Source organism: Mytilus californianus, unplaced genomic scaffold, assembly GCF_021869535.1.
Source record: "Mytilus californianus isolate M0D057914Y unplaced genomic scaffold, xbMytCali1.0.p SCAF_5, whole genome shotgun sequence".
Lineage (NCBI taxonomy): Eukaryota > Metazoa > Mollusca > Bivalvia > Mytilida > Mytilidae > Mytilus > Mytilus californianus.
This window is the reverse complement of record NW_026262701.1, coordinates 88163050-88307228: the sequence shown is the minus strand read 5'-3', so window position 1 is coordinate 88307228 and position 144179 is coordinate 88163050.

The window sequence follows — 144179 nt, the reverse complement described above, 5'->3', positions numbered from 1 at the left end:
TTAGTGCAAAAAGAAGGCCATTTATCAGTAAAATATGAAAAAATGCATCAAAAACTCAAATGGCAGAGTTGCTCAGAAAGCTTCAAAAACAATAGAGAATGGTCCATACTGAACATTCAAATATATATGGAAAAATGAAATGGGAAAATAGGAAAAAAGATCAAAATCAAAGCACTGTGAGTGCTGTGGACAGTTATTGAAAACCAAGGCAAAAGTAATAATGAAAATTGTGGAAGAGTTTAATTATTTAAATCTAAATATCTTTGGATTTCTTATCGAGGTCAATTTGATTAAAATATAGATCCTGTGTCTATGCTTTGCTTACAAGGATCTGACAATACCCTGTTTTACTTATCCCTTTCTAGTAATTAATACATCAGCCAATGCAATTTCAGCCTTCTAATTGTTGAAGGTGAGTATGGATCCAAAAACAGAAAGTAGAATGGAGTGTTTTCAGATCATTGTAGACAAAGCTTGAACACACAGGATCCATATTTTAATCAAGATTGTCTCAAGGTATGTTTTTTTTTCATATGAGAACAAGAGACAGTCAGATTGACAGCAAATAGGATTTTCCTGAATGAAAATGATATTTGAAAATCCCGACCTACAAACAGGATCAAGACTCCCACCCCCACTTGGTTTTGGCTACTTTTCACATTTTTTCCGATTTTGAACTCTAAAAAGGCCATTAAAGTTGCCATATTTTCATAAACACACACCTGAGAAGAGTTTTAGTCCATGAATTGCATGCTTGAAGTCCCTGCTGTCAAGACAGTTCAGCTGGGGCAGTTCTAAATAAATGTGGATAGTGTCCACAGATGATGCCCCCGCTTGCATAGCATTTAGTTATAAAGGGACATAACTGAAGAACGGTAAAAGTGACGCTACCCAAATTTGAACTTGATCTGAGTTTTGTGGTAATAAGCATTGTGTGCAAGTCTCATAACATTTGGTAGAGGCTAACTTAAATAGAGAACAGAAACTAAAAATTCAGCAATTTTTCTATTTGTAAACACGCATAACTCTAGAACGGTTGTGTATAAGTTTTATAACATTTGGTTGAGACAAACTAAAGTTAGAGAACGAAAAACGAAAAATTCAGAAATTTTTATGTTTATAAAGGGACATAACTCAAGAATGGTAAAAGTGACGCCACTGGATTTTGTACTTAATCTGTATTATGTAGTAATAAGCATTGTGTATTAGTTTCATAACATTTGGTTGAGGCAAACTTAAGTTAGAGAACGGAAACAAAAAATTCAGCAATTTTTATGATTATAAAGGGGCATTACTCAAGAATGGGAAAAGTGACGCCACCGAATTTCGAACTTAATCTGTTTTATGTAGTAATAAACATTGTGTATAAGTTTCATAACATTTGGTTGAGACAATCTAAAGTTAGAAAACCGAAATGAAATAATGACAATTGTGTCTGTATGTTGTCATTTGAGGTTGCTCAGGGTTTGTATTCTCTCATTAACAGTAATAGGGGAGGCATCTGTTTGAGTTTTGTTCTTGCATTTTTATGTATAATTTATTGTGTCACATGCATATACCTCAAATATATTCATTAATACCATTTATTTTTAATCTAAACCAGACATTTATGCAAACTTTACTCACAATAGTAAATGAATTTATTTGTTAATGATAAAATACAATATACTGTGATCAGAGTAGTATGTGGCATATGATGTTACAGTCTGCAATTCTTTAGAGTTTGAAAACACTAAGTCAATCATTGTTCCGTACACTGTTGTCGGTGTTGATGTCAACTGTGTATAGTTTCTTGTACTAAAATGTTCTAATAAGCGACCAAATGCAGCACTCATGTTATGTGGGTCAATATTAAAGTCTCCAACAACTACTGAATTGACAGGTGCTCTGGGTATAAGTTCATCAAGGTCTTCTAAAAAGCTGTTCACATTTCCTGAAGGGGATCTGTATAAAAATGTCATTTCATATAAATTTTCATGTTGCACAGTCAGGTGCAAACTTTCTGCATTTCTTGATGGTGATTCCTGAATAAGTTCTGTACCAAGTATTTGTTTTGAGTAAATAGCCAATTCATGTTGAGTTTGATGAGATGCTAAAAAATGTGTTGTGTACCCAGGAATATTGTATTGATGAAGATTATCTTTTTGGAAATGAGTTTTCTGACAAACAAATGATATCTGCATCTACCAGAACAGGATCAACTATAATGTCTCTAAAATGTAATTTGGCAGATCTTGCATTGAATACTGCAACTTTAAGACATACATCTGGTGACAAAAGTGCATTGTAAGGGTTGCTGATTAACATTGACTTCTTTAGTCTACACATTTCCTTGGCAACATGCTTGCTGCTACGGATTTTGCTTGGGTGAAAGCTTGTTAAATGAAGTCCCTCTAGCTTCCTCGCTCTACTGAGTGCTACATAGGCCTGACCATCTCTGAATGTTTTATCAAATGAAACAACTACTGTAAACCAACTTATTTTCGCGGATACTTTATTACACGATTAGCCCTTTCTAGTCCATTTCACGGAGATTTAATTTCGCGATTCTCAAATTTACTTGATGTAGTTAAATATGGAAAAATCCAAGTTTTAAATATTCACGACGATTTATATTCGCGTTATTTTTCTACTAGCGAAAGTTGCGAAAATAAATCGCTCGCAAAAAATTAGTTGGTTTACAGTATATTGTCCAATGACTGACATTGTATCTTATGGATAGTAGTTGCCCAAGCCAATCTGAGAGGAAACTGTGTTCGAACTATATGCACATTTTGCTTAGATTTAGACAATGAAAATTTGGTTTCAGTTGGCGTTATCGGTGTATCATCAGTATCATACTTTGATAAGTCAAATCTACATTAAATTTTAGTTTCTTTTTTCTACTTTTTTGTCATCAAATTTAATCAACACAGCCAATGGTCTCTTGTTGTAAGCAAACAGAAAATCAACTATTGTCCCTTGAGCACCGTTGGTTAATCCATCCATAACATTTATATTGCGAATAAGCATGATCCTTGCTCCAATAGCCAAATGAATAGTACATGGAAGACCTCCAGTGAATCTTGGGTCAGTTGGAATGGATTTTCCTTTCAAAGAAGATGGTACTTTTTCATTTGCTTCTACCTTTATAATTTCTGTATTGAGCTGGTTTAGCATAGAATCATTGTGACTATTGACCTGTTCATTCCATGCAAATATATGTAGAGTGTCAGGTGTGTAGGTAGCTTTGCTTTTGTCAATACATCTAGATTCTAGCACTTCAATATCTTCATCAGTGAATTTGGCCTCACGAACTTTGTTAAGCATCTGAGCAAACTTTGCATCTTCTCTCTGTCTCTTAATCTTTGTCAAATTGAACAGTCTAAAATTTTCCCATTAATTAACAGTCAATCTTGCATACTCATCTGAAGGTTGCTGAAAAACAAAGCCTTGACCAATTAGAGGAAGCTGGCTAAAACTGATATACCTCCAAAGTCATTTACTCTGAAAGAGCTCACCTAATCTTCTATGGACTTGTAAAAAGAGATCAGCTCCAACCATGGAGATCTCATCAATGATGATAATGTGAACATGTGCTAGTTTATTCCTAAGGATGTTTCTTTTTTCATCAGAAAGTTTTCCATAGCTGTTGTACTTTTTAGATTGTCCAATTTGAATTTGAAGTGCAGAATGAATGGTATTACCTTCTATATTGTGAGCAGCTGATCCTGTTGGGGCTAAAAGTAATGTTTTAATTGCAGATGGTGTTTCTCCTTCTGTTCGTATTGTCCGTTGTATCATTTGATAAATAGCCTTTATCAAATGAGACTTTCCTGTTCCAGCTCCACCAGAAACAAATAAGTGTACTGGAGGAGGAATATGTCCAGTACGCTTAGACTGAACTACTGACTGACACTAGTCTAACACTATTTGAAAGCACTGTCTCTGCTCAAAATTTAAAGATCTTATATGAGATGAATACTCCTCATTAGTCCAAATTGTTGAAACTGTTTCTACTGTAATGCTGCTTGGATTTGATGCTGGCAAAGGAATGGTATCTGGCCTTTTTGAGTGATTAGCATCTAAATTTTCACCTAGGTCCAAAAAAGAGAACTCTGAATCAAGTTGTTCCCCTTCAACTCTTTCCTCTGCCTGTGCTTGTTGGGTCACTGGATCAAGTAAATCCCAGGTGCTGCTTTGAATACCATTTTCGTTGAAATCTTGAAATGTTGCATCAATCAAATCAGCATGTTTCTGTATTGAGTTTTTTGTTTTTTGTAATGATGGTAAATTCTCTTGATAACTTTCAGCGTATGACTCACAGTCAGACAGAAGACTAGATTCTGTTCTCCATGGAATATACAGATAAAGTTCTGAGTGGTAATAAGACTCTGGTTCACGTTGAGTACTGAACACATGGTATCTGATTAGAACTGGTTTCTTGCATTTTTTCATGTTGATATCCTCTGTAGATGTACTAATAACAAACTTGTCTGGAAGGCCTGATGTCTTATCTGGGACTGGATTTGACAATGTGTTGTCTTCTGCCAAAATGTCTGGTTGTACATCATTCTGTTCCTTTGGTGAAGATGATGTTGTATGTCTTTGCAGAAAGTTAACCAAGTCGTAGAGTTCTTTATCATCTTCTTGTGACGGAAGTGTTGAATGAATATACTTGTCAAAGAATGTTTCTAACTTTATTCTGGGTTTGGTGCATCCTTAATCCAGATCACTCCATGGCAATGTGGTGACCCCTTCTGCTGGAATTCGATGCTATAAAAATAATGGCTGACTTCCCACAGAGGTTTAGCTTTCGATAGAATGATGTCCTTGAAAAGACAGTCTAATCTAAACTGGAAGTGTCTAGATGCAGTGACAGGATTTGAACGTAACATAGCACATTTGTCATTCCAGGAAAGATTGTTTATTTTTTCATCTGACAAAAATATTCCTCTTTGTCTACCTATTGCCTTGATAGTGTCTGTCCATTTGAGATCAGCAGCTGACAAAGTAAAAAACCAAGTAAAAATTCCTAACTGCTTTATTGCAGAAAGTATTTTGTATTGTACTTCCTGCCAGTAAGGTGGTGATCCTCTGATTGGTTGCAGAAATCTATATCCCTGATCCTTAAACATGCATAAATTTAATGACTGAGGGTTCTTCACCAAACCTGCTGTCAATGTTTCATTTGGAGTTGCTCCTGTAAATGATTTACGAAGAGCAATATTCATACTATCAAGTAACTTTTTTGTCTCTGTTATAGACTGTGCAACATATAGATACTAGACATCTGAGGCAAATGTTTGATGTTCATCTAAGATTCTCTTTTGAAAATATTTTTTGGCTGATAGTCTTACTTTGCGTTCATGCTTCCATTCAAATTCTCCTGTAGGTAAGAGGTGTGGGAATGCTAGTTCTTCAAAATTATCACCCATCATTAAATTTATAGGTCTTTTCCCCTCTCCAGGAGCAATGCTTATTATTTTGTAAGCATCTATTGCAGGGTCAGAAACTTGGATGCACGTATCAAATTTTACTCCTCGAAGTCTAGAAACTGGATCTTCTGTATAGTCATCTTCACTTTCAGAATCAGAGACTTTGTTGAGATTGTCATCAAAATCTGTTTTATCAAAATTATTGTCTTCATAATTGTGAGGTTTTTCGTTACCCTGAACAGTCAATTCAGTTTGAAGATCACAGTCATCTTCCACTTGATCAATAGAAATGGACGTTTTTTCACATTTTTTAGTATCATCTTCATCAATTGTCTGTATTTCACTGTTTTTAGTAAGATCTGTCCATGTTTCCTCATCTTCACCTTCACATTTCTTTCCCCATTCATGACATTCTTGAACATTTTTATAGAAAACATTATTTTCCTTAAGCCAGTGAAGAGCAGACAATACTTTCTTTGGTCTGATATATTGAAATTTAACATGTCCTTTGTAAACAATTTTTTCTTTTTAGCTTGAGTGGTAAAATTCCTCCTTCAAGTGGTGTGCGAGGTAGTGATGAGCAAACAGTTTCTTCATTTACAGGAACATTTACTACTGTGCCTTTAATTCCACTTTGTTGGCCTTTTGGCAAAGCTATCAACTTCATAAATGGGTACCATTTTGAAATTAACCGTCTCTCAAGGGGTGACAAGTCTTCCAATTCATGAGGTTGAGGTGCCACTTTTAGGTCATTATAGTTGGCTTGAGGTGGTATTTTTTGCTTTTTTATGCAAGAAGAACAAGTACTACATATCCATTCCTTATTACATACTGATGTTCTGCCAGTAATGCAGTTTTCTAAAATTGAGTTTTTAATATTGTTAAATTTACTGTTTGAAACTACAGTTACACTTTTATAAAGTAATCTCCTACAACATGTGCATACATATTCCGGATACTGCTGAATAGTTTTCTTAAAGTTGCTTATAATGTCTATCAATTCATGTGGATTTCCCTTAGTTTGTTTTCTTTTCTGTTCCTTCTTCTTGATCTCTTGTATCCCTCCTAAAGATAAAAGTTTTCTACCTTTCTTTCTTCTCTCTAATTTTTGTTTTGAAAGTTGCTGTTTAATTTGCTCTAACCTTTTTTTTGAAAGGTTTTTAATTGTCTTAAATCTATGTTTTTTTTTATTCTTTATACGTTCCGATTCTTGGTCTGCTTTCTGTTTCAACACATCAGGAGTAAGCTGTTTTTTTGTTTTTTCACGATGACTCTTTATACATTCTGATTCTTGGTCTGCTTTCAATTTCAACACATCAGGAGTAAGCTGTTTTTTTGTTTTTTCACGATGACTCTTTATATGTAAAGATTCTTGGTCTGCTTTCTGTTTCAACACATCAGGAGTAAGCTGTTTTTTTGTTATTTCACGATGACTCTTTATACTTTCCGTTTCTTGGTCTGCTTTCTGTTTCAACACATCAGGAGTAAGCTGTTTTTTTTATTTTTCACGATGTCTCCTTTCACGTTCCTATTCTTGGTCTGCTTTCTGTTTCAACACATCAGGAGTAAGCTGTTTTTTGGATTTTTCATGAAGACTCCTTTTACATTCTGATTCTTTGTTTTGTTTCTGCTTCAACTCTTCAGGAGTCAAACTTTTTTTGTTAAATTTCTATATTGCTTGATTTTTTTTCTGTTTTAATTCTTCTGATGTCAGAGAATCTTTGTTTTTTTCTCTATATATTTTTTTCCTTTGAGTTTCTTTTTTTCTCCCATTATTCAACTGTTCATGCTTTAGATTGTCTGTGTGTTTTTGTTGATTTTGTTTATTATGCTGCACCTGTTGGAACTTGAATTCCTTTAGCAATTGGTCAGGCATAAATTGTATGTTACTCTTGGTGTTTATTGACGACTGGGTTTGAGCATTTGATTGGTAGTCCATTTGCTTGAACGAATCTTCTATTTCTGAAGTTTTGCCAAAGTGTTTTTGTATTTTTGCTTTCACTTATTGTTCTCTTGGAAGTAAAATTTTCACAGTATGTATACTTGTACAGGAAAAAGAACTTTCATGAGTGCTGCAAATCTGCAAATAAAGAAAACAAGTTAATAAAAATCTATTTCGTTTATGTTATATTACAGTTAAAATTTCATAAAGAATGTTTATATTTTTTGCTTATTATGTGCACACTGTTGTTTTATTCTCCAGTCAATATTTTGGTCTTGGCATAACGAATTGTGAGTAAAAGAATGATGTACACATGGTGAAATATAACTTAAAGCATTTTTACAAAATCTAATCTGATTATAATAACTTGTATTGTATAGAAACCTCATGCCATATATTTGGTTTTATAAACTTCATTCAGCAAACTTTTTAATTTTATTGATAACGAATAAAAAGAAAAGTTGTCAATTCATTTCATTTGATTTAATTTTATGAGCCAAAGTTTTTCGAATAAACTTTAGTTCTTCCTTTTATTTTTGTCAATAAAAGACTGGTAGTAAGTGAATTTCTCTTTATTTTTTTTGTTTTTTTACTGGTGGTCTATCTAGCTTGCACATTTTGGCCCTTGTTAATTGTTTAAGCTATAGATTTTTTCTTTCTTCCTTTTTAAATTATACAAACGTGTTCTATGTTTATCTTCTGATCTTACTTTGTGTTTACAATGTGAAATGATTTTTACCTGTTTTCTTTTTTTTCTTTGTCCTCCAACCTTTTCTCAGCAATTCATTTATTCTTTTTTCGTGGCATCATTGCACTGTCTGTAATTTTTGTTTCACTCTTTCTCTTCCTTAATGGATTGGTTTGGGTTTGTGACTGGTTTTCAATACCCTTTAACATATCTGGTGTTTCACTGTGTGTTGTTTTTAACGTTCTCTTCAGCATGAATTCTGTCTTTGTGACTTTAGTAGTTTGTTGATGGCCTTTTACAGGTTGTAATTCCTTTAACTTGGATTCCTTCAGCAATTGGTCTGACATCAAATGTGTTACAATCTTTTTGCTCAGTGATGTCTGCGTTTTAGAAGTAGATTGGTTGTCAATTTGATTAAAGGAATCTTCTGTTTCTGAAGTTTTGCAAAAATGTTTTTTTATTTTTGCTATCACTAATTGTTCACTTTGAGGAAATTCTTTCACAGTATCCATACTTATACAAGAATCAGAACTTTCATGTGTGCTGCAAATCTGCAAATAAAGGAAACAATTTAATATAACAAATTTATGTATTTACACACAAGCTATCATAAAAATATTTTTATTTTTTAGTTATTATATTTTAGCCATTGTTTAAGTCATAGATGCTTTTTCTTCCTTTTTTAATTATATTATATGTTTATCTTCAGATCTTCTCTTTGTATTTACAATATGTGTGACATATGCTGAAACAATTTTTACCTGTTTTCTTTTTCTTTCTCTGTCCTCAATCCTTTTGACAGCTATTGATTTTTTCTTTTTTCGTGGCATCATTGATCTGACCAGACACTTTTTATTTCCTAAAAAAAAAAACAGTTATATTTCAATCTTTAACATTGAACAATTTACAATGGTGAAGTACAATTTTAAAGAACAACAAACATAACTTGCATGTCAATATAAATAAAAAAAAAACATTATACAGAAGTTTAAATGTGAGTCAGTAATAATTAATTTTCTTCAACAGTGTTGACATCATCTGATGAAGTCTTTTTCTCATTTGAATCAGTAATATTGGTAGAACTTGAAGGTTGGTTTACAGTCATATCTTTATCCACTGCAGGAGGTTTTGGGGAAGAAGCTGCAAAAGATATGTTATCCTGGGATGATTGAAGAGAATCATTGGAACGTCTGTCAGATTCATATCTATCTAATTTTCTTTTTCAGTCAAACTTCTCATTCATAACTTGCTTGAGTTTTTTTTTCTATTGTCACTTTGAAAGTTCTTCATGGATCCATGCTTGATTTGTATACCCTGTTTATCTGCACTAATATCTTTTTTTCGATATTCAATAAAAAGCTCTGCACAGCCCAGCTTAATACGACCGCAGAGGTCTAACACTGAACAGTTGGGACAAGTACGGACACAACATTCAAGCTTGATACAGCTCTGTATTATGGTCCAATATCCAAATATGTCCTTTTGACCTCAATGTGAACCAATTTGATAAAGGGGCTCAAAATCAAAAATCTAAATACACGTTTGTTTCAGCAAATTCAAGAACTTCATATATTCTATTTTTCTTGAAATCAAACAAAGTTTAATTTAGGACCCAGATTTGGACAAACTTGAAAACTGTGTCCAATATCAAAAACCTAATTACATGTTTATATTCAGCATATCAAAGAACCCCAAGAATTCAATTTTTGTTGAAATTAAACAAATTTTAATTTTGGACCCTGATTACCACCAACTTGAAAACTGTGCCCAAAATCAAAAACCAAAATACATATTTAGATTCAGCATATCAAAGAACCCCAAGAATTCAATTATTGCTAAAATCAAAATAAGTTTAATTTTGGACCCTTTGTGGACCTTAATGTGGACCAATTTGAAAACAAAACCTAAAATCAAATAATTAGATATACAGTTAGATTCAGCATATCAAAGAACCCCAAGAAATCAATTTTAGTTGAAATCAAACAAATTTTAATTTTGGATCCTGTGGACCAAAATTTGAAATCCAAATACATGGTTGGATTCAGCTGAGCATATAAAAAAAAAACAATAATTCAACTTTTGATGAAATCAAAGTGTATAATTTTGGACCCTTGGACCTCAACGTGGACCAATTTATCAATGGGGCCAAAATATAAAATCTAAATACATGGTTAGATTGATCATAACAAAGAACCCCATCTACATCAATTTTTGTTGAAATCAAACAAAGTTAAAATTTGGACCCACATGATATCAAACAAAGTTTAATGTTGGACCCTCTAGACCTCAATGTGGACCAATTAGATTATGGGTCCCAAAATCAAAAATATAATTACACAGTTAGATTCAGCATATCAAACAACCCTAAAAATTCAATTTTTCTTGAAAACAAACAAAGTTTAATTTTGGACCCTTTGGACCTTAAGACGGACCAATTTGAAAATGGACCAAAAATAAAAATCTAAAAGCATGGATAGATTCGGATATCAAAGAGCCCCAAGAATTCAATTTTTGATGAAAGTTCAATTTTGGACACTTTGGATAATGGACCAATTTGATATAGGGGCCAAAAATCTAAAATCTAAATACACAGATAGATTCAGCATATCAATGAACCCTTATATTCATTTTTTGTTGAAATCAAACAAAGTTAAATTATGGACCCAGATTTGGAACAACTTGAAAACTGGACCCAAAATCAGAAATCTAAATACATATGAAAGAACCGGAAAAATTCAATTTCAGTTAACATCAAACTAATTTCAATTTTTAACATATTGTGACTTTGGATGATTGGAATGATTGGAAAGAGAAATTCATTTTTCTTGACATTGTTAAACTGTTAATTTAAAAATTAAATTAAACATATACCAATTAAAAATAAATCATTATCTTTAGATATACAAACAAGAATTCAATTTTTGATGAAATCAGACAAAAGTTTAATTTAGGACCCTTTGGACCTCAATGTGGACCAATTTGATAAAGGAGCCCACAATTCAAAATCTCTCAATACATGGTAAGATTCAGCATTTCAAAGAACCCCATAAATTCAATTTTTGTTGAAACAAACAAAGTTTAATTTTGGACCCTGATTTGGACCAACTTGAAAACTGGGCCCAAATACAGGTTTAGATTCAGCATTTGAAAGAACCCTATATATATTTAATTTATGTTGAAATGAAATACAGGTTTATTTTATCCATAATATTTTCTGTGCAAAGGGAAATAACTCAAACTGGATGAATAGTTCTCTAAAATAAGATTTGATGCAATTTTTCAAATTATAATCAATAATATAATAACAACAACCAGTGATGACTAAGTTCTCTAAAATTAGATATGATTTAACACTCAAACATTGTTAGAATCAGCATATCAAAGAACCAAAGAATTCAATTTTTAATGAAATTAAACAAAAGTTTAATTTAGGACACTTAAGACCTCAATGTGGTATTATCTTATTAATAATGAAAAGAAAATACAGGTTTAGATTAAGCATTTCAAAGAACCCTATATATATTCAATTTATGTTGAAATCAAACACAGTTTAATTTTGGACCTCGATTTGGACCAACTTGAAAACTGGGCCCAAAATCAGAAATCTAAATATATGTTTTTTAAAAAACAATATAAGCTTAGTTTTTAAAGGAGTTCACTTCATCAAAAAAAAATATATAGCATTCAGAAAATTAGTTTTTACAGAATAACAAACAAACTTGCCACAAAATTCTTCAAACAATTTACAAAAGAAAAGAAGAAAAAAATCCAAAATTTTATTTATCATTAATACAATGTCTTTTCAAAATCTATAAAACTTATCAGTAAAAAGAAATAATTGTAACAGGATGCTGTTACGAAGTCTCCCAAACAAAGCTCCAATAATTCGTCATTCCCATGGTCGCCTGACATTGGGCAAAATCCAGTACAAATTGGTTTGTGATATGTATAAGTGACGCCTATGGATTGACCCTGTATGTCTTTCAAATCTTCTTGAAATGATAAACAGGAATATATAGGGTTTAGGGGTGGAGATCTCGACCGTTTACAAGTTCTCAAAAGAGGGGGAGGGGGTGTGTGTGATCCCCAGGGGACTCGCCCTTTATTTCATATGATTTGTTTTTTTGTCCCATACAAGAATATATATGGTTTAGGGGGTGGGGATCTCGACCGTTTACAAGTTCTTAAACAGGAGGGGGTTGGGGGTGACCCCAGGGGACTCGCCTTTTATTTCATTTGATTTGTTTTATTGTCCCATACAAGAATATATATAGTTTCGGCTCGGGGATCTTGACCGTTTACAAGTTCTCAAAAAGAAGTGGGGTGGGTGTTACCCCCATGGACTTCCCCTATATTTCATTTGATTTGTTTTATTGCTCCATACAAGAATATATATGGTTTAGGGGTGGGGATCTCAACCATTTACAAGTTCTCAAACAGGAGGGGGTGGGGGTGAACCCCCTGGACTTCCCCTATATTTCATTTGATTTGTGTTATTGTCCCATTCAAGAATATATATGGTTTAGGGGTGGGGATCCTGACCGTTTACAAGTTCTCAAACAGGATGGGGTGGGGGTGACAACAGGGGACTTGCCTTTTATTTCATTTGAATTGTTATATTGTCCCATACAATAATATATATGGTTTCGGGGTGAGGATCTTGACCGTTTACAAGTTTTCAAAAAGAAGGGGGGTGGGGGTGACCCCCATGAATTTCCCCTATATTTCATTATATATGTTTTATTGTCCCATACAAGAATATATATGGTTTAGGGGTGGGGATCTAGACTGTTTACAAGATAAAAGCACATTCTCAAATTGAAGGGGTGGGGGTAAGAATATATGTGGTTTAGGGAGACTTAATTATCTACAAAATGTCTAATAATGAACAGTAAATTTCAAACTTCATTAATACAGTCCTACTAGTAAATTTCAAACTTTATATATACAGTCCTACAGATCTTATCAGGATTCAAATAAATCTGTCACTACAATGATTATCATATGCTAAGATATAACCCAGATCTAATTAATAATTATGTAATTAACTTCAAAATGTCTAATAATATAGCTTATAATCATCACCACTTAGGAAATAGAAAATTTTCAAATAAATCTGTCATTCCAATTTTTATTGTGAGATAAGACATTATGCTTAGTCATAAAATGATAACAAGAGAAAAATATTTTAAAATACCACTTTTGGATATTAAAAATGGCGATAAGTCAAAAAGGAGAAATACTAAAATCGTGAAAATTGAACTAGATCTTCATTAAGTCACAAGAAACAACATATCTAAATTTGAAAACAAATCATCACAGAGTTTTCATGTTATTGAAGAGACACTGTTTGGCAGCTGCCCATCCGCCCGCCCGTCCGCCCGCCGTACATCCCCAAATCAATTACCGATATTTCCTTCGAAAATCCGGTTTAAAACTCTTTTTAAGATGTTATTTAAAATAATTTATTTTAAAAAGACAAACAGTTTAAAAAAAACAACATCACTTACCTGAACATTCACCTCAACAGATGGACAAATGTCTATTTCAGTTTCCTATGGAACTTTAAACCATAACAAATCATTTAAATACATGATAACAATCTTAAAATAGAACAATGCATATAATCAGTAAAATTAAAATATCTGAATCAGCAAATTTCTTAGTAAGATTTAAAAGTAAAATGACAGCTTCTTATTTGCATATCACCTCAAAGATAAGAAATAAATTAAAAGTTTCATGAAAACAATCTTAAAATAGAACAATGTATAATCAGTAAAATTAATATATCTGAATCAGCAAACTTCTTAGTAAGATCTAAAACTAAAATGACAGCTTCTCATTTGCATATCACCTCAAAGATAAGAAATAAATTAAAAGTCTCATGATAACAATCTTAAAATAGAACAATGCATAATCAGTAAAATTAAAATATCTGAATCAGCAAAATTCTTAGTAAGATCTAAAAATAAAATGACAGCTACTTATTTGCATATCACCTAAAAGATAAGAAATAAATTAAAAGCTTCATGATAACAATCTTAAAATAGAACAATGCATAATTAGTAAAGTTAATATATCTGAATCAGCAAAATTCTTGGTAAATTAACATTTAAAAATAAAATGATAGCTTTTCATTTGCATAGCACTCCAAAAATAAAAAATAAATTAAAAGCTAAAACATTGTAAGGGAGGTAACTCTTCATGCAAATAAAATGCTCTGCTGGCCACAGCTTGATACGACCGCAGAGGTGGAACCCTGAACAGTTGGGGCAAGTATGGACACAACATTCAAGCTTGATACAGCTCTGAATTTGGATTGTGATTAAATATTTGACACAGCATAGGTTTCTGACACAGAATAAATGTGGTCTAAGAACTTAAAAATTTTTAATTTACCTATTATGGTCCAATATCCAAAATCTAAATACATAAACGGTTAGATTCAGCATATCAAAGAACCCCAAGAATTCAATTTTTGTTAAAATCAAACTAAGTTTAATTTTAGACCCTTTGGACCTTAATGTAGACCAATTTGAAAACGGGACCAAAAATTAAGAATCTAAGTACACGGTTAGAATCAGCATATCAAAGATCCCCAATATTTCAATGTTTGATGAAATCAAACCATATTATTATTATTTGCTTTTATATATAAATCAAAAATAACCAACTTAAAATGGAAAATTTTAAAGAAAAAAAAAAGGAAAAAAAACATCTACCCCCCCCCCCCCCCCCCCCCCCCCCCCGGCCCAATTTTTTGAACCCCCTTATGATTCATCACCCCCAAACTCAATCCCAGCCTTCCCTTTGTGGTATGGTACCTTGCAGTACAATTTCAGAGAGATCCATACACTTGAACACAAGTTATTGTCTGAAAACTGTAATAAAATGTGCCGCTGGGTGCAGATTGATACGACAGCTTGGGGCAAGTATGGACACAACATTCAAGCTTGATACAGCTCTGAATTTGGATTGTGATTAAATATTTGACACAGCATAGGTTTCTGACACAGAATGAATGTGGTCTAAGAACTTAAATTTTTTTAATTTACCTATTATGGTCCAATATCCAGAATCTAAATACATGGTTAGAATCAGCATATCAAAGAATCCAAAGAATTCAATTTTTGATGAAATCAAACAAAGTTTAATTTTGCACCCTTTTGACCTCAATGTGGACCAATTTGATAACGGGGCCCAAAAATCACAATACATGGTTAGATTCAGCATATCAAAGAACCCCATATATTCAATTTTTGTTGAAATCAAACAAAGTTTAATTTTGGACCCCAACTTGGACCAACTTGAAACTGGGCCCATAATAAAAAATCTAAACACATGTTTAGATTCAGCATATCAAAGAACACCAAGAATTCAATTTTTGTTAAAATCAAACTTAGTTTAATTTTGGACCCTTTGAACCTTAATGTAGACCAATTTAAAAAACGGGACCCAAAATCAAAAATCTAAATACACGGTTAGATTTGGCATATCAAAGAACCCCAACATTTCAATTTTTGATGAAATATAACAAAGTTTATTTTGGACCCTTTTGACCTAAATATGAACCAATTTGATAGCGGGGCCCACAAATAAAAAATCTAAATGCATGGTTAGATTCAGCATATTAAAGATCCCCATATATTCAATTTTTGTTGAAATCAAACAAAGTTTAATTTTGGACCTTTTGGACCTTAATGTAGACCAATTTAAAAAACGGGACCCAAAATTAAAAATCTAAATACACGGTTAGATTTGGCATTTCAAAGAACCCCAATATTTCAAGTTTTGATGAAATAAAACAAAGTTCAATTTTGGACCCCAATTTGGACCAACTTGAAAACTGGGCCCAAAATCAAAAATCTAAATACATGTTTAGATTCAGCATATCAAAGAACCCCATATATTAAATTTTTGTTAAAATCAAACTAAGTTTAATTTTGGACCCTTTGGACCTTAATGTAGACCAATTTGAAAACTGGACCCAAAATTAAAAATCTAAATACACGGTTAGATTTGGCATATCAAAGAACCCCAATTATTCAATTTTTGATGAAATAAAACAAAGTTTATTTTTGACGCTTTTGACCTTAATATGAACCAATTTGATAGCGGGGCCCACAAATAAACTAGAGGCTCTCAAGAGCCTGTGTCGCTCACCTGATTCTACTTTGGTTTTGGAAATCATGTAAACATAGATTAAAATCATAACAGATACCCTAATAATGAGTGAGGCCAAATTTGGTTTAATATTGGTCCTGTAATTTAATAAAAAATCCTGGTGGCCATCTTGAACAGTAAATCGGCAACAAAGTAGCAACACTTAATCAGCACCTCATAAGAAACATTTATGCCATGTTTTGGTTTCATTCCATTCAGTGCACCTCTAGAAGAAGCATTTGTATGTATTTCCCATAGAGTCTTATGTTAAAGGAAGTCCCCCCATTGGCGGCCATCATGGATGAAGGATCAGCTTCAAAGTAACAAAACTTAGTCAGCACCTCATAAGGAACATTCATGCCATGTTTGGTTTCAATCCATTCAGTATGTGGTTCTCTAAAAGAAGACATTTGTATGTATTGTCCATAGGGTCGTTTGTTCAACATTGTCCCCATCTGGCAGCCATCATGGATGAAGGATCAGCTTCAAAGTCACAACACTTGGTCAGCACCTCAAAAGGAACATGCATGCCATGTTTGGTTTCATTCCATTCAATGGTTCTTTAAAAGAAAACATTTGTACGTATTTCTCATAGGGTCCTATGTTAAACTAAGTCCTCCGCTGGCGGCCATCTTAGATTATGGATCGGCTTCATAGTAACAACACTCGGTCAGCACCTCATAAGGAACATTCATGCCATGTTTGGTTTCATTGCATTCAGTGGTTCTCTAAAAGAAGACATTTGTATGTATTTCCCATAGGGTCCTATGTTAAACTAAGTCCCCCGCTGGCGGCCATCTTGGATTATGGATCGGCTTCAAAGTAACAACACTCGGTCAGAACCACATAAGAAACATTCATGCCATGTTTGGTTTCATTCCATTCAGTGGTTCTCTAAAAGAAGACATTTGTATGTATTTCCCATAAGGTCCAATGTTAAACTAAGTCCCCGGCTGGCGGCCATCTTGGATTATGGATCAGCTTCATAGTAACAACACTCATTCAGCACCTCATAAGGAACATTCATGCCATGTTTGGTTTCATTCCATTCAGTGGTTCTCTAAAAGAAGACATTTGTATGTATTTCCCATAGGGTCCAATGTTAAACTAAGTCCCCTTCTGGCGGCCATCTTGGATTATGGATCAGCTTCATAGTAACAACACTTGGTCAGCACCTCATAAGGAACATTCATGCCATGTTTGGTTTCATTGTATTCAGTGGTTCTCTAAAAGAAGACATTTGTATGTATTTCTCATAGGGTCCCATGTTAAACTAAGTCCCCTGCAGGTGGCCATCTTGGATTATAGATCGGCTTCAAAGAAACAACACTCGGTCAGCACCTCATAAGAAACATTCATGCCATGTTTGGTTTCATTCCATTCAGTGGTTCTCTAAAAGAAGACATTTGTATGTATTTCCCATAGGGTCCAATGTTAAACTAAGTCCCCTGCTGGCGGCCATCTTGGATTATGGATCAACTTCATAGTAACAACACTTGGTAAGCACCTCATAAGGAACATTCATGCCGTGTTTGGTTTCATTCCATTCAGTGGTTCTCTAAAAGAAGACATTTGTATGTATTTCCCATAGGGTCCTATGTTAAACTAAGTCCTCTGCTGGCGGCCATCTTGGATTATGGATCAGCTTCAAAGTAACAACACTCGGTCAGCACCTCATAAGGAACATTCATACCATGTTTGGTTTCATTCCATTCAGTGGTTCTCTAAAAGAAGACATTTGTATGTATTTCCCATAGGGTCCCATGTTAAACTAAGTCCCCCACTGGCGGCCATCTTGAAATATGGATCGGCTTCAAAGTAACAACACTGGGTCAGCACCTCATAAGGAACATTCATACCATGTTTGGTTTCATTCCATTCAATGGTTCTCTAAAAGAAGACATTTGTATGTATTTCCCATAGGGTCCTATGTTAAACTAAGTCCCCCGCTGGCGGCCATCTTGGATTATGGATCGGCTTCAAAGTAACAACACTCAGTCAGCACCTCATAAGGAACATTCATGCCATGTTTGGTTTCATTCCATTCAGTGGTTCTCTAGAAGAAGTTCAAAATGTAAAAAGTTTACGCCGACGCCGGACGACACCAGACGACGCCGGATGACGATGGACGACGGACGCCAAGTGATGAGAAAAGCTCACTTGGCCCTTCGGGCCAGGTGAGCTCAAAATCTAAATACATGGTTAGATTCAGCATATCAAAGAACCCCATCTATTCAATTTTTGTTGAAATCAAACAAAGTTTAATTTTGGACCCCAATTTGGACCAACTTGAAAACTGAGCCTGAAATCAAATATCTAAATACATGTTTAGATTCAGCATATCAAAGAACCCAATATATTCAATTTTTGCTAAAATCAAACTAAGTTTAATTTTGGACCCTTTGGACCTTAATGTAGACCAATTTGAAAACTGGACCCAAAATTAAAAATCTAAATACACGGTCAGATTTGGCATAACAAATAAATAAATGTGGTCAAAGATTTTACAAATCTAATGCGCCATACTGTGCAATTAAAGATTACTTCTTGAAATTTTTCAATATTTGAAATTTGAAAAAAAAAATACCATTTGAAGAATAATTCTTTTTAATTTCTGAAATCTGAAATGAGAAAAAATTGACCCCCCAGAATTTCTTTTTAACCCCCCCCCCCCCCCTTTTCCACCAAAAAATTCTTCCCTCAAGATATAGTCATAATCTCAATTCAAATTTCCAATGGAATTTGCAACAATAATTACCCATTTAAATTTACCATAGTGCTAACTTAATCTATTTTATAATAGAATTTAAAATATGGTGTCAAATCTTTCATATGGATTTTTTTGTAAAAAAAAAAAAGACGCAACATTTGCAGATATTTTTACTGGTCTTCCTTTATAAATATGCATTTCTTTAAACATAATTTAAAAGCAGTGTAAGGGAAGTAATCAAAACGTTGTATGTGGATTACCTCCCTTACACTGTTTTAAATTGTCTTAATTGTTCATTAACCATTACTTTATACATAATTTAAAAGCAGTGTAAGGGAGGTAATTCAAATGATGTATTTGATTTATCTCCCTGACACTGCTTTAAATTATGTTTTGTACTAAAGTATTTGTCCATATTAAAATGCTTGTTTTTAGCCCCTTTTTGGCCCCTAATTCCTAAAATTTTGAGGCAATTACCCCCAAAATCAATCCCAGCATTCCCTTTGTGATATGGAACCTTGTGGTACAATGTCACAGAGATCCATACACTAACACACAAGTTATGTCTGGAAGTTACAAAAATGCTTATTTTTGGCCCCTTTTTGGCCCCTTATTCCTTAACTGTTGGTACCATAACCCCCAAAATCAATCCCAATCTTCCTTTTGTGGTATTGAACCTTATGGTAAAATTTCATAGAGATCCATTCACTTAAACTAAAGTTTTTGTCCTCAAACTAAATGTGTCTATGGACGACGCAGACGACGACATGATAGCATTATACGACGCAAAAAAATTTTTGCGGTCGTATAAAAACCCCAAACAATTGAAATTGACCAAATATAAGCAATTCAGCATAGCAAAAAACCCCTACTAATCAATTTTTGTTGAAATCAAACAAAGTTAAATTTGGCCCCTTTGGACTAAATTGAAAAATGGACCCAAAATCCAAAATCTATATACATTAATTTATTAAATTCAGCATATTGAAATCAATCAAAGTTTAAATTTGCACCCTAATTTGGACCCACTTAGAACATAGCCCAAAATCAAAATTCTATACACATTTTGTACATGGTAAGATTTAAGCATATAAAAATACCCCAATATTTGAATATGATGCAATGCTAGATAACATGGCATACTGATCAGTCAGAGCTCTGACATAAACAAGTCAGAATAAAATGACTTCCATAGGTCAGATATAATTTGATGTAAGTGTTGTCTCCCTTCTTGCACTCAACAGAATATGACTTGTACAGGTCAGTTTATGTCAGACTTTAATTTATCATAAAATGACTTCCACAGGTCAGATTTTGCACAAAGTATTGTGACTTAATATCTTCATATTCTAATAAGATTTATGCCCCTTTTTAATGCATTTTGACTTCGAGAGGTCATTTTTGTTCTGATTTGAAGCAGTCATTACTACCACTTTGTTATCAATCTCCATAAAAATATGGTGATTACTAGTTTCGAATTAAAGAGTTTTAAAAAGTGGGGCTCATCTGACATCATACCTTCTCCTTTCCAGAATCTAAACATAATATATTTATCTCATCACTTTCAATTATTTCAAAATACAAAGAAAAACCAGGTGAGAAAAAATGGATCATACAATTTTCTGAATATCAAAAGATTTACAAAATACAATATTGGATACATTACATGACAATACTTCAAATCTTCCAAGGAAAAACAAGACACTTATTCATGATAAGACTATGTTAATAAAAGATATATTCTCATCCACTTTAAGCTAAATTTATTAAGAGCAAAACATTTATTATTTTAATATTTCATTGAGGTAAATACTGTTGTGCAAACTGACTCAAACAAGTCACATTATGTTCTGACTTACTAAACGTATTACAACTTTTAAGTCTAGTATTGTCATATTGATTTAAAAATGTATAGGTAAGCCAGATAAAAGACTGAGGAAATTAGGTCCCCATAAGTCACAATAATGAGGACTATAAAAAAGTTTATTTGGTATATTCAATATTAAATGTATTTTGTTTTAAACAGGTCAAATCATGTTCTGACTTAAAAGAGTCAGTCCAAAACTAAAATAAATTTATTGAAATATTTAAGCCGGGCATTGCCATATGATATTAAATGAATGTATGGGAACATCAGATAAAAGACACAGGAAATATATGTTAAGATCCCCTAAAATAAATAACCATTTGACTTAATTGTTTCTAAAAATTTATCAAATAATAAACTCGAAAATGGCAGATTCAGAAGCAGTCTGAAAGCAAGGACTTTCTTGGATTAAAGGAAGTACACCTAGCTTTGATTGGAAATTTTGTTCTGTAAACTGACTTTAACAGGTCAAATCATGTTCTGACCTCAAAGAGTCAGTCAAAACTAAACTTATTACAACTTTTAAGTCTAGTATTGTCATATTGATTTAAAAATGTATGGGAGAGCCAGATAAAAAACAGAGGAAATAAGGTCCCCTAAAGTCACAATAATGAGGATTATATAAAAAAGTTTATTTGGTATATTCAATATTTAAATGTATTTTGTTTTAAACAGGTCAAATTATGTTCTGACTTCAAAGAGTCAGTCCAAAACTAAGTTTATTGAAATTTTAAAGTTGGACACTTCCATATGATATTAATGAATGTATGAGAACGTCAGATAAAAGACATAGGAAATATATGTAAGATCCCCTAAAATAAATAACTATTTGACTGAATTGTTTCTAAAAATTTATCAAATAATAAACTCAAAAATGGCAGATTCAGAAGCAGGGCTTAAAGGAAGTACACCTAGCTTTAATTGGAAATTTTGTTCTGCAAACTGACTTGAACAGGTCAAATTATGTTCTGACAAATTGACTTAAACAGGTCAAATCATGTTCTGACTTAAAAATATCAGTCAAAAACTAAATTTATTGAAATTTTTAAGTCAGACATTGCCATATGATATTAATGATATGTATGGAAAAGTCAGATAAAATACACACGAATTACATGCAAGATCCTCAAAGATAAATAACCATTTGACTTAATTGTTTCTTAAAACTTATCAATTAATAAACTCAACAGTGGCAGATTCAGAAGGGGACTAAGAGGAAGAACACATAGCTTTGATTGGAAATTGTGATCTGTAAACTGACTCAAGCAGGTCAAATCATGTTCTGACTTATAAGAGTCTGTCAAACACTAAATGGATTGCAACTGTAACAGTCGGGCATTGTCATGATTGTGATGTGATTGTTAGAATGTATGGATACAAGTAGGAAAAAAGTTCACAAATATTAAGTCACAATTTTTAGAACTATATAAAAGTTAATTTGGTATATATTTGATATCTTAATATTTCATTGAGGTAAATCCTGTTGTGCAAACTGACTTGAACAAGTCACATTATGTTCTGACTTCAAAGAGTCAGTCAAAAACTATACTTTTACTAATTATTGCAACTTTTAAGTCTGGAATTGTCATATGCATTTAAGAATGTATGGGAAAATCAGATAAAAGACACCCAATAATAAAGTCACAATAATGAGGACTATAAAAAAGTTTATTTGGTATATTTAATATTCAAATGTATTTTGTTTACAAATTTCATCAAATTATCTTAAAATTTTATTCTATTTCTGCATTTTTATGACTTTTTTTTCTGTTAAGTTAACATATGGAACTTTTGGTTATAAAAAATATTATTTTAAAACCATTTGACTGAATTGTTTCTACACAAACTTATCAATTAATTAACTCAACAGTAGCAGATTCAGATTAGGGGGGGGGCTTAGGAAAAAGACCAGTTTTGATTGGAAATTTTGTTCTGTAAACTGACTTTAACAGGTCAAATCATGTTCTGACTTCAAAGAGTCAAACAAAACTTAACTTATTACAACTTTTAAGTCTAGTATTGTCATATTGATTTAAAAATATATAGGTGAGCCAGATAAAAGACAGAGGAAATAAGGTAGCCATAAGTCACAATAATGAGGACTATAAAAAAGTTTACTTGGTATATTCAATATTAAATGTATTTTGTTTTAAACAGGTCAAATCATGTTCTGACTTAAAAGAGTCAGTCCAAAACTAAAATAAATTTATTGAAATATATAAGCTGGGCATTGCCATATGTTATTTAATGAATGTATGGGAACGTCAGATAAAAGACACAGGAAATATATGTAAGATCCCCTAAAATAAATAACCATTTGACTTAATTGTTTCTAAAAACTTATCAAATAATAAACTCGAAAATGGCAGATTCAGAAGCAGGGCTTAAAGGAAGTACACCTAGCTTTGATTGGAAATTTTGTTCTGTAAACTGACTTTAACAGGTCAAATCATGTTCTGACTTCAGAGTCAAACAAAACTAAACTTATTACAACTTTTAAGTATAGTATTGTCATATTGATTTAAAAATGTATGGGTGAGTCAGATAAAAGACGGAGAGAATAAAGTCCCCATAAGTCACAATAATGAGGACAATAAAAAAGTTTATTTGGTATATTCAATATTAAATGTATTTTGTTTTAAACAGGTCAAATCATGTTCTGACTTAAAAGAGTCAGTCCAAAACTTAAATAAATTTATTGAAATATTTAAGCCGGGCATTGCAGGGCTTAAAGGCAGTACACCTAGCTTTGATTGGAAATTTTGTTCTGCAAATTGACTTAAACAGGTCAAGTCATGTTCTGACTTTAAAAAATCAGTCAAAAACTAAATTTATTGAAATTATTAAGTCAGGCATTGCCATTTGATATTAATGATAATGTATGGAAAAATCAATTAATAAACTCAACAGTGGCAGATTCAGAAGGGGGCTAAGAGGAAGAACACATAGCTTTGATTGGAAATTTTGTTCTGCAAATTGACTCAGACAGGTCAAATCAAGAGTCCGTCAAAAACTAAATGGATATGCATAAAATCTGGTTCATAATTTTTGAAAAGATGGAGAGATTAATGAGTCTATATTTTGTTATTCCGACTCACAAATGTCACTATGTGACAAATTTCGGGAATTTTTCTCTCCTTTTGACTGATTCCTATATGTTGTATGGGTGCTATAACTATCACTACAACATGTACAAAGTCAGCACATTCTAAGGGACGCCATCAAGAGACCAATGTAGGATAAAAAAACTTAAAATCAAATAGTTTGGGGGTGGGGGTGGGGTTAAAGTTGCTGCAAGTTTTGTTTATCCAAAATCGATTTTACATAAATCCATATTGGTCAATCAATCTTTCCCAAATTAAGTTAAGAGGGGGGGGGTGGGTGGGTCAGTGAAAAAACTATGTGATGTGAATTAAGTTTTTTATCCTTTATTGAACTTTTGATGTCGTCCCTAATGACTTGACCTATTACAGTATTTCTGTCTGAATTTTTTATGAATATTCTGTATTTACTAATTTAACTACATGTATGTTATTGCAAGTGTATTAATTAGCTTTGTTTATTACTTATATTAAACTAAACCTCTATTAATCAATTATCTTTACTCTGGTTATTGATTATATAAGAAAAACTCTGCCTATTACTATATGACTGTAATCTAAACTCTGATTGTTAACATCCTGGATTGCATATCTGCATGACCATTAAACTCATGGTATACCCATTTTATTTGAGGATATAAAAGTATTGTTTTTTCAATATAACATTTTCAGACACATTGAATCTGTGAAGACAACTTTCAATTTGACTTTAGAAATTAAAGAGTTTGTAAGCAAAATGTTGGGGAAATTTAATTATAATTAAGAATGTTTAAAATTAGTTAAGAAAAAAGCCGACATTAATAATGTTAAAAAAAATTTGAGGAGAAAAAACATACAAATTCAGACCAAATATGGTGACTTTGTTGTCCTTCAAGAAGCCGTACATATATTCCATAATATTTTCACTGTTTTTTAAATACATGTAAAAGCTGAAAGATAACTATCTATTGATTTTTTTTTAAATAGCTTTTTTCACAACAATTATAACTTTGTAATTTATGTTCCATTGTACACTTGTTATTCTTAATATCTTTAAAAATTGTTGTTTGGGAACAAAATCTTGTCAGGGTTTCTTATGGTACTAGCATGACAAGTGCATTCATATTCTAAAATACTCTAAACATTAAAAAAAGTCAGTATTTTCAGATCATTCTGAGTCTTTCTGACCTTATTAAGTCAGAACATTCAGACTTTTATAAGTCAGAACATTCAGACTTTTATAAGTCAGAACATTCTGACTTCCAATGTTCTTCTCACTTCTGTAGAAACAAAGACTATCTATGTCTCAAATAAGAGGTAAATGCTTCATGTGGCTAAGCATCTGGGGTAAGAATTATAGATGTGTAATTTCAGAGGAAAACAAATATGCCAAAAATTTTTTTTTTTCATATAGATTAGACCGTTGGTTTTTCCGTTTGAATGGTTTTACACTAGTAATTTTTTGAGGCCCTTTATAGCTTGCTGTTAGGTGTGAGCCAATGCTCCGTGTTGAAGGCCGTACCTTGACCTATAATGGTTTACTTTTATAAATTGTAACTTGGATGGAGAGTTGTCTCATTGGCACTCATACCACATCTTCCTATATCCATGTAATTAATAAGATGTGATGCATGTGATAGGAAAATAATACTGAATAGACAATTCTGTTTGCACATACACTGATAAATATAATATGTAAAGGTGGTCTCTCAGTAGATTAAAATAAACAAGAAATAATTGTAACAGGATGCTGTTAAGAAGTCTCCCAAACAAATTTAAGCTCCCATAATTCGTCATTCCCATGGTTGCCTGACATTGGGCAAGTTCCAGTACAAATTGGTTTTGTCTAGTAAAGTGATATGCATAAGTGACGCCTAGGGTTTGACCCTGCATGTCATTCAAATCTTCTTGAAATGACGAACAGGAATATCATATGGTTTACCTTTAGGGGTGGTGATCCAGAACATTTCAAAAAGGGGGATGGGGATGACCCCAATGGACTTCCCCTATATTTCATTTGATTTGTTTTATTGTCCTGTGCAAGAATGTATATGGTGTAGGGGTGGGGATCTCGACCGTTTACAAGTTTTCAAACATGAGGGTGTGGGGTGACCCTCAGGGACTCCACTTTTATTTCATTTGATTTGTCTTATTGACCCTTACAAGAATATATATGGTTATGGGGTGGGGATCCCGACCGTTTACAAGTTTTCACACAGGAGGGGGTGGGGGTGACCCCAAGGGACTTCCCCTATACTTCATTTGATTTGTTTCATTGTCCTATTCAAGAAAATATATGGTTTAGGGGTGGGGATCTCGACCGTTTACAAGTTTTCAAACAGGAGGGGTAGGGGTGACCCCCAGGGACCTCCCCAACATATCATTTGATTTGTTAAATTGTCCCATACAAGAATATATATGGTTTAGGGGTGGGGATCTCTACCGTTTACAAAATATAAGAACATTTGCAAATGGCAGGGGGTGGGGGTAAACCTGGAGACTAGCCCGGTATATTTCATTAAAATAAATTTGACATTATAAAGAGGAATAGAGAAATGACAGGGATAGGGGTGATCCCTGGAGACTTGCCCTACATTTCATTTGATTTGTTTTATCATGTCCCATGATCATAAATGAAGACCAGGTGTGTGCATCGCTTATTGTTCTCAAGTTATAACTTTAAAAATAAAAAAAAATAAACCCTTGGGTTCTTTAGTTAAACCCCTCCCTTCCTTTTTCTTTTATTAAAACTTTTCCCATTTCCGTTTCATTATCATCATATCAATATTCGCAATGATCGTTTTTCTCATAGGGAGAAACGAATCAGAAAGGTTAAAAAATCAGTTCGTTATTGAGTTTAAAAATAGAAAAATCACGTGACGATGTTCAGCTCGAAGCAATAATTTTACTTTTAAAATTGCACTGACTGGTTAATAATGTTAATATTGTTTAAGACAACACGAGTTATCTCCCGAAAATAACAATTCATTATCATAACAACATTTTCTGACCTGAACAAGTCAGAATTGTCAAACACCAGGTCATCTAAAAGACCACGCGTCCGTATTTACAGGTCGCGCGCCTTCATGAAACAGCAAAAAAATCACTTGCAAGGAACTTCTTTATAGGCAAAAAATATAAAAATGCCCATGAAAATACGGAGGTAATATGAATTACCTTTCTAAAAATGCCCACAATGACCTAGATTTTCACTAAAAATCGTAAATAATCAATATAATATTCAATGACTTCTCGTTCGAGACACTTCCAAAACAACGACTCTCAAACACGTGATCTCTTGCAAAAAACCACGTGATCGTATGTGTCGTAGATCGGCGGCAAATTCAAAATAACTTCTGGTTTGACGGACTCGAGTGAAAACTGCGCAAACAAAAATTGACGCGTACAGGTCAGAATTTCAAAACACTTTCTGACTTGAAGAAGTCATTTTATTCTGACTTGTTTATGTCAGAGCTCTGACTGCTGATAACATGCATAATTTTTTATATTACTTACCATTAATCTAGCCTTTTGTTAACTTCCACACACAGATGCAGAGCAAAACTCGTACTGAAACCAAACTAATTTTGAGTATGGAAATGAAATGTTTGGTCAATACATACAACCATTACAGAGCAGACAATTTTCCATTTATAAAGGGGCATAACACAATAGCAGAATTATAAAGGGGCATAGCTTGATAATGATTAAAGTGACGCTACCAAAATTCAATTTGATCTGTGTTTTGTGGTAAAAAGCATTGTGTATAAGTTTCATAACATTTGGTTGAGGCAACTTAAGTTAGAGAATGGAAACTAAAAATTTTGCATTTTTTCCATTTATCAAGGGCATAACTCGAGAATGGTTAAAGTGACCCCACCAAAATTCAAACTTGATCTTTATTTTGTGGTAATAAGCATTGTGTATACGTTTCATAAAATTTGGTTGAGGCAAACTTAAGTTAGAGAACTGAAACTAAAAATTTGCAATTTTTCCATTAATGAAGGGGCATAACTCTAGAATGGTTAGAGTGAAGCTACCAAAATTCATTCTTGATCTGTATTTTGTGGTAATAAGCATTGTGTATAAGTTTCATAACATTTGGTTGAGGCAAACTTAAGTTAGAGAACGGAAACTAAAAATTTTGCAATTTTTCAATTTATAAAGGGGCATAACTCTAGAACCTTTAAGGTGACGACACTAAAATTCAAACTTGATCTGTGTTTTGTGGTAATAAGCATTGCGGATAAGTTTCATAACATTTGGTTGAGGCAACTTTAGTAAGAGAACGGAAACTAAAAATTTTGCAATTTTTCCATTTATAAAGGGGCATAACTCTAGAACAGTTAAAGTGACAACACCAAAATTCAAACTTGATCTGTGTTTTGTGGTAATAAGCCTTGTGTATAAGTTGCATAACATTTGGTTGAAGCAAACTTAAGTCAGAGAACGGAAACTAAATTTTTTGTAATTTTTCCATTTATATAAAGGGGCATAACTCTAGAACGGTTAGAGTGACGCTACCAAAATTCAAACTTGATCTGTATTTTATCAGTGGAAGTCAAAATTAAACATTGCATTGTATAAAGCATTGATTGTAGTTGATTCAACTATAATAATGGACAAAGGAAGATAACTCCAATTTTAAAATTACTTGATATTTAGATTGATTGATTGATTGATTGTTGGTTGCTTAACGTCCAGTGGCAAATATTTCATGCATATTCAGGACGAGAACAAGTTCACAATAAATACAATAAGTAGGTTCTGTAATAGGGGCTTCCGGGATTAAGGTCGGAGAAATTTAGACTGCCACGGGAAATGAGGGTATATTGGATAGGAACAGAAATTTAGCCTTGCAACAGGTCACCTACGGACCCCTCAAAGAGTTGTTGCAAGGGTTCTTAACGTGCAAAGAGCGTGGCACTCTCTTTACACGAGGCATCGGATTTAACGTCCCCATTCTGACCGGACGTTTTGATATTTAGAAGAAAATAAAAAATTTGCAATTTTTCCATTTATAAAGGGGCATAACTCTAGGACAGTTAAGGTGACAACACCAAAATTCAAACTTGATCTGTGTTTTGTGGTAATAAGCCTTGTGTATAAGTTCCATAACATTCGGTTGAAGCAAACTTAAGTTAGAGAACGGAAACTAAAATTTTTGTAATTTTTCCATTTATATAAAGGGGCATAACTCTAGAGCGGTTAGAGTGACGCTACTAAAATTAAAACTTGATCTGTATTTGGTGGTAATAAGCATTGTGTATAAGTTTCATAACATTTGGTTGAGGCAAACTTAAGTTAGAGAACAGAAACTAAAAATTTAGCAATTTTTCCAATTATAAAGGGGCATAACTCTAGAACGGTTAAAGTGAAGCCACCAAAATTCAAACTTGATCTGTGTTTTGTGGTAATTAGCATTGTGTATAAGTTTCATAACATTTGGTTGCGGCAAAATCAAGTCAGAGAACGAAAACCAATTTTGGGACGTACGGCGGACAAGGGTAAAACTTAATGCCCCCTCCTCTACGGCGGGGCATAAAAAGTATGGTGGGTCATACGGGCCATCAAAGAATGGTGGTCGCCATCACGACTACAGGCGGGATTGGGGGCAAAGTGGTTAATTCAAAGTTGCTGGACCATGACCTAGGGGGCAGGGCCTCGAAATAGTTGTCAAACTGATATGTACTGATAGTAATGCAACTTCATATCAAATATGAATGATCTATCACAAGTAGTTACTATCTAACTAACTTATGCCGAAAACTGAATAAATTGCCTCGCTGAGCACAGCTGGATACGACCGCAGTGGTCCAACCCTGAACAGTTGGGGCAAAAATGGACACAATATTCGCACTTGATACAGGTCTGAATTTGGACTGTAATTAAATATTTGACACATAATAGGTTTCTAACACAGAATAACTGTAGTCAAAGAACTTGAATTGGTTATGTGATTTGAATTTATATTCATTTTTTTGCTTTTGTGCAATACACTATGCTGTTGCGAATTGACTCCCCCTCCCCCCCAAAAAAAAATAATTTGTTTTTACCCCCCCCCCCCCTCCCTTTTCCAAAAAAAATTCTTACCCTCAAGATATGGTCATTATCTCATTTCGAATTTCCAATGGAGTTTGCAACCATAATAACCCATTTAAATACATCATAAAAGTCTTAAATAGAAAATGACATACATAATCATGGCTAAAATTAAATTATCATTTATCAGCATTTTTAAAATAGCAACTTCTAAAAATAAATTGACAGCTAATCACCTCAAGACAATACATCATTTCTTTATACATAATTTAAAAGCAGTGTAAGGGAGGTGATTCAAAATGTTGTGTTTGAATTACCTCCCTTACACTGCTTTTAAATTATGTTTTGTACTTAAGTAATTGTCCATTAACCAGGACAACCTTGTTTTTCCCCCTTTTTTGCCCCTAATTACTAAATGGTTTGAGCCATAACCCCCCCAAAGCCAATTCCTACCATCCCTTTGAGGTATGGAAACTTGTGGTATAATTTCAGAGAGATCCATACACCATTCCACAAGTTATTGTCTGGAAACTAGAAAAATGCTTATTTGGGCCCCTTTTTGGCCCCTAATTCCTAAACTGTTGGGACCATAACCCCAAAAATCAATCCCAATCTTTCTTTTGTGGTCATAAACCTTGTCTTTAAATTTCATAGATTTCTATTTACTTATACTCGTTATTGTACGAAAACCAAATGTCTTCGGACGCTGTGATACCAATATACGACAGCAAAATTTTTTGTGGTCGTTTAAAAATTGTTGACGCCACTGTGGTCGCTGGAAAAGCAATCCCTATGTCACGCTTTCTGTGACTTTGTAGCAGGCGAGACAAAAACGTAAAATATTGGTAAAATTGTCATTAAAGAGCAAGTATTCCTACAAGGATTCGACTGATGATTTGGACTATTTGACATATTTGTAGATTAAGTCTTGCTGATCATTTTTTGCAAATTTAAGTTTCGATCTATCTATTATAGTTTTTCAATTCAGATTAGGCAAAAACACAAAAAAAAAGGAAAAAAATCATTATCAAAGGGCAATAACTCTAATAAGAGGTCATCAGACGATTCAAGATTGTAAACTTATTTGTAGATCTTGTATTGCTGATCACTTTTGCTTTTTAAGTTTCTATCTATCCATAATTAATAGTTTTTCAGATTTTAAGCAAAAATGCAAAAAAATGATAATAATCGTCATCAAAGGGCATTAACTCCAATAAGGAGTCGTCTGACAATTTCGACAATGCAGACTTATTTGTAGATATTGTCTTGTTGATCATTTTTGGTATATAAAGTTTCTCTCTTTCTATTATAGTTTTTCAGATATTAGGCTAACATAAAAAAATCAGTAAAATTCGTCATTTAAGGACAATAACTCCTATTAGAAATCGTCTGACAGTTTTGAAGTAATTAGACATTCACAATATGTAGATCTCATCATTCTGAACATTTTTGCCCAGACATATTTTCTCCAATCATAGTGGTTTTCAAGATGATAGCCCAAAAAAATGAAAACAACACGTTAATAATTTCATGCATCCAAATCGCTTTTCTTGATTTCCCTTCATCAGGAACTCTCAAAGCCAAATATTTGAAAGCCGAGGATTTATAAGAACCAAAACAGCTAAAGAGCTATATAACTTACACTTAACCCCTATGTTCCATCTTTAGCCATGTCGGCCAAGTTGGATGGTAGGTGGGGTCATTGGACACATTTTTTAAACCAGATACCCTAATGAGATGATTGTGGCCATGTTTGGTTAAATTTGGCCCATTAGTTTTAGAAAAGAAGATTTTTGTAAAAGTTATCGACGAACGCTTAGCCTTTTAGGCCAGGTGAGATTGTACTCACAAATAATGAACAAGAGTGCACACGCTGAAATGTCTCGCCTTCTTTACTAATCATTGATATTATGTTGATAGTCCTAAATATAAAGCTTTATTAGAACTGTCAGATAAACTTAACATTAACCAAGTAAACTAAACATTGACCAATGAACCATGAAAATGAGGTCAAGGTCAGATGAATCATGCTAGGCAGGCATGTACAGCTAACAATTCTTCCATACAACAAATATAGTTGACCTATTGCTTATAGTTTAAGAAAAACAGACGAAAACACAAAAACTTAACACTGAGCAATGAACCTTGAAAATGACGTCAAGGTCAAATAAAACCTGCATGACTGACATATAGATCATAAAATATTTCCATACACCAAATATAGTTGAACTATTGCATATAGTATTAGAAAAAAAGACCAAAACTCAAAAACTTAACTTTGACCACTGAACCATGAAAATGAGGTCAAGGTAAGATGACACCTGTCAGCTAGACATGTACACCTTACAATCATTCCATACACCAAATATAGCTGACCTATTGCATGCAGTATTAGAAAAAAAAAACAAAACTCAAAAACTTAACTTTGACCACTGAACCATGAAAATGAGGTCAAGGTCAGATGACACCTGCCAGCTAGATATGTACACCTTACAATCATTCCATACACCAAATATAGTAGACCTATTGCATACAGAATAAGAAAAACAGACCAAAACAAAAAAACTTAACTATAACCACTGAACCATGAAAATGAGGTCAAGGTCAGATGACACCTGCCAGCTAGACATGTACACCTTACAATCATTCCATACACCAAATATAGTAGACCTATTGCATACAGTATAAGAAAAACAGACCAAAATACAAAAACTTAACTATAACCACTGAACCATGAAAATGAGATCAAGGTCAGATGACACCTGCCAGTTGGACATGTAAACCTTACAGTCCTTCCATACACCGAATGTACTAGACCTATTGCTTATAGTATCTGAGATATGGACTTGACCACGAAAACTTAACCTTGTTCACTGATCCATGAAATGAGGTCGAGGTCAAGTAAAAACTGTCTGACGGGCATGAGGACCTTGCAAGGTACGCACATACCAAATATAGTTATCCTACTACTTATAATAAGAGAGAATTTAACATTACAAAAAATCTGAACTTTTTTTTCAAGTAGTCACTGAATCATGAAAATGAGGTCAAGGACATTGGACATGTGACTGACGGAAACTTCGTAACATGAGGCATCCATATACAAAGTATGAAGCATCCAGGTCTTCCATCTTCTAAAATATAAAGCTTTTAAGAAGTTAGCTAACGCCGCCGCCGCCGCCGCCGCCGGATCACTATCCCTATGTCGAGCTTTCTGCGACAAAAGTCGCAGGCTCGACAAAAACAAATCATCAACGATGTTGATTTAGATGAGCACCTGGTTTTTCCGGCCAAACGAGCTAAGATAAATAATAAGAACAATGACATAAATCAGGAACCACAAAAGACAATTGAAACATGTTGCAAAACAGTAGACACAAATTATCTTGGAAATATTGAAAAGCGATTCCTGATAAGATATTTTACCATTCTTTTCGATGGCAGTACAGTATTTGTCTGGGAACAAGCATTCTGTGAGTATTGCCCGGCAATACATAGTCCCCTACCAGTTAAAAATTCATTGTACTGGAACAAAATGCTATCTTGATCTATAACTTGTCGTGGTGTAAACTATATATATAACAGATATCAAGTCAATATCTTCAAGCATGATGGAAAAAAATGTGGAAAATTGATTATTTGAGTGAATTTTCGAAGTCCAAGGAATATAACTCTGCACAAAATCGTCAGACCAGAACAAAATTTGAACTTGTTCTGTAACTTCTCATGATAAAACAATACACCATATATCAAATCAATATCTTCAAGCATGAAGAAAAAAAGTGTCGAAAACTGATTTGCCGGACTGACGGATGGACAGAAAGACGAAGTGCAAACCTAAAGTCCCCTTCGACTTCGTCGGTGGGGGACTAATAACCAGCTGGCTGTATGGTTCCTTTTGTTTTAATGTTTAGCAAATATAACTTTTCCATTGGACAACATATCATACAACCTGTTTCTGGATGTTGTAAATTGGTTTTAATGTGACAATTCCTACGGTATGCGGTACTCAGATACTGTGAAGTGGTTTTGGAGAACTGGAAAGCAGCTGTTTAAAGGCAAGTTCCTTAGATTCATGTCTTGTTTGAAGCACTTGGAACAGGTTTTATCTCATGAACTGAATTTAGGACATTATGATCCGTTGCATTCAAAACTTAATTTCTTTGTTCCTAGCAGGACCATACTAGATATTTTTCTTAAAAGTAGCTGTAAAACGCCAGGCATTGGGTAAAAAAAAACTCATTTAAGGGCAATCACTCCTATAAAGAGTGACAGTCTACTAACTATATCGGCAAAATTTGACTTGTATATAATTAGTAGATCTTGTCTTGCTGATCATTTTTGTGATTTAAAGTGACTATTTATCTTTTTTATTTTTTATCATTTAAGGCAAACTGCAAAAAAAATGGTAAAAATCATCATTAAAGTGCAATTAACTCCAATAAGGAGATGTCAGACAATTTCCTCCATTCTGTCAAAATTGTAGATCTTGTCTTTCTTATCATATTTGCTTATTTAAGTTTCTATCTATCTATTTTAATTTTTTAGACATAAGTCAAACACGTCATCAATGGGCAACAACTCTAAAAAGGAGTCGAATGACGATTTCAAACATCAGACTTATTTATAGATCTTGTCTTGCTGAATATTTTTGCAATTTAAAGTTTCTCTCCATCTATTAGAGTTTTCATGAAAATAGGCAAAAATGAAAAAAAAATGGTAAAATTTGTCATTTTAGGGCAATAACTCCTATAAGAAGTTGCCTGACAGTTTTGACTTATATGAAAAATTGGCATCCTCTATTTATCACGGTTTTCCAAATAATAGACAAAACTTGCATTTTACCCCTATGTTCTAATTTTAGCCATGTCGGCCATCTTGGTTGGCAAGCGGGGTCATTGGACACTTTTTTTAAATTAGATACCCTAATGATGATTGTAGCCATGTTTGGTTAAATTTGGTACAGTAGTTTCAGAGGAGAAGACTTTTGTAATAGTTAACGGACGACGACGGACGACAAACAAAGGCCGCCTTTGGGCCAGGTGAGCTAAAAATACTGCACTCCAAGAAAACTATCTAGAAGAATAGACAAGTATGTATCCACAAAGTCAAGAATTCCTCAACACAATCAACAAACAACAAATGTCACATCTCCAACTTGATACAGGCTTTTTTCAAGAAAATTTGATGGTTAAAACATTGTTTTATAATGAACATGTTTTGCCTTTTCTCACCTTTAACCCTTTTTCATACTAAAACAGAAACATTTAACACTTAGTCTCATCCGCATTACCAACCAGAAATGGATCTATGAATACCTATGTTACATCAATCTTTACCCCAAAGAACCAAATGTTGCAAAACACCTGTCCTACCTACCTCCATGACAAATATGTTGTTGTCCCCACAGATGAAGCCCCAAACAACATCGTTTTTGGGTGTAAATCACATTACATACACTGCTTGATAAATGAACTAGGATCAATTAGGTATTGACAATTCACTTGGTAACTCAACATATACCCCCAAAACACTTACCAAGGAGGAAATCCTGGACAATCATAGGTCTGTTCTATGTTCCTTTGGAATTTCAACCAAAGATAAAGAACTGGATCTTCCTTTGCTGTATTGGATACCTTAGCAACATAAGTGTCCTTACAAACAACGTTATGGGTCTTCCAAGTGCTACACAAAACCTCTTTCTAAATTATCAACATCAATTTTATCAGCAATCAAAGCTGGGCTTCAAAGTTATTGTGCAACTACTTATTCCAGAGGTGGAGTGAATCAGATGTGGATAATAAAAAAATTCCAAAGATCTTTTCGAGTACATACAATCTGAAACTCTTTCATCTTGTAATAGTATTAAAACATTTGACTTTTCTACACTTTATACAAGTATTCCCCATTCCAAACTAAAAGACAAATTGTATAGAGTTGGTCCTTCTTTGTTTCATAAACAAGAGGCTCATGAGAGCCTGATATCGCTCACCTGTAATTTCAATTTCAGGCATTTGACTTATTTGCAGATCTTAATTTGCTGAACAATTTTGTCATTTACACTTTCTCTCTGTCTATAATAATATTATAGATAATACATAACCAAAAACAGTAGAATTTAATACAAATAAACTATTTCAAACAGTAACCCAACAACGGGTTGTTAAACTTGTCTGAAAATTTCATAACAGATAGATCATGACCCATTTATCACTTTAACTCCTTTCACTCTCGCTCTAACTGCTGTAGTTTTTGAGATATAAGCCAATAAAATGCTTCGCTGAGTGCAGCCTAATACGACCACAGAGGTCGAACCCTGAACAGTTGGGGCAAATTTGGACACAATATTCCAGCTTGATACTGTCTGAATTTGGATTGTGATAAAATTTTTGACATAATATAGGTTTCCGACACAAAATAAATGTGGTCAAAGATCTTACAAATCTATTGCGAAATACTGTGCAATTGAAGATTTCTTCTTGAAACTTTTCAAAAATTCAAATTTGAAAAATTTTGAAAAAAAAATATGAATCCTCTAAAAAAATTGTAAACAAAAAATCCCCCCCCCCCCAACTTATTGAAACCCCCCTTGGAGCAATAACCCCAAAATTCAATCCCAGCGTTTCCTTTGTAGTATGGAATCTTGTAGTATAATTTCAGAGAGATCCATACACTTAAACACAAGTTATTGTCTCGAAACTAGAAAAATACTTCTTTTTGGCCCTTTTTTGGCCCCTAATTCCTACATGTTTGGGACAATTAACCCCAAACTCACTCCCAGCCTTTCCTTTGTTATATGGAACCTTGTGGTAAAATGTCTGCGAGATCCATACACTTACACACAAGTTATTGTCTGGAAACTAGAAAAATGCTTGACATGCTTAGAATGGAAACTAAAAATTTTCTATCCTTTCGATTTATAAAGGGGCATAACTTAATAATGGTTAAAGTGACACTACCCAAATTCAACTTGATCTGCGTTTTATCAGTGGAAGTCAAAATTAAACATTACATTGTATAAAGCATTGATTGTAGTTGATTCAACTAAAATCATGGACAAAGAAAGATAACTCCAATTTTAGAATTACTTGATATTTAGAAGAAAATAAAAATTTTGCAATTTTTCCATTTATAAAGGGGCATAACTCTAGAACTGTTAAAGTGACGCCACCAAAATTTATACTTGATCTGTGTTTTGTGGTAATAAGCATTGTGTATAAGTTTCATAACATTTGGTTGAGGCAAACTTAAGTTAGAAAACGGAAACTAAAAATTTTGCAATTTTTCCATTTATAAAGGGCATAACTCTAGAACGGTTAAAGTGACGCCACCAAAATTCAAACTTGATCTGTGTTTTGTGGTAATAAGCATTGTGTATAAGTTTCATTACATTTGGTTCAGGCAAACTCAAGTTAGAGAATGGAAACCAATTTTGGGAAGTACATACGTACGTACAGACGGACAAGGGTAAAACTTAATGCCCCCTCCACTACGACTGGGGCATAAAAATACTTATGATCTGTATTTCAAACATTTTTCTTTAGTGTACTGTACTACTTTTGTGACAAATAATATCAAAATAATAGAGCAGTCTTCCAACTCTAACTCAAAATATGGACAATTCTCTGTTAAGAGGGTCTATAATTCAGTTCGACAGCTTCAGACATACTAATTTTTTACCTTTTTAAACTGGATCAATACACTACTTTACCTAAAAATTCATAACCCAAATTTTTTTAACATGTAATTTCACCCCCTTCTTAATATTTTATGCATAAAATATATATAGAAAAAAAGTTGGAAGGTGTATGAAAAAAATTTGCGATTTTATACACTGTCCACCCTAGGGACTTTATTTGTTCGGCAGAAGTGTCTGATACTTGATTCAGATGTCATATCTATATCTCTTGTGTCATCAGTTTTGGCTTAAAACTTTATTTCAAGGTTTTATTTATGCAAGTCATGACCATCTCGAATTCTGTTTGTTAGTTGGACATGAAGAATGAAAATAATAGGGAATAATGGTTTGCTGTCTTGGTTTTTAGGTTTCCATCTGAGACTACTTTACGTTTGATAGTAGTCTCAGTTTCCATATATAATAAAAACAGTGATAACATTAATAGTTGTTTCCTTACATGATTATGGCCCGGAGATGTGGAGTTAGACGACCCACATCCAACTTTTCCCCTTATAACATTGTACAATAAAAAAAAGAGCAGGAAAGACAATTTTTTTTTTCATTTTTAAAGATAAAAATCACAAGTTTCAACATGTTCTTCCAGAGTGTTATTTAAAGTGTCTTTTTATCTTTTATAGTTTTCATGATAATAGGCAATAAAATGCTCCGCTGGGCGCAGCTTGATACGACCGCAGAGGTCGAACCCTGAACAGTTGGGGCAAGTATAGACACAACATTCAAGCTTGATACAGCACTGAATTTGGATTGTGATTAAATATTTGACACAGCACAGGTTTCTGACACAGAATGAATGTGGTCTAAGAGCTTAAGAATTTTTAATTTACCTTTTCAAACCATATCATTATTATTTGCTTTTATATATAAATCAGAAATAACCAATTTAAAATGGAAAATTTTAAAGAAAAAAAATCCTCCCCCCAATTTGTTTATCCCCCTTATGATTCATCACCCCCAAACTCAATCCCAGCCTTCCCTTTGTGGTATGGTACCTGCAGTACAATTTCAGAGAGATCCATACACTTGAACACAAGTTATTGTCTGGAAACTAGAAAAATGCTTGGTTTTTTGCCACTTTTTGGCCCCAAATTCCTAAACGTTTAGGGCAATTACCCCCAAACTCAAACCCAGCTTTCCCTTTGTGATATAGAACCTTGTAGTACAATTTCATAAAGATCCATACATTTACACACAAGTTATTGTCCTGAAACTAGAAAAATTTGTTTTTTGCCCCTTTTTTGGCCCCTCATTCCTAAAATTTTTCAGCAATTACCCCCAAAATCAATCCCAGCCTTCCCTTTGTGGTATGGTACCTTGCAGTACAATTTCAGAGAGATCCAGACACTTGAACACAAGTTATTGTCTGGAAACTAGAAAAATGCTTATTTTTGGCCCCTTATTCCTAAACGTTTTGGGCAATTACCCCCAAACTCAATTCCATCTTTCCCTTTGTGATATAGAACCTTGTAGTACAATTTCAGAAAGATCCATACACTTACACACAAGTCATTGTCATGAAACTAGAAAAATGCTTGTTTTTTGCCCCTTTTTTGGCCCCTAATTCCTAATATTTTGAAGCAATTACCCCCAAAATCAATCCCAGCATTCCCTGTGTGATATGGAACCTTGTGGTACAATGTCAGAGAGATCCATACACTTACACACAAGTTATGTCTGGAAGTTACAAAAATGCTTATTTTTGGCCCCAAATTCCTAAACGTTTAGGGCAATTACCCCCAAACTCAAACCCAGCTTTCCCTTTGTGATATAGAACCTTGTAGTACAATTTCATAAAGATCCATACATTTACACACAAGTTATTGTCCTGAAACTAGAAAAATTTGTTTTTTGCCCCTTTTTTGGCCCCTAATTCCTAAAATTTTTCAGCAATTACCCCCAAAATCAATCCCAGCCTTCCCTTTGTGGTATGGTACCTTGCAGTACAATTTCAGAGAGATCCAGACACTTGAACACAAGTTATTGTCTGGAAACTAGAAAAATGCTTATTTTTGGCCCCTTATTCCTAAACGTTTTGGGCAATTACCCCCAAACTCAATTCCATCTTTCCCTTTGTGATATAGAACCTTGTAGTACAATTTCAGAAAGATCCATACACTTACACACAAGTCATTGTCATGAAACTAGAAAAATGCTTGTTTTTTGCCCCTTTTTTGGCCCCTAATTCCTAATATTTTGAAGCAATTACCCCCAAAATCAATCCCAGCATTCCCTGTGTGATATGGAACCTTGTGGTACAATGTCAGAGAGATCCATACACTTACACACAAGTTATGTCTGGAAGTTACAAAAATGCTTATTTTTGGCCCCTAATTCCTTAACTGTTGGTACCATAACCCCCAAAATCAATCCCAACCTTCCTTTTGTGGTATTGAACCTTTTGGTAAAATTTCATGGAGATTCATTCACTTAAACTAAAGTTAGAGTGCGAAAACCAATGTGTCTTCGGACGATGATGACGAAGACAACAACGACGACGACGACGCCAACGTCATACCAATATACAATTGCGGTCATATAAAAATGCAAAAATTATAAAATTGTCAATTAAGAGCTACAACTCCAATATGGAGTCGACTGACGATTTCAGCCATTTGACTTATTTGTAGATCTTGTCTTGCTGATCATTTTTCCTATTCAAAGTGTCTATCTACCTGTTATGTTTTGAAGAAAATAGGCAAAAACACTCAAAATTAGTAAAAATCATCATTAAAGAACAGTAACTACAAAAAGGAGTTGACTGACGATTTCAACCATGTTAACTTATTTGTAGATCTTGTCTTGCTGATCATTTTTGCTATAAAAAGTTTCTCTCTTTCTATTACAGTTTTCGAGACAATATGCAATAAACAGCTACGCCATGAGCGCATGATACGCCTGTCACATTTTCAAAGAATAAAGATCAATAAAGTTCAATTAATTCTCAATGTCATATTTGAAATTTATGAAAATCAAAAGGGAGCTTACATCAATAGATATAAACAATTCACCAAAGTTTCATGAGAATTGCTGACAGCATTTTTGAGTTATTGTCCGAAAACTGGAAAATCCCTCCTTTTTTAATGAATAAAATCCCATAACTCAAAAATGTAAAATATAAAATTTATAAAATTCTAAAGGGAGCTTACATCAATAGATATAAACAATTCACCAAAGTTTTATGCAAATTGGTTAAAGCGTTTTTGAGTTAACGTCCGACATAGGTTGGGTTTTTTTCAGAGACAAGTGCCTGTGCATGTTGGGTCAACAGACAAATTTCTTATACTATATACCCCAATGATGATTGTGGCCAAGTTTGGTTAAATTTGGTCCAGTAGTTTCAGAGAAGATTTTTTTAAAAGTTAGCATACGAGGACGGACAGCAACCACAGATGCCAAGCTATGAGACAAGTTAATCAAAGTGCTTGTGAGCACTGGAGGGTAAAGATTGCTTTCATTTTGCAATTTTGTGAATTTTTAATAAAACATTAAATTGTATCTTGCTAAGCAGAAAAATTGAGTTGGAGTTCCTTTGTTAACGATTGTACATTTGAACCTATCTTTGTAACAGATTCATACACCATGCATTACTTATGCAATTTTTAATAAAAAAAATGTTTTCTTGACAAGTATTGCAATTCAAATACACATCATATTGTAACTTAAATATCAAAGTATAACATATCATCAATAAATTGAATGACATTGACTGGATAGGATCTAGATAATGATCACTTTGTCAATCTTTAACCAAAAATGACAACCTTTAAACTATAGACCCTAAGGATCATTCACCCAAATGTAGTCCAGTGGTTTCAGAGAATTATTTTTAAGTTTAGGACAACAGATGCCAATTGTTGGCAATAGGTCACATGGTTTATATTGATAGGTAACCCTAAAAGATGTTTCTCAAAATTTGAGAGTTTTTACAATTTAAAGTGTTCTACGGCCATATTTCCAAAATCATTTTTTTGAACAAAGAATGAATTTGGAATATTTTATTATATCTTCATATCTGTATATTAATTATATCTAGAAATTATGGCCCAAACACATTTCTCATAATTTGTGAATTTTTAAAAAAAAATTGTTTTAAACTATTTTCCTTCCTTTATACAATGTATTACCATACCAATTAATTCTAAATTTTCACAATAAACAATTTTTGACACCAGGAATCAATTTGGAATAGCATGTTATACCTATATATAAATTTCGTAGAAATTATAACACAAAAGATGTATCTCAAAAGTTTTCAAAATTTTCATTAAAATTGAAATGGACCTTCCTATTATAGGTATTACATACAGCATAACAATTATGGAAATCTGTTGAGCCAATCTTGACTTATCTTACGAAAAAGCATTGCTGACTGGACAGTCAGACCGAGTGATTACTTTTGGGCATCTGGCACTGACTAGTTGGCATAGTTTAAACACATTTCTTTCCTTATTCCTCAAGTCTTGTTCATAAATAACTCACCAATACATAATATTATCACAGAAACCATAACACTCGAATATAGTACACTGCTGTCCATTTTCTGAAAAGGAAATGTTAATTGCTCATATATATAAAGACTATAGCTATGATTCACTGTAAACATGACAAAGAAACTTATTATCACTATTATACAACTGAGAGGTCTTTCTTTTTCACTTGTAAAATATACACTCATACAGTCTCAGAATACTTTGAAAAGCTATGAAAAACACATAAAACCCTTAAAATGGGGTCAAAAACACAAAATTCCTTATCTAGAACCTGACCTTGACCTCTGACCTTTTGACCTTCACAAGATTGGCAAAAAAGAGGTATTGACCATGCCAGCAACTGGAAATACTGGCAAACAGTGGTTTTATGATGGCGCACAGCCATCGTTAAATTATCTTCTGCCATCGTCATAAGATCACTGCCATCTTTAAATTATCTTCCGCCATCGTCTAATGATCCCCGCCATTGTTAAATAACTGCACTTTGATTATAATTTCGCTAGCTGCCGCCATTTTTGTAAGCAATTAAAATCAATTGCATAACCCCTATTGTATAATAATCCAAAGGGTCTTCCTGATTACTGTTTTAAAGCCCTGAGGAATATCTGGCTAATGATCGCTAATCTTTTGTACATGTAGTTTGGGACATCTGACAGGAGAACACTGGATCAAGAGAGACAATTAATTGCATTATCTAACTACTTTTCAGGAAATGCTGATGAAAATTAAGATTAGACATGTTAGAAAACAAAAATTTTTAAATTCAATTACGAAGAAAAAAGTTTAATAAGTCGAACACACAATTTTTTGATTTACTTCTACAAGGTTATACTCTTAAAGGTGCATTAGCTACGAGATATCAAAAAAATTAAAATTTTACTTTTTTTTTGTTCAATCATTAATGAAAGTGAAATTATAATTCGCTTTTAGCAGCCAGTTTGGTTCAATTTTGTCAAAATAAGCTAAGAAATATCTCTGATGAATTATTCAATTGCAAGTGAATAATTCGACCTCATTGAATCTGTACTCATGTGACCTTTTATTTAACTCCTTAGCTAGAGATGGGTTACGCATGAACTAGGCGTGTTCAGCTATTAAAAGGAAACGAATGTCAACATCGAAAGTGAAACAAGGGTAAATCATTTGATTGGCTGATTCGATCCACAAAAACTCATTCTTATACAGGTAAAAATATGATTAACATATTTGTTTAACCTATAATATGAAATTAAACAGACCTAGAAAAATCAAATTGCATGTGTCGCTATAAATTTGTATCTATATTTATGTTTATATCGGCTTATATGATAGTCGGCAGTCTTCGATAGTCACCTCAATGGTTAAATAGATGGCGTCTAGACTAAAATATGCATGGAATACGGAAGCATATTATCGAGTTCATGCATTCAGGGACCGACACTTACGGTTGTCCCATTGCCCGGGGCAAGTTAATGCTGTATTGGGACAAGTAAAAACATCATCTTGGTTGTCCGATCGGGCAAGTGAAAAAAAAAGTGTTATATGATTAAAATTTCACAAAATCAATAGTGTTTGTTGTTTTGTCCATAGATTACTCAGTGATAACACCGCACGGTCGAGTAAAGTGGTCCTAACCCCCCTTCAATGCGTATATTTCGTCATTTGTTCGCACTGAATTCCCCATTTTACCAAAAATAGATCACGTTTAAAAATATTGTCCGATCAGGCGGCCGCGGCGTTGCTTCGTCATTATCGTTTTCAATCGGGACACCACTCAGGCATTTCCAACGCACGTTATTCCCAGTGACCAATGGAAAGCAGAGGTCTATTTTCGTTGTTCTAACTTTAGAATTTGACATCGAATGTGTATTTCCCTAAGATGGAAAAATGTAAAAGCTTGATAGAGAAAATGAAATTAAACTTTAACAAATTTGTCAGTTGTTGTCAGTTTATCAAGAAGGGTTTTTGAAATGGCATTTCTTAGATAAATTTTTATGAAATAAGTATCTCTATGTAAATGATCCAATTCCCGTATATTCGTCGATCTTTTCCCTCTCTCCTCGGCTCATATATGCCTCTTAGTATCTCAGTGGTCAAGTCTAGTTGCTGCCATCATGGCACAACAATCAACCCTGGCAAGTTTTTTCAGTGAAATTCCTCAAAAAAGGAAATCTGACTCCCAGTCCGAGTCAAAAGCTAAATATGAACAAAAAAGGCAGCCACGAGTGTTCATTGAGTCTTGGAAAAAGGAGTTTGATGGTATAGACAGCTGGGATTCTGGAAATATAATTGACTTCTCAATTCATCAATATTCATACTCCATAATCAATTTACACCCCATATACATGATAACTATATTTTATCTGCATGAACTACATTACAACCACAAAAATAGCATGTAAAAGTTTGGGCAAAGAGATTTCACTTTCGGACAAGTAAATGTAATAGGGCACTTGCCCAACTGGATAAGTTGGTATTAAAGTTAATGTCGAACCCTGGCATTGTTAATTGTTCATTTTAGACTTTTTGTAAGTTTGATATATGTTTTAGTAGGTTATAAATCAAATATGAGAATTTGAGTCAAATCGGTGAACATGAAGTTGACAGCTAATGCCCCTTTAAGCGTTAAACATAACATAGTTTCATGCCAATAACTACAATTATCGATCAAAGTGAATCACTTTGGAAGTTTAAAAGATAATACCCAAAAATTTGCAGAATTTTAGTATCATAATTCTGAATTCATTTCGTAGTTTACAATCAAATTAGTACATCTGGTTAACATTAATAATTGAAAGTAGTCCAAATAATCATGACCTCTTGAAAGGCTATTTTAAGCAAGCATTTTGAGAGTATTGCATGGCAATACAAAGTCCTCTACCGGTTAAAAATGAATTGTACTGAAACAAAATGCTAACTTGATCTATAACTTGTCATGGTGTAAACTATATAACAAATATCAAGTCAATATCTTCAAGCATGACGAAAAAAAGTGTGGAAAACTGATTATTTAAGTGAATTTTCTAAGTCCAAGGACCATAACTCTGCACAAAATCATAAGACCGGAACAAAATTTGAACTTGATCTGTTACTTGTCATGATAAAACAATGTACCAATTAGTATAAATCAATATCTTCAAACATGACGAAAAAAAGTGCTGAAAACTAAATATTTGAGTGAATTTTCTAAGTCTAAGGACCATAACTCTGCACAAAATCATCAGACCGGAACAAAGTTCGAACTTGATCTGTAACTGGTCATGATAAAACAATATACCAAGTATCAAATCAATATTTTCAAGCACGCAGAAAAAAAAATGTGGAAAACTGATTTGCCGGACTGATGGATGGACAGATGGACAGACAGACAGACAGACAGACAGACAGACGGACAGAGTGCAAACCTAAAGTCCCCTTCGACTTAGTTGGTAGGGGACTAAAAAAATCTGTGACGCCTTCATTTCTAGAAGGCATCATAGAAAAAAAATTAAAAAAAGCCTTTCAAGTTGTCATAATTTTTTTAGATTAGATTCTTTATTGAGATAACTAATAGTACATTAGTGTTCTCCATTACAAATCATATGATATTTGGACTAAATAGAAAGATGCATGTTGCATGGTTTATTACTGTGGCATTTGCAATTTTAAGTCATTAAAACAATTTTACACTTCTATTACGGGGGTGTTGGACAGTGAGAAAAACGGTCCACATTTTTAACATGTTTAAGTCCTTACAAAATTACCAAAACAGCCAGAAAATGACTTTAGGAACCTTCTGACGGGAAAAAACTTTGACGTTAACTAGGTTAACAGGACAGCTAAATAGTGCTTATCCTTGACTAAGAGGAGCCATGCAGGCTTGACATATGATTTGTTACAAATGACAATATAAACAATATAAGTCTAATCACTATATGTATTCCTTACAATGAAATGCAGCCAGTAGGAATGAAATATTTTTTATCACCACACACAGGTTTTGTCCTGGTGAAAAATTAATTAAGGTTATATCAAAAATTCAATTGTAATTTCTATTTTGTAATTGATCTAGTGATAGGATTTTTTAAATGTTAAAAAAATAAAACAGTTTTTTAATATTAAATGCAGCATAAAAGTCTTTAATTGAGAAGTAACGAATTCATAAGCTTTGAACATATGGAAGATAATCTCAAGCTTAAAAGGTCCATAGAATAGGGGAGAAGGATATTTTTTACTTATTTTTGCGTTGAACATGTGTTCAAGACAAGTTTTTTAGTTAGTTTATATATATGAAGACCTTTAGAATCTTTTAGAAGCGATAAATCCAGCACAGGAATTAAACATAGTCCAAAAGTTTTTACACGCTTTTCCGTCAGGACATAAACTAGAATTCACTTGTATTACGACTACACGACTCAGTATATGAACATAGTGTAGTAGTCAGCCAAGAACCAGTTTAGTCAGAACAGTTCGTTTTAGTGTAAGGGAGGTAACTTCATGCTTGTATCACAGCTGAAGATTGACCAATCAGATAATTAGATTGTGTTCATCTGTTTAAAGATTGAAGTTGAAGCATGGACAAATCCTCAGGTTTTACCATATACAGTATTTCAGTATATAATAAAACAAATTTAAGACTCAATTTATTTTTTGTTGAATCACTAAAATTTTAACTTGAAATCGATTTTGCAAATCTCCTGATCATATTAGACATGGGTTTAAGATACTTTTGTGATATCTTTTACCATTTTGTTTTAAATTGGAGTTAAAAATTGTGAATTCCCGTACAGATTGAGGTAAAACCCAGAGAATATCACCTCCTAGAAATTTATAGTGCCAGGATGTTCGAAAATATGTATACGTTGTGGATACCAATATATACTGGCTTTGATACAAAAAATTGAAAACAACACGTTTAATAATTCCATGCGTCCGACGAGGGTACACCATCGATTTATTGACAGTGTATTGTTATTAATGTCGACAAAAAGCTATCCAGACTCTACAGGTTATGCTTGTAAATGTTTCATGCAAACCCCGACTCAAAATAAAAGTTTCTACTCTATTCTATTCTTTCAGATGACGGTGCTAATCACAGTAATTAAGATTTACTTCCTCCTAAATAGTAGATAAGAACCTTGTGAATATTAATGTATACGATACTAATGTTTAATCTAATATTGTTTAAAAATCCTTAAGGATTGCTCCTTAAAAGAAGGAACATACCAGTAACTCTAACAGTAAGCAGTCTCGTTCACTTTTTTCTATCTGATAATTTTTGTCAGTTTTCACACTGGAGCGAGAAGGAAGTGTTTTTTTCCATTTTATGATGCGATAGTCTCGGTTACTCAGACGCTTGAATTTTACGAATAATGATATACGGTAGACCGGTTCCCTGTCCTTGATCTGTTTGGCTCAGTCAGATATATAGGTAGCAATAAACAGTTAGGAAAAAATATTAAAATTTTCCCTCATAAATTTTACCATCCCCTTTTCATTGCCTTCTTGCAATATTAAGCTTACTGTTTGTGTCATATATGTGCATATGTATGTAATCAGAATCTTGCAAAGATTTCATATCCAGTATATGAAATGGTAAAATATAATTTCTCCTTGGTGTATCCATGGCAACAATCTGCATTTTTTTGTTATAAAATATAGCAAAAAGGGGGGAAAAGATGTCACATATTTCCCCAAAATTTGACCAAAAGTAGAATTTCAATCACTTCAAGCAGAGACATATCCCCGAGGAACCAGTAATGACGCACCTAAGGTTGTTTTGTCTCTGCATTTAATCTACCATTTAAAAGAATTAGAAAAACGGAATGGAATAAAAGATTGGTAACTTGTTATTATATTTCAATCATGAAACAGTTAATATTTGAAACAGTAATAGCAATAAAATTCATGTTTGCTAACATTACAAACGGACTGCCAACTAATGATGGGTACCAGTAATGACGCACTGTAAACAAACCAGTAAAAACCACTTGCACGTAACTGATAATCGAAAAATTGCTTCAATCCGGATTCTTTAAAATTAAAACTGTTCAACAGATTCAATTTTATTAACAACTTTTGACATTTTCATTGACTTTTATGATCATGATGATTGTAACACCAAATTTTAATCAATTTAAATGTAACCTATATTTTGGTATATAATTGTTCAAAATTTATGAAAGTGATATACATATTCCATATATTTGAAAATAAAAAGTAATTGCATTCATAAAACAACATTGACAATAATACATTTATCAATGTATACTTCATACATTGAATGAAAAAATTCGATAAACCATAGAAAATTATCTTAGCGACGATCATTTGTTCTACAGTGATTCCCGCTTAAATGTAAAACCATGTCACATGACAGTCACGTGATTTGAAAAATACAAAATGGGGAAGCATACGGTTACACAAGGACGTATAACTAACATATACGTCCTTGGGTTACATACTTTTCTTGACCAAGGCGGAGATAGGACTGATAATCTTTCGGGGAAGGGTAGAATTTTTTTGACCTTAATAAAATGGCGGAAATTGCATTGTCTTTAATATTTTAAGCAATAATAACATTTCTGGGCAGAGTTTTAGGCATCTTTGTTGTAGTCAGATGACCTTCAACATCATGTTATGAACAGCTAATGTTGATGACGTCACGGCTTTTGTTTAGAAATATAAAACCGTTAACTAAATCGGTGCGTCATTTCTGGTCCGCGTCAAAACAGGTACCAAGACGATATATACATGTATATATGTCTCTGCTTCAAGTAATACCTTTTCTGAAACTGTTTACACATATCTTTCAATAAATCCAATGAAAATCATATGTCTTTCGTCTCATTTTTTTGTAAAATTGCGTCAAAAACTTCGTGTAGAAAAAAAGGTAGACTCTACGTATCACTAGCCTAGGGTAGTATGAATATTCATGAGTTTTATGAAGCAACGCGGGATACGTGATCACGTCATTGGCGCGATTATCTAATTTCACAGAACTATCAGCAAGCGGAAAACAAAAATATGTTCAGAAGTTCTTAGATATTTCCCAAGATGTAGGGCATATATCACTGGAACAGAGACGATACCAAAATAAGTATTTTGAATACTGAATCAGCTTTAGATATTGTGTACAAACACGGCATCTAAGCACTCAAAAGACGATTATTAAAGGGGGGAGTTACACGCAACGAATGCATACGAGGGCTACCCTGTGTGTTACATATGAAAACATACAGAAGAGCTATATTAAACCAGCGACAGTAACAGATCCAAATTTTCATTTAGGGGGGGCTGCTCCAGTCCATGGCATAGGGACTTCCAGTGGCGGATCCAGAACTTTTCATAAGGGGTGCCCGCTGACTGACCTAAAGGGGGGGGGGGGGGCCCGCTCCAGTCATGCTTCAGTGATTCCCTATATAATCAACCAAATTTTTCACACGAAAAGGGGGGGCCCGGGACACCCAGCCCCCCCCCCCCCCCCCCCCCCCCACTGGATCCGCCTATGACTACAGTCTTGACTACAGGTCAAATATATGTAATATAGTCAAGGACGTATAACTAACATACGTCCTTGAATATAGTATAGCGCGTCAATCGTCTACATACATTTAAAAAAAACGAAAAAACGTATGCCCCTACTGTAGACGATTTATTGGCTATATATCTGATCTGTAGTCCAGTCCCTATTTATGCTCCAGTCATGCCTGGGTGATTCCCTATATATCCACCAAATTTTCCCTACAAGAGGGGGGTCCAATGCACCCTGCTCACCCCCTAAATCAGTGTTTGAGAGACACATATTCACTTGTATATATGTCTCAGAATAAACCAATGTAAAACCAAACCTTAGCCTAACTCAATTACTGATTAGACCAATAATTATGATGTCTTGAAAGGCTATTTTATTTTTTTTGGTCATAATTATCTGGACTACTGCTACCTATGATCCCATCATTAACATATGGTCGAAGGGGGTGGGGCTAGGGTGTTTGTTTCATCTTGCACACAGTTACAGGGTTTGGTACTGACATCTGGCTGTTGTTGTAAACCAGACACCCCATTCATATACATTTATTGTACATGTATTTTTGTTTGCAAGAATCTGGACATGTATATATACCCGTTGTTCATATAATTTTCAGAAGAAAATCATTACCCATTGATCCATAAATATATATTTTCCAAGCTACCATAAATATAAACTATGACATCTTTAGATGTAACTAAAAACCTGGGTTCTTTCATATTATTGAACAAAAACATCAGTACACAATTTTACAGACATCTAAGATTATCATAACATTTAGACATGCTATCTGGTTATTAACTTTAACTGATTTTATAAATTTTTTGTAGTAATCCTTGCATTCTGTTTATTTTTAAAGGAATGCATTGACCATACAAAAGAATATATGTTTGTTTGCCCTAACCCTACCTACCATAAACATAGCTGCCTACCCAAATTCTTTTATTGTTCTGATGTGAAAAAGTTTTCTTTTAATCTGATAGGCATGAAGACTAAAAAACATCTGACACTTCAATTTCCCTTTGCTGTGAGAAAAAAGAAAATGCCTACCAACCTACCCACTGTCTCTAAAATGTATCTTTGGGTAGGGTAAGGGCAAACTAAAATATTTATAAGTGTAGCCTTACAAATGTGACATCAAAATTTATCAGTGTAAAAATTATTTCAGCTTCTTGAAAACTTGGACATAATGACATAAAAATCTGCTAAGAGGTGTGCAAATTGAGCAGGGGATGCCCCACAAACCCTTTCTATTAGTTAACATTTACAGTGTCCAGTTATGTACCCCTTTAAGTTTATTCTGTCCTTTTAAATTTGTGAATAAAGGAAGTATCTTTATTAATAATTTATATATATATATGCTCTTAAAAGGTAAATTTACAAATGATATATTATGTTCAAAACAAGCTGATTACTTTTTGTTTAGTTCTAAGTAAAAACTAGGAGTAAGGGAATTTTCTGCTAAGGGAATTTAGACAATTTTTTTAAAATTTCAACCTAAGGTCAAATATATAAATTTCACTTGTCCACTTAATCATGTTAATATGAAAAACTAAAGTGCAAGGAGTATTTATTTATCTACATTTCTTGTTTCAGCAATTGCTGTACCTTTCCAGTTACTTATTATGTGTTGTGTATTAATTTGACTATAACACTTTTGAGTGACTGGATAGGTTGATAATATTCATCAATCGAAAAAGAAACTGGATAGATTGGTAATGGTTTTACACAGCAGCAATTGAAGGTACACAAATTAAGGTTGTCATATCAGCCTACAAAGTCATATCAAAAGCCCAGGCTAGTGGTCAATAAGCATGAGTCATCAGACATCAGTCATATCAATGGTCTAGGGTAGTGGTCAATTATCAGGAGTGATCAGTCAACAGTCCTATCAATAGCCTAGGGTAGTCGTCAGTTATCTGGAATGACCAGTTAACAAAGTCATATCACTAGCCTAAGGTAGTAGTCAATTATCTGGAATGACCAGTTAACAAAGTCATATCACTAGCCTAGGGTAGAAGTAAATTATGTGGAATGACCAGTTAACAAAGTCATGTCACTAGCCTAGGGTAGTGGTCAATTATTAGGAGTGATCAGTTTACAAAGTCATATCACTAGCCTAGAGTAGTGGTTAATTATCAGGAGTGATCAGTTAACAAAGTCACGTCACTAGCCTAGGGTAGTAGTCAATTATTAGGAGTGATCAGTTAACAAAGCCATATCACTAGCCTAGGGTAGTGGTCAATTATCTTGAATGACCAGTTAACAAAGCCATATCACTAGCCTAGGGTAGTAGTCAATTATCTGGAATGACCAGTTAACAAAGTCATATCACTAGCCTAGGGTAGTAGTCAATTATCAGGAGTGATCAGTTTACAAAGTCTAGGGTAGTGGTCAATTATCTTGAATGACCAGTTAACAAAGCCATACCACTAGTATAGGGTAGTGGTCATTTATCAGATCAGTTAAGTTAACCAATCCATATCACAAGCCTAGAGTAGTGGTTAATTATCAGGTGTGATCAGTTAACAAAGTCACATCACTAGCCTAGGGTAGTGGTCAATTATTAGGAGTGATCAGTTAACAAAGTCATATCACTAGCCTAGGGTAGCGGTCATTTATAAGGTCAGTTAAGTTAACAAATCCATATCACTAGCCTAGAGTAGTGGTTAATTATCAGGAGTGATCATTTAACAAAGTCACATCACTAGCCTAGGGTAGTAGTCAATTATTAGGAGTGATCAGTTAACAAAGCCATATCACTAGCCTAGGGTAGTGGTCAATTATCTTGAATGACCAGTTAACAAAGCCATATCACTAGCCTAGGGTAGTGGTCAATTATAAGGAGTGATCAGTTTACAAAGTCATATCACTAGCCTAGGGTAGTGGTCAATTATCTGGAATGACCAGTTAACAAAGTCATATCACTAGCCTAGGGTAGTGGTCAATTATCTGGAATGACCAGTTAACAAAGTCATATCACTAGCCTAGGGTAGTGGTCAATTATCTGGAATGACCAGTTAACAAAGCCATATCACTAGCCTAGGGTAGTGGTCAATTATCTGGAATGACCAGTAAACAAAATCATATCACTAGCCTAGGGTAGTGGTCAATTATCTGGAATGACCAGTTAACAAAGTCATATCACTAGCCTAGGGTAGTGGTCAGTTATCTTGAATGACCCGTTAACAAAGCCATATCACTAGCCTAGGGTAGTAGTCAATTATCTGGAATGACCAGTTAACAAAGTCATATCACTAGCCTAGGGTAGTAGTCAATTATCAGGAGTGATCAGTTTACAAAGTCATATCACTAGCCTAGGGTAGTGGTCAATTATCTTGAATGACCAGTTAACAAAGCCATACCACTAGTATAGGGTAGTGGTCATTTATCAGATCAGTTAAGTTAACAAATCCATATCACTAGCCTAGAGTAGTGGTTAATTATCAGGTGTGATCAGTTAACAAAGTCACATCACTAGCCTAGGGTAGTGGTCAATTATTAGGAGTGATCAGTTAACAAAGTCATATCACTAGCCTAGGATAGCGGTCATTTATAAGGTCAGTTAAGTTAACAAATCCATATCACTAGCCTAGAGTAGTGGTTAATTATCAGGAGTGATCAGTTAACAAAGTCACATCACTAGCCTAGGGTAGTAGTCAATTATTAGGAGTGATCAGTTAACAAAGCCATATCACTAGCCTAGGGTAGCAGTCAGTTATCTGGAATGACCAGTTAACAAAGTCATATCACTAGCCTAGGGTAGCAGTCAATTATCTGGAATGACCAGTTAACAAAGTCATATCACTAGCCTAGGGTAGTGGTCAATTATCTGGAATGACCAGTTAGCAAAGTCATATCACTTGCCTACGGCAGTGGTCACTTATCTAGAATGACCAGTTAACAAAGTCATATCACTATCCTAGGGTAGTGGTCAATTATCTGGAATGACCAGTTAACAAAGTCATATCACTAGCCTAGGGTAGTTGTCAATTATCTGGAATGACCAGTTAACAAAGTCATATCACTACCCTAGGGTAGTGGTCAATTATCTGAAATGACCAGTTAACAAAGTCATATCACTAGCCTAGGGTAGTGGTCAATTATCTTGAATGACCAGTTAACAAAGTTATATCACTAGCCTAGGGTAGTGGTCAATTATCAGGACTGATCAGTCAACAGTCCTATCAAAAGCCTAGGGTAGTGGTCAGTTATCTGTAATGACCAGTTAACAAAGTCATATCACTAGCCTAGGGTAGTAGTCAATTATCTGGAATGACCAGTTAACAAAGTCATATCACTAGCCTAGGGTAGAAGTCAATTATCTTGAATGACCAGTTAACAAAGCCATACCACTAGTATAGGGTAGTGGTCATTTATCAGATCAGTTAAGTTAACAAATCCATATCACTAACCTAGAGTAGTGGTTAATGATCAGGAGTGATCAGTTAACAAAGTCACATCACTAGCCTAGGGTAGTGGTCAATTATTAGGAGTGATCAGTTAACAGAAACATATCACTAGCCTAGGGTAGTGATCAATTTTTAGGAGTAATCAGTTAACAGAGACATTTCACCAGCCTAGGGTTATAGTCAATTATCTGGAATGACCGGTTAACAAAGCCATATCACTAGCCTAGGGTAGTGGTCAATTATTTTGAATGACCAGTTAACAAAGTCATATCACTAGCCTAGGGTAGTGGTCAATTATCTGGAATGACCAGTTAACAAAGTCATATCACTAGCCTAGGGTAGTGGTCAATTATTAGGAATGATCAGTTAACAAAGTCATATCACTAGCCTAGTGTAGTGGTCATTATCAGATCAGTTAACAAAGCCATATCACTAGCCTAGGGTAGTGGTCAATTATCAGGAATGATCAGTTAACGAAGTCATATCACTAGCCTCGGGTAGTGGTCACTTATCAGCTAGCATACGGTAGTTGTCAGTAATGTGTCATATCACAAGCCTAGGGAAGTTGTCAGTTATGTGTCATATCATTAGCATAGGGACGTTGTCAGTGATGTGTCATATCATTAGCCAAAGGAAGTTGTCAGTTATGTGTTATATCACTAGCCAAGGGTAGTTGTCAGTTATGTGTCATATCACTAGTCTAGGGAAATTGTAAGTTATTTGTCATATCACTAGCTTAGGGTAGTTGTCATCTATGTGTTATATCCCTAGCCTAGAGTAGTTGTCAGTAATGTGTCATTTCACTAGCCTACGGTAGTTGTCAGTAACGTGTCATATCACTAGCCAAGGGTAGTAGTCAATTATCAGGAATGATCAGTTAAGTTAACAAAGCCATATCACTAGCCTAGGGTAGTGGTCATTTATCTGGAATGACCAGTTAACAAAGCCATATCACTAGTATAGGGTAATGGTCATTTAGCAGACCAGTTTAGTTAACAAATCCATATCACTAGCCTAGAGCAGTGGTCAATTATCAGGAGTGATCAGTTCACAAAGTCATATCACTAGCCTAGGGTAGTGGTCACTTATCAGCTAGCATATGGTAGTTGTCAGTAATGTGTCATATCACTAGCCTAGGGTAGAAGTCAATTATCAAGAATGATCAGTTCACAAAGTCATATCAGGGGCAGACCAAGATACACGTGGAGAAGGAACGTTGCAGTAGAGATGGAGAAAGAAGGGTACAAGTGGCATGATCTGGAGAGGCTAGCAAAAAAACAGAACAAGGTTGAGAAATATCGTTAGTGCCCTTTGCTCCACCAAGGGACAACAGGATTAAGCAAGGGTAGTGATCACTTATCAGCTAGCATACGGTAGTTATCAGTAATGTGTCATATCACTAGCCTATGGAAGTTGTTAGTTATGTGTCATATCACTAGCCCAGGGTAGTTGTCAGTAATGTCTCATATCACTAAATTAGGGTAGTTGTCATTTATGTGTAATATCACTAGCCTAGAGCAGTTGTCAGTAATGTGTCATATCACTAGCCTACGGTAGTTGTCAGTAACGTGTCATATCATCAGCCAACGGTAATTGTCAGTAGTGTCTCATAACTCCAGCCTAGGGTAGTTGTCATTAATGCCTCATATCACTAGCCTAGGGTAGTTGTCAGGAATGTCTTATATCACTAGCATAGAGTAGTTGTCATTTGTGCCTCATATTATACCCTATGGTAGTTTTCAGTTATGGGTCATATCACTAGCCTACGGTAGTTTTCAGTAACGTGTCATATCATCAGCCTACTGACAACTACCTAGTGCTAGGTTAGTGATATGACACATTAATCACGACTTACCTAGGTTAGTGATATGAGACATTACTGACAACCACCCTAGGCTAGTGATATCACCCATTTATGACAACCACCTTAAATTAGTGATACGAGACATTAATGACAACAACACTAGGCTAGTGATATGAGACATTAACGACAACTACCATAGGCTAGTGATATGAGACATTAATGACAGCTACCTTAGGAGATGAAATGATACGTTACTGACAACTACAAAAAGCTAGTTATATGACACATAACTGACAACTACCCTAGGATGGTGATATCACATAATTATAACTGACAACTACCCAAGGGTAGTGATATGACACATAACTGAAAAGTACTCTAGGCTAGTCAGTGATATGACAAATAACTGACAACTTCCCTAGGATAGTGATATAACACACTACTGACAACTACCATAAGCTAGTGATGACAAAATACTGATAACTACCCTAGGATAGTGATATAACTTTGTTGTTTTATAATGACAAGTAACGGACAACTACCAGGATAATGATTATATGACACACTACTGACAACTACTCTAGAGTAGTGATATGACAAATTACTGACAACTCCCCTAGGCTAGTGACATTACACATAACTGACAACTACCCTAGGCCAGTAATATAACTTTGTTGTTTTATGACACATAGCTGACAACTATCGTAGGTCAGTGATATGACACATAACTGACAACTACCATATGCTAGTGATATAACACATAACTGACAACTATTCAAGGCTAGTGATATGACACATAACTGACAACTACCATAGGCTAGTGATATAACACATAACTGATAACTATTCAAGGATAGTGATATGACAACTACCCTAGGCTAGTGATCTTACACATAATTGGTAACTACCATTGGCTATTGATATGACATTGTTGAATGATCCGATACTACCCTATACTAGTGATATGGCTTTGTTAACTGATCACTCCTGATAATTGACCACTACCTTAGGCTAGTGATATCACTTTGTTAACTGAACACTACTGATAATTGACCACTACTCTAGGCTAGTGATGTGGCTTTGTTAACTGAACTGATAAATGACCACTACCCAAGGCTAGTGATATGGCTTTGTTAACTGGTCATTCCAGATAAATGACCACTACCCTAGGCTAGTGATATGGCTTTGTTAACTGATGACTCCTGATAACTGACTACTACCCTAGGCTAGTGATATGACTTTGTTAAATGATCAGTCCTGGTAAATGACCACTACCCTAGGCTAGTGATTTGACTTTGTTAACGGGTTATTTCTGATAATTGCCCACTTCCCTAGGCTAGTGATATGGCTTTGTTAACTCATCATTCCTGATAATTGACCACTACCCTAGGCTAGTGATATGGCTTTGTTAACTGATCTGATAAATGACCACTACCTTAGGCTAGTGCTGTATGCCTTTGTTAACTGATCACTCCAGATAATTGACCACTACCCTAGGCTAGTGATATGGCTTTGTTAACTGATGACTCCTGATAATTGACCACTACCCTAGGCTAGTGATATGGCTTTGTTTACTGATGACTCTTTGTATTTGACCACTACCCTATGCTTGTAATATGTCTCTGTTAACTGATCACTCCTGATAATTGACCACTACCCTTGGCTAGTGATATGACTTTGTTAACTGATGGATCCTGATATTTGACCACTAACATAGGCTAGTGATATGGTTTTGTTAACTTAACTGAATTGATAAATGACCACTACCCTATACTAGTGATATGGCTTTGTTAACTGGTCATTCCAGATAATTGACTTGTACCCTAGGCTAGTGATATGACTTTGTTAACTGGTCATTCCAGATAATTGACCACTTCCCTAGGCTAGTGATATGACTTTGTTAACTGGTCATTCAAGATAATTGACCACTACCCTAGGCTAGTGATATGGCTTTGTTAACTGGTCATTCCAGATGATTGACTATAACCCTAGGCTAGTGATATGTCTTTGTTAACTGGTCATTCAAGATAATTGACCACTACCCTAGGCAAGTGATATGACTTTGTTAACAGGTCATTCCAGATAATTGACTATTATTCTAGGCTAGTGATATGGCTTTGTTAACTAGTCATTCCAGATAATTGACCACTACCCTAGGCTAGTGATATGACTTTGTTAACTGGTCATTCCAGATAATTGACTATTACCCTAGGCTGGTTGATATGTCTCTGTAAACTGATCACTCCTAATAATTGACCACTACCCTAGGCTAGTGATGTGACTTGGTTAACTGATCACTCCAGATAATTGACCACTACCCTAGGCAAGTGATATGACTTTGTTAACAGGTCATTCCAGATAATTGACCACTACCCTAGGCTAGTGATATGACTTTGTAAACTGGTCACTCCTGATAATTGACCACTACCCTAGGCTAGTGATATGGCTTTGTTAACTGGTCATTCCATATAATTGACCACTACCCTAGGCTAGTGATATGACTTTGTTAACTGATCATGCCAGATAATTGACCACTACCCTAGGCTAGTGATATGACTTTGTTAACTGGTCATTCCAGATAATTGACTATTACCCTAAGCTGGTGATGACTTTGTTAACTGATCACTCCTAAAATTTGATCACTACCCTAGGCTAGTGATATGTTTCTGTTAACTTATCACTCCTAATAATTGACCACTACCCTAGGCTAGTGATGTGACTTGGTTAACTGATCACTCCTGATAATTAACCACTACTCTAGGCTAGTGATGTGACTTTGTTAACTTAACTGATCTGATAACTGACCACTACCCTATACTAGTGGTATGGCTTTGTTAACTGGTCATTCAAGATAATTGACTACTACCCTAGGCTAGTGATATGACTTTGTTAACTGGTCATTCCAGATAATTGACTACTACCCTAGGCTAGTGATATGGCTTTGTTAACTGGTCATTCCAGATAATTGACTATAACCCTAGGCTAGTGATATGACTTTGTTAACTGGTCATTCAAGATAATTGACCACTACCCTAGGCTAGTGATATGGCTTTGTTAACTGGTCATTCCAGATAATTGACTATTACCCTAGGCTAGTGATATGGCTTTGTTAACTGGTCATTCCAGATAATTGACCACTACCCTAGGCTAGTGATATGACTTTGTTAACTGGTCATTCCAGATAATTGACTATTACCCTAGGCTGGTGATATGTCTCTGTTAACTGATCACTCCTAAAAAAATTGACCACTACCCTAAGCTAGTGATATGACTTTGTTAACTGGTCATTCCAGATAATTGACCACTACCCTAGACTAGTGATATGACTTTGTAAACTGATCACTCCTGATAATTGACCACCACCCTAGGCTAGTGATATGGCTTTGTTAACTGGTCATTCAAGATAAATGACCACTACCCTAGGCTAGTGATATGACTTTGTAAACTGATCAGTCCTGATAATTGACCACTACCCTAGGCTAGTGATATGCCTTTGTTAACTGGTCATTCAAGATAATTGACCACTACCCTAGGCTAGTGATATGAATTTGTTAACTGGTCATTTAAGATAATTGACCACTACCCTAGGCTAGTGATATGGCTTTGTTAACTGGTCATTCCAGATATAATTGACTATTACCCTAGGCTAGTGATATGTCTTTGTTAACTGGTCATTCAAGATAATTGACCACTACCCTAGGCTAGTGATATGACTTTGTTAACTGGTCATTCAAGATAATTGACCACTACCCTAGGCAAGTGATATGACTTTGTTAACAGGTCATTCCAGATAATTGACTATTACCCTAGGCTAGTGATATGACTTTGTTAACTGGTCATTCCAGATAATTGACTATTACCCTAGGCTGGTTGATATGTCTCTGTAAACTGATCACTCCTAATAATTGACCACTACCCTAGGCTAGTGATGTGACTTGGTTAACTGATCACTCCAGATAATTGACCACTACCCTAGGCAAGTGATATGACTTTGTTACCAGGTCATTCCAGATAATTGACCACTACCCTAGGCTAGTGATATGACTTTGTAAACTGGTCACTCCTGATAATTGACCACTACCCTAGGGTAGTGATATGGCTTTGTTAACTGGTCATTCCAGATATAATTGACTATTACCCTAGGCTAGTGATATGTCTTTGTTAACTGGTCATTCAAGATAATTGACCACTACCCTAGGCTAGTGATATGACTTTGTTAACTGGTCATTCAAGATAATTGACCACTACCCTAGGCAAGTGATATGACTTTGTTAACAGGTCATTCCAGATAATTGACTATTACCCTAGGCTAGTGATATGACTTTGTTAACTGGTCATTCCAGATAATTGACTATTACCCTAGGCTGGTTGATATGTCTCTGTAAACTGATCACTCCTAATAATTGACCACTACCCTAGGCTAGTGATGTGACTTGGTTAACTGATCACTCCAGATAATTGACCACTACCCTAGGCAAGTGATATGACTTTGTTACCAGGTCATTCCAGATAATTGACCACTACCCTAGGCTAGTGATATGACTTTGTAAACTGGTCACTCCTGATAATTGACCACTACCCTAGGGTAGTGATATGGCTTTGTTAACTGGTCATTCCAGATAATTGACCACTACCCTAGGCTAGTGATATGACTTTGTTAACTGGTCATGCCAGTTAATTGACCACTACCCTAGGCTAGTGATATGGCTTTGTTAACTGGTCATTCCAGATAATTGACTATTACCCTAGGCTGGTGATGACTTTGTTAACTGATCACTCCTAAAATTTGATCACTACCCTAGGCTAGTGATATGTTTCTGTTATGGCTTTGTTAACTGGTCATTCCAGATAATTGACCACTACTCTAGGCTAGTGATATGGCTTTGTTAACTGGTCATTCCAGATAATTGACTATAACCCTAGGCTAGTGATATGTCTTTGTTAACTGGTCATTCAAGATAATTGACCACTACCCTAGGCAAGTGATATGACTTTGTTAACAGGTCATTCCAGATAATTGACTATTACCCTAGGCTAGTGATATGGCTTTGTTAACTGGTCATTCCAGATAATTGACCACTACCCTAGGCTAGTGATATGACTTTGTTAACTGGTCATTCCAGATAATTGACTTACCCTATGCTGGTGATATGTCTCTGTCAACTGATCACTTCTCTAAAAAAATTGACCACTACCCTAGGCTAGTGATATGACTTTGTTAACTGGTCATTCCAGATAATTGACGACTACCCTAGGCTAGTGATATGACTTTGTTAACTGGTCATTTAAGATAATTGACCACTACCCTAGGCTAGTGATATGGCTTTGTTAACTGGTCATTCCAGATAATTGACTATTACCCTAGGCTGGTGATGACTTTGTTAACTGATCACTCCTAAAATTTGATCACTACCCTAGGCTAATGATATGTTTCTGTTAACTGATCACTCCTAATAATCGACCACTACCCTAGGCTAGTGATATGACTTTGTTAACTGGTCATTCAAGATAATTGACCACTACCCTAGGCTAGTGATATGGCTTTGTTAACTGGTCATTCCAGATAATTGACTATAACCCTAGGCTAGTGATATGTCTTTGTTAACTGGTCATTCAAGATAATTGACCACTACCCTAGGCAAGTGATATGACTTTGTTAACAGGTCATTCCAGATAATTGACTATTACCCTAGGCTAGTGATATAGCTTTGTTAACTGGTCATTCCAGATAATTGACCACTACCCTAGGCTAGTGATATGACTTTGTTTACTGGTCATTCCAGATAATTGACTATTACCCTAGGCTGGTTGATATGTCTCTGTAAACTGATCACTCCTAATAATTGACCACTACCCTAGGCTAGTGATGTGACTTGGTTAACTGATCACTCCAGATAATTGACCACTACCCTAGGCAAGTGATATGACTTTGTTAACAGGTCATTCCAGATAATTGACCACTACCCTAGGCTAGTGATATGACTTTGTAAACTGGTCACTCCTGATAATTGACCACTACCCTAGGCTAGTGATATGGCTTTGTTAACTGGTCATTCCATATAATTGACCACTACCCTAGGCTAGTGATATGACTTTGTTAACTGGTCATGCCGGATAATTGACCACTACCCTAGGCTAGTGATATGACTTTGTTAACTGGTCATTCCAGATAATTGACTATTACCCTAAGCTGGTGATGACTTTGTTAACTGATCACTCCTAAAATTTGATCACCACCCTAGGCTAGTGATATGTTTCTGTTAACTTATCACTCCTAATAATTGACCACTACCCTAGGCTAGTGATGTGACTTGGTTAACTGATCACTCCTGATAATTAACCACTACTCTAGGCTAGTGATGTGACTTTGTTAACTTAACTGATCTGATAAATGACCACTACCCTATACTAGTGGTATGGCTTTGTTTACTGGTCATTCAAGATAATTGACTACTACCCTAGGCTAGTGATATGGCTTTGTTAACTGGTCATTCCAGATAATTGACTATAACCCTAGGCTAGTGATATGACTTTGTTAACTGGTCATTCCAGATAATTGACCACTACCCTAGGCTAGTGATATGACTTTGTTAACTGGTCATTCAAGATAATTGACCACTACCTTAGGCTAGTGATATGGCTTTGTTAACTGGTCATTCAAGATAATTGACTATTACCCTAGGCTAGTGATATGGCTTTGTTAACTGGTCATTCCAGATAATTGACCACTACCCTAGGCTAGTGATATGACTTTGTTAACTGGTCATTCCAGATAATTGACTATTACCCTAGGCTGGTGATATGTCTCTGTTAACTGATCACTCCTAAAAAAATTGACCACTACCCTAGGCTAGTGATATGACTTTGTTAACTGGTCATTCCAGATAATTGACCACTACCCTAGGCTAGTGATATGACTTTGTAAACTGATCACTCCTGATAATTGACCACCACCCTAGGCTAGTGATATGGCTTTGTTAACTGGTCATTCAAGATAAATGACCACTACCCTATGCTAGTGATATGACTTTGTAAACTGATCAGTCCTGATAATTGACCACTACCCTAGGCTAGTGATATGCCTTTGTTAACTGGTCATTCAAGATAATTGACCACTACCCTAGGCTAGTGATATGAATTTGTTAACTGGTCATTTAAGATAATTGACCACTACCCTAGGCTAGTGATATGGCTTTGTTAACTGGTCATTCCAGATATAATTGACTATTACCTTAGGCTAGTGATATGTCTTTGTTAACTGGTCATTCAAGATAATTGACCACTACCCTAGGCTAGTGATATGACTTTGTTAACTGGTCATTCAAGATAATTGACCACTACCCTAGGCAAGTGATATGACTTTGTTAACAGGTCATTCCAGATAATTGACTATTACCCTAGGCTAGTGATATGACTTTGTGAACTGGTCATTCCAGATAATTGACTATTACCCTAGGCTGGTTGATATGTCTCTGTAAACTGATCACTCCTAATAATTGACCACTACCCTAGGCTAGTGATGTGACTTGGTTAACTGATCACTCCAGATAATTGACCACTACCCTAGGCAAGTGATATGACTTTGTTAACAGGTCATTCCGGATAATTGACCACTACCCTAGGCTAGTGATATGACTTTGTAAACTGGTCTCTCCTGATAATTGACCACTACCCTAGGCTAGTGATATGGCTTTGTTAACTGGTCATTCCAGATAATTGACCACTACCCTAGGCTAGTGATATGACTTTGTTAACTGGTCATGCCAGATTATTGACCACTAACCTAGGCTAGTGATATGGCTTTGTTAACTGGTCATTCCAGATAATTGACTATTACCCTAGGCTGGTGATGACTTTGTTAACTGATCACTCCTAAAATTTGATCACTACCCTAGGCTAGTGATATGTTTCTGTTAACTGATCACTCCTAATAATCGACCACTACCCTAGGCTAGTGATATGACTTTGTTAACTGGTCATTCAAGATAATTGACCACTACTCTAGGCTAGTGATATGGCTTTGTTAACTGGTCATTCCAGATAATTGACTATAACCCTAGGCTACTGATATGTCTTTGTTAACTGGTCATTCAAGATAATTGACCACTACCCTAGGCAAGTGATATGACTTTGTTAACAGGTCATTCCAGATAATTGACTATTACCCTAGGCTAGTGATATGGCTTTGTTAACTGGTCATTCCAGATAATTGACCACTACCCTAGGCTAGTGATATGACTTTGTTAACTGGTCATTCCAGATAATTGACTTACCCTAGGCTGGTGATATGTCTCTGTTAACTGATCACTCCTAAAAAAATTGACCACTACCCTAGGCTAGTGATATGACTTTGTTAACTGGTCATTCCAGATAATTGACCACTACCCTAGGCTAGTGATATGGCTTTGTTAACTGGTCATTCAAGATAAATGACCACTACCCTAGGCTAGTGATATGACTTTGTAAACTGGTCACTCCTGATAAATGACCACTACCCTAGGCTAGTGATATGGCTTTGTTAACTGGTCATTCCAGATAATTGACCACTACCCTAGGCTAGTGATATGACTTTGTTAACTGGTCATGCCAGATTATTGACCACTACCCTAGGCTAGTGATATGGCTTTGTTAACTGGTCATTCCAGATAATTGACTATTACCCTAGGCTGGTGATGACTTTGTTAACTGATCACTCCTAAAATTTGATCACTATCCTAGGCTAGTGATATGTTTCTGTTAACTGATCACTCCTAATAATCGACCACTACCCTAGGCTAGTGATATGACTTTGTTAACTGGTCATTCAAGATAAATGACCACTACCCTAGGCTAGTGATATGACTTTGTAAACTGATCAGTCCTGATAATTGACCACTACCCTAGGCTAGTGATATGCCTTTGTTAACTGGTCATTCAAGATAATTGACCATTACCCTAGGCTAGTGATATGAATTTGTTAACTGGTCATTTAAGATAATTGACCACTACCCTAGGCTAGTGATATGGCTTTGTTAACTGGTCATTCCAGATATAATTGACTATTACCCTAGGCTAGTGATATGACTTTGTTAACTGGTCATTCAAGATAATTGACCACTACCCTAGGCTAGTGATATGGCTTTGTTAACTGGTCATTCCAGATAATTGACTATAACCCTAGGCTAGTGATATGTCTTTGTTAACTGGTCATTCAAGATAATTGACCACTACCCTAGGCAAGTGATATGACTTTGTTAACAGGTCATTCCAGATAATTGACTATTTCCCTAGGCTAGTGATATGGCTTTGTTAACTGGTCATTCCAGATAATTGACCACTACCCTAGGCTAGTGATATGACTTTGTTAACTGGTCATTCCAGATAATTGACTATTACCCTAGGCTGGTTGATATGTCTCTGTAAACTGATCACTCCTAATAATTGACCACTACCCTAGGCTAGTGATGTGACTTGGTTAACTGATCACTCCAGATAATTGACCACTACCCTAGGCAAGTGATATGACTTTGTTAACAGGTCATTCCAGATAATTGACCACTACCCTAGGCTAGTGATATGACTTTGTTAACTGGTCATTCCAGATAATTGACTATTACCCTAGGCTGGTTGATATGTCTCTGTAAACTGATCACTCCTGATAATTGACCACTACCCTAGGCTAGTGATATGGCTTTGTTAACTGGTCATTCCATATAATTGACCACTACCCTAGGCTAGTGATATGACTTTGTTAACTGGTCATGCCAGATAATTGACCACTTCCCTAGGCTAGTGATATGGCTTTGTTAACTGGTCATTCCAGATAATTGACTATTACCCTAAGCTGGTGATGACTTTGTTAACTGATCACTCCTAAAATTTGATCACTACCCTAGGCTAGTGATATGTTTCTGTTAACTTATCACTCCTAATAATTGACCACTACCCTAGGCTAGTGATGTGACTTGGTTAACTGATCACTCCTGATAATTAACCACTACTCTAGGCTAGTGATGTGACTTTGTTAACTTAACTGATCTGATAAATGGCCACTACCCTATACTAGTGGTATGGCTTTGTTAACTGGTCATTCAAGATAATTGACTACTACCCTAGGCTAGTGATATGACTTTGTTAACTGGTCATTCCAGATAATTGACTACTACCCTAGGCTAGTGATATGGCTTTGTTAACTGGTCATTCCAGATAATTGACTATAACCCTAGGCTAGTGATATGGCTTTGTTAACTGGTCATTCCAGATAATTGACCACTGCCCTAGGCTAGTGATATGACTTTGTTAACTGGTCATTCAAGATAATTGACCACTACCCTAGGCTAGTGATATGGCTTTGTTAACTGGTCATTCCAGATAATTGACTATTACCCTAGGCTAGTGATATGGCTTTGTTAACTGGTCATTCCAGATAATTGACCACTACCCTAGGCTAGTGATATGACTTTGTTAACTGGTCATTCCAGATAATTGACTATTACCCTAGGCTAGTGATATGTCTCTGTTAACTGATCACTCCTAAAAAAATTGACCACTACCCTAGGCTAGTGATATGACTCTGTTAACTGGTCATTCCAGATAATTGACCACTACCCTAGGCTAGTGATATGACTTTGTAAACTGATCACTCCTGATAATTGACCACCACCCTAGGCTAGTGATATGGCTTTGTTAACTGGTCATTCAAGATAAATGACCACTACCCTAGGCTAGTGATATGACTTTGTAAACTGATCAGTCCTGATAATTGACCACTACCCTAGGCTAGTGATATGCCTTTGTTAACTGGTCATTCAAGATAATTGACCACTACCCTAGGCTAGTGATATGAATTTGTTAACTGGTCATTTAAGATAATTGACCACTACCCTAGGCTAGTGATATGGCTTTGTTAACTGGTCATTCCAGATATAATTGACTATTACCCTAGGCTAGTGATATGTCTTTGTTAACTGGTCATTCAAGATAATTGACCACTACCCTAGGCTAGTGATATGACTTTGTTAACTGGTCATTCCAGATAATTGACTATTACCCTAGGCTAGTGATATGGCTTTGTTAACTGGTCATTCCCGATAATTGACAACTACCCTAGGCTAGTGATATGACTTTGTTAACTGGTCATTCCAGATAATTGACTATTACCCTAGGCTGGTTGATATGTCTCTGTAAACTGATCACTCCTAATAATTGACCACTACCCTAGGCTAGTGATGTGACTTGGTTAACTGATCACTCCAGATAATTGACCACTACCCTAGGCAAGTGATATGACTTTGTTAACAGTTCATTCCAGATAATTGACCACTACCCTAGGCTAGTGATATGACTTTGTAAACTGGTCACTCCTGATAATTGACCACTACCCTAGGCTAGTGATATGGCTTTGTTAACTGGTCATTCCAGATAATTGACCACTACCCTAGGCTAGTGATATGACTTTGTTAACTGGTCATGCCAGATAATTGACCACTACCCTAGGCTAGTGATATGGCTTTGTTAACTGGTCATTCCAGATAATTGACTATTACCCTAGGCTGGTGATGACTTTGTTAACTGATCACTCCTAAAATTTGATCACTACCCTAGGCTAGTGATATGTTTCTGTTAACTGATCACTCCTAATAATCGACCACTACCCTAGGCTAGTGATATGACTTTGTTAACTGGTCATGCTAGATAATTGACCACTACCCTAGGCTAGTGATATGACTTTGTTAACAGGTCATTCCAGATAATTGACTATTACCCTAGGCTGGTGATATGTCTCTGTTAACTGATCACTCCTAAAAAAATTGACCACTACACTAGGCTAGTGATATGACTTTGTTAACTGGTCATTCCAGATAATTGACCTCTACCCTAGGCTAGTGATATGACTTTGTAAACTGATCACTCCTGATAATTGACCACTACCCTAGGCTAGTGATATGGCTTTGTTAACTGGTCATTCAAGATAAATGACCACTACCCTAGGCTAGTGATATGACTTTGTAAACTGATCAGTCCTGATAATTGACCACCACCCTAGGCTAGTGATATGGCTTTGTTAACTGGTCATTCAAGATAAATTACCACTACCCTAGGCTAGTGATATGAATTTGTTAACTGGTCATTTAAGATAATTGACCACTACCCTAGGCTAGTGATATGGCTTTGTTAACTGGTCATTCCAGATATAATTGACTATTACCCTAGGCTGGTGATATGTCTCTGTAAACTCATCACTCTTAAGAATTGATCACTACCCTAGGCTAGTGATATGTCTCTGTTAACTGATCACTCTTAATAATTGACCACTACCCTAGGCTAGTGATGTGACTTTGTTAACTGATCACTCCTGATAATTAACCACTACTCTAGGCTAGTGATATGGATTTGTTAACTTAACTGATCTGATAAATGACCACTACCCTATACTAGTGGTATGGCTTTGTTAACTGGTCATTCAAGATAATTGACTTCTACCCTAGGCTAGTGATATGATATTGTTAACTGGTCATTCCAGATAATTGACTACTACCCTAGGCTAGTGATATGACTTTGTAAACTGATCAGTCCTGATAATTGACCACCACCCTAGGCTAGTGATATGGCTTTGTTAACTGGTCATTCAAGATAAATGACCACTACCCTAGGCTAGTGATATGACTTTGTAAACTGATCAGTCTTGATAATTGACCACTACCTTAGGCTAGTGATATGCCTTTGTTAACTGGTCATTCAAGATAATTGACCACTACCCTAGGCTAGTGATATGAATTTGTTAACTGGTCATTTAAGATAATTGACCACTACCCTAGGCTAGTGATATGGCTTTGTTGACTGGTCATTCCAGATATAATTGACTATTACCCTAGGCTGGTGATATGTCTCTGTTAACTCATCACTCTTAAAAATTCATCACTACCCTAGGCTAGTGATATGTCTCTGTTAACTGATCACTCTTAATAATTAACCACTACTCTAGGCTAGTGATATGGATTTGTTAACTTAACTGATCTGATAAATGACCACTACCCTATACTAGTTATTTCGTAGTGCATTTCTTTTAGACATTTTTTCTGTGATAATCTACTTTTCTCTAGATTCCGAGTTCACAAATGGTTAATTAAATTTGATTTAAGCATAGAAACACAAATATCAGGAACATAAAAAGCTGTCAGATAGAAAGTCAGCATGGCTCTTAGGCATAAAATGGAAACTGCTTTAAAATGCTTATTTTAGCCGTATAATGCCAAAATGGGACATTTTAACAGAATTTCTGTCAAACAAAGATGTAAATCCTTTACTTTTATTGAGTTTGACAAATTGAAACCAGCAAACCATTCAGGAAAGTTGCCAAAGCACAGAATCTACATTTACGGAATTCATCTCTTAGGCCCGAGAACACAGTTATTTCGTAGTGCATTTCTTTTAGACAATAAATTCAAATTAAAAAAATCGCACCTGCTCTATCTCAAAAAGATTTTTACAGTGTAGTGTACTACTATTGATACAAATAATATCAAAATTATAGAAACTTCTACCAGCTCTAACTCAAAATATTGACAATTCTGTGTTAAGGGGGGCTAAAACTCAGTTTGACAGCTTCAGACATTCTAATTTTTGACCTTTTTTAACTGGACCAAATCACTACTTAACATAAAGATTCAGCACCCAAATTTTTTTAACATGTAATTTCATCCCCTTACTCAATATTTCATGCATAAAATATCAAGAAATAAATTGGGAAAGTGTATCAAAAAAAAATGCAAGTTATACACTGTTCACACTAGGGACTATATTTGTAGACAACCAAAACCAAAGGACGATAACTGTGTCCTTGGACCTAATAGGATAGAAAGACTTGACCAATTTTAATAAAACTTAGCATGACCTAAGCTTAGGCAATTATAAGATAGTTGGCCAAGTTTCATGGCCATAGGATATATATTATAGAAACTAGGGCCATTTTAATATTGAAATTTGGATGTTTATTTTTGACGTTTAAATCAAATATTTTCAGCTGTCAAGATTTTGGCCTAAAACATTTAAATATTGCAAAAATTTGCTTTTTAAATACTCTTGAATTTAATAAAATAAGTATTAAAAGCAACGGAACACTCATTTGATTTATCAGATTTATTACAGTTATTCAAAAGTCAAATTTATATGAGCCTGTGCCTGAAAATAGAGATTTTCGAATTAAGGGAAGCCTTACATAAACATGCATTTTTTTCAACCAATTTGAAGTTTTTTAAGTTTTTTAACCATGCATTATTCTTCCATATATATTAAATGTACTTTGAATATAAAGAAAAGTTACAAAAAGCATACCACATGAGTATAAAATGGTCTTAGGCCATGTAAGACTGAGAATTATTTAGAGTCGATTTAGGCCGTAGCCCATATTTACATATAAAAATGCACACAGAGGCTATAAGAAATTGAAATTTGTTACTTTTTGCTCATTTCTATGCTAAGATGTCATGATACAAGAAGTCTAATTGCAAAAGCACTCTTGAATTCAACTTTTTTTTGCAGACAGTATGGTCTGATGACCAGTTTTTCACTTTTCAATGGAAAACTTGCATGTAGTTTTAGTCTCATTTGGCATATATTTGAACCACTTACTATCCTAAAGAAGAAAATTATGGTAGCATATGAAATGAATAGGGTGTACTGATCATTGTAAAGTGTTTTTTTTACAGATTTAGTGAAATATTTGTGATGGACTACAGATTTTATGTACAAAGCTCTTCACATTTCACATACATCAAACAGGCCGTTTAACCAGGGACATAAATACAAATATTCTGCACATTTTTTCTGTGATAATCTACTTTTCTCTAGATTCCGAGTTCACAAATGGTTAATTAAATTTGATTTAAGCATAGAAACACAAATATCAGGAACATAAAAAGCTGTCAGATAGAAAGTCAGCATGGCTCTTAGGCATAAAATGGAAACTGCTTTAAAATGCTTATTTTAGCCGTATAATGCCAAAATGGGACATTTTAACAGAATTTCTGTCAAACAAAGATGTAAATCCTTTACTTTTATTGAGTTTGACAAATTGAAACCAGCAAACCATTCAGGAAAGTTGCCAAAGCACAGAATCTACATTTACGGAATTCATCTCTTAGGCCCGAGAACACAGTTATTTCGTAGTGCATTTCTTTTAGACAATAAATTCAAATTAAAAAAATCGCACCTGCTCTATCTCAAAAAGATTTTTACAGTGTAGTGTACTACTATTGATACAAATAATATCAAAATTATAGAAACTTCTACCAGCTCTAACTCAAAATATTGACAATTCTGTGTTAAGGGGGGCTAAAATTCAGTTTGACAGCTTCAGACATTCTAATTGTTGACCTTTTTTAACTGGACCAAATCACTACTTAACATAAAGATTCAGCACCCAAATTTTTTTAAAATGTAATTTCATCCCCTTACTCAATATTTCATGCATAAAATATCAAGAAATAAATTGGGAAAGTGTATCAAAAAAAAATGCAAGTTATACACTGTTCACACTAGGGACTATATTTGTAGACAACGAAAACCAAAGGACGATAACTGTGTCCTTGGACCTAATAGGATAGAAAGACTTGACCAATTTTAATAAAACTTAGCATGACCTAAGCTTAGGCAATTATAAGATAGTTGGCCAAGTTTAATGGCCATAGGATATATATTATAGAAACTAGGGCCATTTTAATATTGAAATTTGGATGTTTATTTTTGACGTTTAAATCAAATATTTTCAGCTGTCAAGATTTTGGCCTAAAAAATTTAAATATTGCAAAAATTTGCTTTTTAAATACTCTTGAATTTAATAAAATAAGTATTAAAAGCAACGGAACACTCATTTGATTTATCAGATTTATTACAGTTATTCAAAAGTCAAATTTATATGAGCCTGTGCCTGAAAATAGAGATTTTCGAATTAAGGGAAGCCTTACATAAACATGCATTTTTTTCAACCAATTTGAAGTTTTTGAAGTTTTTTAACCATGCATTATTCTTCCATATATATTAAATGTACTTTGAATATAAAGAAAAGTTACAAAAAGCATACCACATGAGTATAAAATGGTCTTAGGCCATGTAAGACTGAGAATTATTTAGAGTCGATTTAGGCCGTAGCCCATATTTACATATAAAAATGCACACAGAGGCTATAAGAAATTGAAATTTGTTACTTTTTGCTCATTTCTATGCTAAGATGTCATGATACAAGAAGTCTAATTGCAAAAGCACTCTTGAATTCAACTTTTTTTTGCAGACAGTATGGTCTGATGACCAGTTTTTCACTTTTCAATGGAAAACTTGCATGTAGTTTTAGTCTCATTTGGCATATATTTGAACCACTTACTATCCTAAAGAAGAAAATTATGGTAGCATATGAAATGAATAGGGTGTACTGATCATTGTAAAGTGTTTTTTTTTACAGATTTAGTGAAATATTTGTGATGGACTACAGATTTTATGTACAAAGCTCTTCACATTTCACATACATCAAACAGGCCGTTTAACCAGGGACATAAATACAAATATTCTGCACATTTTTTCTGTGATAATCTACTTTTCTCTAGATTCCCAGTTCACAAATGGTTAATTAAATTTGATTTAAGCATAGAAACACAAATATCAGGAACATAAAAAGCTGTCAGATAGAAAGTCAGCATGGCTCTTAGGCATAAAATGGAAACTGCTTTAAAATGCTTATTTTAGCCGTATAATGCCAAAATGGGACATTTTAACAGAATTTCTGTCAAACAAAGATGTAAATCCTTTACTTTTATTGAGTTTGACAAATTGAAACCAGCAAACCATTCAGGAAAGTTGCCAAAGCACAGAATCTACATTTACGGAATTCATCTCTTAGGCCCGAGAACACAGTTATTTCGTAGTGCATTTCTTTTAGACAATAAATTCAAATTAAAAAAATCGCACCTGCTCTATCTCAAAAAGATTTTTACAGTGTAGTGTACTACTATTGATACAAATAATATCAAAATTATAGAAACTTCTACCAGCTCTAACTCAAAATATTGACAATTCTGTGTTAAGGGGGGCTAAAATTCAGTTTGACAGCTTCAGACATTCTAATTGTTGACCTTTTTTAACTGGACCAAATCACTACTTAACATAAAGATTCAGCACCCAAATTTTTTTAAAATGTAATTTCATCCCCTTACTCAATATTTCATGCATAAAATATCAAGAAATAAATTGGGAAAGTGTATCAAAAAAAAATGCAAGTTATACACTGTTCACACTAGGGACTATATTTGTAGACAACGAAAACCAAAGGACGATAACTGTGTCCTTGGACCTAATAGGATAGAAAGACTTGACCAATTTTAATAAAACTTAGCATGACCTAAGCTTAGGCAATTATAAGATAGTTGGCCAAGTTTCATGGCCATAGGATATATATTATAGAAACTAGGGCCATTTTAATATTGAAATTTGGATGTTTATTTTTGACGTTTAAATCAAATATTTTCAGCTGTCAAGATTTTGGCCTAAAAAATTTAAATATTGCAAAAATTTGCTTTTTAAATACTCTTGAATTTAATAAAATAAGTATTAAAAGCAACGGAACACTCATTTGATTTATCAGATTTATTACAGTTATTCAAAAGTCAAATTTATATGAGCCTGTGCCTGAAAATAGAGATTTTCGAATTAAGGGAAGCCTTACATAAACATGCATTTTTTTCAACCAATTTGAAGTTTTTGAAGTTTTTTAACCATGCATTATTCTTCCATATATATTAAATGTACTTTGAATATAAAGAAAAGTTACAAAAAGCATACCACATGAGTATAAAATGGTCTTAGGCCATGTAAGACTGAGAATTATTTAGAGTCGATTTAGGCCGTAGCCCATATTTACATATAAAAATGCACACAGAGGCTATAAGAAATTGAAATTTGTTACTTTTTGCTCATTTCTATGCTAAGATGTCATGATACAAGAAGTCTAATTGCAAAAGCACTCTTGAATTCAACTTTTTTTTGCAGACAGTATGGTCTGATGACCAGTTTTTCACTTTTCAATGGAAAACTTGCATGTAGTTTTAGTCTCATTTGGCATATATTTGAACCACTTACTATCCTAAAGAAGAAAATTATGGTAGCATATGAAATGAATAGGGTGTACTGATCATTGTAAAGTGTTTTTTTTACAGATTTAGTGAAATATTTGTGATGGACTACAGATTTTATGTACAAAGCTCTTCACATTTCACATACATCAAACAGGCCGTTTAACCAGGGACATAAATACAAATATTCTGCACATTTTTTCTGTGATAATCTACTTTTCTCTAGATTCCGAGTTCACAAATGGTTAATTAAATTTGATTTAAGCATAGAAACACAAATATCAGGAACATAAAAAGCTGTCAGATAGAAAGTCAGCATGGCTCTTAGGCATAAAATGGAAACTGCTTTAAAATGCTTATTTTAGCCGTATAATGCCAAAATGGGACATTTTAACAGAATTTCTGTCAAACAAAGATGTAAATCCTTTACTTTTATTGAGTTTGACAAATTGAAACCAGCAAACCATTCAGGAAAGTTGCCAAAGCACAGAATCTACATTTACGGAATTCATCTCTTAGGCCCGAGAACACAGTTATTTCGTAGTGCATTTCTTTTAGACAATAAATTCAAATTAAAAAAATCGCACCTGCTCTATCTCAAAAAGATTTTTACAGTGTAGTGTACTACTATTGATACAAATAATATCAAAATTATAGAAACTTCTACCAGCTCTAACTCAAAATATTGACAATTCTGTGTTAAGGGGGGCTAAAATTCAGTTTGACAGCTTCAGACATTCTAATTTTTGACCTTTTTTAACTGGACCAAATCACTACTTAACATAAAGATTCAGCACCCAAATTTTTTTAACATGTAATTTCATCCCCTTACTCAATATTTCATGCATAAAATATCAAGAAATAAATTGGGAAAGTGTATCAAAAAAAAATGCAAGTTATACACTGTTCACACTAGGGACTATATTTGTAGACAACGAAAACCAAAGGACGATAACTGTGTCCTTGGACCTAATAGGATAGAAAGACTTGACCAATTTTAATAAAACTTAGCATGACCTAAGCTTAGGCAATTATAAGATAGTTGGCCAAGTTTCATGGCCATAGGATATATATTATAGAAACTAGGGCCATTTTAATATTGAAATTTGGATGTTTATTTTTGACGTTTAAATCAAATATTTTCAGCTGTCAAGATTTTGGCCTAAAAAATTTAAATATTGCAAAAATTTGCTTTTTAAATACTCTTGAATTTAATAAAATAAGTATTAAAAGCAACGGAACACTCATTTGATTTATCAGATTTATTACAGTTATTTAAAAGTCAAATTTATATGAGCCTGTGCCTGAAAATAGAGATTTTCGAATTAAGGGAAGCCTTACATAAACATGCATTTTTTTCAACCAATTTGAAGTTTTTGAAGTTTTTTAACCATGCATTATTCTTCCATATATATTAAATGTACTTTGAATATAAAGAAAAGTTACAAAAAGCATACCACATGAGTATAAAATGGTCTTAGGCCATGTAAGACTGAGAATTATTTAGAGTCGATTTAGGCCGTAGCCCATATTTACATATAAAAATGCACACAGAGGCTATAAGAAATTGAAATTTGTTACTTTTTGCTCATTTCTATGCTAAGATGTCATGATACAAGAAGTCTAATTGCAAAAGCACTCTTGAATTCAACTTTTTTTTGCAGACAGTATGGTCTGATGACCAGTTTTTCACTTTTCAATGGAAAACTTGCATGTAGTTTTAGTCTCATTTGGCATATATTTGAACCACTTACTATCCTAAAGAAGAAAATTATGGTAGCATATGAAATGAATAGGGTGTACTGATCATTGTAAAGTGTTTTTTTTACAGATTTAGTGAAATATTTGTGATGGACTACAGATTTTATGTACAAAGCTCTTCACATTTCACATACATCAAACAGGCCGTTTAACCAGGGACATAAATACAAATATTCTGCACATTTTTTCTGTGATAATCTACTTTTCTCTAGATTCCGAGTTCACAAATGGTTAATTAAATTTGATTTAAGCATAGAAACACAAATATCAGGAACATAAAAAGCTGTCAGATAGAAAGTCAGCATGGCTCTTAGGCATAAAATGGAAACTGCTTTAAAATGCTTATTTTAGCCGTATAATGCCAAAATGGGACATTTTAACAGAATTTCTGTCAAACAAAGATGTAAATCCTTTACTTTTATTGAGTTTGACAAATTGAAACCAGCAAACCATTCAGGAAAGTTGCCAAAGCACAGAATCTACATTTACGGAATTCATCTCTTAATAGGATAGAAAGACTTGACCAATTTTAATAAAACTTAGCATGACCTAAGCTTAGGCAATTATAAGATAGTTGGCTAAGTTTCATGGCCATAGGATATATATTATAGAAACTAGGGCCATTTTAATATTGAAATTTGGATGTTTATTTTTGACGTTTAAATCAAATATTTTCAGCTGTCAAGATTTTGGCCTAAAAAATTTAAATATTGCAAAAATTTGCTTTTTAAATACTCTTGAATTTAATAAAATAAGTATTAAAAGCAACGGAACACTCATTTGATTTATCAGATTTATTACAGTTATTCAAAAGTCAAATTTATATGAGCCTGTGCCTGAAAATAGAGATTTTCGAATTAAGGGAAGCCTTACATAAACATGCATTTTTTTCAACCAATTTGAAGTTTTTGAAGTTTTTTAACCATGCATTATTCTTCCATATATATTAAATGTACTTTGAATATAAAGAAAAGTTACAAAAAGCATACCACATGAGTATAAAATGGTCTTAGGCCATGTAAGACTGAGAATTATTTAGAGTCGATTTAGGCCGTAGCCCATATTTACATATAAAAATGCACACAGAGGCTATAAGAAATTGAAATTTGTTACTTTTTGCTCATTTCTATGCTAAGATGTCATGATACAAGAAGTCTAATTGCAAAAGCACTCTTGAATTCAACTTTTTTTTGCAGACAGTATGGTCTGATGACCAGTTTTTCACTTTTCAATGGAAAACTTGCATGTAGTTTTAGTCTCATTTGGCATATATTTGAACCACTTACTATCCTAAAGAAGAAAATTATGGTAGCATATGAAATGAATAGGGTGTACTGATCATTGTAAAGTGTTTTTTTTACAGATTTAGTGAAATATTTGTGATGGACTACAGATTTTATGTACAAAAAGCTCTTCACATTTCACATACATCAAACAGGCCGTTTAACCAGGGACATAAATACAAATATTCTGCACATTTTTTCTGTGATAATCTACTTTTCTCTAGATTCCGAGTTCACAAATGGTTAATTAAATTTGATTTAAGCATAGAAACACAAATATCAGGAACATAAAAAGCTGTCAGATAGAAAGTCAGCATGGCTCTTAGGCATAAAATGGAAACTGCTTTAAAATGCTTATTTTAGCCGTATAATGCCAAAATGGGACATTTTAACAGAATTTCTGTCAAACAAAGATGTAAATCCTTTACTTTTATTGAGTTTGACAAATTGAAACCAGCAAACCATTCAGGAAAGTTGCCAAAGCACAGAATCTACATTTACGGAATTCATCTCTTATAGGATAGAAAGACTTGACCAATTTTAATAAAACTTAGCATGACCTAAGCTTAGGCAATTATAAGATAGTTGGCCAAGTTTCATGGCCATAGGATATATATTATAGAAACTAGGGCCATTTTAATATTGAAATTTGGATGTTGATTTTTGACGTTTAAATCAAATATTTTCAGCTGTCAAGATTTTGGCCTAAAAAATTTAAATATTGCAAAAATTTGCTTTTTAAATACTCTTGAATTTAATAAAATAAGTATTAAAAGCAACGGAACACTCATTTGATTTATCAGATTTATTACAGTTATTCAAAAGTCAAATTTATATGAGCCTGTGCCTGAAAATAGAGATTTTCGAATTAAGGGAAGCCTTACATAAACATGCATTTTTTTCAACCAATTTGAAGTTTTTGAAGTTTTTTAACCATGCATTATTCTTCCATATATATTAAATGTACTTTGAATATAAAAAAAAGTTACAAAAAGCATACCACATGAGTATAAAATGGTCTTAGGCCATGTAAGACTGAGAATTATTTAGAGTCGATTTAGGCCGTAGCCCATATTTACATATAAAAATGCACACAGAGGCTATAAGAAATTGAAATTTGTTACTTTTTGCTCATTTCTATGCTAAGATGTCATGATACAAGAAGTCTAATTGCAAAAGCACTCTTGAATTCAACTTTTTTTTGCAGACAGTATGGTCTGATGACCAGTTTTTCACTTTTCAATGGAAAACTTGCATGTAGTTTTAGTCTCATTTGGCATATATTTGAACCACTTACTATCCTAAAGAAGAAAATTATGGTAGCATATGAAATGAATAGGGTGTACTGATCATTGTAAAGTGTTTTTTTTACAGATTTAGTGAAATATTTGTGATGGACTACAGATTTTATGTACAAAGCTCTTCACATTTCATATACATCAAACAGGCCGTTTAACCAGGGACATAAATACAAATATTCTGCACATTTTTTCTGTGATAATCTACTTTTCTCTAGATTCTGAGTTCACAAATGGTTAATTAAATTTGATTTAAGCATAGAAACACAAATATCAGGAACATAAAAAGCTGTCAGATAGAAAGTCAGCATGGCTCTTAGGCATAAAATGGAAACTGCTTTAAAATGCTTATTTTAGCCGTATAATGCCAAAATGGGACATTTTAACAGAATTTCTGTCAAACAAAGATGTAAATCCTTTACTTTTATTGAGTTTGACAAATTGAAACCAGCAAACCATTCAGGAAAGTTGCCAAAGCACAGAATCTACATTTACGGAATTCATCTCTTAGGCCCGAGAACACAGTTATTTCGTAGTGCATTTCTTTTAGACAATAAATTCAAATTAAAAAAATCGCACCTGCTCTATCTCAAAAAGATTTTTACAGTGTAGTGTACTACTATTGATACAAATAATATCAAAATTATAGAAACTTCTAAGACCGTGTATATTTACGCCAAACATTTTTCATTTTAAGCTGAAAAAATAGATTTTGCAAAATACGCTACAAATTTTAAAGTTAATTGGTTTGATAAATGTAACAAAAATCTGTTGAAGTCACTTCTGAAAAATCATTTTCGTTATAAGATTTGAAATTTGTAATTTTCATGAGATTACATTATTTGATTTCACGAGGATAATATAAAAATTAATAATAGGTTTGTCTTAAAAAGATTTCATCTTATCAACAGTTTGAATAAATTAAAACATTCGAATTTGATTGTTTAAGAAAAAAAACTAATTTCAATCTCTTACTAAAGAACAAAATATTAGAATTGCTAACCTTAAGCATTTTTCAATTTGCCTTAATAAATTGAAAAATGGAAAATGCTCCAACGTGGAGCATTTTTCAATTTGCCTTTAAAAATTGAAAAATGAAAAATGCTCCAACGTGGAGCATTTTTCAATTTGCATTTAAAAATTGAAAAATGAAAAATGCTCCAACGTGGAGCAGTTTTCAATTTGCCTTTAAATATTGAAAAATGAAAAATGTCCCGTATTGGTTGAATTTTCGTCTTTAGAAAATTTTCTCAAAAATGAAAATGGTTTTGTGTGGAGGATTTTTCAATTTTTGTAATCGTTTGACAAAATGAAAAATGCTCCAAAGAGGAGCTTTTTTCATTTTTCAAATTTATCAAAGATATTGAAAAATAGATAATCAAATTATTTTTTCATTCATTGTTAACACTTTAGAAGTTTTGTTTTTATGCTTTAAATATAATACACATGTGTGTATGTGTGAACCCGTATATACACATTTATTACCTTACCCCGAAAAGATAGAACAACAACGCACCAGCAAAATTATTTGATGTGGCGCAGGATTATTATGCAATTGTTATTTCCCTTGTTTAAAACCATGAATTTTTATATTTCCCTATTTTGTTATTTACATTCAGGTTAACTAAATATTCTCTATGTATATACCAAATAGATATTGGTATGTTGAATTCATTGATAAAGATATTTATTTTTACTCTCAAGTTTAGTATTTGCATCGTTGCAAAACATTTGTAAACTTCTTTTAAAAGTTAATGTACATTGAATATAAGATCTGAGCAATTTGCCTGTGTGTAGATCAAAGCATTACTATGTCTGCTCTTTAAAACACGTATATGTTGTTGCTATCCAAAGGATTATGCATAGTTGATAGCAATAACAATGTGCCTTTAGCCCTCAACGACTAAATAGTTTACCCGAAGCCGAGAGAGTTGACCTGAATGTAAAGTAAATAAAAAAATATTGAAACAGGAAATTTTATTAACATAAAATTTCGTACTTTCATGCACTGGCTACGGGTTTGGTGATACCCTCGGTGACAACCTAGAAAAGGTGTAAAGATAAAAACAACACATAGGAAAGCTGTTCTTTTCCCAGTCTCCCTGTATAAGGTTGATGAATATGCCATATTCCATCTGAATACGGCTTATTTTGGAAGTCATTGAATGCTCCATTTCTTAACTAGATAAAATGATATAATTTTCACTGTTTTTGGTTTTTATTTACTTAGCTATTTAGATACCAATAGTGCTTTAACATTTGGCATCCATCGTCTCTGTTTACAACTAGAACAAGCTGTGGTCCACATCTCCGAATCTCAATTAAAATTACTCATGCTACATTTTGGTCCCGCGAGTTGGATGTTGAATTTTACAGCAATTTTTCTGTTTTTAACTGAAATACATTATTTTGGGAAAACTAATCAGGAATGAAGCAGACATTTGAGTCAGTGCTTGGTGGAATTAGATACGACTGTCTTTAGGAGACAAGTTTTGAAGATTTAGGTGTATAATTGTTCCTGTGGTCTTTTATTTTTATAGTATGGTTTATTTGGTAAATGTATAGTCATAATAGGTTTGATGTTGTCAACACTGATATTGCTGACTACTTTGTTCATTTTGAGACAGATTTTCTATTATTTGGAATGAATGTGAGGTGGTTAGTTAAAAATGAACTTCAAATGTGAAGCTAGTTTACGTTTCTCTAGATATAAGAAGATGTGGGATGAGTGCCAATGAGACAGCTCGCCTTCTAAGTCACAATTTTTAAAATAAAAACCATTATAGGTCAAAGTACGGTCTTCAACACAGAGTCTTGATTCACACCGAACAGTAAGCTATAAAGTGTCCCCAAAATGACTAGTATAAAACTATTCAAACGGGAAAAACAACGGTCTAATCTATAGACAGAACGAGAGGACTTCTCTTGAACTTAATTTTACTGTGCGTATTGTTATGCGTTCACTTTTCTACATTGGCTAGAGGTATAGGGGGAGGGTTGAAATCTCAAAAAACATGTTTAACCCCACCGCATGTTTGCGCCTGTCCCAAGTCAGGAGCCTCTGGCCTTTATTAGTCTTGTATTATTTTTAATTTAGATTTTTTGTGTTTAATTTGTTTAGTATGACGTCCATTATCACTGAACTAGTATATATATATTTGTTTAGGGGCAAGCTGATGGACGCCTCCGGGTGCGGGAGTTTCTCGCTGCATTGAAGACCTATTGGTGACCTATTGGTTACCTTCTGCTGTTGTCTGTTCTATGGTTGGGTTGGTGTCTCTTTGACACATTCCCCATTTCCATTGTCAATTTTAGAAAAGGGTATTGTCTGTTTAAAAAAATAGAAGGTACAAAATTATTATGTCTGAACAACATTAAAATCTTATTCCGACATTACAGATGGAATTTTATTTCATTAACGTGAATGAGGTCGGAGTGACTCGGTGTGCGCCTTTTCCTAAATTTCTTTTTTTTTTCTCCAGATCCCACCTTTGTTGTCCCCTTGATTTCATTATCCCAACTTTTATAATCCTATATCCAACATCCCCTTTTTGTAACCTCAACATCACCCCCTCTCTATATCCCACTTCGAGGGCCACTTGCAAGATTCATTTTGATCAAGATGAATTTTATGCCCAAAATTATCAGCCTGATATGGAACAGGATTAAAGTTTCGTGATCCCTGTTAAAAAAACAAAACAGTTGTGACTTTCTGTTTACATAACGAATATAAAATGGGAGCGGAAGAGCTACAAAAAATATAATAGTATCAACAAAGAGGCAATATCGATAAATGTTTTGATCAAATTACTTAAAATTTCTCAAATTACGACAAGAGTGTGCACGCTGAAATGTCTCGCCTTCTTTACTTATCATTGATATTATGTTGAGGGGGTCGGATGGGTCCTGATCCCGAAATCCCGGGCTTAAAACATGAAATCCAGAGGTCCCGAATTAAAAAATAAACAGCTGCGCCATGAGCGCATGATACGCCCTTCGTCTTGTGTGCAATAATCATAAATAGTTTCTGAGATACAGCGTGACATATGAAAACCCACCTTTTTTAACAAAAAAACTCAATAATAATTCTAAACCAAAATTTTGAATCATCACCAAAAAGTATACAGATCTTAAGGTAAATATAACTTAGAAGTGTGTAAAGTCTTAAGCAATAATCATAAATTGTTTTGGAGATACAGCATGACATGTGAAAGCCCTCCCCCCTTTTTTTTTTACAAAAAACTCAATATTTCTAAAACAAAATTTTGAATCAAAACCAAAAAGTATACAGATATTAAGATTAATATAACTAATAAGTGTGTAAAGTTTTAAGCAATAATCATAAATCGATTTTGAGATATGGCGAGACATGATAAAAAACCCATCCCCCTTTTTTAAAAAATACTCAATAACTCAAAAATAAAATTATGAATCATCACCAAAAATTGTACAGATCTTAAGATTAATATAACTAAGAAGTGTGTAAAGTTTTAAGCAATTATCATAAATCGTTTTTGAGAAACAGAGTGACATGTGAAAGCCCCCCCCCCCCCTTTTTTTTTTTTACAAAAAACTCATTATTCCTAAAATAAAATTTTGAATAAAAACCAAAAAGTATACAGATCTTAAGATTAATATAACTAATAAGTGTGTGAAGTTTTAAGCAAGTATCATAAATCGTTTTTGAGATACGGCGCGACATGTGAAAAAAAACACACCCCTGTTTTAGTTACAAAGTCCTGTAACTCAAAAAGTTTTAATCATATTTTCACCAAAAAGTATACAGATCGTTTGACCATCATAAGGAACAACTGTATTAAGTTTCATGAAATTTGGATGAGTCGTTCTCAAGTTACGGTGCGACATGTTTACGCCGGACAGACGGACAGACGAACGGACAGACGGACGCCGGACATTTGTATACCATAATACGTCCCGTCAAAAAATTTTGACGTATAAAAATTAAATCCCGACATCCGGGAATTTGAAAAAAGAAATCCCGGATCCCGAAAGGGTCAATCCCGAAATCACGAGCTTAAAAACACCCGATCCCGACGTCCCGAAAAAGGTCCTGCCCACCCTCTATGTTGATAGTCCTAAATATAAAGCTTTACTACAACTATCAAATAAACTTAACATGGTCCAAGAAAATGAGGTCGAGGTCATATAAACAAAACAAGAAATACATTTACACCTTACAATAAATCACTAAGTATAGTTGACCTATTGCTAATAGTTTCTAAGAAACAGACTTAACCGAGAAAACTAAACACTGACTAATGAACCATAGAATTAAGGTCAAGGATCTGAACCATGGCAGGCAGAAGTGTTCAGCTAACAATTCTTCCATACAGCAAATATAGTTAACCTATTGCTTATAGTTTAAGAAAATCAGACCCAAACTAAAAAACTGAACACTGAGCAATGAACAGTGAAAATGAGGTCAAGGCCAAATAAAACCTGCCAGACTGACATGCACATCATTAAATATTTCCATACACCAAATAAAGATGACATATTGCATATAGTGTTAGAAAAAAAGACCAAATATCAAAAACTTAACTTTGACCACGGAACCATGAAATTTGGTCAAAGTCTGAAGAGCACAACCATGCTTGACACATCAATACCATTTCCTCTATTGTTCAATAAAATATCGTCATTTGATCTCGATGGATCAGCCAACGCGTTGTGACTCAGTTTAGATTGGTTGATCCGACATGTCTACTGGATCAGTATTCGTATCAGAGGCTCCTCTGATTCTACCTCTATTCCTACCATCATGCCCACTAGTTCTGGTATATTTTGGTGGTATGCCTGTGTTGTTTTCGAGAATTCTACGTATTAATGACAATTAGAAGGAATTAAATGGAACAGTATTTATATGGAACATGATGTTGACGTTATTGACGAGAGCGTAGTTAGATCACGGTATGAAAGTGGAAAGGTCGTAGACTGATCGATGTAAGAGCGTTCTATAATCGCAGAAGAAGCGTGTTAAGATCGTGTTGCAATCGGATAAATCGTGCATGTATTGTCGTTATGAAAACGTGATTAGCGTAAGAAGAAAAAATTCCACAACTGTACAACATCAAATCAGAAATTATATAAAAAACAAAAGGGTACTTAGTTTAATAGCTATAAACTAGTCACCATAGTTTCATCATAAACTGCTGAAAGCATTTTTGATTTATTATCCGAAAAACTGTAAAAAGCCTCATTTTTTTATGAATAAGACTGCATAACTCCAAAAATGTAAATGTTTCATAAAAGTTGGTAAAAGTGTTTTTGAGTTATTGTCCAAAAACTGGAAAAATTCCCCTTTTTCAATATAAAAATTCATAACTGAAAAACGTAAAATCTGAAATTTATAAAAATTGAAAGGTAGCTTAAGTCAACAGATATAAACAATTCACCAAAGTTTCATAAAACTTTGTGAAAGTGTTTATGAGTGATAGTCCGAAAACTGGAAAATCCCCCCTTTTTTAAGGCTAAAAATTCATGACACGGAAACGTAAAATCTGAAATTTATAAAAATCGAAAGGGAGCATACGTCAATGGATATAAACAATTCATCAAAGTTTCATTAAAGTTGATGGAAGCACTTTTGAATTATTGTCCTAAAACTGGAAAATCCCCCCTTTTTTAAGGATAAAATTTCATAACATGGAAACGAAAAAATTTGAAATTTATAAAAATCGAATGGGAGCTTACGTCAATAGATATAAACAATTCAACAAAGTTTCATAAAAGTTGGTGGAAGCGTTTATTATTAATTGTCCGAAGTGTGGACGACGAACGGACGGACGGACAACGGTATACCATAATATTTCCCGTCTTAGACGGACGTATAAGAACCAAGAAACAAGTTATAAAAAAGGCTAAACACATAGTACAGATACAAGCGTGCTCGAAGTTTGTGATAGTTAGTTCAAAGCGAATAACAACCTATAAACCATCATGTGTCTGTGCCTACAAAATCAATCAGTACAATTGCAATGGATTTTGACAAAAAAAATTACTGTAATTTTATTATCGACACCTGTTACGATTATAAATCAGTTATGTATCAAATATATCGACAGTTAATTTTTTTATCAATTATTTTCTGTAAGTTAGTATTCTCAGCAGAATCTCCATTAAAACTATGGCTTTATAATTCTCTTCATACCTTTTATCGCAACACGACGATTTGATATATACTGATATGAACAGAAAAAGATGTCGCTTACACGGCAGCGAAATAACAACCCAACTAAACACATAACCAAAAGTCTCTTGCGAAGCACTTATATTGTATTCAACAGAAGACAGGTGTCTCTATACATATATTATGTCAACTTCCGAATCGTTTGAAAAGTATGATATACCTTAAGCAACTATAAAGTTATTTTTGAAAGTCACACTGGAAGTACATTCGCTTGCACAAACTACTTATAAATAAGTTACGTACTATAATAGAATAAAAAAGAAGCTGGTAGCCTTAGATCGTTTTGTATATATTTTTTTTTATTTACGTTTATTAATATGTTTCGGAATTTAATGTGACGTCCATTTTCAATGAACTACTACACATTTGTGTAAAGGGTCCAACTGGAGCACGATTTCCGGATTTTCTCGCTGTATTAAAGACCCACTAGTGGCCTTGGCCTGTTTTTGCTTTTTGGTCGGGTTGTTGTCTCTTTGTCCAATTCTCGTTCCTATTCTGACAACAGAAAGGAAAGTTTGATTTTTATTTATAATTCAGGGGAAAGTAATTAGTATGAAACAGTTGATTTTACCCTACAGTGGTTAAAGTTCCATAACTCTTAAATATTGTCACATAAAAAGGAGAGTAATGACTGCTATGCTACCAAGTATATGAACTTTCTGCCATTTACATTAAGTTAAACCTTGCACATTTTCATTTCCGTAAGCGTATTACAAAATGATATGAAACAATATTCCAAAACATCGTTCCCTGCAGAGAAATAATAATTATAAAAAAAGGACCATTATATCACGGCCGACACTCGGCTAACCGAGAGATTGGTCGGTTAATCTATATTGAGTATGCGGCTATATGGGCGGTTGGTCTGTTAATCGGGTCGGTTATACGTCTGTTAAGAGTAAAACGCACAATTTAAATGTTCAACTCTGTTAAATATACAGATTTTTGGCATATTATGAGAACCAAATAAAAAAAAAGAAAAGTGTCTGACAAAATGATATCTATCATAGAACATTTTCCACCTGTAAAAACATTTCATAGTCTGCGCAAACTTCAGTAAAACTAAAAGGCGTCGCGCAAGTATGTGGTATTTATGCTTATACGCATAGCAATTGTTTTAATAAAAGGCGAAACAAACAATTTTAGATATCATTTAAAGGACACAAAATAGTACTTTGGTTCTAAAAAATAAATTGACATTAGTAAATATTTCATAATTGTAATATAACGTGAGTAATACCACGTTTTAGTGACTATTAGGGGAATAAAGTCTGTTAATGGGTTGGACAATTAAAATTGTGTCAGTTAAGAGTTATTTAGCCACGACAATAGTTTTGCTACCTTTATAATTTCCCATTAAAAAAGTTTAGAATGAGATGTACTTGAGTTAAAAAAAATGACAATACGGTGCAACAGTATCCTTGTAGTAAGAGCATTTTTATTTTGACTTTCTTTGCATTTTATTGAAAGGTGTGTCACTGCAATATAGCGTAATATGGATTAGCCGCTGGAATATGCATGCATTTATTATTAACGTTTTCAATCAGCCTTGATTTTTGTGTCTGTTCAAAGAAGCACGTTCAAAAATCCGACTGAAAGTGTCTGTCTTATACAACACCGGGTACATTTAACGTGTTGTCGTTCTCATATGGACATGATATTTGCCACTGGACGTTAAACCCTAATTCGTCAGCATCATACAATTGGTTCTTTTGTTCTTAGACTATTACTTAATCATATGTTGTTTACAAAACATCTTAAAGAAGTAAATGGAAAGAAGCGAATGCAGCTACATTTGATTATCTTAAGTTTTAATTCATTTTATTCCGTTTAGTTCCTTTCTACATAAGTGCAGAGGAGGACTGCAGTTGTGCGCTTGTAAAATTCTAGCATTTGTCACCAATTTGAGTACATTGCAATCCGTTACTGTTTCAACCACCCCCTCCCCCTGAAAGTTTGTTTTGTTTGCACTTTACAATATTTACTGAGCTATCAGATTCAGCGGTTGACAGGAGGCCAATGTTTATCGGACTCCAGTGTCAAATAACATAAAGTGATATACAGTAAAAAAATTGCAAAGCATCTATATAGATATCGTTGTCTATACTATTAATTTAAAAATTAGGAGATGTGGAATAAATGCCAAAATTGTTTTAACAATCACCTTGGATGGTCTAAATAGTAAAAAGGGGTGTTTCATGTCTGTATTCTTAAACAATTGTTATTTTTCTCTCTTTTTTAGCAATGCATCACTCTCTACTGTCCTTATCTATTATTCTATATTCTGCGTCTCCATCCAGATTCTCGTGTATACCATGAGGGTCCGGATTGGGGTTGTTGTTTATTTCTGTAATTCTTTAAATTGTTATGTCACTTTTCTCTACATTTTATTTATTTTTCTCATTATTCTTTCTCTATTCTTTATATTTTAGCATTCCAATATATTTTTACTTACTGATGTTTAGTTACATTACGACGTTTATCTCTGATATAAAAAAGCAGATGTGGTATGATTGCCAATGAGACAACTCTCCACAAGAGACCAAAATGACACAGAAATTAACAACTATAGTTCACCGTACGGCCTTCAACAATGAGCGAAACCCATACCGCATAGTCAGCTATAAAAGGCCCAGAAATGATAATGTAAAACAATTCAAACGAGAAAACTAACGGACTTATTTATATATAAAAAAAAATGAACGAAAAACAAATATGTAACACATAAACAAACGACAACCACTGATTTACAGGCTCCTGACTTGGGACAGGCACATACATACATAATGTGGCGGGGTTAAACATGTTAGCGGGATCCCAACCCTCCCCTAACCTTGGACAGTGGTATTACAGTACAACATAAGAACGAACTATAAAAATGATGTATATACTGGTTACCAATGTAGATGACAAATTGGTGTCATTCATAACAACGAAACAGAATTCACATGATATATGCGACCATTCTTGAATGAAATTAATATTACTTTAATATAACACTTTTGAAACCATTTTTATCAATTAATATTACTTTAATATTACACTTTTGAAACCATTTTTATCAATTTCCAATTTCCATTGTCTAAATCTATGTTTCGTTGTTCATGTGTTGTTTCCGTATATTTTAGCCACTCGTCTTGAGCCTACCCATTTGATCCGATAACTCCCCATAAAGCAATCAAATTATATTTTCATTGCCATTCATAACTCTTAACAGACCAAATAACAGACCGGGTTTTATACATCCGACCCATTAACAGACCAGGTTTTTAATAAAAATTGATTAATATCACCAAAATACAGATTTTCGTGTAGATTTTTCACACAATGATATTAATATGGTTAACAAACATAATGCCTGTCTTTTTTCGATGTTCAAAATATTGCATGCATGTAAATTCAGCCAAGTTGTCATTTTGTGTACATTTTGTGTGTGTAAAATGTGTATAAATTTATTGGTGAGTAACCCGCCTTTTCATTTTATTGATTGTTTATCGAAGCTAGAAAAAAAAATAATTACACCACTGGATTCAGTACATTGAATTGTTTTGTCAGACATGAATAATTTTTATGATAAAAAATATATTTAAAAAGTTATACAATGAAACATACTGAACTTGCAAGTATTATCTCGATAACACCTGATTAACAGACTTTAGCCAACCCAATTAACAGACCAACCGCCGATATAGCCGCATACTCAATATAGATTAACCGACCAATCTCTCGGTTAGCCGAGTGACGGCCGTGTATATACGTTTGTTACAAATAATTAAGAGCTGGATTGATTGGTTGTTGGTTGCTAAACAAATACTAGGTAGAGGAAGCGAAATAAACTAATTATAACTTTTAGTTTGTTATCATCATTATTATAGGAAACCCAAAAATCGAAACAATAAAAGAAACGGGAAAAAACACGGTCAAGATTTTAATAAAACGATGAAAAAATAAGTTATGACTGACAGCAAATTGAATAAGAACCACAACTGTAATACATTCATACAAATTAATAGCTTGGGATACTAGTAGACAGGTACAGAAAAAGACTGTTTTAGAATGTTTGTAGGGTTCAAGTCCCTGTCATGCCATTTGGGAGTAGTAAAGAACGCTACCAAGATAATGATATATAAGAAGAAAGCAACATTACTCACTAGAAGTCGATTTATATACACACACACACACACACCCTCACACACACACACACACGAAACTTGTACAATGACAAAAGATTTATCTATTTTAAAATATCAACTTTTTATTTACCTTTCTTTTGACTAACAAACAAAAATTAAGGCTATTCAAAAGAGATGTTTCATGTCCCGAATAAAACGCAAAATCCATGACCGATCATGGTAACAGTCACGAAAGCAGAAGGAATGAAGGATGAAAAACTTCAATCAAATAGTTTGGGGTGGGAGAGGGGGAGGGGGTGTAAAATTGCTGCGAGTTTTGTTTATCCAAAATCGATTTTACATATATCCATATTTTACAATCATTTTTTCCCAAATTAAGTTAAGAAAAGGGGGGGGGGTGTCAGTGAAAAAACTATGTGAATTAAGTTTTTTATCCTACATTGAACTTTTGATGTCGTCCCTTACTTCTTGGCTTTGTGAAAGCGTCGGCGATGTGCATAATACGCTGTCATCATTGCAGAAGTTGTAACACTATGTATTTCCGTTGGTGACCTACATGTATATGAATGTCCTAATAAAACTATAAAAGGTAGCATTCATATTTCAATTTAAAAGGAATAAATGAGGAAGTAAAATAAAACAAATCAATAAATCTGAAATCAGGGGCTTCGAGTAGAGGATAGATTATGTAAATTATGCAGCACTGAAGTTGAAGATGAAATTCATTTTCTTCTTCACTGTCCAGTTTTAGAAAATAAAAGATCTGAATATATAAATAACTTTTAAAGCCCCCAAATAAATCATTATTAATATGGTTAATGTCATCTCGGGATAATGTTATAATTAAAAAAGTAAGTTTATTATTGTGTACTTTATTCAAAGAGAGAAATTTAATTCTAGATACAGTTTAGTCACCGGTAGTTTGTCCATCTACTAGTATATTATATTGTAAAATAATATATATCATGTATATTATTCCTGTAGAAATTATTCTGTTGAAAAAGACTTGATTTTGTTTAATTTTTAAATAATCAATGTAATCAATATGTAATCACGTGTATGAAATTGAACTCAATCGTACTGCTCAAATTATTGGGCGTCATAATTACCAATAAAAAAACTTTGTATTGTATTGTATTGTATTGGTTTACATGTTACATCTTTTGTGGGGAAAATTTGGTTGATTATATAGGGAATCACTGAAGCATGACTCTAGCGGCCTCCCTTAGGTCAGTCAGTGCCCCCCCCCCCCCCCCCCCCCCTTTATGAAAAGTTCTGGATCCGATGCTTTACCAACTCTAGCCTCAGACACGTTGATTCCTTTGCTTGATAAATGGCCTGTCATCATTTTCAGACCGTATGTGGGTCTAACCTGAAAATAACACACACTATGCGCACATCATATTTAAAATGTAACTACTAGTATATGTTCCATGTACATGTACATGATGTATATGGTTCGGAATACGTTTGTGTCGATCTGTGTCGATCTGTTTTTTTTTTTTACTTTTTTTTTTTTATTTCAAAAGAAGATTGTCACTGACTGAGACCCATTTTTTGTGTCGACATATTTGTCCTATAATACTCGTTTTGCTTTCACATATTAAAGATGTAAAATCATATTGAATAAAAGGTAATAGAATGTACATAAAACAGAACTTCATGGGAACTGTTTTATGTTTGTTGAAATACTATTCACATAATTATGATATATTCTTTGCTACATTTTTTTTTCGGTAAAAACAAAAATAAGAAGTCATTCATCCTTCGAAACATTTACCACACATACATGCATGCAAGCAAGGATTTGATGTATAGAAATCCTTGATGCAAGTTACTTTCATATTTTCTATTATAAGATGATGCTTATTTGATATTCTGCGACAGAGAATTGTGAATATTATAAGCTTGGGAAAAACAAGTTTGCATTAAACAGATTCAAAATTCGGAAATGCTGTACAATGCAGAAAAATACAAATTTGAAAACAAATACTAGCGCAGTGATCAGAATAATATAACATCTACACCCATCCCTCCCCACCTGCATGTATGTAAACAAGTGACTTCTTCACTTCGAGATAACTAAATTAAAGATTTCAACCCCGACAATTCAAAGAAAGAAAAGACAAAGATAAACAAAAGTCAGATAGATAGACAGATAGATACAAAAAATGAATGACAGATTGATAGATCGAAAGATAGATATAAACATGTAGCTACAAAGACAGCTAGATATATAGATAAAAAGAAATAATGATTTTTTTTGTGGTCATTATAGTACTTGTCAGTGTACCATTCTTGTTCGGAATTTGTTGATACCACACATAGTTCACACACACACCTTAAAAATATCTTCAAGATATTGCGCTTAAAACAAGAAAAAAGAAAACGGAAATAGTAAAACATTTAATAAAAAGTGTCAACAATTTAAACATTTAAAACGTCTATATTGAAACAAATTACATTTCGTTCTCATTATTAGACATTTAAATAATGAAAATTTTTCAAATTTGAATATTGCACAGCAAAATGAAAAATGAAAAATTGGAGCATTTTTCATTTTTCAATATCAAACGTCAAATTGAAAAATGCTCCACGTTGGAGCATTTTTCATTTTTCAATAGTTGAAGTCAAATTGAAAAATGCTCCACACTAGAGTATTTTTCATTTTTCAATATTGTAAGTTGAATTGAAAAAATGCTCCACGTTAGAGCATTTTTCATTTTTCAATATTGTAAGTGAAATTGAAAAATGCTAAAGGTCAGCATTTTCAATATTTGCTTTTAAGAATGAGATTGAAATATGTTTTGTTTTCTAAAACAAGCAAATACAAATGTTTTAATATATTTAAACTTTTGACAAAATAAAATCATTTTTAACACAAACTTATTTATATTTGTTTCAATATCTTCGTGAAATCAAAAATATAATTTCATGAAAATAACAATTTTCAAATCTCATAGAGAAAATGGTTTTTCGAAAGTGACTTCAATAGATTTTTGTTACATTTTTCAAACCAACTACCTTTAAAAGTTGCAGGGCAATTAGCAAAATCTATTTTTCATCTTAAAATGAAAAATGGTTGGCGCGAATGTACACGGACGCTTCTACCAGCTCTAACTCAAAATATTGACAATTCTGTGTTAAGGGGGGCTAAAATTCAGTTTGACAGCTTCAGACATTCTAATTGTTGACCTTTTTTAACTGGACCAAATCACTACTTAACATAAAGATTCAGCACCCAAATTTTTTTAACATGTAATTTCATCCCCTTACTCAATATTTCATGCATAAAATATCAAGAAATAAATTGGGAAAGTGTATCAAAAAAAAATGCAAGTTATACACTGTTCACACTAGGGACTATATTTGTAGACAACCAAAACCAAAGGACGATAACTGTGTCCTTGGACCTAATAGGATAGAAAGACTTGACCAATTTTAATAAAACTTAGCATGACCTAAGCTTAGGCAATTATAAGATAGTTGGCCAAGTTTCATGGCCATAGGATATATATTATAGAAACTAGGGCCATTTTAATATTGAAATTTGGATGTTTATTTTTGACGTTTAAATCAAATATTTTCAGCTGTCAAGATTTTGGCCTAAAAAATTTAAATATTGCAAAAATTTGCTTTTTAAATACTCTTGAATTTAATAAAATAAGTATTAAAAGCAACGGAACACTCATTTGATTTATCAGATTTATTACAGTTATTCAAAAGTCAAATTTATATGAGCCTGTGCCTGAAAATAGAGATTTTCGAATTAAGGGAAGCCTTACATAAACATGCATTTTTTTCAACCAATTTGAAGTTTTTGAAGTTTTTAACCATGCATTATTCTTCCATATATATTAAATGTACTTTGAATATAAAGAAAAGTTACAAAAAGCATACCACATGAGTATAAAATGGTCTTAGGCCATGTAAGACTGAGAATTATTTAGAGTCGATTTAGGCCGTAGCCCATATTTACATATAAAAATGCACACAGAGGCTATAAGAAATTGAAATTTGTTACTTTTTGCTCATTTCTATGCTAAGATGTCATGATACAAGAAGTCTAATTGCAAAAGCACTCTTGAATTCAACTTTTTTTTGCAGACAGTATGGTCTGATGACCAGTTTTTCACTTTTCAATGGAAAACTTGCATGTAGTTTTAGTCTCATTTGGCATATATTTGAACCACTTACTATCCTAAAGAAGAAAATTATGGTAGCATATGAAATGAATAGGGTGTACTGATCATTGTAAAGTGTTTTTTTTTACAGATTTAGTGAAATATTTGTGATGGACTACAGATTTTATGTACAAAGCTCTTCACATTTCACATACATCAAACAGGCCGTTTAACCAGGGACATAAATACAAATATTCTGCACATTTTTTCTGTGATAATCTACTTTTCTCTAGATTCCGAGTTCACAAATGGTTAATTAAATTTGATTTAAGCATAGAAACACAAATATCAGGAACATAAAAAGCTGTCAGATAGAAAGTCAGCATGGCTCTTAGGCATAAAATGGAAACTGCTTTAAAATGCTTATTTTAGCCGTATAATGCCAAAATGGGACATTTTAACAGAATTTCTGTCAAACAAAGATGTAAATCCTTTACTTTTATTGAGTTTGACAAATTGAAACCAGCAAACCATTCAGGAAAGTTGCCAAAGCACAGAATCTACATTTACGGAATTCATCTCTTAGGACCGAGAACACAGTTATTTCGTAGTGCATTTCTTTTAGACAATAAATTCAAATTAAAAAAATCGCACCTGCTCTATCTCAAAAAGATTTTTACAGTGTAGTGTACTACTATTGATACAAATAATATCAAAATTATAGAAACTTCTACCAGCTCTAACTCAAAATATTGACAATTCTGTGTTAAGGGGGGCTAAAATTCAGTTTGACAGCTTCAGACATTCTAATTGTTGAACTTTTTTAACTGGACCAAATCACTACTTAACATAAAGATTCAGCACCCAAATTTTTTTAACATGTAATTTCATCCCCTTACTCAATATTTCATGCATAAAATATCAAGAAATAAATTGGGAAAGTGTATCAAAAAAAATGCAAGTTATACACTGTTCACACTAGGGACTATATTTGTAGACAACGAAAACCAAAGGACGATAACTGTGTCCTTGGACCTAATAGGATAGAAAGACTTGACCAATTTTAATAAAACTTAGCATGACCTAAGCTTAGGCAATTATAAGATAGTTGGCCAAGTTTCATGGCCATAGGATATATATTATAGAAACTAGGGCCATTTTAATATTGAAATTTGGATGTTTATTTTTGACGTTTAAATCAAATATTTTCAGCTGTCAAGATTTTGGCCTAAAAAATTTAAATATTGCAAAAATTTGCTTTTTAAATACTCTTGAATTTAATAAAATAAGTATTAAAAGCAACGGAACACTCATTTGATTTATCAGATTTATTACAGTTATTCAAAAGTCAAATTTATATGAGCCTGTGCCTGAAAATAGAGATTTTCGAATTAAGGGAAGCCTTACATAAACATGCATTTTTTTCAACCAATTTGAAGTTTTTGAAGTTTTTTAACCATGCATTATTCTTCCATATATATTAAATGTACTTTGAATATAAAGAAAAGTTACAAAAAGCATACCACATGAGTATAAAATGGTCTTAGGCCATGTAAGACTGAGAATTATTTAGAGTCGATTTAGGCCGTAGCCCATATTTACATATAAAAATGCACACAGAGGCTATAAGAAATTGAAATTTGTTACTTTTTGCTCATTTCTATGCTAAGATGTCATGATACAAGAAGTCTAATTGCAAAAGCACTCTTGAATTCAACTTTTTTTTGCAGACAGTATGGTCTGATGACCAGTTTTTCACTTTTCAATGGAAAACTTGCATGTAGTTTTAGTCTCATTTGGCATATATTTGAACCACTTACTATCCTAAAGAAGAAAATTATGGTAGCATATGAAATGAATAGGGTGTACTGATCATTGTAAAGTGTTTTTTTTACAGATTTAGTGAAATATTTGTGATGGACTACAGATTTTATGTACAAAGCTCTTCACATTTCACATACATCAAACAGGCCGTTTAACCAGGGACATAAATACAAATATTCTGCACATTTTTTCTGTGATAATCTACTTTTCTCTAGATTCCGAGTTCACAAATGGTTAATTAAATTTGATTTAAGCATAGAAACACAAATATCAGGAACATAAAAAGCTGTCAGATAGAAAGTCAGCATGGCTCTTAGGCATAAAATGGAAACTGCTTTAAAATGCTTATTTTAGCCGTATAATGCCAAAATGGGACATTTTAACAGAATTTCTGTCAAACAAAGATGTAAATCCTTTACTTTTATTGAGTTTGACAAATTGAAACCAGCAAACCATTCAGGAAAGTTGCCAAAGCACAGAATCTACATTTACGGAATTCATCTCTTATAGGATAGAAAGACTTGACCAATTTTAATAAAACTTAGCATGACCTAAGCTTAGGCAATTATAAGATAGTTGGCCAAGTTTCATGGCCATAGGATATATATTATAGAAACTAGGGCCATTTTAATATTGAAATTTGGATGTTTATTTTTGACGTTTAAATCAAATATTTTCAGCTGTCAAGATTTTGGCCTAAAAAATTTAAATATTGCAAAAATTTGCTTTTTAAATACTCTTGAATTTAATAAAATAAGTATTAAAAGCAACGGAACACTCATTTGATTTATCAGATTTATTACAGTTATTCAAAAGTCAAATTTATATGAGCCTGTGCCTGAAAATAGAGATTTTCGAATTAAGGGAAGCCTTACATAAACATGCATTTTTTTCAACCAATTTGAAGTTTTTGAAGTTTTTAACCATGCATTATTCTTCCATATATATTAAATGTACTTTGAATATAAAGAAAAGTTACAAAAAGCATACCACATGAGTATAAAATGGTCTTAGGCCATGTAAGACTGAGAATTATTTAGAGTCGATTTAGGCCGTAGCCCATATTTACATATAAAAATGCACACAGAGGCTATAAGAAATTGAAATTTGTTACTTTTTGCTCATTTCTATGCTAAGATGTCATGATGCAAGAAGTCTAATTGCAAAAGCACTCTTGAATTCAACTTTTTTTTGCAGACAGTATGGTCTGATGACCAGTTTTTCACTTTTCAATGGAAAACTTGCATGTAGTTTTAGTCTCATTTGGCATATATTTGAACCACTTACTATCCTAAAGAAGAAAATTATGGTAGCATATGAAATGAATAGGGTGTACTGATCATTGTAAAGTGTTTTTTTTTACAGATTTAGTGAAATATTTGTGATGGACTACAGATTTTATGTACAAAGCTCTTCACATTTCACATACATCAAACAGGCCGTTTAACCAGGGACATAAATACAAATATTCTGCACATTTTTTCTGTGATAATCTACTTTTCTCTAGATTCCGAGTTCACAAATGGTTAATTAAATTTGATTTAAGCATAGAAACACAAATATCAGGAACATAAAAAGCTGTCAGATAGAAAGTCAGCATGGCTCTTAGGCATAAAATGGAAACTGCTTTAAAATGCTTATTTTAGCCGTATAATGCCAAAATGGGACATTTTAACAGAATTTCTGTCAAACAAAGATGTAAATCCTTTACTTTTATTGAGTTTGACAAATTGAAACCAGCAAACCATTCAGGAAAGTTGCCAAAGCACAGAATCTACATTTACGGAATTCATCTCTTAGGCCCGAGAACACAGTTATTTCGTAGTGCATTTCTTTTAGACAATAAATTCAAATTAAAAAAATCGCACCTGCTCTATCTCAAAAAGATTTTTACAGTGTAGTGTACTACTATTGATACAAATAATATCAAAATTATAGAAACTTCTACCAGCTCTAACTCAAAATATTGACAATTCTGTGTTAAGGGGGGCTAAAATTCAGTTTGACAGCTTCAGACATTCTAATTGTTGAACTTTTTTAACTGGACCAAATCACTACTTAACATAAAGATTCAGCACCCAAATTTTTTTAACATGTAATTTCATCCCCTTACTCAATATTTCATGCATAAAATATCAAGAAATAAATTGGGAAAGTGTATCAAAAAAAAATGCAAGTTATACACTGTTCACACTAGGGACTATATTTGTAGACAACGAAAACCAAAGGACGATAACTGTGTCCTTGGACCTAATAGGATAGAAAGACTTGACCAATTTTAATAAAACTTAGCATGACCTAAGCTTAGGCAATTATAAGATAGTTGGCCAAGTTTCATGGCCATAGGATATATATTATAGAAACTAGGGCCATTTTAATATTGAAATTTGGATGTTTATTTTTGACGTTTAAATCAAATATTTTCAGCTGTCAAGATTTTGGCCTAAAAAATTTAAATATTGCAAAAATTTGCTTTTTAAATACTCTTGAATTTAATAAAATAAGTATTAAAAGCAACGGAACACTCATTTGATTTATCAGATTTATTACAGTTATTCAAAAGTCAAATTTATATGAGCCTGTGCCTGAAAATAGAGATTTTCGAATTAAGGGAAGCCTTACATAAACATGCATTTTTTTCAACCAATTTGAAGTTTTTGAAGTTTTTTAACCATGCATTATTCTTCCATATATATTAAATGTACTTTGAATATAAAGAAAAGTTACAAAAAGCATACCACATGAGTATAAAATGGTCTTAGGCCATGTAAGACTGAGAATTATTTAGAGTCGATTTAGGCCGTAGCCCATATTTACATATAAAAATGCACACAGAGGCTATAAGAAATTGAAATTTGTTACTTTTTGCTCATTTCTATGCTAAGATGTCATGATACAAGAAGTCTAATTGCAAAAGCACTCTTGAATTCAACTTTTTTTTGCAGACAGTATGGTCTGATGACCAGTTTTTCACTTTTCAATGGAAAACTTGCATGTAGTTTTAGTCTCATTTGGCATATATTTGAACCACTTACTATCCTAAAGAAGAAAATTATGGTAGCATATGAAATGAATAGGGTGTACTGATCATTGTAAAGTGTTTTTTTTACAGATTTAGTGAAATATTTGTGATGGACTACAGATTTTATGTACAAAGCTCTTCACATTTCACATACATCAAACAGGCCGTTTAACCAGGGACATAAATACAAATATTCTGCACATTTTTTCTGTGATAATCTACTTTTCTCTAGATTCCGAGTTCACAAATGGTTAATTAAATTTGATTTAAGCATAGAAACACAAATATCAGGAACATAAAAAGCTGTCAGATAGAAAGTCAGCATGGCTCTTAGGCATAAAATGGAAACTGCTTTAAAATGCTTATTTTAGCCGTATAATGCCAAAATGGGACATTTTAACAGAATTTCTGTCAAACAAAGATGTAAATCCTTTACTTTTATTGAGTTTGACAAATTGAAACCAGCAAACCATTCAGGAAAGTTGCCAAAGCACAGAATCTACATTTACGGAATTCATCTCTTATAGGATAGAAAGACTTGACCAATTTTAATAAAACTTAGCATGACCTAAGCTTAGGCAATTATAAGATAGTTGGCCAAGTTTCATGGCCATAGGATATATATTATAGAAACTAGGGCCATTTTAATATTGAAATTTGGATGTTTATTTTTGACGTTTAAATCAAATATTTTCAGCTGTCAAGATTTTGGCCTAAAAAATTTAAATATTGCAAAAATTTGCTTTTTAAATACTCTTGAATTTAATAAAATAAGTATTAAAAGCAACGGAACACTCATTTGATTTATCAGATTTATTACAGTTATTCAAAAGTCAAATTTATATGAGCCTGTGCCTGAAAATAGAGATTTTCGAATTAAGGGAAGCCTTACATAAACATGCATTTTTTTCAACCAATTTGAAGTTTTTGAAGTTTTTAACCATGCATTATTCTTCCATATATATTAAATGTACTTTGAATATAAAGAAAAGTTACAAAAAGCATACCACATGAGTATAAAATGGTCTTAGGCCATGTAAGACTGAGAATTATTTAGAGTCGATTTAGGCCGTAGCCCATATTTACATATAAAAATGCACACAGAGGCTATAAGAAATTGAAATTTGTTACTTTTTGCTCATTTCTATGCTAAGATGTCATGATGCAAGAAGTCTAATTGCAAAAGCACTCTTGAATTCAACTTTTTTTTGCAGACAGTATGGTCTGATGACCAGTTTTTCACTTTTCAATGGAAAACTTGCATGTAGTTTTAGTCTCATTTGGCATATATTTGAACCACTTACTATCCTAAAGAAGAAAATTATGGTAGCATATGAAATGAATAGGGTGTACTGATCATTGTAAAGTGTTTTTTTTTACAGATTTAGTGAAATATTTGTGATGGACTACAGATTTTATGTACAAAGCTCTTCACATTTCACATACATCAAACAGGCCGTTTAACCAGGGACATAAATACAAATATTCTGCACATTTTTTCTGTGATAATCTACTTTTCTCTAGATTCCGAGTTCACAAATGGTTAATTAAATTTGATTTAAGCATAGAAACACAAATATCAGGAACATAAAAAGCTGTCAGATAGAAAGTCAGCATGGCTCTTAGGCATAAAATGGAAACTGCTTTAAAATGCTTATTTTAGCCGTATAATGCCAAAATGGGACATTTTAACAGAATTTCTGTCAAACAAAGATGTAAATCCTTTACTTTTATTGAGTTTGACAAATTGAAACCAGCAAACCATTCAGGAAAGTTGCCAAAGCACAGAATCTACATTTACGGAATTCATCTCTTAGGCCCGAGAACACAGTTATTTCGTAGTGCATTTCTTTTAGACAATAAATTCAAATTAAAAAAATCGCACCTGCTCTATCTCAAAAAGATTTTTACAGTGTAGTGTACTACTATTGATACAAATAATATCAAAATTATAGAAACTTCTACCAGCTCTAACTCAAAATATTGACAATTCTGTGTTAAGGGGGGCTAAAATTCAGTTTGACAGCTTCAGACATTCTAATTGTTGAACTTTTTTAACTGGACCAAATCACTACTTAACATAAAGATTCAGCACCCAAATTTTTTTAACATGTAATTTCATCCCCTTACTCAATATTTCATGCATAAAATATCAAGAAATAAATTGGGAAAGTGTATCAAAAAAAAATGCAAGTTATACACTGTTCACACTAGGGACTATATTTGTAGACAACGAAAACCAAAGGACGATAACTGTGTCCTTGGACCTAATAGGATAGAAAGACTTGACCAATTTTAATAAAACTTAGCATGACCTAAGCTTAGGCAATTATAAGATAGTTGGCCAAGTTTCATGGCCATAGGATATATATTATAGAAACTAGGGCCATTTTAATATTGAAATTTGGATGTTTATTTTTGACGTTTAAATCAAATATTTTCAGCTGTCAAGATTTTGGCCTAAAAAATTTAAATATTGCAAAAATTTGCTTTTTAAATACTCTTGAATTTAATAAAATAAGTATTAAAAGCAACGGAACACTCATTTGATTTATCAGATTTATTACAGTTATTCAAAAGTCAAATTTATATGAGCCTGTGCCTGAAAATAGAGATTTTCGAATTAAGGGAAGCCTTACATAAACATGCATTTTTTTCAACCAATTTGAAGTTTTTGAAGTTTTTTAACCATGCATTATTCTTCCATATATATTAAATGTACTTTGAATATAAAGAAAAGTTACAAAAAGCATACCACATGAGTATAAAATGGTCTTAGGCCATGTAAGACTGAGAATTATTTAGAGTCGATTTAGGCCGTAGCCCATATTTACATATAAAAATGCACACAGAGGCTATAAGAAATTGAAATTTGTTACTTTTTGCTCATTTCTATGCTAAGATGTCATGATACAAGAAGTCTAATTGCAAAAGCACTCTTGAATTCAACTTTTTTTTGCAGACAGTATGGTCTGATGACCAGTTTTTCACTTTTCAATGGAAAACTTGCATGTAGTTTTAGTCTCATTTGGCATATATTTGAACCACTTACTATCCTAAAGAAGAAAATTATGGTAGCATATGAAATGAATAGGGTGTACTGATCATTGTAAAGTGTTTTTTTTACAGATTTAGTGAAATATTTGTGATGGACTACAGATTTTATGTACAAAGCTCTTCACATTTCACATACATCAAACAGGCCGTTTAACCAGGGACATAAATACAAATATTCTGCACATTTTTTCTGTGATAATCTACTTTTCTCTAGATTCCCAGTTCACAAATGGTTAATTAAATTTGATTTAAGCATAGAAACACAAATATCAGGAACATAAAAAGCTGTCAGATAGAAAGTCAGCATGGCTCTTAGGCATAAAAAGGAAACTGCTTTAAAATGCTTATTTTAGCCGTATAATGCCAAAATGGGACATTTTAACAGAATTTCTGTCAAACAAAGATGTAAATCCTTTACTTTTATTGAGTTTGACAAATTGAAACCAGCAAACCATTCAGGAAAGTTGCCAAAGCACAGAATCTACATTTACGGAATTCATCTCTTAGGCCCGAGAACACAGTTATTTCGTAGTGCATTTCTTTTAGACAATAAATTCAAATTAAAAAAATCGCACCTGCTCTATCTCAAAAAGATTTTTACAGTGTAGTGTACTACTATTGATACAAATAATATCAAAATTATAGAAACTTCTACCAGCTCTAACTCAAAATATTGACAATTCTGTGTTAAGGGGGGCTAAAATTCAGTTTGACAGCTTCAGACATTCTAATTGTTGAACTTTTTTAACTGGACCAAATCACTACTTAACATAAAGATTCAGCACCCAAATTTTTTTAACATGTAATTTCATCCCCTTACTCAATATTTCATGCATAAAATATCAAGAAATAAATTGGGAAAGTGTATCAAAAAAAAAATGCAAGTTATACACTGTTCACACTAGGGACTATATTTGTAGACAACGAAAACCAAAGGACGATAACTGTGTCCTTGGACCTAATAGGATAGAAAGACTTGACCAATTTTAATAAAACTTAGCATGAACTAAGCTTAGGCAATTATAAGATAGTACGCCAAGTTTCATGGCCATAGGATATATATTATAGAAACTAGGGCCATTTTAATATTGAAATTTGGATGTTTATTTTTGACGTTTAAATCAAATATTTTCAGCTGTCAAGATTTTGGCCTAAAAAATTTAAATATTGCAAAAATTTGCTTTTTAAATACTCTTGAATTTAATAAAATAAGTATTAAAAGCAACGGAACACTCATTTGATTTATCAGATTTATTACAGTTATTCAAAAGTCAAATTTATATGAGCCTGTGCCTGAAAATAGAGATTTTCGAATTAAGGGAAGCCTTACATAAACATGCATTTTTTTCAACCAATTTGAAGTTTTTGAAGTTTTTTAACCATGCATTATTCTTCCATATATATTAAATGTACTTTGAATATAAAAAAAAGTTACAAAAAGCATACCACATGAGTATAAAATGGTCTTAGGCCATGTAAGACTGAGAATTATTTAGAGTCGATTTAGGCCGTAGCCCATATTTACATATAAAAATGCACACAGAGGCTATAAGAAATTGAAATTTGTTACTTTTTGCTCATTTCTATGCTAAGATGTCATGATACAAGAAGTCTAATTGCAAAAGCACTCTTGAATTCAACTTTTTTTTGCAGACAGTATGGTCTGATGACCAGTTTTTCACTTTTCAATGGAAAACTTGCATGTAGTTTTAGTCTCATTTGGCATATATTTGAACCACTTACTATCCTAAAGAAGAAAATTATGGTAGCATATGAAATGAATAGGGTGTACTGATCATTGTAAAGTGTTTTTTTTACAGATTTAGTGAAATATTTGTGATGGACTACAGATTTTATGTACAAAGCTCTTCACATTTCACATACATCAAACAGGCCGTTTAACCAGGGACATAAATACAAATATTCTGCACATTTTTTCTGTGATAATCTACTTTTCTCTAGATTCCCAGTTCACAAATGGTTAATTAAATTTGATTTAAGCATAGAAACACAAATATCAGGAACATAAAAAGCTGTCAGATAGAAAGTCAGCATGGCTCTTAGGCATAAAATGGAAACTGCTTTAAAATGCTTATTTTAGCCGTATAATGCCAAAATGGGACATTTTAACAGAATTTCTGTCAAACAAAGATGTAAATCCTTTACTTTTATTGAGTTTGACAAATTGAAACCAGCAAACCATTCAGGAAAGTTGCCAAAGCACAGAATCTACATTTACGGAATTCATCTCTTAGGACCGAGAACACAGTTATTTCGTAGTGCATTTCTTTTAGACAATAAATTCAAATTAAAAAAATCGCACCTGCTCTATCTCAAAAAGATTTTTACAGTGTAGTGTACTACTATTGATACAAATAATATCAAAATTATAGAAACTTCTACCAGCTCTAACTCAAAATATTGACAATTCTGTGTTAAGGGGGGCTAAAATTCAGTTTGACAGCTTCAGACATTCTAATTTTTGACCTTTTTTAACTGGACCAAATCACTACTTAACATAAAGATTCAGCACCCAAATTTTTTTAACATGTAATTTCATCCCCTTACTCAATATTTCATGCATAAAATATCAAGAAATAAATTGGGAAAGTGTATCAAAAAAAAAATGCAAGTTATACACTGTTCACACTAGGGACTATATTTGTAGACAACGAAAACCAAAGGACGATAACTGTGTCCTTGGACCTAATAGGATAGAAAGACTTGACCAATTTTAATAAAACTTAGCATGAACTAAGCTTAGGCAATTATAAGATAGTACGCCAAGTTTCATGGCCATAGGATATATATTATAGAAACTAGGGCCATTTTAATATTGAAATTTGGATGTTTGTTTTTGACGTTTAAATCAAATATTTTCAGCTGTCAAGATTTTGGCCTAAAAAATTTAAATATTGCAAAAATTTGCTTTTTAAATACTCTTGAATTTAATAAAATAAGTATTAAAAGCAACGGAACACTCATTTGATTTATCAGATTTATTACAGTTATTCAAAAGTCAAATTTATATGAGCCTGTGCCTGAAAATAGAGATTTTCGAATTAAGGGAAGCCTTACATAAACATGCATTTTTTTCAACCAATTTGAAGTTTTTGAAGTTTTTTAACCATGCATTATTCTTCCATATATATTAAATGTACTTTGAATATAAAGAAAAGTTACAAAAAGCATACCACATGAGTATAAAATGGTCTTAGGCCATGTAAGACTGAGAATTATTTAGAGTCGATTTAGGCCGTAGCCCATATTTACATATAAAAATGCACACAGAGGCTATAAGAAATTGAAATTTGTTACTTTTTGCTCATTTCTATGCTAAGATGTCATGATACAAGAAGTCTAATTGCAAAAGCACTCTTGAATTCAACTTTTTTTTGCAGACAGTATGGTCTGATGACCAGTTTTTCACTTTTCAATGGAAAACTTGCATGTAGTTTTAGTCTCATTTGGCATATATTTGAACCACTTACTATCCTAAAGAAGAAAATTATGGTAGCATATGAAATGAATAGGGTGTACTGATCATTGTAAAGTGTTTTTTTTACAGATTTAGTGAAATATTTGTGATGGACTACAGATTTTATGTACAAAGCTCTTCACATTTCACATACATCAAACAGGCCGTTTAACCAGGGACATAAATACAAATATTCTGCACATTTTTTCTGTGATAATCTACTTTTCTCTAGATTCCCAGTTCACAAATGGTTAATTAAATTTGATTTAAGCATAGAAACACAAATATCAGGAACATAAAAAGCTGTCAGATAGAAAGTCAGCATGGCTCTTAGGCATAAAATGGAAACTGCTTTAAAATGCTTATTTTAGCCGTATAATGCCAAAATGGGACATTTTAACAGAATTTCTGTCAAACAAAGATGTAAATCCTTTACTTTTATTGAGTTTGACAAATTGAAACCAGCAAACCATTCAGGAAAGTTGCCAAAGCACAGAATCTACATTTACGGAATTCATCTCTTAGGACCGAGAACACAGTTATTTCGTAGTGCATTTCTTTTAGACAATAAATTCAAATTAAAAAAATCGCACCTGCTCTATCTCAAAAAGATTTTTACAGTGTAGTGTACTACTATTGATACAAATAATATCAAAATTATAGAAACTTCTACCAGCTCTAACTCAAAATATTGACAATTCTGTGTTAAGGGGGGCTAAAATTCAGTTTGACAGCTTCAGACATTCTAATTTTTGACCTTTTTTAACTGGACCAAATCACTACTTAACATAAAGATTCAGCACCCAAATTTTTTTAACATGTAATTTCATCCCCTTACTCAATATTTCATGCATAAAATATCAAGAAATAAATTGGGAAAGTGTATCAAAAAAAAATGCAAGTTATACACTGTTCACACTAGGGACTATATTTGTAGACAACGAAAACCAAAGGACGATAACTGTGTCCTTGGACCTAATAGGATAGAAAGACTTGACCAATTTTAATAAAACTTAGCATGACCTAAGCTTAGGCAATTATAAGATAGTTGGCCAAGTTTCATGGCCATAGGATATATATTATAGAAACTAGGGCCATTTTAATATTGAAATTTGGATGTTTATTTTTGACGTTTAAATCAAATATTTTCAGCTGTCAAGATTTTGGCCTAAAAAATTTAAATATTGCAAAAATTTGCTTTTTAAATACTCTTGAATTTAATAAAATAAGTATTAAAAGCAACGGAACACTCATTTGATTTATCAGATTTATTACAGTTATTCAAAAGTCAAATTTATATGAGCCTGTGCCTGAAAATAGAGATTTTCGAATTAAGGGAAGCCTTACATAAACATGCATTTATTTCAACCAATTTGAAGTTTTTGAAGTTTTTTAACCATGCATTATTCTTCCATATATATTAAATGTACTTTGAATATAAAGAAAAGTTACAAAAAGCATACCACATGAGTATAAAATGGTCTTAGGCCATGTAAGACTGAGAATTATTTAGAGTCGATTTAGGCCGTAGCCCATATTTACATATAAAAATGCACACAGAGGCTATAAGAAATTGAAATTTGTTACTTTTTGCTCATTTCTATGCTAAGATGTCATGATACAAGAAGTCTAATTGCAAAAGCACTCTTGAATTCAACTTTTTTTTGCAGACAGTATGGTCTGATGACCAGTTTTTCACTTTTCAATGGAAAACTTGCATGTAGTTTTAGTCTCATTTGGCATATATTTGAACCACTTACTATCCTAAAGAAGAAAATTATGGTAGCATATGAAATGAATAGGGTGTACTGATCATTGTAAAGTGTTTTTTTTACAGATTTAGTGAAATATTTGTGATGGACTACAGATTTTATGTACAAAGCTCTTCACATTTCACATACATCAAACAGGCCGTTTAACCAGGGACATAAATACAAATATTCTGCACATTTTTTCTGTGATAATCTACTTTTCTCTAGATTCCGAGTTCACAAATGGTTAATTAAATTTGATTTAAGCATAGAAACACAAATATCAGGAACATAAAAAGCTGTCAGATAGAAAGTCAGCATGGCTCTTAGGCATAAAATGGAAACTGCTTTAAAATGCTTATTTTAGCCGTATAATGCCAAAATGGGACATTTTAACAGAATTTCTGTCAAACAAAGATGTAAATCCTTTACTTTTATTGAGTTTGACAAATTGAAACCAGCAAACCATTCAGGAAAGTTGCCAAAGCACAGAATCTACATTTACGGAATTCATCTCTTAGGACCGAGAACACAGTTATTTCGTAGTGCATTTCTTTTAGACAATAAATTCAAATTAAAAAAATCGCACCTGCTCTATCTCAAAAAGATTTTTACAGTGTAGTGTACTACTATTGATACAAATAATATCAAAATTATAGAAACTTCTACCAGCTCTAACTCAAAATATTGACAATTCTGTGTTAAGGGGGGCTAAAATTCAGTTTGACAGCTTCAGACATTCTAATTTTTGACCTTTTTTAACTGGACCAAATCACTACTTAACATAAAGATTCAGCACCCAAATTTTTTTAACATGTAATTTCATCCCCTTACTCAATATTTCATGCATAAAATATCAAGAAATAAATTGGGAAAGTGTATCAAAAAAAAATGCAAGTTATACACTGTTCACACTAGGGACTATATTTGTAGACAACGAAAACCAAAGGACGATAACTGTGTCCTTGGACCTAATAGGATAGAAAGACTTGACCAATTTTAATAAAACTTAGCATGACCTAAGCTTAGGCAATTATAAGATAGTTGGCCAAGTTTCATGGCCATAGGATATATATTATAGAAACTAGGGCCATTTTAATATTGAAATTTGGATGTTTATTTTTGACGTTTAAATCAAATATTTTCAGCTGTCAAGATTTTGGCCTAAAAAATTTAAATATTGCAAAAATTTGCTTTTTAAATACTCTTGAATTTAATAAAATAAGTATTAAAAGCAACGGAACACTCATTTGATTTATCAGATTTATTACAGTTATTCAAAAGTCAAATTTATATGAGCCTGTGCCTGAAAATAGAGATTTTCGAATTAAGGGAAGCCTTACATAAACATGCATTTTTTTCAACCAATTTGAAGTTTTTGAAGTTTTTTAACCATGCATTATTCTTCCATATATATTAAATGTACTTTGAATATAAAGAAAAGTTACAAAAAGCATACCACATGAGTATAAAATGGTCTTAGGCCATGTAAGACTGAGAATTATTTAGAGTCGATTTAGGCCGTAGCCCATATTTACATATAAAAATGCACACAGAGGCTATAAGAAATTGAAATTTGTTACTTTTTGCTCATTTCTATGCTAAGATGTCATGATACAAGAAGTCTAATTGCAAAAGCACTCTTGAATTCAACTTTTTTTTGCAGACAGTATGGTCTGATGACCAGTTTTTCACTTTTCAATGGAAAACTTGCATGTAGTTTTAGTCTCATTTGGCATATATTTGAACCACTTACTATCCTAAAGAAGAAAATTATGGTAGCATATGAAATGAATAGGGTGTACTGATCATTGTAAAGTGTTTTTTTTTACAGATTTAGTGAAATATTTGTGATGGACTACAGATTTTATGTACAAAGCTCTTCACATTTCACATACATCAAACAGGCCGTTTAACCAGGGACATAAATACAAATATTCTGCACATTTTTTCTGTGATAATCTACTTTTCTCTAGATTCCCAGTTCACAAATGGTTAATTAAATTTGATTTAAGCATAGAAACACAAATATCAGGAACATAAAAAGCTGTCAGATAGAAAGTCAGCATGGCTCTTAGGCATAAAATGGAAACTGCTTTAAAATGCTTATTTTAGCCGTATAATGCCAAAATGGGACATTTTAACAGAATTTCTGTCAAACAAAGATATAAATCCTTTACTTTTATTGAGTTTGACAAATTGAAACCAGCAAACCATTCATGAAAGTTGCCAAAGCACAGAATCTACATTTACGGAATTCATCTCTTAAGGATAGAAAGACTTGACCAATTTTAATAAAACTTAGCATGACCTAAGCTTAGGCAATTATAAGATAGTTGGCCAAGTTTCATGGCCATAGGATATATATTATAGAAACTAGGGCCATTTTAATATTGAAATTTGGATGTTTATTTTTGACGTTTAAATCAAATATTTTCAGCTGTCAAGATTTTGGCCTAAAAAATTTAAATATTGCAAAAATTTGCTTTTTAAATACTCTTGAATTTAATAAAATAAGTATTAAAAGCAACGGAACACTCATTTGATTTATCAGATTTATTACAGTTATTCAAAAGTCAAATTTATATGAGCCTGTGCCTGAAAATAGAGATTTTCGAATTAAGGGAAGCCTTACATAAACATGCATTTTTTTCAACCAATTTGAAGTTTTTGAAGTTTTTTAACCATGCATTATTCTTCCATATATATTAAATGTACTTTGAATATAAAGAAAAGTTACAAAAAGCATACCCCATGAGTATAAAATGGTCTTAGGCCATGTAAGACTGAGAATTATTTAGAGTCGATTTAGGCCGTAGCCCATATTTACATATAAAAATGCACACAGAGGCTATAAGAAATTGAAATTTGTTACTTTTTGCTCATTTCTATGCTAAGATGTCATGATACAAGAAGTCTAATTGCAAAAGCACTCTTGAATTCAACTTTTTTTTGCAGACAGTATGGTCTGATGACCAGTTTTTTACTTTTCAATGGAAAACTTGCATGTAGTTTTAGTCTCATTTGGCATATATTTGAACCACTTACTATCCTAAAGAAGAAAATTATGGTAGCATATGAAATGAATAGGGTGTACTGATCATTGTAAAGTGTTTTTTTTACAGATTTAGTGAAATATTTGTGATGGACTACAGATTTTATGTACAAAGCTCTTCACATTTCACATACATCAAACAGGCCGTTTAACCAGGGACATAAATACAAATATTCTGCACATTTTTTCTGTGATAATCTACTTTTCTCTAGATTCCCAGTTCACAAATGGTTAATTAAATTTGATTTAAGCATAGAAACACAAATATCAGGAACATAAAAAGCTGTCAGATAGAAAGTCAGCATGGCTCTTAGGCATAAAATGGAAACTGCTTTAAAATGCTTATTTTAGCCGTATAATGCCAAAATGGGACATTTTAACAGAATTTCTGTCAAACAAAGATGTAAATCCTTTACTTTTATTGAGTTTGACAAATTGAAACCAGCAAACCATTCAGGAAAGTTGCCAAAGCACAGAATCTACATTTACGGAATTCATCTCTTAAGGATAGAAAGACTTGACCAATTTTAATAAAACTTAGCATGACCTAAGCTTAGGCAATTATAAGATAGTTGGCCAAGTTTCATGGCCATAGGATATATATTATAGAAACTAGGGCCATTTTAATATTGAAATTTGGATGTTTATTTTTGACGTTTAAATCAAATATTTTCAGCTGTCAAGATTTTGGCCTAAAAAATTTAAATATTGCAAAAATTTGCTTTTTAAATACTCTTGAATTTAATAAAATAAGTATTAAAAGCAACGGAACACTCATTTGATTTATCAGATTTATTACAGTTATTCAAAAGTCAAATTTATATGAGCCTGTGCCTGAAAATAGAGATTTTCGAATTAAGGGAAGCCTTACATAAACATGCATTTTTTTCAACCAATTTGAAGTTTTTGAAGTTTTTTAACCATGCATTATTCTTCCATATATATTAAATGTACTTTGAATATAAAGAAAAGTTACAAAAAGCATACCACATGAGTATAAAATGGTCTTAGGCCATGTAAGACTGAGAATTATTTAGAGTCGATTTAGGCCGTAGCCCATATTTACATATAAAAATGCACACAGAGGCTATAAGAAATTGAAATTTGTTACTTTTTGCTCATTTCTATGCTAAGATGTCATGATACAAGAAGTCTAATTGCAAAAGCACTCTTGAATTCAACTTTTTTTTGCAGACAGTATGGTCTGATGACCAGTTTTTCACTTTTCAATGGAAAACTTGCATGTAGTTTTAGTCTCATTTGGCATATATTTGAACCACTTACTATCCTAAAGAAGAAAATTATGGTAGCATATGAAATGAATAGGGTGTACTGATCATTGTAAAGTGTTTTTTTTTACAGATTTAGTGAAATATTTGTGATGGACTACAGATTTTATGTACAAAGCTCTTCACATTTCACATACATCAAACAGGCCGTTTAACCAGGGACATAAATACAAATATTCTGCACATTTTTTCTGTGATAATCTACTTTTCTCTAGATTCCCAGTTCACAAATGGTTAATTAAATTTGATTTAAGCATAGAAACACAAATATCAGGAACATAAAAAGCTGTCAGATAGAAAGTCAGCATGGCTCTTAGGCATAAAATGGAAACTGCTTTAAAATGCTTATTTTAGCCGTATAATGCCAAAATGGGACATTTTAACAGAATTTCTGTCAAACAAAGATGTAAATCCTTTACTTTTATTGAGTTTGACAAATTGAAACCAGCAAACCATTCAGGAAAGTTGCCAAAGCACAGAATCTACATTTACGGAATTCATCTCTTAGGACCGAGAACACAGTTATTTCGTAGTGCATTTCTTTTAGACAATAAATTCAAATTAAAAAAATCGCACCTGCTCTATCTCAAAAAGATTTTTACAGTGTAGTGTACTACTATTGATACAAATAATATCAAAATTATAGAAACTTCTACCAGCTCTAACTCAAAATATTGACAATTCTGTGTTAAGGGGGGCTAAAATTCAGTTTGACAGCTTCAGACATTCTAATTTTTGACCTTTTTTAACTGGACCAAATCACTACTTAACATAAAGATTCAGCACCCAAATTTTATAACAGTTATTCAAAAGTCAAATTTATATGAGCCTGTGCCTGAAAATAGAGATTTTCGAATTAAGGGAAGCCTTACATAAACATGCATTTTTTTCAACCAATTTGAAGTTTTTGAAGTTTTTTAACCATGCATTATTCTTCCATATATATTAAATGTACTTTGAATATAAAGAAAAGTTACAAAAAGCATACCACATGAGTATAAAATGGTCTTAGGCCATGTAAGACTGAGAATTATATAGAGTCGATTTAGGCCGTAGCCCATTTTTACATATAAAAATGCACACAGAGGCTATAAGAAATTGAAATTTGTTACTTTTTGCTCATTTCTATGCTAAGATGTCATGATACAAGAAGTCTAATTGCAAAAGCACTCTTGAATTCAACTTTTTTTTGCAGACAGTATGGTCTGATGACCAGTTTTTCACTTTTCAATGGAAAACTTGCATGTAGTTTTAGTCTCATTTGGCATATATTTGAACCACTTACTATCCTAAAGAAGAAAATTATGGTAGCATATGAAATGAAAAGGGTGTACTGATCATTGTAAAGTGTTTTTTTTACAGATTTAGTGAAATATTTGTGATGGACTACAGATTTTATGTACAAAGCTCTTCACATTTCACATACATCAAACAGGCCGTTTAACCAGGGACATAAATACAAATATTCTGCACATTTTTTCTGTGATAATCTACTTTTCTCTAGATTCCGAGTTCACAATTGGTTAATTAAATTTGATTTAAGCATAGAAACACAAATATCAGGAACATAAAAAGCTGTCAGATAGAAAGTCAGCATGGCTCTTAGGCATCAAATGGAAACTGCTTTAAAATGCTTATTTTAGCTGTATAATGCCAAAATGGGACATTTTAACAGAATTTCTGTCAAACAAAGATGTAAATCCTTTACTTTTATTGAGTTTGACAAATTGAAACCAGCAAACCATTCAGGAAAGTTGCCAAAGCACAGAATCTACATTTACGGAATTCATCTCTTAGGCCCGAGAACACAGTTATTTCGTAGTGCATTTCTTTTAGACAATAAATTCAAATTAAAAAAATCGCACCTGCTCTATCTCAAAAAGATTTTTACAGTGTAGTGTACTACTATTGATACAAATAATATCAAAATTATAGAAACTTCTACCAGCTCTAACTCAAAATATTGACAATTCTGTGTTAAGGGGGGCTAAAATTCAGTTTGACAGCTTCAGACATTCTAATTTTTGACCTTTTTTAACTGGACCAAATCACTACTTAACATAAAGATTCAGCACCCACATTTTTTTAACATGTAATTTCATCCCCTTACTCAATATTTCATGCATAAAATATCAAGAAATAAATTGGGAAAGTGTATCAAAAAAAAATGCAAGTTATACACTGTTCACACTAGGGACTATATTTGTAGACAACGAAAACCAAAGGACGATAACTGTGTCCTTGGACCTAATAGGATAGAAAGACTTGACCAATTTTAATAAAACTTAGCATGACCTAAGCTTAGGCAATTATAAGATAGTTGGCCAAGTTTCATGGCCATAGGATATATATTATAGAAACTAGGGCCATTTTAATATTGAAATTTGGATGTTTATTTTTGACGTTTAAATCAAATATTTTCAGCTGTCAAGATTTTGGCCTAAAAAATTTAAATATTGCAAAAATTTGCTTTTTAAATACTCTTGAATTTAATAAAATAAGTATTAAAAGCAACGGAACACTCATTTGATTTATCAGATTTATTACAGTTATTCAAAAGTCAAATTTATATGAGCCTGTGCCTGAAAATAGAGATTTTCGAATTAAGGGAAGCCTTACATAAACATGCATTTTTTTCAACCAATTTGAAGTTTTTGAAGTTTTTTAACCATGCATTATTCTTCCATATATATTAAATGTACTTTGAATATAAAGAAAAGTTACAAAAAGCATACCACATGAGTATAAAATGGTCTTAGGCCATGTAAGACTGAGAATTATTTAGAGTCGATTTAGGCCGTAGCCCATATTTACATATAAAAATGCACACAGAGGCTATAAGAAATTGAAATTTGTTACTTTTTGCTCATTTCTATGCTAAGATGTCATGATACAAGAAGTCTAATTGCAAAAGCACTCTTGAATTCAACTTTTTTTTGCAGACAGTATGGTCTGATGACCAGTTTTTCACTTTTCAATGGAAAACTTGCATGTAGTTTTAGTCTCATTTGGCATATATTTGAACCACTTACTATCCTAAAGAAGAAAATTATGGTAGCATATGAAATGAATAGGGTGTACTGATCATTGTAAAGTGTTTTTTTTACAGATTTAGTGAAATATTTGTGATGGACTACAGATTTTATGTACAAAGCTCTTCACATTTCACATACATCAAACAGGCCGTTTAACCAGGGACATAAATACAAATATTCTGCACATTTTTTCTGTGATAATCTACTTTTCTCTAGATTCCGAGTTCACAAATGGTTAATTAAATTTGATTTAAGCATAGAAACTCAAATATCAGGAACATAAAAAGCTGTCAGATAGAAAGTCAGCATGGCTCTTAGGCATAAAATGGAAACTGCTTTAAAATGCTTATTTTAGCCGTATAATGCCAAAATGGGACATTTTAACAGAATTTCTGTCAAACAAAGATGTAAATCCTTTACTTTTATTGAGTTTGACAAATTGAAACCAGCAAACCATTCAGGAAAGTTGCCAAAGCACAGAATCTACATTTACGGAATTCATCTAATAGGATAGAAAGACTTGACCAATTTTAATAAAACTTAGCATGACCTAAGCTTAGGCAATTATAAGATAGTTGGCCAAGTTTCATGGCCATAGGATATATATTATAGAAACTAGGGCCATTTTAATATTGAAATTTGGATGTTTATTTTTGACGTTTAAATCAAATATTTTCAGCTGTCAAGATTTTGGCCTAAAAAATTTAAATATTGCAAAAATTTGCTTTTTAAATACTCTTGAATTTAATAAAATAAGTATTAAAAGCAACGGAACACTCATTTGATTTATCAGATTTATTACAGTTATTCAAAAGTCAAATTTATATGAGCCTGTGCCTGAAAATAGAGATTTTCGAATTAAGGGAAGCCTTACATAAACATGCATTTTTTTCAACCAATTTGAAGTTTTTGAAGTTTTTTAACCATGCATTATTCTTCCATATATATTAAATGTACTTTGAATATAAAGAAAAGTTACAAAAAGCATACCACATGAGTATAAAATGGTCTTAGGCCATGTAAGACTGAGAATTATTTAGAGTCGATTTAGGCCGTAGCCCATATTTACATATAAAAATGCACACAGAGGCTATAAGAAATTGAAATTTGTTACTTTTTGCTCATTTCTATGCTAAGATGTCATGATACAAGAAGTCTAATTGCAAAAGCACTCTTGAATTCAACTTTTTTTTTGCAGACAGTATGGTCTGATGACCAGTTTTTCACTTTTCAATGGAAAACTTGCATGTAGTTTTAGTCTCATTTGGCATATATTTGAACCACTTACTATCCTAAAGAAGAAAATTATGGTAGCATATGAAATGAATAGGGTGTACTGATCATTGTAAAGTGTTTTTTTTACAGATTTAGTGAAATATTTGTGATGGACTACAGATTTTATGTACAAAGCTCTTCACATTTCACATACATCAAACAGGCCGTTTAACCAGGGACATAAATACAAATATTCTGCACATTTTTTCTGTGATAATCTACTTTTCTCTAGATTCCGAGTTCACAAATGGTTAATTAAATTTGATTTAAGCATAGAAACACAAATATCAGGAACATAAAAAGCTGTCAGATAGAAAGTCAGCATGGCTCTTAGGCATAAAATGGAAACTGCTTTAAAATGCTTATTTTAGCCGTATAATGCCAAAATGGGACATTTTAACAGAATTTCTGTCAAACAAAGATGTAAATCCTTTACTTTTATTGAGTTTGACAAATTGAAACCAGCAAACCATTCAGGAAAGTTGCCAAAGCACAGAATCTACATTTACGGAATTCATCTCTTAGGCCCGAGAACACAGTTATTTCGTAGTGCATTTCTTTTAGACAATAAATTCAAATTAAAAAAATTGCACCTGCTCTATCTCAAAAAGATTTTTACAGTGTAGTGTACTACTATTGATACAAATAATATCAAAATTATAGAAACTTCTACCAGCTCTAACTCAAAATATTGACAATTCTGTGTTAAGGGGGGCTAAAATTCAGTTTGACAGCTTCAGACATTCTAATTTTTGACCTTTTTTAACTGGACCAAATCACTACTTAACATAAAGATTCAGCACCCAAATTTTTTTAACATGTAATTTCATCCCCTTACTCAATATTTCATGCATAAAATATCAAGAAATAAATTGGGAAAGTGTATCAAAAAAAAATGCAAGTTATACACTGTTCACACTAGGGACTATATTTGTAGACAACGAAAACCAAAGGACGATAACTGTGTCCTTGGACCTAATAGGATAGAAAGACTTGACCAATTTTAATAAAACTTAGCATGACCTAAGCTTAGGCAATTATAAGATAGTTGGCCAAGTTTCATGGCCATAGGATATATATTATAGAAACTAGGGCCATTTTAATATTGAAATTTGGATGTTTATTTTTGACGTTTAAATCAAATATTTTCAGCTGTCAAGATTTTGGCCTAAAAAAATTAAATATTGCAAAAATTTGCTTTTTAAATACTCTTGAATTTAATAAAATAAGTATTAAAAGCAACGGAACACTCATTTGATTTATCAGATTTATTACAGTTATTCAAAAGTCAAATTTATATGAGCCTGTGCCTGAAAATAGAGATTTTCGAATTAAGGGAAGCCTTACATAAACATGCATTTTTTTCAACCAATTTGAAGTTTTTGAAGTTTTTTAACCATGCATTATTCTTCCATATATATTAAATGTACTTTGAATATAAAGAAAAGTTACAAAAAGCATACCACATGAGTATAAAATGGTCTTAGGCCATGTAAGACTGAGAATTATTTAGAGTCGATTTAGGCCGTAGCCCATATTTACATATAAAAATGCACACAGAGGCTATAAGAAATTGAAATTTGTTACTTTTTGCTCATTTCTATGCTAAGATGTCATGATACAAGAAGTCTAATTGCAAAAGCACTCTTGAATTCAACTTTTTTTTGCAGACAGTATGGTCTGATGACCAGTTTTTCACTTTTCAATGGAAAACTTGCATGTAGTTTTAGTCTCATTTGGCATATATTTGAACCACTTACTATCCTAAAGAAGAAAATTATGGTAGCATATGAAATGAATAGGGTGTACTGATCATTGTAAAGTGTTTTTTTTACAGATTTAGTGAAATATTTGTGATGGACTACAGATTTTATGTACAAAGCTCTTCACATTTCACATACATCAAACAGGCCGTTTAACCAGGGACATAAATACAAATATTCTGCACATTTTTTCTGTGATAATCTACTTTTCTCTAGATTCCCAGTTCACAAATGGTTAATTAAATTTGATTTAAGCATAGAAACACAAATATCAGGAACATAAAAAGCTGTCAGATAGAAAGTCAGCATGGCTCTTAGGCATAAAATGGAAACTGCTTTAAAATGCTTATTTTTGCCGTATAATGCCAAAATGGGACATTTTAACAGAATTTCTGTCAAACAAAGATGTAAATCCTTTACTTTTATTGAGTTTGACAAATTGAAACCAGCAAACCATTCAGGAAAGTTGCCAAAGCACAGAATCTACATTTACGGAATTCATCTCTTAGGCCCGAGAACACAGTTATTTCGTAGTGCATTTCTTTTAGACAATAAATTCAAATTAAAAAAATTGCACCTGCTCTATCTCAAAAAGATTTTTACAGTGTAGTGTACTACTATTGATACAAATAATATCAAAATTATAGAAACTTCTACCAGCTCTAACTCAAAATATTGACAATTCTGTGTTAAGGGGGGCTAAAATTCAGTTTGACAGCTTCAGACATTCTAATTTTTGACCTTTTTTAACTGGACCAAATCACTACTTAACATAAAGATTCAGCACCCAAATTTTTTTAACATGTAATTTCATCCCCTTACTCAATATTTCATGCATAAAATATCAAGAAATAAATTGGGAAAGTGTATCAAAAAAAAATGCAAGTTATACACTGTTCACACTAGGGACTATATTTGTAGACAACGAAAACCAAAGGACGATAACTGTGTCCTTGGACCTAATAGGATAGAAAGACTTGACCAATTTTAATAAAACTTAGCATGACCTAAGCTTAGGCAATTATAAGATAGTTGGCCAAGTTTCATGGCCATAGGATATATATTATAGAAACTAGGGCCATTTTAATATTGAAATTTGGATGTTTATTTTTGACGTTTAAATCAAATATTTTCAGCTGTCAAGATTTTGGCCTAAAAAATTTAAATATTGCAAAAATTTGCTTTTTAAATACTCTTGAATTTAATAAAATAAGTATTAAAAGCAACGGAACACTCATTTGATTTATCAGATTTATTACAGTTATTCAAAAGTCAAATTTATATGAGCCTGTGCCTGAAAATAGAGATTTTCGAATTAAGGGAAGCCTTACATAAACATGCATTTTTTTCAACCAATTTGAAGTTTTTGAAGTTTTTTAACCATGCATTATTCTTCCATATATATTAAATGTACTTTGAATATAAAGAAAAGTTACAAAAAGCATACCACATGAGTATAAAATGGTCTTAGGCCATGTAAGACTGAGAATTATTTAGAGTCGATTTAGGCCGTAGCCCATATTTACATATAAAAATGCACACAGAGGCTATAAGAAATTGAAATTTGTTACTTTTTGCTCATTTCTATGCTAAGATGTCATGATACAAGAAGTCTAATTGCAAAAGCACTCTTGAATTCAACTTTTTTTTGCAGACAGTATGGTCTGATGACCAGTTTTTCACTTTTCAATGGAAAACTTGCATGTAGTTTTAGTCTCATTTGGCATATATTTGAACCACTTACTATCCTAAAGAAGAAAATTATGGTAGCATATGAAATGAATAGGGTGTACTGATCATTGTAAAGTGTTTTTTTTTACAGATTTAGTGAAATATTTGTGATGGACTACAGATTTTATGTACAAAGCTCTTCACATTTCACATACATCAAACAGGCCGTTTAACCAGGGACATAAATACAAATATTCTGCACATTTTTTCTGTGATAATCTACTTTTCTCTAGATTCCGAGTTCACAAATGGTTAATTAAATTTGATTTAAGCATAGAAACACAAATATCAGGAACATAAAAAGCTGTCAGATAGAAAGTCAGCATGGCTCTTAGGCATAAAATGGAAACTGCTTTAAAATGCTTATTTTAGCCGTATAATGCCAAAATGGGACATTTTAACAGAATTTCTGTCAAACAAAGATGTAAATCCTTTACTTTTATTGAGTTTGACAAATTGAAACCAGCAAACCATTCAGGAAAGTTGCCAAAGCACAGAATCTACATTTACGGAATTCATCTAATAGGATAGAAAGACTTGACCAATTTTAATAAAACTTAGCATGACCTAAGCTTATGCAATTATAAGATAGTTGGCCAAGTTTCATGGCCATAGGATATATATTATAGAAACAAGGGCCATTTTAATATTGAAATTTGGATGTTTATTTTTGACGTTTAAATCAAATATTTTCAGCTGTCAAGATTTTGGCCTAAAAAAATTAAATATTGCAAAAATTTGCTTTTTAAATACTCTTGAATTTAATAAAATAAGTATTAAAAGCAACGGAACACTCATTTGATTTATCAGATTTATTACAGTTATTCAAAAGTCAAATTTATATGAGCCTGTGCCTGAAAATAGAGATTTTCGAATTAAGGGAAGCCTTACATAAACATGCATTTTTTTCAACCAATTTGAAGTTTTTGAAGTTTTTTAACCATGCATTATTCTTCCATATATATTAAATGTACTTTGAATATAAAGAAAAGTTACAAAAAGCATACCACATGAGTATAAAATGGTCTTAGGCCATGTAAGACTGAGAATTATTTAGAGTCGATTTAGGCCGTAGCCCATATATTCATATAAAAATGCACACAGAGGCTATAAGAAATTGAAATTTGTTACTTTTTGCTCATTTCTATGCTAAGATGTCATGATACAAGAAGTCTAATTGCAAAAGCACTCTTGAATTCAACTTTTTTTTTGCAGACAGTATGGTCTGATGACCAGTTTTTCACTTTTCAATGGAAAACTTGCATGTAGTTTTAGTCTCATTTGGCATATATTTGAACCACTTACTATCCTAAAGAAGAAAATTATGGTAGCATATGAAATGAATAGGGTGTACTGATCATTGTAAAGTGTTTTTTTTTACAGATTTAGTGAAATATTTGTGATGGACTACAGATTTTATGTACAAAGCTCTTCACATTTCACATACATCAAACAGGCCGTTTAACCAGGGACATAAATACAAATATTCTGCACATTTTTTCTGTGATAATCTACTTTTCTCTAGATTCCGAGTTCACAAATGGTTAATTAAATTTGATTTAAGCATAGAAACACAAATATCAGGAACATAAAAAGCTGTCAGATAGAAAGTCAGCATGGCTCTTAGGCATAAAATGGAAACTGCTTTAAAATGCTTATTTTAGCCGTATAATGCCAAAATGGGACATTTTAACAGAATTTCTGTCAAACAAAGATGTAAATCCTTTACTTTTATTGAGTTTGACAAATTGAAACCAGCAAACCATTCAGGAAAGTTGCCAAAGCACAGAATCTACATTTACGGAATTCATCTAATAGGATAGAAAGACTTGACCAATTTTAATAAAACTTAGCATGACCTAAGCTTATGCAATTATAAGATAGTTGGCCAAGTTTCATGGCCATAGGATATATATTATAGAAACTAGGGCCATTTTAATATTGAAATTTGGATGTTTATTTTTGACGTTTAAATCAAATATTTTCAGCTGTCAAGATTTTGGCCTAAAAAATTTAAATATTGCAAAAATTTGCTTTTTAAATACTCTTGAATTTAATAAAATAAGTATTAAAAGCAACGGAACACTCATTTGATTTATCAGATTTATTACAGTTATTCAAAAGTCAAATTTATATGAGCCTGTGCCTGAAAATAGAGATTTTCGAATTAAGGGAAGCCTTACATAAACATGCATTTTTTTCAACCAATTTGAAGTTTTTGAAGTTTTTTAACCATGCATTATTCTTCCATATATATTAAATGTACTTTGAATATAAAGAAAAGTTACAAAAAGCATACCACATGAGTATAAAATGGTCTTAGGCCATGTAAGACTGAGAATTATTTAGAGTCGATTTAGGCCGTAGCCCATATTTACATATAAAAATGCACACAGAGGCTATAAGAAATTGAAATTTGTTACTTTTTGCTCATTTCTATGCTAAGATGTCATGATACAAGAAGTCTAATTGCAAAAGCACTCTTGAATTCAACTTTTTTTTGCAGACAGTATGGTCTGATGACCAGTTTTTCACTTTTCAATGGAAAACTTGCATGTAGTTTTAGTCTCATTTGGCATATATTTGAACCACTTACTATCCTAAAGAAGAAAATTATGGTAGCATATGAAATGAATAGGGTGTACTGATCATTGTAAAGTGTTTTTTTTACAGATTTAGTGAAATATTTGTGATGGACTACAGATTTTATGTACAAAGCTCTTCACATTTCACATACATCAAACAGGCCGTTTAACCAGGGACATAAATACAAATATTCTGCACATTTTTTCTGTGATAATCTACTTTTCTCTAGATTCCCAGTTCACAAATGGTTAATTAAATTTGATTTAAGCATAGAAACACAAATATCAGGAACATAAAAAGCTGTCAGATAGAAAGTCAGCATGGCTCTTAGGCATAAAATGAAAACTGCTTTAAAATGCTTATTTTAGCCGTATAATGCCAAAATGGGACATTTTAACAGAATTTCTGTCAAACAAAGATGTAAATCCTTTACTTTTATTGAGTTTGACAAATTGAAACCAGCAAACCATTCAGGAAAGTTGCCAAAGCACAGAATCTACATTTACGGAATTCATCTAATAGGATAGAACGACTTGACCAATTTTAATAAAACTTAGCATGACCTAAGCTTAGGCAATTATAAGATAGTTGGCCAAGTTTCATGGCCATAGGATATATATTATAGAAACTAGGGCCATTTTAATATTGAAATTTGGATGTTTATTTTTGACGTTTAAATCAAATATTTTCAGCTGTCAAGATTTTGGCCTAAAAAATTTAAATATTGCAAAAATATGCTTTTTAAATACTCTTGAATTTAATAAAATAAGTATTAAAAGCAAGGAACACTCATTTGTATATCAGATTTATTACAGTTATTCAAAAGTCAAATTTATATGAGCCTGTGCCTGAAAATAGAGATTTTCGAATTAAGGGAAGCCTTACATAAACATGCATTTTTTTCAACCAATTTGAAGTTTTTGAAGTTTTTTAACCATGCATTATTCTTCCATATATATTAAATGTACTTTGAATATAAAGAAAAGTTACAAAAAGCATACCACATGAGTATAAAATGGTCTTAGGCCATGTAAGACTGAGAATTGTTTAGAGTCGATTTAGGCCGTAGCCCATATTTACATATAAAAATGCACACAGAGGCTATAAGAAATTGAAATTTGTTACTTTTTGCTCATTTCTATGCTAAGATGTCATGATACAAGAAGTCTAATTGCAAAAGCACTCTTGAATTCAACTTTTTTTTGCAGACAGTATGGTCTGATGACCAGTTTTTCACTTTTCAATGGAAAACTTGCATGTAGTTTTAGTCTCATTTGGCATATATTTGAACCACTTACTATCCTAAAGAAGAAAATTATGGTAGCATATGAAATGAATAGGTTGTACTGATCATTGTAAAGTGTTTTTTTTACAGATTTAGTGAAATATTTGTGATGGACTACAGATTTTATGTACAAAGCTCTTCACATTTCACATACATCAAACAGGCCGTTTAACCGGGGACATAAATACAAATATTCTGCACATTTTTTCTGTGATAATCTACTTTTCTCTAGATTCCGAGTTCACAAATGGTTAATTAAATTTGATTTAAGCATAGAAACACAAATATCAGGAACATAAAAAGCTGTCAGATAGAAAGTCAGCATGGCTCTTAGGCATAAAATGGAAACTGCTTTAAAATGCTTATTTTAGCCGTATAATGCCAAAATGGGACATTTTAACAGAATTTCTGTCAAACAAAGATGTAAATCCTTTACTTTTATTGAGTTTGACAAATTGAAACCAGCAAACCATTCAGGAAAGTTGCCAAAGCACAGAATCTACATTTACGGAATTCATCTCTTAGGCCCGAGAACACAGTTATTTCGTAGTGCATTTCTTTTAGACAATAAATTCAAATTAAAAAAATTGCACCTGCTCTATCTCAAAAAGATTTTTACAGTGTAGTGTACTACTATTGATACAAATAATATCAAAATTATAGAAACTTCTGCCAGCTCTAACTCAAAATATTGACAATTCTGTGTTAAGGGGGGCTAAAATTCAGTTTGACAGCTTCAGACATTCTAATTTTTAACCTTTTTTAACTGGACCAAATCACTACTTAACATAAAGATTCAGCACCCAAATTTTTTTAACATGTAATTTCATCCCCTTACTCAATATTTCATGCATAAAATATCAAGAAATAAATTGGGATAGTGTATCAAAAAAAAATGCAAGTTATACACTGTTCACACTAGGGACTATATTTGTAGACAACGAAAACCAAAGGACGATAACTGTGTCCTTGGACCTAATAGGATAGAAAGACTTGACCAATTTTATTAAAACTTAGCATGACCTAAGCTTAGGCAATTATAAGATAGTTGGCCAAGTTTCATGGCCATAGGATATATATTATAGAAACTAGGGCCATTTTAATATTGAAATTTGGATGTTTATTTTTGACGTTTAAATCAAATATTTTCAGCTGTCAAGATTTTGGCCTAAAAAATTTAAATATTGCAAAAATTTGCTTTTTAAATACTCTTGAATTTAATAAAATAAGTATTAAAAGCAACGGAACACTCATTTGATTTATCAGATTTATTACAGTTATTCAAAAGTCAAATTTATATGAGCCTGTGCCTGAAAATAGAGATTTTCGAATTAAGGGAAGCCTTACATAAACATGCATTTTTTTCAACCAATTTGAAGTTTTTGAAGTTTTTTAACCATGCATTATTCTTCCATATATATTAAATGTACTTTGAATATAAAGAAAAGTTACAAAAAGCATACCACATGAGTATAAAATGGTCTTAGGCCATGTAAGACTGAGAATTATTTAGAGTCGATTTAGGCCGTAGCCCATATTTACATATAAAAATGCACACAGAGGCTATAAGAAATTGAAATTTGTTACTTTTTGCTCATTTCTATGCTAAGATGTCATGATACAAGAAGTCTAATTGCAAAAGCACTCTTGAATTCAACTTTTTTTTGCAGACAGTATGGTCTGATGACCAGTTTTTCACTTTTCAATGGAAAACTTGCATGTAGTTTTAGTCTCATTTGGCATATATTTGAACCACTTACTATCCTAAAGAAGAAAATTATGGTAGCATATGAAATGAATAGGGTGTACTGATCATTGTAAAGTGTTTTTTTTTACAGATTTAGTGAAATATTTGTGATGGACTACAGATTTTATGTACAAAGCTCTTCACATTTCACATACATCAAACAGGCCGTTTAACCAGGGACATAAATACAAATATTCTGCACATTTTTTCTGTGATAATCTACTTTTCTCTAGATTCCGAGTTCACAAATGGTTAATTAAATTTGATTTAAGCATAGAAACACAAATATCAGGAACATAAAAAGCTGTCAGATAGAAAGTCAGCATGGCTCTTAGGCATAAAATGGAAACTGCTTTAAAATGCTTATTTTAGCCGTATAATGCCAAAATGGGACATTTTAACAGAATTTCTGTCAAACAAAGATGTAAATCCTTTACTTTTATTGAGTTTGACAAATTGAAACCAGCAAACCATTCAGGAAAGTTGCCAAAGCACAGAATCTACATTTACGGAATTCATCTAATAGGATAGAAAGACTTGACCAATTTTAATAAAACTTAGCATGACCTAAGCTTATGCAATTATAAGATAGTTGGCCAAGTTTCATGGCCATAGGATATATATTATAGAAACAAGGGCCATTTTAATATTGAAATTTGGATGTTTATTTTTGACGATTAAATCAAATATTTTCAGCTGTCAAGATTTTGGCCTAAAAAAATTAAATATTGCAAAAATTTGCTTTTTAAATACTCTTGAATTTAATAAAATAAGTATTAAAAGCAACGGAACACTCATTTGATTTATCAGATTTATTACAGTTATTCAAAAGTCAAATTTATATGAGCCTGTGCCTGAAAATAGAGATTTTCGAATTAAGGGAAGCCTTACATAAACATGCATTTTTTTCAACCAATTTGAAGTTTTTGAAGTTTTTTAACCATGCATTATTCTTCCATATATATTAAATGTACTTTGAATATAAAGAAAAGTTACAAAAAGCATACCACATGAGTATAAAATGGTCTTAGGCCATGTAAGACTGAGAATTATTTAGAGTCGATTTAGGCCGTAGCCCATATATTCATATAAAAATGCACACAGAGGCTATAAGAAATTGAAATTTGTTACTTTTTGCTCATTTCTATGCTAAGATGTCATGATACAAGAAGTCTAATTGCAAAAGCACTCTTGAATTCAACTTTTTTTTTGCAGACAGTATGGTCTGATGACCAGTTTTTCACTTTTCAATGGAAAACTTGCATGTAGTTTTAGTCTCATTTGGCATATATTTGAACCACTTACTATCCTAAAGAAGAAAATTATGGTAGCATATGAAATGAATAGGGTGTACTGATCATTGTAAAGTGTTTTTTTTTACAGATTTAGTGAAATATTTGTGATGGACTACAGATTTTATGTACAAAGCTCTTCACATTTCACATACATCAAACAGGCCGTTTAACCAGGGACATAAATACAAATATTCTGCACATTTTTTCTGTGATAATCTACTTTTCTCTAGATTCCCAGTTCACAAATGGTTAATTAAATTTGATTTAAGCATAGAAACACAAATATCAGGAACATAAAAAGCTGTCAGATAGAAAGTCAGCATGGCTCTTAGGCATAAAATGGAAACTGCTTTAAAATGCTTATTTTAGCCGTATAATGCCAAAATGGGACATTTTAACAGAATTTCTGTCAAACAAAGATGTAAATCCTTTACTTTTATTGAGTTTGACAAATTGAAACCAGCAAACCATTCAGGAAAGTTGCCAAAGCACAGAATCTACATTTACGGAATTCATCTAATAGGATAGAAAGACTTGACCAATTTTAATAAAACTTAGCATGACCTAAGCTTATGCAATTATAAGATAGTTGGCCAAGTTTCATGGCCATAGGATATATATTATAGAAACTAGGGCCATTTTAATATTGAAATTTGGATGTTTATTTTTGACGTTTAAATCAAATATTTTCAGCTGTCAAGATTTTGGCCTAAAAAATTTAAATATTGCAAAAATTTGCTTTTTAAATACTCTTGAATTTAATAAAATAAGTATTAAAAGCAACGGAACACTCATTTGATTTATCAGATTTATTACAGTTATTCAAAAGTCAAATTTATATGAGCCTGTGCCTGAAAATAGAGATTTTCGAATTAAGGGAAGCCTTACATAAACATGCATTTTTTTCAACCAATTTGAAGTTTTTGAAGTTTTTTAACCATGCATTATTCTTCCATATATATTAAATGTACTTTGAATATAAAGAAAAGTTACAAAAAGCATACCACATGAGTATAAAATGGTCTTAGGCCATGTAAGACTGAGAATTATTTAGAGTCGATTTAGGCCGTAGCCCATATTTACATATAAAAATGCACACAGAGGCTATAAGAAATTGAAATTTGTTACTTTTTGCTCATTTCTATGCTAAGATGTCATGATACAAGAAGTCTAATTGCAAAAGCACTCTTGAATTCAACTTTTTTTTGCAGACAGTATGGTCTGATGACCAGTTTTTCACTTTTCAATGGAAAACTTGCATGTAGTTTTAGTCTCATTTGGCATATATTTGAACCACTTACTATCCTAAAGAAGAAAATTATGGTAGCATATGAAATGAATAGGGTGTACTGATCATTGTAAAGTGTTTTTTTTACAGATTTAGTGAAATATTTGTGATGGACTACAGATTTTATGTACAAAGCTCTTCACATTTCACATACATCAAACAGGCCGTTTAACCAGGGACATAAATACAAATATTCTGCACATTTTTTCTGTGATAATCTACTTTTCTCTAGATTCCCAGTTCACAAATGGTTAATTAAATTTGATTTAAGCATAGAAACACAAATATCAGGAACATAAAAAGCTGTCAGATAGAAAGTCAGCATGGCTCTTAGGCATAAAATGGAAACTGCTTTAAAATGCTTATTTTAGCCGTATAATGCCAAAATGGGACATTTTAACAGAATTTCTGTCAAACAAAGATGTAAATCCTTTACTTTTATTGAGTTTGACAAATTGAAACCAGCAAACCATTCAGGAAAGTTGCCAAAGCACAGAATCTACATTTACGGAATTCATCTAATAGGATAGAACGACTTGACCAATTTTAATAAAACTTAGCATGACCTAAGCTTAGGCAATTATAAGATAGTTGGCCAAGTTTCATGGCCATAGGATATATATTATAGAAACTAGGGCCATTTTAATATTGAAATTTGGATGTTTATTTTTGACGTTTAAATCAAATATTTTCAGCTGTCAAGATTTTGGCCTAAAAAATTTAAATATTGCAAAAATTTGCTTTTTAAATACTCTTGAATTTAATAAAATAAGTATTAAAAGCAAGGAACACTCATTTGTATATCAGATTTATTACAGTTATTCAAAAGTCAAATTTATATGAGCCTGTGCCTGAAAATAGAGATTTTCGAATTAAGGGAAGCCTTACATAAACATGCATTTTTTTCAACCAATTTGAAGTTTTTGAAGTTTTTTAACCATGCATTATTCTTCCATATATATTAAATGTACTTTGAATATAAAGAAAAGTTACAAAAAGCATACCACATGAGTATAAAATGGTCTTAGGCCATGTAAGACTGAGAATTGTTTAGAGTCGATTTAGGCCGTAGCCCATATTTACATATAAAAATGCACACAGAGGCTATAAGAAATTGAAATTTGTTACTTTTTGCTCATTTCTATGCTAAGATGTCATGATACAAGAAGTCTAATTGCAAAAGCACTCTTGAATTCAACTTTTTTTTGCAGACAGTATGGTCTGATGACCAGTTTTTCACTTTTCAATGGAAAACTTGCATGTAGTTTTAGTCTCATTTGGCATATATTTGAACCACTTACTATCCTAAAGAAGAAAATTATGGTAGCATATGAAATGAATAGGTTGTACTGATCATTGTAAAGTGTTTTTTTTACAGATTTAGTGAAATATTTGTGATGGACTACAGATTTTATGTACAAAGCTCTTCACATTTCACATACATCAAACAGGCCGTTTAACCGGGGACATAAATACAAATATTCTGCACATTTTTTCTGTGATAATCTACTTTTCTCTAGATTCCGAGTTCACAAATGGTTAATTAAATTTGATTTAAGCATAGAAACACAAATATCAGGAACATAAAAAGCTGTCAGATAGAAAGTCAGCATGGCTCTTAGGCATAAAATGGAAACTGCTTTAAAATGCTTATTTTAGCCGTATAATGCCAAAATGGGACATTTTAACAGAATTTCTGTCAAACAAAGATGTAAATCCTTTACTTTTATTGAGTTTGACAAATTGAAACCAGCAAACCATTCAGGAAAGTTGCCAAAGCACAGAATCTACATTTACGGAATTCATCTCTTAGGCCCGAGAACACAGTTATTTCGTAGTGCATTTCTTTTAGACAATAAATTCAAATAAAAAAAAAATTGCACCTGCTCTATCTCAAAAAGATTTTTACAGTGTAGTGTACTACTATTGATACAAATAATATCAAAATTATAGAAACTTCTGCCAGCTCTAACTGAAAACATTGACAATTCTGTGTTAAGGGGGGCTAAAATTCAGTTTGACAGCTTCAGACATTCTAATTTTTGACCTTTTTTAACTGGACCAAATCACTACTTAACATAAAGATTCAGCACCCAAATTTTTTTAACATGTAATTTCATCCCCTTACTCAATATTTCATGCATAAAATATCAAGAAATAAATTGGGAAAGTGTATCAAAAAAAATTGCAAGTTATACACTGTTCACACTAGGGACTATATTTGTAGACAACGAAAACCAAAGGACGATAACTGTGTCCTTGGACCTAATAGGATAGAAAGACTTGACCAATTTTAATAAAACTTACCATGACCTAAGCTTAGGCAATTATAAGATAGTTGGCCAAGTTTCATGGCCATAGGATATATATTATAGAAACTAGGGCCATTTTAATATTGAAATTTGGATGTTTATTTTTGACGTTTAAATCAAATATTTTCAGCTGTCAAGATTTTGGCCTAAAAAATTTAAATATTGCAAAAATTTGCTTTTTAAATACTCTTGAATTTAATAAAATAAGTATTAAAAGCAACGGAACACTCATTTGATTTATCAGATTTATTACAGTTATTCAAAAGTCAAATTTATATGAGCCTGTGCCTGAAAATAGAGATTTTCGAATTAAGGGAAGCCTTACATAAACATGCATTTTTTTCAACCAATTTGAAGTTTTTGAAGTTTTTTAACCATGCATTATTCTTCCATATATATTAAATGTACTTTGAATATAAAGAAAAGTTACAAAAAGCATACCACATGAGTATAAAATGGTCTTAGGCCATGTAAGACTGAGAATTATTTAGAGTCGATTTAGGCCGTAGCCCATATTTACATATAAAAATGCACACAGAGGCTATAAGAAATTGAAATTTGTTACTTTTTGCTCATTTCTATGCTAAGATGTCATGATACAAGAAGTCTAATTGCAAAAGCACTCTTGAATTCAACTTTTTTTTGCAGACAGTATGGTCTGATGACCAGTTTTTCACTTTTCAATGGAAAACTTGCATGTAGTTTTAGTCTCATTTGGCATATATTTGAACCACTTACTATCCTAAAGAAGAAAATTATGGTAGCATATGAAATGAATAGGTTGTACTGATCATTGTAAAGTGTTTTTTTTACAGATTTAGTGAAATATTTGTGATGGACTACAGATTTTATGTACAAAGCTCTTCACATTTCACATACATCAAACAGGCCGTTTAACCAGGGACATAAATACAAATATTCTGCACATTTTTTCTGTGATAATCTACTTTTCTCTAGATTCCGAGTTCACAAATGGTTAATTAAATTTGATTTAAGCATAGAAACACAAATATCAGGAACATAAAAAGCTGTCATATAGAAAGTCAGCATGGCTCTTAGGCATAAAATGGAAACTGCTTTAAAATGCTTATTTTAGCCGTATAATGCCAAAATGGGACATTTTAACAGAATTTCTGTCAAACAAAGATGTAAATCCTTCACTTTTATTGAGTTTGACAAATTGAAACCAGCAAACCATTCAGGAAAGTTGCCAAAGCACAGAATCTACATTTACGGAATTCATCTAATAGGATAGAAAGACTTGACCAATTTTAATAAAACTTAGCATGACCTAAGCTTAGGCAATTATAAGATAGTTGGCCAAGTTTCATGGCCATAGGATATATATTATAGAAACTAGGGCCATTTTAATATTGAAATTTGGATGTTTATTTTTGACGTTTAAATCAAATATTTTCAGCTGTCAAGATTTTGGCCTAAAAAATTTAAATATTGCAAAAATTTGCTTTTTAAATACTCTTGAATTTAATAAAATAAGTATTAAAAGCAACGGAACACTCATTTGATTTATCAGATTTATTACAGTTATTCAAAAGTCAAATTTATATGAGCCTGTGCCTGAAAATAGAGATTTTCGAATTAAGGGAAGCCTTACATAAACATGCATTTTTTTCAACCAATTTGAAGTTTTTGAAGTTTTTTAACCATGCATTATTCTTCCATATATATTAAATGTACTTTGAATATAAAGAAAAGTTACAAAAAGCATACCACATGAGTATAAAATGGTCTTAGGCCATGTAAGACTGAGAATTATTTAGAGTCGATTTAGGCCGTAGCCCATATTTACATATAAAAATGCACACAGAGGCTATAAGAAATTGAAATTTGTTACTTTTTGCTCATTTCTATGCTAAGATGTCATGATACAAGAAGTCTAATTGCAAAAGCACTCTTGAATTCAACTTTTTTTTGCAGACAGTATGGTCTGATGACCAGTTTTTCACTTTTCAATGGAAAACTTGCATGTAGTTTTAGTCTCATTTGGCATATATTTGAACCACTTACTATCCTAAAGAAGAAAATTATGGTAGCATATGAAATGAATAGGTTGTACTGATCATTGTAAAGTGTTTTTTTTACAGATTTAGTGAAATATTTGTGATGGACTACAGATTTTATGTACAAAGCTCTTCACATTTCACATACATCAAACAGGCCGTTTAACCAGGGACATAAATACAAATATTCTGCACATTTTTTCTGTGATAATCTACTTTTCTCTAGATTCCCAGTTCACAAATGGTTAATTAAATTTGATTTAAGCATAGAAACACAAATATCAGGAACATAAAAAGCTGTCATATAGAAAGTCAGCATGGCTCTTAGGCATAAAATGGAAACTGCTTTAAAATGCTTATTTTAGCCGTATAATGCCAAAATGGGACATTTTAACAGAATTTCTGTCAAACAAAGATGTAAATCCTTCACTTTTATTGAGTTTGACAAATTGAAACCAGCAAACCATTCAGGAAAGTTGCCAAAGCACAGAATCTACATTTACGGAATTCATCTAATAGGATAGAAAGACTTGACCAATTTTAATAAAACTTAGCATGACCTAAGCTTAGGCAATTATAAGATAGTTGGCCAAGTTTCATGGCCATAGGATATATATTATAGAAACTAGGGCCATTTTAATATTGAAATTTGGATGTTTATTTTTGACGTTTAAATCAAATATTTTCAGCTGTCAAGATTTTGGCCTAAAAAATTTAAATATTGCAAAAATTTGCTTTTTAAATACTCTTGAATTTAATAAAATAAGTATTAAAAGCAACGGAACACTCATTTGATTTATCAGATTTATTACAGTTATTCAAAAGTCAAATTTATATGAGCCTGTGCCTGAAAATAGAGATTTTCGAATTAAGGGAAGCCTTACATAAACATGCATTTTTTTCAACCAATTTGAAGTTTTTGAAGTTTTTTAACCATGCATTATTCTTCCATATATATTAAATGTACTTTGAATATAAAGAAAAGTTACAAAAAGCATACCACATGAGTATAAAATGGTCTTAGGCCATGTAAGACTGAGAATTATTTAGAGTCGATTTAGGCCGTAGCCCATATTTACATATAAAAATGCACACAGAGGCTATAAGAAATTGAAATTTGTTACTTTTTGCTCATTTCTATGCTAAGATGTCATGATACAAGAAGTCTAATTGCAAAAGCACTCTTGAATTCAACTTTTTTTTGCAGACAGTATGGTCTGATGACCAGTTTTTCACTTTTCAATGGAAAACTTGCATGTAGTTTTAGTCTCATTTGGCATATATTTGAACCACTTACTATCCTAAAGAAGAAAATTATGGTAGCATATGAAATGAATAGGTTGTACTGATCATTGTAAAGTGTTTTTTTTACAGATTTAGTGAAATATTTGTGATGGACTACAGATTTTATGTACAAAGCTCTTCACATTTCACATACATCAAACAGGCCGTTTAACCAGGGACATAAATACAAATATTCTGCACATTTTTTCTGTGATAATCTACTTTTCTCTAGATTCCCAGTTCACAAATGGTTAATTAAATTTGATTTAAGCATAGAAACACAAATATCAGGAACATAAAAAGCTGTCAGATAGAAAGTCAGCATGGCTCTTAGGCATAAAATGGAAACTGCTTTAAAATGCTTATTTTAGCCGTATAATGCCAAAATGGGACATTTTAACAGAATTTCTGTCAAACAAAGATGTAAATCCTTTACTTTTATTGAGTTTGACAAATTGAAACCAGCAAACCATTCAGGAAAGTTGCCAAAGCACAGAATCTACATTTACGGAATTCATCTCTTAAGGATAGAAAGACTTGACCAATTTTAATAAAACTTAGCATGACCTAAGCTTAGGCAATTATAAGATAGTTGGCCAAGTTTCATGGCCATAGGATATATATTATAGAAACTAGGGCCATTTTAATATTGAAATTTGGATGTTTATTTTTGACGTTTAAATCAAATATTTTCAGCTGTCAAGATTTTGGCCTAAAAAATTTAAATATTGCAAAAATTTGCTTTTTAAATACTCTTGAATTTAATAAAATAAGTATTAAAAGCAACGGAACACTCATTTGATTTATCAGATTTATTACAGTTATTCAAAAGTCAAATTTATATGAGCCTGTGCCTGAAAATAGAGATTTTCGAATTAAGGGAAGCCTTACATAAACATGCATTTTTTTCAACCAATTTGAAGTTTTTGAAGTTTTTTAACCATGCATTATTCTTCCATATATATTAAATGTACTTTGAATATAAAGAAAAGTTACAAAAAGCATACCACATGAGTATAAAATGGTCTTAGGCCATGTAAGACTGAGAATTATTTAGAGTCGATTTAGGCCGTAGCCCATATTTACATATAAAAATGCACACAGAGGCTATAAGAAATTGAAATTTGTTACTTTTTGCTCATTTCTATGCTAAGATGTCATGATACAAGAAGTCTAATTGCAAAAGCACTCTTGAATTCAACTTTTTTTTGCAGACAGTATGGTCTGATGACCAGTTTTTCACTTTTCAATGGAAAACTTGCATGTAGTTTTAGTCTCATTTGGCATATATTTGAACCACTTACTATCCTAAAGAAGAAAATTATGGTAGCATATGAAATGAATAGGTTGTACTGATCATTGTAAAGTGTTTTTTTACAGATTTAGTGAAATATTTGTGATGGACTACAGATTTTATGTACAAAGCTCTTCACATTTCACATACATCAAACAGGCCTTTTAACCAGGGACATAAATACAAATATTCTGCACATTTTTTCTGTGATAATCTACTTTTCTCTAGATTCCGAGTTCACAAATGGTTAATTAAATTTGATTTAAGCATAGAAACACAAATATCAGGAACATAAAAAGCTGTCATATAGAAAGTCAGCATGGCTCTTAGGCATAAAATGGAAACTGCTTTAAAATGCTTATTTTAGCCGTATAATGCCAAAATGGGACATTTTTTACAGAATTTCTGTCAAACAAAGATGTAAATCCTTTACTTTTATTGAGTTTGACAAATTGAAACCAGCAAACCATTCAGGAAAGTTGCCAAAGCACAGAATCTACATTTACGGAATTCATCTCTTAGGCCCGAGAACACAGTTATTTCGTAGTGCATTTCTTTTAGACAATAAATTCAAATTAAAAAAATCGCACCTGCTCTATCTCAAAAAGATTTTTACAGTGTAGTGTACTACTATTGATACAAATAATATCAAAATTATAGAAACTTCTACCAGCTCTAACTCAAAATATTGACAATTCTGTGTTAAGGGGGGCTAAAATTCAGTTTGACAGCTTCAGACATTCTAATTTTTGACCTTTTTTAACTGGACCAAATCACTACTTAACATAAAGATTCAGCACCCAAATTTTTTTAACATGTAATTTCATCCCCTTACTCAATATTTCATGCATAAAATATCAAGAAATAAATTGGGAAAGTGTATCAAAAAAAAATGCAAGTTATACACTGTTCACACTAGGGACTATATTTGTAGACAACGAAAACCAAAGGACGATAACTGTGTCCTTGGACCTAATAGGATAGAAAGACTTGACCAATTTTAATAAAACTTAGCATGACCTAAGCTTAGGCAATTATAAGATAGTTGGCCAAGTTTCATGGCCATAGGATATATATTATAGAAACTAGGGCCATTTTAATATTGAAATTTGGATGTTTATTTTTGACGTTTAAATCAAATATTTTCAGTTGTCAAGATTTTGGCCTAAAACATTTAAATATTGCAAAAATTTGCTTTTTAAATACTCTTGAATTTAATAAAATAAGTATTAAAAGCAACGGAACACTCATTTGATTTATCAGATTTATTACAGTTATTCAAAAGTCAAATTTATATGAGCCTGTGCCTGAAAATAGAGATTTTCGAATTAAGGGAAGCCTTACATAAACATGAATTTTTTTCAACCAATTTGAAGTTTTTGAAGTTTTTTAACCATGCATTATTCTTCCATATATATTAAATGTACTTTGAATATAAAGAAAAGTTACAAAAAGCATACCACATGAGTATAAAATGGTCTTAGGCCATGTAAGACTGAGAATTATTTAGAGTCGATTTAGGCCGTAGCCCATATTTACATATAAAAATGCACACAGAGGCTATAAGAAATTGAAATTTGTTACTTTTTGCTCATTTCTATGCTAAGATGTCATGATACAAGAAGTCTAATTGCAAAAGCACTCTTGAATTCAACTTTTTTTTGCAGACAGTATGGTCTGATGACCAGTTTTTCACTTTTCAATGGAAAACTTGCATGTAGTTTTAGTCTCATTTGGCATATATTTGAACCACTTACTATCCTAAAGAAGAAAATTATGGTAGCATATGAAATGAATAGGGTGTACTGATCATTGTAAAGTGTTTTTTTTACAGATTTAGTGAAATATTTGTGATGGACTACAGATTTTATGTACAAAGCTCTTCACATTTCACATACATCAAACAGGCCGTTTAACCAGGGACATAAATACAAATATTCTGCACATTTTTTCTGTGATAATCTACTTTTCTCTAGATTCCGAGTTCACAAATGGTTAATTAAATTTGATTTAAGCATAGAAACACAAATATCAGGAACATAAAAAGCTGTCAGATAGAAAGTCAGCATGGCTCTTAGGCATAAAATGGAAACTGCTTTAAAATGCTTATTTTAGCCGTATAATGCCAAAATGGGACATTTTAACAGAATTTCTGTCAAACAAAGATGTAAATCCTTTACTTTTATTGAGTTTGACAAATTGAAACCAGCAAACCATTCAGGAAAGTTGCCAAAGCACAGAATCTACATTTACGGAATTCATCTCTTAGGCCCGAGAACACAGTTATTTCGTAGTGCATTTCTTTTAGACAATAAATTCAAATTAAAAAAATCGCACCTGCTCTATCTCAAAAAGATTTTTACAGTGTAGTGTACTACTATTGATACAAATAATATCAAAATTATAGAAACTTCTACCAGCTCTAACTCAAAATATTGACAATTCTGTGTTAAGGGGGCTAAAATTCAGTTTGACAGCTTCAGACATTCTAATTTTTGACCTTTTTTAACTGGACCAAATCACTACTTAACATAAAGATTCAGCACCCAAATTTTTTTAACATGTAATTTCATCCCCTTACTCAATATTTCATGCATAAAATATCAAGAAATAAATTGGGAAAGTGTATCAAAAAAAAATGCAAGTTATACACTGTTCACACTAGGGACTATATTTGTAGACAACGAAAACCAAAGGACGATAACTGTGTCCTTGGACCTAATAGGATAGAAAGACTTGACCAATTTTAATAAAACTTAGCATGACCTAAGCTTAGGCAATTATAAGATAGTTGGCCAAGTTTCATGGCCATAGGATATATATTATAGAAACTAGGGCCATTTTAATATTGAAATTTGGATGTTTATTTTTGACGTTTAAATCAAATATTTTCAGCTGTCAAGATTTTGGCCTAAAAAAATTAAATATTGCAAAAATTTGCTTTTTAAATACTCTTGAATTTAATAAAATAAGTATTAAAAGCAACGGAACACTCATTTGATTTATCAGATTTATTACAGTTATTCAAAAGTCAAATTTATATGAGCCTGTGCCTGAAAATAGAGATTTTCGAATTAAGGGAAGCCTTACATAAACATGAATTTTTTTCAACCAATTTGAAGTTTTTGAAGTTTTTTAACCATGCATTATTCTTCCATATATATTAAATGTACTTTGAATATAAAGAAAAGTTACAAAAAGCATACCACATGAGTATAAAATGGTCTTAGGCCATGTAAGACTGAGAATTATTTAGAGTCGATTTAGGCCGTAGCCCATATTTACATATAAAAATGCACACAGAGGCTATAAGAAATTGAAATTTGTTACTTTTTGCTCATTTCTATGCTAAGATGTCATGATACAAGAAGTCTAATTGCAAAAGCACTCTTGAATTCAACTTTTTTTTGCAGACAGTATGGTCTGATGACCAGTTTTTCACTTTTCAATGGAAAACTTGCATGTAGTTTTAGTCTCATTTGGCATATATTTGAACCACTTACTATCCTAAAGAAGAAAATTATGGTAGCATATGAAATGAATAGGGTGTACTGATCATTGTAAAGTGTTTTTTTTACAGATTTAGTGAAATATTTGTGATGGACTACAGATTTTATGTACAAAGCTCTTCACATTTCACATACATCAAACAGGCCGTTTAACCAGGGACATAAATACAAATATTCTGCACATTTTTTCTGTGATAATCTACTTTTCTCTAGATTCCGAGTTCACAAATGGTTAATTAAATTTGATTTAAGCATAGAAACACAAATATCAGGAACATAAAAAGCTGTCAGATAGAAAGTCAGCATGGCTCTTAGGCATAAAATGGAAACTGCTTTAAAATGCTTATTTTAGCCGTATAATGCCAAAATGGGACATTTTAACAGAATTTCTGTCAAACAAAGATGTAAATCCTTTACTTTTATTGAGTTTGACAAATTGAAACCAGCAAACCATTCAGGAAAGTTGCCAAAGCACAGAATCTACATTTACGGAATTCATCTCTTAGGCCCGAGAACACAGTTATTTCGTAGTGCATTTCTTTTAGACAATAAATTCAAATTAAAAAAATCGCACCTGCTCTATCTCAAAAAGATTTTTACAGTGTAGTGTACTACTATTGATACAAATAATATCAAAATTATAGAAACTTCTACCAGCTCTAACTCAAAATATTGACAATTCTGTGTTAAGGGGGCTAAAATTCAGTTTGACAGCTTCAGACATTCTAATTTTTGACCTTTTTTAACTGGACCAAATCACTACTTAACATAAAGATTCAGCACCCAAATTTTTTTAACATGTAATTTCATCCCCTTACTCAATATTTCATGCATAAAATATCAAGAAATAAATTGGGAAAGTGTATCAAAAAAAAATGCAAGTTATACACTGTTCACACTAGGGACTATATTTGTAGACAACGAAAACCAAAGGACGATAACTGTGTCCTTGGACCTAATAGGATAGAAAGACTTGACCAATTTTAATAAAACTTAGCATGACCTAAGCTTAGGCAATTATAAGATAGTTGGCCAAGTTTCATGGCCATAGGATATATATTATAGAAACTAGGGCCATTTTAATATTGAAATTTGGATGTTTATTTTTGACGTTTAAATCAAATATTTTCAGTTGTCAAGATTTTGGCCTAAAACATTTAAATATTGCAAAAATTTGCTTTTTAAATACTCTTCAATTTAATAAAATAAGTATTAAAAGCAACGGAACACTCATTTGATTTATCAGATTTATTACAGTTATTCAAAAGTCAAATTTATATGAGCCTGTGCCTGAAAATAGAGATTTTCGAATTAAGGGAAGCCTTACATAAACATGAATTTTTTTCAACCAATTTGAAGTTTTTGAAGTTTTTTAACCATGCATTATTCTTCCATATATATTAAATGTACTTTGAATATAAAGAAAAGTTACAAAAAGCATACCACATGAGTATAAAATGGTCTTAGGCCATGTAAGACTGAGAATTATTTAGAGTCGATTTAGGCCGTAGCCCATATTTACATATAAAAATGCACACAGAGGCTATAAGAAATTGAAATTTGTTACTTTTTGCTCATTTCTATGCTAAGATGTCATGATACAAGAAGTCTAATTGCAAAAGCACTCTTGAATTCAACTTTTTTTTGCAGACAGTATGGTCTGATGACCAGTTTTTCACTTTTCAATGGAAAACTTGCATGTAGTTTTAGTCTCATTTGGCATATATTTGAACCACTTACTATCCTAAAGAAGAAAATTATGGTAGCATATGAAATGAATAGGGTGTACTGATCATTGTAAAGTGTTTTTTTTACAGATTTAGTGAAATATTTGTGATGGACTACAGATTTTATGTACAAAGCTCTTCACATTTCACATACATCAAACAGGCCGTTTAACCAGGGACATAAATACAAATATTCTGCACATTTTTTCTGTGATAATCTACTTTTCTCTAGATTCCGAGTTCACAAATGGTTAATTAAATTTGATTTAAGCATAGAAACACAAATATCAGGAACATAAAAAGCTGTCAGATAGAAAGTCAGCATGGCTCTTAGGCATAAAATGGAAACTGCTTTAAAATGCTTATTTTAGCCGTATAATGCCAAAATGGGACATTTTAACAGAATTTCTGTCAAACAAAGATGTAAATCCTTTACTTTTATTGAGTTTGACAAATTGAAACCAGCAAACCATTCAGGAAAGTTGCCAAAGCACAGAATCTACATTTACGGAATTCATCTCTTAGGCCCGAGAACACAGTTATTTCGTAGTGCATTTCTTTTAGACAATAAATTCAAATTAAAAAAATCGCACCTGCTCTATCTCAAAAAGATTTTTACAGTGTAGTGTACTACTATTGATATAAATAATATCAAAATTATAGAAACTTCTACCAGCTCTAACTCAAAATATTGACAATTCTGTGTTAAGGGGGGCTAAAATTCAGTTTGACAGCTTCAGACATTCTAATTTTTGACCTTTTTTAACTGGACCAAATCACTACTTAACATAAAGATTCAGCACCCAAATTTTTTTAACATGTAATTTCATCCCCTTACTCAATATTTCATGCATAAAATATCAAGAAATAAATTGGGAAAGTGTATCAAAAAAAAATGCAAGTTATACACTGTTCACACTAGGGACTATATTTGTAGACAACGAAAACCAAAGGACGATAACTGTGTCCTTGGACCTAATAGGATAGAAAGACTTGACCAATTTTAATAAAACTTAGCATGACCTAAGCTTAGGCAATTATAAGATAGTTGGCCAAGTTTCATGGCCATAGGATATATATTATAGAAACTAGGGCCATTTTAATATTGAAATTTGGATGTTTATTTTTGACGTTTAAATCAAATATTTTCAGCTGTCAAGATTTTGGCCTAAAACATTTAAATATTGCAAAAATTTGCTTTTTAAATACTCTTGAATTTAATAAAATAAGTATTAAAAGCAACGGAACACTCATTTGATTTATCAGATTTATTACAGTTATTCAAAAGTCAAATTTATATGAGCCTGTGCCTGAAAATAGAGATTTTCGAATTAAGGGAAGCCTTACATAAACATGAATTTTTTTCAACCAATTTGAAGTTTTTGAAGTTTTTTAACCATGCATTATTCTTCCATATATATTAAATGTACTTTGAATATAAAGAAAAGTTACAAAAAGCATACCACATGAGTATAAAATGGTCTTAGGCCATGTAAGACTGAGAATTATTTAGAGTCGATTTAGGCCGTAGCCCATATTTACATATAAAAATGCACACAGAGGCTATAAGAAATTGAAATTTGTTACTTTTTGCTCATTTCTATGCTAAGATGTCATGATACAAGAAGTCTAATTGCAAAAGCACTCTTGAATTCAACTTTTTTTTGCAGACAGTATGGTCTGATGACCAGTTTTTCACTTTTCAATGGAAAACTTGCATGTAGTTTTAGTCTCATTTGGCATATATTTGAACCACTTACTATCCTAAAGAAGAAAATTATGGTAGCATATGAAATGAATAGGGTGTACTGATCATTGTAAAGTGTTTTTTTTACAGATTTAGTGAAATATTTGTGATGGACTACAGATTTTATGTACAAAGCTCTTCACATTTCACATACATCAAACAGGCCGTTTAACCAGGGACATAAATACAAATATTCTGCACATTTTTTCTGTGATAATCTACTTTTCTCTAGATTCCGAGTTCACAAATGGTTAATTAAATTTGATTTAAGCATAGAAACACAAATATCAGGAACATAAAAAGCTGTCAGATAGAAAGTCAGCATGGCTCTTAGGCATAAAATGGAAACTGCTTTAAAATGCTTATTTTAGCCGTATAATGCCAAAATGGGACATTTTAACAGAATTTCTGTCAAACAAAGATGTAAATCCTTTACTTTTATTGAGTTTGACAAATTGAAACCAGCAAACCATTCAGGAAAGTTGCCAAAGCACAGAATCTACATTTACGGAATTCATCTCTTAGGCCCGAGAACACAGTTATTTCGTAGTGCATTTCTTTTAGACAATAAATTCAAATTAAAAAAATCGCACCTGCTCTATCTCAAAAAGATTTTTACAGTGTAGTGTACTACTATTGATATAAATAATATCAAAATTATAGAAACTTCTACCAGCTCTAACTCAAAATATTGACAATTCTGTGTTAAGGGGGGCTAAAATTCAGTTTGACAGCTTCAGACATTCTAATTTTTGACCTTTTTTAACTGGACCAAATCACTACTTAACATAAAGATTCAGCACCCAAATTTTTTTAACATGTAATTTCATCCCCTTACTCAATATTTCATGCATAAAATATCAAGAAATAAATTGGGAAAGTGTATCAAAAAAAAATGCAAGTTATACACTGTTCACACTAGGGACTATATTTGTAGACAACGAAAACCAAAGGACGATAACTGTGTCCTTGGACCTAATAGGATAGAAAGACTTGACCAATTTTAATAAAACTTAGCATGACCTAAGCTTAGGCAATTATAAGATAGTTGGCCAAGTTTCATGGCCATAGGATATATATTATAGAAACTAGGGCCATTTTAATATTGAAATTTGGATGTTTATTTTTGACGTTTAAATCAAATATTTTCAGCTGTCAAGATTTTGGCCTAAAACATTTAAATATTGCAAAAATTTGCTTTTTAAATACTCTTGAATTTAATAAAATAAGTATTAAAAGCAACGGAACACTCATTTGATTTATCAGATTTATTACAGTTATTCAAAAGTCAAATTTATATGAGCCTGTGCCTGAAAATAGAGATTTTCGAATTAAGGGAAGCCTTACATAAACATGAATTTTTTTCAACCAATTTGAAGTTTTTGAAGTTTTTTAACCATGCATTATTCTTCCATATATATTAAATGTACTTTGAATATAAAGAAAAGTTACAAAAAGCATACCACATGAGTATAAAATGGTCTTAGGCCATGTAAGACTGAGAATTATTTAGAGTCGATTTAGGCCGTAGCCCATATTTACATATAAAAATGCACACAGAGGCTATAAGAAATTGAAATTTGTTACTTTTTGCTCATTTCTATGCTAAGATGTCATGATACAAGAAGTCTAATTGCAAAAGCACTCTTGAATTCAACTTTTTTTTGCAGACAGTATGGTCTGATGACCAGTTTTTCACTTTTCAATGGAAAACTTGCATGTAGTTTTAGTCTCATTTGGCATATATTTGAACCACTTACTATCCTAAAGAAGAAAATTATGGTAGCATATGAAATGAATAGGGTGTACTGATCATTGTAAAGTGTTTTTTTTACAGATTTAGTGAAATATTTGTGATGGACTACAGATTTTATGTACAAAGCTCTTCACATTTCACATACATCAAACAGGCCGTTTAACCAGGGACATAAATACAAATATTCTGCACATTTTTTCTGTGATAATCTACTTTTCTCTAGATTCCGAGTTCACAAATGGTTAATTAAATTTGATTTAAGCATAGAAACACAAATATCAGGAACATAAAAAGCTGTCAGATAGAAAGTCAGCATGGCTCTTAGGCATAAAATGGAAACTGCTTTAAAATGCTTATTTTAGCCGTATAATGCCAAAATGGGACATTTTAACAGAATTTCTGTCAAACAAAGATGTAAATCCTTTACTTTTATTGAGTTTGACAAATTGAAACCAGCAAACCATTCAGGAAAGTTGCCAAAGCACAGAATCTACATTTACGGAATTCATCTCTTAGGCCCGAGAACACAGTTATTTCGTAGTGCATTTCTTTTAGACAATAAATTCAAATTAAAAAAATCGCACCTGCTCTATCTCAAAAAGATTTTTACAGTGTAGTGTACTACTATTGATATAAATAATATCAAAATTATAGAAACTTCTACCAGCTCTAACTCAAAATATTGACAATTCTGTGTTAAGGGGGGCTAAAATTCAGTTTGACAGCTTCAGACATTCTAATTTTTGACCTTTTTTAACTGGACCAAATCACTACTTAACATAAAGATTCAGCACCCAAATTTTTTTAACATGTAATTTCATCCCCTTACTCAATATTTCATGCATAAAATATCAAGAAATAAATTGGGAAAGTGTATCAAAAAAAAATGCAAGTTATACACTGTTCACACTAGGGACTATATTTGTAGACAACGAAAACCAAAGGACGATAACTGTGTCCTTGGACCTAATAGGATAGAAAGACTTGACCAATTTTAATAAAACTTAGCATGACCTAAGCTTAGGCAATTATAAGATAGTTGGCCAAGTTTCATGGCCATAGGATATATATTATAGAAACTAGGGCCATTTTAATATTGAAATTTGGATGTTTATTTTTGACGTTTAAATCAAATATTTTCAGCTGTCAAGATTTTGGCCTAAAACATTTAAATATTGCAAAAATTTGCTTTTTAAATACTCTTGAATTTAATAAAATAAGTATTAAAAGCAACGGAACACTCATTTGATTTATCAGATTTATTACAGTTATTCAAAAGTCAAATTTATATGAGCCTGTGCCTGAAAATAGAGATTTTCGAATTAAGGGAAGCCTTACATA